At 41.7% G+C, this 116,868-nt stretch overlaps 2 protein-coding genes across 2 annotated transcripts; both read left to right on the top strand.

The window, feature by feature from the left end:
• Positions 1-383: 383 nt before the first annotated feature.
• On the top strand, positions 384-59,069 carry mpv17 (mitochondrial inner membrane protein MPV17). Its single transcript, XM_080745188.1, has 8 exons — positions 384-443; positions 1,463-1,540; positions 19,540-19,655; positions 26,887-26,979; positions 32,337-32,432; positions 55,309-55,341; positions 55,471-55,523; positions 56,605-59,069. Exons 2-8 carry the CDS (start codon positions 1,468-1,470, stop codon positions 56,672-56,674), a joined length of 534 nt encoding a protein of 177 aa, XP_080601314.1. The 5' UTR covers positions 384-443; positions 1,463-1,467; the 3' UTR covers positions 56,675-59,069.
• Positions 59,070-90,699: 31,630 nt separating this feature from the next.
• On the top strand, positions 90,700-91,398 carry uts1 (urotensin 1; the record flags this gene model as incomplete). Its single annotated transcript, XM_080745058.1, has 1 exon — positions 90,700-91,398. The coding sequence occupies one exon, from the start codon at positions 90,700-90,702 to the stop codon at positions 91,396-91,398; it is 699 nt and encodes a 232-aa protein (XP_080601184.1).
• Positions 91,399-116,868: the final 25,470 nt, after the last annotated feature.

Below are 116,868 nucleotides of genomic sequence, written 5' to 3'. Positions count from 1 at the left end.
GGCACCGCTTGTAGATCTGCTATTTTTGGAAAATCATGAAAATGTGAGCAAGAAACCTATGTTTCCATGTCAGTGGTGCTCAAACTTTTTCATGTGAAGGACCCCCAAAATGATCCTAGGCCTATTTGGCCACGGACCCCCATCTCAAAATATTTAGTTCCAGGGACCCCCCCAGAAGCAAAATTTGAGTTACAAATGTTTGCTTAAAAATACATAGGCTATATTCAAAGCTTGTATATCTGCTATTTTTCAATAGCCAAAGTTACTAGGGCACCTCCACCTTGGGCCCTGGTAACTCAGTCCCACTTTCCCCCCCTTGTGACGCCCCTGTCCACACTGCCTTGCAGAAAGAGCTGTCCGACTGGAAACATTGAAGGTAAGAAGTACCCTGAGCAGCGTCTGTCATTGGACTCGTTGCAGCCGAGGAGGAACAACAACAACAGGCATGTGTGCTTCTTTATGCTACAATGTAACAGTTTCTCTGTGTGATACAGTAGTAGCCTTTCTTTCCTCTATCGCCTATCGTTTGATTGCGTGGTGTAGCATCGTGAATAAACACGAGAATAAAGTAACGTACACTGAGAAACATACAGTAAGAAGAAGCAGCCTTATTTACAAGTCCAAGACTGTTCAAGTAAAATTCAAGTAAAAAAGATTGAAGTTGAAGTTGAACTGTGTAGGCCTATCATATTCTACACTGTTAAATGCCTTCAGAACAACCGTCAATCATAGAACATATCTTGAATCCTGCTATCACACATCATGTAATTTTGAAAAGTTGAGAACCAATGCGTTTGTCCGGGTGACAGCTTTCATCATATTTATAGCGTCACCATGTGACATGAGTTTTTGTCAAAATGTTCTCTAATTGAGAGCGTTGTGTCAAGAGGCAGCTGCTTCCAATTCCATGTGATTGAGTTGGCATTGTAAAGACACAGCTTAGGACAGTACAGTTCCAGATACAGTCTAGGATTTAATTTAGTAGCCATAAATCATAACTCTTGTAGAGTGCTTTTATTTTGGGACGTTTTCTCTCAAGTCTCAACGTCCCCAAAATAAAATCACTCTACAAGAGTTATGATTTATGGCTAGGATTTAAGGCCAAGAAAACACAATATTGCTTGTTTACATTGGGGTCCTTATTCAAACCTTTTATATTTTACAAGGTAACTTAACTCAGATGATCAAAGTAATTATTCCCTTAATGTATGCACTCAAATGCTATTTCTACCAAACCAATATTCATATTTTATCATATTTATCTTTTGTCAATAGAACTAATTCTATTTCTTTAATTTTGTAATTTTGACTATTTCTCTCAAATGGGCACAGAGTCCACAGGAGCTGCAGCGGCTTGTGTTTTTTCTAGTTGAACTCAGAAAATGGATAAATTAACGCTTAATAGGGCTTGCATAATGCAAAGCTTGATTGACCTACTGTACATGCTTGTGTTTTCATACAGGTTGAATGGCAGGCCTGTGGAGATCCTACCAGGTCTTGATGACCAAGTACCCTTGGTCTGTCCAGATAGTGACCGCCGGTAAGAAAAACAAACACGCTACTAATATTCAATATTCAATATTCAGTAACAACACCACTGAGCAAGATGGAAAAACAGATGAATATGGTTTGTGAAGTAAGCAAACTCAGAGCTGCATCATAGGCCTATTGGTTTATCTCAGAAAATGCATTCATCTTTTAATGTTTTTCATGTGTAAACTGCCTGCTCACTCATGCTGCAGTGCAATTGACAACGTTGTGTGCCAAGGCTCTTCATCAAGTCAAACTCTTGAGTCTTAAAATGAACACAGAAGCTTTTACTGCGTACCATGTTCTGACCTGTAGAGCGAGTGACAGTGGAGTGAGCAGTAGTCCATGTCACCAAAATGTAATAAAATACATTTTCATAAATCCCTCAGTAGTGGCCATGAAACCTATGGCTATAAATCTGTCAAAGTTGACAAGCTCACAATTGAACACTGACACCATATATTTAACTGGTTTCTTATCTAGTAATTGACTTGTTGTAGAACAGTAGTAGTGGATTATGAGCCTTGGACACTCCTTGTACACTTAAAGTAAACTTAAAAGTACAATATCATTCCATGATCACTAGATGGCAGCAGTAGGCAGTGTTTTGAGTATCCTTTAGAACAGTGGTTCTCAACCTTTTCAGGCTGTGACCCCCAAAATAATCATATTTTAACTGGGGACCCCCCACCGTGACGAGCACTAAGAGTTGAGGCATTACATGTTGTATAACAAAGGTTCTATTGTGAAAATAGCCGATCTACATGATCCCAACACCTCGCAACGCGAGGCGTTGTGACTTTAGAAATGTGTAGATACCCTCTATGGACTTAAACTTTATGTTGGTTTGTTTACTGTTCGGTGAGAAAACAACATTGCACATTTCATCTGGGGACCCCCAAAAATAATTTGAAGACCCCTCTGGCGTCCCGACCCACAGGTTGAGAACCGTTGTGGAATTGGAACAACTGAAATCAGTAAATATCAGAGTTCCGATATTAACCTGCGGGCCGCATTATGGCCCCCGAGCCGCCAGTTGGCCATGTATGCATTCGGTCAGGGGTATTGTGTGTTATTGCGACCGTCAGGTCGCATTTACTACCAAAACCTCCACCGGCTGTCCGTCCGCCAGTCAGTCAGTCAGTCAGTCAGTCACGCCGTCACACGTCACACTTTTGCCCTGCTCATATCTCTGCAACCGTTGCCCCGATCCATGCCACATTTTGCACACACACTCCTTGCCTGCCAAACTACTACCTCCACCCATCAATTCTCACATGCCCCTCTTCTAGCGCCACCATGAGGCCCATTCTTGCTAAACACATTTTTGGACACTGCTCCTACAATTTTTGCCCTAAAATCACGCAAATCGGTACACAGTATGTCTACACTCATGTCATCAACATGGATCTATCTGTCTCATATAGCGCCACCGTGAGGCCGATTTTTTCAAACACATTTTTGGACACTGCTCCTACACATTTTGCCCTAAAATTACGCAAATCGGTACACAGTATGTCTACACTCATGTCATCAACATAGATCTGTCCCATATAGCGCCACCTTCAGGCCGATTTTTTAAAACACATTTTTGGCCACTGCTCCTACAGATTTTGCCCTAAAATCACGCAAATCGGTACACAGTATGTCTACACTCATCTCATCAATATGGATCTGTATACTGTGACCTGACGGTCGCTTATCTCCCGATTAGGGAGTCTTACTGGTAATAACCACTTGGTGTGTAAACACATTCCTGAGGTTTAAGCTGTTTGACTTGGATCCTGTTGATGTTGCACAGACAGGATAAGAACGGATCTGTTCATTAACCACATGCTTAGTTTAGTGAAAATAGCCAATCTACAAGCTCACAACCCACTGCATCCTGCTATTTTCCCAGTTTCTTGTGGCCCACAATGATCCTGGTGACATAATGGCAATTCATACAATTCTGTGGGTAGACTGCTGAACATCAAATGCCTTCCAGTGGCCAAGCAATCAGCAGATATACATACAGTATACTGTACGCTCCACACGTCCAGACTCCATTCTGGTTCCCCCATTGCAGTTAGAACTACAGTAAGCAGGGACATGCTGGGCCCCTGATTCAGCCCGGGAAAAAAGAGTTGGAGAGGCCCTCGTTGCGCGCTATAGAGAGAGAGAGAGATCTCTCTATAGCGCTGCTGCTACTCTTACTCTACTTTTAAAAATGTTTTAAACTAGTGAAAACAGCCGATCTGCAAGCACACAACGCCTTGCACCGCGAGGCGTTGTGTGCTTGTAGATCTGCTGTTTTCACAACTTTTGTACTTTTGTCCTTGTATGATGAAGCAGGGCTTTGCTTTGCGAAAAAATCTACAAATTTGAAACTTGGAGATACGAGGTTTCTGCCCGACAGTGACGATTTACTTTGTTGGCCGCCCAGCCCCCAAAATGGAACGAAGGCAGACATTTTATTTTTAATTTTATCCTAATGGCCGGCCTGGACCGGCCGGGAATGAACCAGCAGTTCGGGAGTTGTCCCGCTTTTCCCAGTGGCCAGCACGTCCCTGACAGTAAGGCTGGGCGATATTAGGAAAACCTTCGATATTTTACAACATTGTTGAATACCTCGATATCGATATTTCTCACGATATTAGTAAAAACAATTGCATTATATGTTTTTTTTATGTGTTTCTGCTTGAGGTCCACTGTCTAAGGCGCTCTACAGACGGACAGCGGTTGCCGCCGGGGCTCCCGCTTGGATCTGCGAGGACCGCGCCGCGGTGATACACTAACACACTCGCTCTTTGAGTAAACGCTGCGCGGTATTTCACAAAGATGAACACAATCCATCTCTCGCCGCCCGCGTACGCATGCACAAACGAGCACGCTCGCGGGGATTTTCACGGGACTGCGCCCGCTCTCCTCGCCGCCCCAAAACTTCGCTGCGCGGCTGAAAAAGCCGCCCGCCTCCCATTGAAAATGAATTACTAGCAGGCGGTGACCGCGTACCGTCTGGAATCCCCTTAACCCAGATAATGATAATCCATGCTTGCACACTGCATAGTACACATAGAATAAAGAAATGAAATGCCTTATTTCCATTTTCCAACAATAGTTTTATTTAAATAATAATCACACCTGGTTACAGATGGACTATAGATGGACTGTTTTTTTGCATGTGCTACTGTACGTGCATGCATAGTGTGTCTGTTAATTAATCTGACACATAGCCTACACCAATACCTAATTTCAAGCCGTCTTCGTCGATATGTATACCTCGCATGTTGATACCTTGACATCGATCATTTTTCGATATATTGCCCAACCTTAGTTAGAACTACAGACTCCCTTCCAATCTTCTGGCATAAACTGAAGCCTTCCCTCTTCAGACTCCTGCTTAGCCCGTAGCACTTGCTGTAGTAGTACTTGCCGAGTTGCCGTAGCTTTGACGACCTTGCAGGCTTATGCAAAGGCTAAAATGTCATTTAGATGCCAGATTCATTTGTAGACCTGGCATCCTGTAGTGTGCTACTGTATATACAGTAGTTTCAATGTACAGATTATTTATTTTTTAGGTTCTTGGTTTACTTATGACCCTAGATTACCAGTAAGATGGTGGCGCTAGAAGAGGGGCCTGTGAGAAATGAGCGTGGAGGTTGTGGTTTGCCATCCAAGGAGTGTGTGTGCAAAGTTTGGCATGAATCGGGTCATCGGTGGCGGAGATATGAGTAGGGGAAAAGTGTGACGTGACGTGACAGCTGGTGGAGGTTTTTATAGTAAAAGTGACCTGACGGTTGCAACTATTTCTATGCATTTGATGTATTAATAATTACAGTGTGTTTACCTTGCTTACGGCACATTGCTCTGGGTTAAGAGCGTCTGCTAAACGCCTCTGGTGCCCAGTTATCGCCAGAGCCCACTGAGTTTAAAGTACAGTTCACTGGTGAACTGTGCACTAAATAGTGCCTACAGATTGATGCAAAAAAGGAAAAAGAAATATGTAACCTAATGTATATATTACACACACACACACACACACACACACACACACACACACACACACACACACACACACACACACACACACACACACATCAGCGGAATCTGGTTGATCCCCGGCTCCTCCTGGGTTGGTGTCAAAGAGTCCTTGCGAGCAAGACCTTTAATCTCTAACTCTTCCGATGAGCAGTCTGGTACCGTGCATGGTTTTCTCAGCCTGTCAGTGAAGCACTTGAGTTAAAATTGCGACACAAATGCACCGTTTACTATTCAGGTATAGGATATTTACTATAAATTGTATTGCCTTCCTGAGAATGTGTTGCAGGTGCCTGTGCTTGTCGTGTGAATGGAGAATTCCCTATTATAGACCTTGTCACTGGAATTGTGTTGCTGGGGGAACAGCTTGTGGGTTCCAGTTTATTTCCTGACTGCTTCTGATCTTCACAAACAATGCAACAGGAAATCAACTTGGACCCATTTTGAAATGTTTATGATGGGGAGTGAAAAGGTCTGTTGGTGCTGGAGCAGTGGGACAGGACTTGGAGGTCTATTGGTGCTGGAGCTGTGACAGGACTTGGAGATCTGTTCTGTTGTTGCTGGAGCTGTGACAGGACTTGGAGATCTGTTCTGTTGTTGCTGGAGCTGTGACAGGACTTGGAGGTCTAACATTTTTCTCTTTGAAAATCAGCTGGCCAGCATGCAATAAACAACATGATTACCATATAATAACAGTCTAGACTCTAGAGCAGACTATATAAGGGCTCTAAGGGCTCATATTAAAGGAGTAGTTCACCCCCAAAATGACTTTTTTTCCTATTGATTACTCATGCCATAATTTACCCCCATTGATTCCGGGTGGGGACCCAAATAAATGACCCTGGATGGGGACCCACCCAAATGCATGGCACTGGATGGCGAAACCGTCAGTTAGACAAAAAACTAAAGATATTATTGAACTCAAGTCTCCATGGTGTGAGTTATCAATAGAAAAAAAATAATTTTGGGGGTGAACTAGTCCTTTAACCCATTCTGGATGGGTACACATTAAAGTGTATGTATTACCCCCTCAGGCCGGGAACACATTTTTGTGTATTACAGTATGTACAGTACTATGTAGTACAGTAATTTTTGGAAAAATATTTTAGGTTTTTCTGAATTGTATCTATGAAAGCCAAAGGTGTAAGCTATCAAATAGTTTTGGAATTTTGTTTCTAACTGCTACAGAGGCAGAGTAATACCTTTTCCAGAAAAACTGTGGGTAATTTTCAAATCGGACTTAGGTCTAAAAGGCTTTATTCAAATCGGACTTAGGTCTAAATGGGAACCCATACAGAGCAGGTGTCATTGTGGACTCTCAACATCCACTTTCTTCTGAATACAAATCTTGTGTTGTGAAAATCAGACACTCGGCACTTTCATTCTTAAACCCATTCCCTGTGAACTTAAAATATGGATGTGCGCTAAAACTGCCGGGAAATAGCTGTATTTTATTAACATGATAGGGTATAATTTACTTGTTTTCAAAGCTATGATGATAAACCACCACCAAAAAGACCACTAGAGCGCGCCATCGTAACACTAAAACCTTCAGAATAACCCATGTTTGAAGGATGGATAGGTGACGTCGCTCAATGGATTCACAATGGTAGACACGGCTATAATCAACGGCGCGCCATATGTGCTCATTACTGCTCAATTCGGGCTTGATCATCTAAACCACCATCGGCCTGGGCAACGGATCGTATACAGACGCCACGCACAACATTTCCGAATCAAAATCCGTCCTAGTGAAGCTGCGTAATGGACGATGGTTTGTATTGAGCTAAACGGCTAGCAGACGCTATTGTAAACAGACGAGGCCTGGTTTAGCGGTGACGTCATCATCTTATCCTTTTTCTTTCACGGCCTCTCGTTATAACCAGCTGAAGGTAAGGGAACCCATTTGCTCCGTCAAAATACCCAAATAAATGCTTAAAAATGCTTTTTATATAAATCGATTAATGTCGCTCGGCAGAGAGTCTCCTAGTGAGGACGTTGTTTTGAAAGTCGACCCGCAGGCAAGAAGTTAAACATTATTTTTAAATGTATAGTCTAATATCTCTCGTGTTTTAGATGTTTTTATGTGAAGCAACTGTCTACCTTCGTGGCAAACATTTGTGAAGTTTTATTTATTCATGTGAAGACGAGGTTCCGTTTGGGGACAATAAAGTTTACCCTTACCTCTTACCAACTCCAATGAGTCATCGCCATTGTTTTGGACTTGTAATTGTTGGAGAAGGAGAGAAGAGTGGGCAGGAAAACTAAATTAGACACACAATTGGTGTACAAGGGGAGTCTAAGGGAGAGGCAGAGCTTCCTCCATGGATGCTGTGTCGGAGGGAGAGAATAGAGCAAGCAGGGGTGTCGCACCAGATTCTGGGCCCTGGGTACAAGGATTCACTGCGGGCCCCCCATGAATGCTCTTATTATTACGCATTATTTGGTGCTTATGTACAGCAGTTATACAAGCTCGCAGCGTGACACAGAGTGCCACGCTGCGAGCTTGTACATGTAGATCTGCTATTTTTGAAAAATCGCGTCATTGAATATTTCAAAGGTTTTTTTGAAAAACCTATGTTTTGGTGCTCAAACCTTTTCATGTGAAGGACCCCCAAAATGATATGTATTTTATTTGGCCACGGTACCCCCATCTCAAAATATTTCGTTCCAGGGACCCCCCCAGAAACAAAATTTGAGTTACAAATGGACGGGTGTTTACATGTTTACATTTGTAGACATTTTTACGACTTTTCAAAGCGTGGCACTCGGTGCCGTGCTGTGAGCTTGTATATCTGCAAATTTTCAATAGCTAAATTATAAAATATTTAAGTACCCCTCCACCTTGGGCCCTAGTAACTCAGTCCCACTTCCCCCCCCCCCCCCTTGTGACGCCCCTGTGTGTGAGGGAGAGAAGAGAGCAAGTACAGTATTGTTGAAGAAAACTGCCAGGAGGCAAGAATCTTGAGACGCATATCCACCGCCGTATTTCCACACACGGTTGTGTGATTCATTGATAACTGGATATGGGCCATTTCACATCTGTATATAGACTAAAGATAACTTATGACACATTTCATTACAAGCAACCTCACAGATTGAATACTACATTGTAACATCCACTGTTGGCTGTTTTGAGTGTGAAAATTGGACCGTAAAAGGAGGATTTGAAAAGCACGTGAATGACCAGGATTGGAGGAGCTAAGCAGGGAAACGGCTTTGCGTAAAGAAGTGTTTGTGAATGAATGATACAGCATGAGAGAATCAATATGGCAAATAAGCGAGACAAGGCATGTTAGGATACAGTATGTGTTGCTCTAATACTGCAGCTTTAGTTTCCATGTAGTTCTTCAACACCTGGTGCCACCGCTCACTCTTTTCATTAGCTTAAAAGAGCAACAGTATTAAGCCATTTTAGACCGGGTACGCATTATTGCGTATTATTATTTTATGCTTTAACTATTGAAAAATAGCAGATATACAAGCTCACAGCGCGGCACTCGGTGCCGCGCTTGTAGATCTGAGCTTGTAGATCTGCTATTTTTGAAAAATCGTGAAGATTAGAATTTTGACCCGATTCTATAAGTGTCTTTTGAATCCTGTTTTTTGAAAAACCTATGTTTCTGTCAGTGGTGCTCAAACATTTTCATGTGAAGGACCCCCAAAATGATATGTATTTGGCCACGGACCCCCATCTCAAAATATTTAGTTCCAGGGACCACCCAGAAGCAAACTTTGAGTTACAAACGTTTGCTTTGAAAATACATATAGTCAAAGATTTGCACACATTTTCACGACTTTTTCAAAAATAGCAGATCTACAAGCTCGCAAGATAAAATAATAAATGTATTCCAGGCCCCTCCACCTTGGGCCATGGTTACTCAGTCCCACTTTTCCCCCCCTTCTGACACCCCTGTCTACACCTGGTGGTGCCACCGGTCAGGGGCGTCACAAGGGGGGGTTCTTAATTATTTTATACTTTAGCTATTGAAAAATAGCAGATCTACAAGAGTGCCGCGCTGCGAGCTTGTAGATCTGCTATTTTTGAAAAGTCGTGAAAATGTGTGCAAATCTTTGAATATATGTATTTTTTAAGCGAACATTTGTAACTCAAATTTTGCTTCTGGGGGGGTCCCTGGAACTAAATATTTTGAGATGGGGTCCGTGGCCAAATACTGTACATATCATTTTGGGGGTCCTTCACATGAAAAGGTCTGAGCAGCAGCACTGACATAGAAACACAGGTTTTTTTTTTAAATCTTCAAAGACTTGCACACATTTTACATTTTTCAAAAATAGCAGATCTACAAGCTCGCAGCGCGGCACTCGGTGCCGCGCTGTGAGCTTGTATATCTGCTATTTTTTCAATAGTTAAAGCACAACATAGCACAGTGTATCCTTGTACACAGGGCCCAGACACCCCTGCCACCGGTCACTCTTTTCATCAGCCTAATGCTCAAGATACTCTGCCAGCCCAATCCCTTTACATTGCTGCACTGACCCAGAAGAATGTGTTGCTACTTTGGATCTGGCCTGTGTTTGTTTGTCCCCCGTTGACATTCTTGTTGTCTGTCCAGTCAAGGTGTCTTTTAGAACAGGGCTTCTCAAACTTTTAAATGTCAAGGGCCCCTAAATGAATATGCATTTGGCCGTGGACCCCCATGGGAAAATATTTAGTGCCAGAGACCCCATACAAGAGTTTTGTTGTTTCTAAAATCTTCCAAATGTGCACAATCTATTTTTTTTCCTCCTTTTTTTGCTGTCACTTGTATTATAATGTAGATTGATGGCAAAATATGTATTTTTAATAAGCTATTTAATATATTTATATATCCATAAATTGACCCCAAATGTGGCCTTTATCAGGAAATGTCAAATTGGGGATAAACTTGGTGTCTCCAATTGGATTTTACTGAAGTTTTGCGATTGGAGTGTGTGTGTGTGTGTGTGTGTGTGTGTGTGTGTGTGTGTGTGTGTGTGTGTGTGTGTGTGTGTGTGTGTGTGTGTGTGTGTGTGTGTGTGTGTGTGTGTGTGTGTGTGTGTGTGTGTGTGTGTGTGTGTGTGTGTGTGTGTGTGTGTGTGTGTGTGTGTGTGTGTGTGTGTGTGTGTGTGTGTGTGTGTGTGTGTGTGTGTGTGTGCGCGCGTGCATGCCAGGGAGAGAAGCTGTGGAGTCGGTGACCTTAAAATGAGTGTTTTCTTACCTCTTTAGACACTTCTCTAAAGCACTTTACAGCCAGTGGAAAAGTGTCCGATTATGAATCACACATTAAATGCATGTTTATTGTCTCTCAAGGTCCACTGTTGACTTTTTCTCGGCCACACAAACGTGTGTGCCTGTGCGTGTGCCTGCTTTGTGTTGCCCTAACCCGTCCTTATTATATCTCTCCTGACATTTTAAGGAAAGGTTAGCTCCCACCCAGCTGGGTACAGCTTGTATTCTTAACCAGTGCTGTGTATTTTATTAACAGCGGTGCGCAGGGTGAGGATGACGGCATCTCCATACCGCCACCAGTCAATGACTTGAAAGGATACCGCCAAAGGCAGATGGTTTTTCACATTGGTTCCATAGACATAATTTGTCATATGAATTATCTATAAACATAAAATAAATATACAAAAGGTAGACTTAAGTCTGACCTAGCAATTACACTTGGACTCCGACTGGATTTGCATCACTCACAACTATTAATAAATATAGATATTGATATAGACGAATCCATAGTTCTGCTGTGAAGGCAATCTTTAAGACACCTCAGTTATGATTACCTCCACGGCAGCGCTCTGTGGATTCGTCTATAGGTGTCAATATAATGTGAATCATCATCTATCACCAGATATATACATACATCTATCGTCAGTGAATGTGAATCAATTCACCTTTTATTTGCCGAGCTGCATATCCGGTACCATTTAAGCCCTCTAGAATTGGTAAAAGGTACTTATAATACATACTTAATACAGTCTTTTTTCACTCTCCATCAAATGTATTTGCCAAAAGATAGCTGATCTACAAGCTCACAACGCGTTGGCACCGAGTGCCACGCTGCGAGCTTTTAGATCTGCTATTTTAGAAAAATCGTGAAAATTTGAATTTTTTGTTTCTATGTCAGCAATCTGGCTATAGCCATCGTCAAAGAAAAGGTCCTTTTCACTTGGAGCTCAGTTAGTCTGTTCTTGAGAGACTACTATGTCAGTGGTTCTCAAACATTTTCATGTGAAGGACCCCCAAAATTATATTTATTTGGCCACGGACCCGCATCTCAAAATATTTAGTTCCAGGGACCACCCAGAAGCAAAATTTGAGATACAAATGTTCGCTTTGAAAATATAGTCCAAGATTTGCACACAATTTCACGACTTTAAAAAAAATAGCAGATCTACAAGCTCGCAGCGCGGCACTCGGTGCCGCGCTATGAGCTTGTATATCTGCTATTTTTCACTGGTTAAAGCATTCAATAATTCTAGGCCCTAAATGGGTTAAGTAGAACCGTTGTAATCAAGGATACTTCATGAACGGAGGAGGCTGTTAATGTTTATTGTTTTATTTAATGCAAAGTGCACATAGGCTTTGCAAATGGTTTTAACTGACAAATATGAGGCGGACAAATCTCAATTTATATTCCCGTCTTGTCTTGTACCTTATGTCCCTGTCCCTGTCTCTTCTCTCTCTCTCTCTCTCTCTCTCTCTCTCTCTGCCCTTGGTTTCCTGCCTCTCTACACTCTCGTGTCTGAAATAAAACATTAAAGAAATAACACAAAATAAATCATTTTTATTTTGGTAGCATTCAGGCTTGGGCCACCTTGAACTCTTTTGTCAAAATTGGAGTATACCCACACCCTAGGTGGGGTTGGCGATAGGGCCTTTCTGTGTGGAGTTTGCATGTTCTCCCCGTGTCTCCTAGGGTTGATACCCTCACAAAAACATGCACGTAATCCTGGTCTCAATAATGCCTCCCCCTGGCCAGCCGGGGCGCCTGATGGAGGGGAAAGGAACTCGTTGGAATAACTTGTTCCTTCCACGCGCTACGTCCAAACCAGGGAAATCCCCACTGTCAGGTGAAAAGAAGCAACTTGGACTCCTCATGCATAGAAGGAAGCATGAGGTTGTCTCCCCAGGCGCGGCAGAGGGAGAGCAGAGCCCAGGATTACATAGGCAATTGGCACTGGGTGAACAAATGGGTTACAAAATTGTGGGACAAATATTATAAAAAAGAAATAACAAAAATTGGAGTATACGACTTCTCCAGACACACTACTGTGAACCCACCTATCTTAAACCAGAATGCTCTCTAAATAGAAAGGACATACGTACGTCACAGATCGCGTTAGACCGGTAATTGCCGGTTTTGACCGTTTTTTTATGGCCAAGACCGGAAAATAAAATTCCTCCCGGACATTCTGACCGATTGAAAAACCAATGGTCATTTATCATTATCGCCGTCTGCTCCTCATGCGCAGGCTGCCTCTCTCTCTCTCTCTCTCTCTCTCTCTCTCTCTCTCTCTCTCTCTCTCTCTCTCTCTCTCTCTCTCTCTCTCTCTCTCTCTCTCTCCCTCTCGCTCGCCCGCCCTCCCTCTCTCTCTCTCTCTCTCTCTCTCGCTCGCCCGTCCGCTCTCCCTCTCTCTCTCTCTCTCGCTCACTTCGCTCGCTCATTTCAGTGTCAGTTTGCGACACGCACTGCATGTAAAGCCATGGGAATTAAGGAATGCACGCACGGTCAGCAATCAACCCATATGAACAAACATTATACACTTGTTTGGAGTTCTTTATGAGGAGATGGAGTAGAGCCTTTTCAACTCTCCTAAAGTTGCATAACATGCGCACGGACGCACTGTCTGTCTGTGTCACCACTCGACAGTGAGTATTGGATTCATTGCTGGTCAGATCAGATGAATCTACCAGTAAGACTCCCTAATCGGGAGATAAGCGACCGTAGGTCACTTATCTCCACAAATAGGGCAAAAATGTGTTTTGCCAAAATCTTCCTGATCCATGTTGATGACATGAGTGTAGACATACTGTGTAGTGATTTTCGTGATTTTAGGGCAAAATCTGTAGGAGCAGTGTCCAAAAATGTGTTTTTAAAAATCGGCCTGGAGGTGGCGCTATATGGGAGAGATTCATGTTGATGGGATGAGTGTAGACAGACATACTGTGTACCGATTTGCGTGATTTTAGGGCAAAAATTGTAGGAGCAGTGTCCAAAAATGTGTTTTGCAAGAATCGGCCACATGGTGGCGCTAGAAGAGGGCCATGTGAGAAATGAGGGGTGGGGTCTCCGCGCCGGCAAGGCGGACGAATAGGTACCGGCCCCGGCTGTCCCGGTCGCTCCTAGCCGGAGTTACGGCATTTTATGTGAGCTGCAGTGTAGGGGGTCCTCCACTGGGGGCGCCACCACTTTTGCATCCGTTCTGGAGCACCAGGAGTGGGTGGTCCCCGGGAATTCCCCGTGAGCAGCCCCGTTGGGGTGGTCATTTGGTCAGTTTAGCACATTTGGTCATTTTTTACATCTGGGGGTCCCCCAGGGACCTGGGGGTCCCTGGAGCTCCGGGGGTCCTTGGAGGTTGTAGTTTGGCAGGTAAGGAACGTGTGTGCAAAATTTGGCATGGATCGGGGCAACGGTTGCGGAGATATGAGCAGGGCAAGAGTGTGACGTGTGAGGTGTGACAGACAGACTGACGGACTGACGGACTTACACTTTGTGCAGGGTTTGATAGTAAATGCAATCAACCTTTCCTTATGAAGCAAATGCTATTTTTCAATATTCTTAAGTCAAGACATGGTATTGTAGGCCTACTGTTGCCATGAAAGATGATGACAGAAATACCTTGTTGTACCTAAACCTGGAGAAGATCAAGTTTAACCTGAGGGGGTCACCAGGGAAATTTGATCGCGCATGGGGCTCTATGATTGAACATATAAACAAATTAAAGACACTACAGCTGGCCGCTCCGACATGATGATAGGATCTAAATCTAAGCTACGGTCAAAGCCCACCTTAAATATAGGTGTGCATATATATGAATGTATGTATGTATACTGTTTGAGCTGGTCAACCTAGTCCTTTATTGATTTTTTAACTTTTTTGTTTTTGTTTTCTTTGGTCTGTATATGCCATAACTGTTCCACTGAGGAGTGCCAGGAGGTATAATAAGGGAAAATAAGAGGGAAATGATACTGACCATACTTGTATTATGTATGATGGAATGTATGTTGTATGTATGCTACATGTTGTATTGTCAGTGGTGTACTGTAAGTGCACATAGGGGGAAAAAAAACAAAAAAAACTTTTGACATCTTGTGAGAATTGTAATAACAAATGTACTTGTGTCAAAAGCAATAAAGAAATTATATAAAAAAAGAAATACCTTGTTGTGAAAGCAGTGTGCCACATGCAGACAGCCTGCGCGATTAGTCCAATAATTAATTCCCTTATGCGAGATTGAAGCGTTTTTTTTTCTTTCTTTCTTTTTAGCCTACTTTTTCATTCAATTCGTTTTCAGTCCCAACTATGCAGTGAGTAGGCCTAATAGACTACTTTAACTGTTGCTATTGGCTGTTTGTACACCTGCTTGTAATGTATGCATTAAAATGATTATGTCCGGTATTTTCTTCAGATGTCCGGTACATTTTTATCATGCCGGTCACGGTGACCGGCTGTTAAAAATCCTAGCGCGACCTCTGACGTACGTATCTGCGCTGGATTTAAGGTGTGTGTGTGTGTGTGTGTGTGTGTGTGTGTGTGTGTGTGTGTGTGTGTGTGTGTGTGTGTGTGTGTGTGTGTGTGTGTGTGTGTGTGTGTGTGTGTGTGTGTGTGTGTGTGTGTGTGTGTGTGTGTGTGTGTGTGTGTGTGTGTGTGTGTGTGTGTGCGCGCTTTTACATTTGTGACCTACTGAGGACCAGATGTCCTCACAAGTATAGTAGAATTGGGAAAAAAAATAGACAATGTGAGGACCAATAGTAGGTCCTAATAAGGGTTAGGGTTATGGGTTAGGTTTAGGGATAGAGGTTAGGGTAAGGCAACAGGACTTGCATAAAAATGAATGGAAGTCTATGTAATGTCCTAATGCCCCCCTTCTCTCACACACAGGTGGAAAGGGTAAGAGATATTTACTACAGTAGGATTCGGGGCAGGGAGTATGAATCCAGCAGAGTGAGAGAAAATATCTCATCCTTCAGAAAGTACATGAAGTAAACCTCTTCCACCTGTTCAGTTTGTTTAGACACTGAGACAGCTGTCTCGGTGTCTTGCCATATACAGCACAGCCAAGCCAAGTCACTGCCAGCTACTGGAGGGCTGTGCAATATATCAACATTATTATTGAGACCATAGGTCGCAAGTTTAGTATGTGAACGGTCACAGCTTGTCCGTATGTATGTATGTATGTATCTCTGTCACACCTGATACTGAGGTTCTATGGGTTTGTCGCTCTGACGTCACTATGATGTCAGGGGAACCGCTCTTAACAGAATGGGTTTGCCACTCTGACATCACGCTCTGGCTTCACCAGGGTGTCCGCGGATCTTGAAAAGCCTTGAAAAGTATTGAATTTAGTTTTGGAAATTCAAGGCCTTAAAATGTCTTAAAAAGTATGGAATAGTGTGAGTGGGGGTATTGAATTTTATCTGGGCCAGAATGAATAAACGTGTCGCAAACAGAATTTCGTTTCATTAATATCCTTGCCAGAAAGTGCCTGCCGTCTGTCTCTTTCTGCATGCAGCGGAGCCACAGCGCTCTGCTCCAGCCTCCACTGAACTTCAACGCGGTGAACGGAGTCAACGGACTGGTCACTGCTCGCTCCCGCGTACATGAACGTGCTCTCCTCTCTCACTGTGATGTGATGCTACGTTTAGCTACATGCTAAAGCTACTGCCGTTTCTGGCTTCTCGTCTCGTCTCGGTACAGAGTGAGGCTAGAAGTTGGTCGTTTACTAGGCTAGAGTGAGGCTGGCAGAGAGTCATAAACTCATTAAGTCATAAAAAGACGTCTGATTTTCAAAGCGGAGAAACTAATTATCTGTGATTTACAACAGCCGTTCTCCCGACCAGAGCGCTCTAGTCTATGTACACGTTCTCATAGTATTGCGTCTCTCCCATATGATAGAGTGGTCTCTCCCCTCTTCCGAGAGCCCCCATATACACAGTGGTGAGAAAGGTATACTCAAATGTTTTACTTAAGTATACTGCAAGTAAAAGTCCGGAATTCAAAATGTACTTGAGTAAAAGTATACACTTAGGACTAAAAGTAAAAGTACTCATTCTATTCTCTTATTCTGTTTCACATGTTACCAAATAATATCCTTTGAACATAGCCATGGCTGAAGTGGTTATGTAGGCTATAGGCCTACTTTTCAAAGTAACTAGTTTTCAAATAATTGTAGTGGAGTAAAAGTGCAATATTTGCCTCTGAGATGTAGTGGAGTAGAAGTAAAATAAATGAAAATTGGAAATACTCCAGTAAAGTAAAAGTACCTTAAATTGTACTTATAAGTACGGCACTTGTGTAAATTACCCTTTTATTACCTCAAGAAAATAAAAAAACATACCATTATTGCACCAAAGTAATGAACAAACTAAAACTATACTATAAAACATTTTCAAACACCAAATTGTAAAATAATATAAGAAAGAGGCAAACATTTTATAAATAGCCGATCTAAAAGCTCACAATACTAAAAAAAATTGGGGACCCAAACATTTTTTCTGGGACCCATTTGAATGACCACCTGTGGTGCAGGACTCATTACATTGAAAATCTAGCAACATCACTGTACATCTTTTCTTACTGTCGTTATGCCGAATGGCATCGTATTACTTGTTTACATGTATTTATCCAATGCAATTCAATAAACAATGCAATTAATAGTAAACCTTTTAAAAATGTTGCCGCGGTAATGGTATTAAATTTGTGTTTTTAGAGGTATTAAAAAGCCTTAAAAAGTATTGAATTTGTACTTGGAAAATGTGCAGATACCCTGGGCTTCACGCTCTGGCTTCACTGTGATGTCACACTAGCAGAATCCTTTTTATGTGGAGTTCCCTGATGTCATCAATATTAAGCCCACATCTAACAGGACTTCATATGGGAATGCCCATTATATGGAGGCCACATCGGCCACATACCACCACACTAACGGCTGGTTCTACAGACAGGGATCTCCATGTATGGGCATAAAAGGGTATGATGTCAGATGTCATAGACATCATAGGACTTTCACATAACGAATAACTGAGTAAGCATGTTTGGGCTCTCACAGCATATCTCCATATACAGCAGTAATGTGGAAGTAATGTCCAATTCATTCCTCAGCTCTCGGTATCCCAGCCAGTTCACCTGCTGTCCTTCCATCCCATTGAACAGAATTTCTCTCTCCTCAGCGAAGAAACCCCCAAAAGTTAGCAGCTGGGATTTTAGGAGTGGTGAATAGGGCTGAAAGGTTAGGATGATTCCATGAAGCCCTCAGCTATCATACTGTAGTCCCACGTCCCACGTGTGTCATTGTGTTTTTGCCTTGTCTCAGCATCAGGAACATTCAAGTAAACCAAACAGGAGAGTTTGGTGGTTTGACATTAATAAGGCTCAATGTGTATGGTGCACACTGTGAGAAGTGAATGGGAGGGTTGGCATCCATGCTTGTGCCTCCATTGGCAGGTGCCCCTGCCTGGGCTAGATGTGCCCACTAAGCATTGGCACACAATGTAATACAAGGTGACATAATGCCACTAATCATAATTCGCTTTTTTTTTTTCTTGCTCTCCCTTCTGTTACCTCCTCCTCTGTCTTTTGTTTGTTTCTTTCTTCAATAACAATCTTAGGCCTAGAATTATTGAATGCTTTAACCAGTGAAAAATAGCAGATATACAAGCTCACAGCGCGGCACCGAGTGCCGCGCTGCGAGTTCGTAGATCTGCTATTTTTTGAAAAAGTCGTGAAAATGTGTGCAAATCTTTGAATATGCATATTTTTAAAGTAACTCAAATTTTGCTTCTTGGTGGTCCCTGGAACTAGATATTTTGAGATGGGGGTCCATGGCCAAATAAATATCATCCTTCACATGAAAAGGTTTGAGAACCACTGACATAGTAGTCTCTCAAGAACAGACTAATTGAGCTCCAGTTAAGTGAAAAGGACCTTTTCTTTGACGATGGCTGGCCAGATTGCTGACATAGAAACATAGGTTTTTCCAAAAAACCTTAGAAGGATTCAAAAGACACTTATAGCCCTTTCATGAAAAAAGTCAGGGAAACCTAGCATCGCTCAGTGGTTTAGGGAACTATCTTTGTGCCTTCCTTTAGAAAGAATCACATACACTCTCAAAAACAAACAAGAGCTATTTGAGAAAATATGGGAGAATTTTATTCCATATGTCAAGGGCAACGACCTTTCTTATTTGATGGAGGAAACGGGAGTAGGGTAGCTGCTTTCCCTCTACAGTCACTGGTACGGCCTTGTGGCATAGGACTTTGGATGTTAATGGTATATGTGCTCTTTGTTTCATAATTATTTAATATTCTTATGTGTCGTGTTATGTCAGGTATTTTGTTTTTATTTTAATTTTTTTTATTTTTAAGGTTGTATTCTTTTTTGTTTTGTCTGAATGTAGCTTTTTATTGTACTGTATTTGTTGTCTTATGTCTTATATGTCTTAAAAAAGTATGGAAAAAAACACAAAATAAATATTGTTTAAAAAAAACAAAAGACACTTACTGTATGGAATCGGGTCAAAATTCAAATTTTCACAATTTAAAAAAAATAGCAGATCTACAAGCTCGCAGCGCGGAGCTGCTATTTTTGCGATCTACGATCTGCTATTTTTCAATAGTTAAAGCGTTAAATAATGATAGATTAATGTGTACCCGTTTTGAATGGGATAAAGCTTTGAATTGCCTTTTTGTTAGAATATGCTACAGTATGTACACATACACTCACCTCGTCTTCCCATCCCCCCCCCCCCCCCCCCCCCCCCCCCCCCTCTCTCTTTCTCCTCCAGGGTCATTGGTGGGTGTTGGTGATGTCATCTCCCAGCAGCTGCTTGAGAGGAGGGGATTGGCCAATCATAGTATCCAGCGGACAGCCAAGATGATGAGCATAGGTTTTTTCTTTGTGGTGAGTCTCTCCTCTCCTCTGTTTGTTGGAGGCGTCTTCATTATTACCATACACCAGGGTTCCCCAATAGGCGGCCCGCGGGCCATTTGCGGCCCGCGGGGGGCTACTGTCTGGCCCCCACCAACCCCAGTAATAATGTTGGTATAAGAGCAGCAACAACACTAGTATATCGTCGTTGTCGGGTGGAAATTTCATATCTCCAAATTTGTACGTTCTTTCACAAATCATACAAGGCCGTCGCACAAAAGTAGTGAAAACAAGCAGATCTACAAGCGCTTGTAGATCGGCTGTTTTCGCTAGTTTGAATAATTTTGAAAATGATAAATGCAAAACGAATGGTTTTGGACATACAAGATTTTCACCCGACAACGACGATATCTGAACTGTCACAGTCGCTGGAGTAGTGGGAACGCCACCGTCGCCCCTTGCAATGTTGTGGCCCTCAGCTTGGTACCCTAGACATGATTCGGCCCTTGGGGAAAACTAATTTTCACAAATGTGCATATTGTGGTTGTCATACAGCCTCTTGCTGTAACCTCATTCCTCAGTTGAAATGCCTGCACTTCACCACTGAAACTTCATATTGGGTTGCTGGTTTTTGTTCAGGACTTTTCCCCCCAAGCTTGACTCACTGTGCTTGCTGATAGCCAACTTAGAAATTAGAAACATATAGTGTATTATTATTTTATGCTTTAACTATTGAAAAATAGCCGATATACAAGCTCACAGCGTGGCATCGGTGCCGCGCTACGAGCTTGTAGATCTGCTATTTTTGAATTTTTTTGAAAATTAGAATTTTGACCCGATTCTATAAGTGTCTTTTGAATCCTTCTAAGATTTTTTGAAAACCCTATGTTTCTATGTCAGCAATCTGGCTGGCCATCGTCAAAGAAAAGGTCCTTTTCACTTAACTGGAGCTCAGTTAAGCCTGTATCAGAGTCGGGTCCGCGGTGGAAGGCTTTACACCGCGGTGTAGTGCCGTGTAGTTTTTTTGAGCGTTAACGTTGTAGTTTTATGACTCAAAAAGACTACACGGCACTACACCGCAGTGGATAGCCTTCCACCGCGGACCCGACTCTGATACGGGCTTTAGTCTGTTCTTGAGAGACTACTATGTCAGTGGTTCTCAAACTTTTTCATGTCAAGGCCACGGACCCCCAACTCAAAATATTTAGTTCCAGTGACCCCCCTGAAGCAAAACTTTTTGTTACAAACGTTTGCTTTGAAAATACATATATTCAAAGATTTGCATACATTTTCACGACTTTTTCTAAAATAGCAGATCTACAAGCTCACAGCGCGGCGCAGCGCGGCACTCGGTGCCGCGTTGTGAGCTTGTATATCTGCTATTTTTCACTGGTTAAAGCATTCAATAATTCTAGGCCTAACTGGGTTATTGTCGGATACATTTAGCATCTAACCTACCAGGAAACTGAAAACATGATTATCCACAAAGACTAGAAAAAGAGTCACCACAGTGGGGACACTTTGGCACCTTGTGTGACCAGTGTCACACAGCTCTTTGATACATTCTACCTCCAGTACCAGTACCAATTCAAATGTCCACTATTAAACTAAACTCTTTTGCTTTGAAGCCAAATATAAAACATTGTATTCAGAGTATATTGGTTTATTAACTCATTTAGTGCCACCCCTTTCACCACTAGAGGGCGCCCAGTGGCCAGAGAAAATCCCATAGGGATATGCTGGTATATGCAGAAGCCCTGCAGCCATGACTTGCCTGAACACTTTCCTTTGTGCATGACTGCATGTACAGGAAGAGGATGAAGTTAGCTTGAAGTTAGCTATTGGCTACCAAGCATTTTAGAAGCCTTATTTTCGTCAACTTAGCCATGATTAAACCTTGCACACCTCATGCATGGGAAAAAAACAGAGAAGAATGAGCTCTGAAAAATCCAATGCAATCCTGGATTGCATTGGAGTGGATTTGTGCAGTTTGTTCACAGCTTTCAAACAAAAAAATCCGATTGGAAATCCGTTCAGGCATTCTTGAGATAATCGCCCTTATGTTTTACATGTAATGTAACCAAAAATGGCTGCCCTGTATGTTAGATGGGGTTGTATGGGGGTGGAACATGCAAAATCGCGATTGAAATCATGTTCACCAGATTTGATGGGGTCAAAAAAAAAAAAAAAAAAAAAAAATCAAAAAAAAAAAATTCAATTTTTTTTTTTTTTTTTTTTTTTTTTTTTAATATCCCGAACTAGTTCGGGATAGGCACTCTGTGATACGATAATATATCCCGAACTAATTCGGGATAGGCACTCAATGAGTTAACTCGGGAGTCATGTGACAATGAGCGTTTTTTGATATTCCATAATGTTTAACTGTAATTGGCTTCCAAAATTAGTGAGAGGGCCTATTTCAACAACTAAAACAAATAGAGATGTGCCGATTGATCGGTGAGTGAACGCGATCGGCCGATAATGCCTTTATCGGCTTTGATCGGTATCGGCTTTGCCGATTCTACAAGCTAGATCAGCTGTTTTCACAATATTTAGCTGTGGGACTGAATGTAACCTCAGCTTCAACTCCTACAAGTTGAATTGGATACTAAAGGACCTCAGCCTGCAATCTCCTAATGTTAATACTTAATACAATGTCAATGTTTTGTAAGAAGAATCATTAAATATATAAATGCTGCTACAGTAACACAATAAATAGAAGAATTTATGGATTTGACGCTGTGATGGGGAATATCGATATCGGCAGATACTGATTCCAGTTGATCGGTGATCGGTATCGGCCCCAAGAATCGCAATCGGAGCATCTCTAAAAACAAACATATATCATGAACACATTAACACAACATCCAATCAACCCCAATTGGGCACTTTCACTTCTGCCCATAGGGGCACAACGAAGGCGAAAAGTTGCACTGTGTGGCGTAAATGCAATTCCCCCCAGCTTCCACAGGTCCTGACAGCTGAAATCCACACCTTACATCAGGGGTCCCCAATTAGTTTTCCCCAAGGGCCGAATCATGTCTAGGGTACCAAGCCGAGGGCCACAGCATTGCAGGGGGCGACGGCGGCGTTCCTGCTACACCAGCGACAGTTCAGATATCGTCGTTGTCGGGTGAAAATCTTGTATGTCCAAAACCGTTCATTTTGAATTTATCATTTTTAAAATTATTTAAACTAGTGAAAACAGCCGATCTACAAGCACACAACGCCTCGCGGTGCGAGGCGTTGTGTGCTTGTAGATCTGCCGTTTTCACTACTTTTGTGCGACGGGCGACGGCCTTGTTTGATGAAGCAGAGCTTTACTTTGCAAAGAACGTACACATTTTGAGATACGTGTTTTCCACCCGACAATGGCGATATACTAGTGTTGTTGCTGCTCTTATACCACCATTATTACTGGGGTTGGTGGGGGCCAGATAGTAGCCCCCCCGCGGGCCGCAAATGGCCCGCGGGCCGCCTATTGTGGAACCCTGCCTTACAAAGTCCTAGGGGAGATATTCACTCACTCTGTGGAGCACCCCATGGAGTGAGTTATTTCTAAACCCCATTATGGATGTTATGACGCCAGCAGAAGTCAGTCTGACCCAGCAAAATGCCACGTTTCTTTTTTTATTTCTATTATCTCTAAGTTTTGACGTCACAGACACGCAGTCAAAGTTTATTTATATTTCCCTAATCGTCTTACATCACAACAACAGGCCATTGTTATTGTCCAAGGTTCCATAGATAGACAACATGTCAACTAAGCTCCGCTGCCACAAACAAAAGCCTATATATTCTATTTTTATGTATTTTTCATGTTTCTCTTGTTTGTGTTTTTTCTGTTTTTTTCCTTACCATTGAAATAGATAGAATAGATTTACTGTCAAAACCTCGACCAGCTGTCTGTCTGTCAGTCTGTCAGTCACACGTCACACTTTTGCCCTGCTCATATCTCCGCAACCGTTGCCCCGATCCATGCCAAATTTTGCACACACACTCCTTGCCTGCCAAACCACAACCTCCACCCATCAATTCTCACATGCCCCTCTTCTAGCGCCACCTTCAGGCCGATTTTTTAAAACACATTTTTGGACACTACTCCTACAGATTTTTCCCTCAAATCACGCAAATCGGTACACGGTATGTTTACACTCATGTCATCAACATGGATCTGTCCCATTTAGCGCCACCTTCAGGCCGATTTTTTAAAACACATTTTTGGACACTACTCCTATAGATTTTGCCCTAAAATCACGCAAATCGGTACACAATATTTCTACACTCATCTCATCAACATGGATCTGTCCCATATAGCGCCCACCATCAGGCCGATTTTTTCTAACAAATTTTTGGACACTGCTCCTACACATTTTGGCCTAAAATCACGCTGCGACCTGACGGTCGCTTATCTCCTGATTAGGGAGTCTTACTGGTAGTAAGATGTGTGTATTTTCTATACATAAACTATTGGAGTTTTCAGACCAAGCTGCCAAACTAAACCACAGCCCTACTCACGCTCACAGTGCGACTACTGTAGGGCAGGGGTCTTCAACGTTTTCAGGCCAAAGACCCCTTAGCTGAGAGAGAGATGAAGCAGGGAACATCTACAACCTTTTCATAGATTCCATATAGTTTCATAGTTTTACAGCACAATCATCAGTGTATTTTGGATTCATGTCAATTTGTGTTTTCAGATATTTAACCACTTGAACCGTCAATAATAAACTTGACCTTTCTCTCTGTACTTCTTTTCTGCCTCTACACCAAACCTCTTGCCGAAAATAGCCGATCTACAAGCTCACAACGCCTCGCAGCACAAGGCATTGTGAGCTTGTAGATCTGCTATTTTTTGGCTAATGTTCTCAGAATATGTATGCTAGGGTTCAAGTGGTTAATATAAAAAAGGAGATTTTTTTTTCTACCACACAAAGATTTGGAGGACCCCCTGTAGTAATTCTGAGGACCCCCTAGGTGTCCCGGACCCCCTGTTGAGGGGGAAGCGCTCACTATCCCGACTATCCGCTGTTCCGACATGGTCGGCAGGTTAGTTACTTAGCGTCGGCAGGTTAGTTACTTAGCGTAAGGCAGGTTAGTTACTTAGCGTAAGGCAGGTTAGTTACTTAGCGTAAGGCAGGTTAGTTACTTAGCGTCGGCAGGTTAGTTACTGAGGTAAGGTTTACTGAGGTTAGGTTTACTGAGGTTAGGTTTAGGGTTGGGGGTAGAGTTAGGGTTATAGTTTTAGTGTCGGAATACCGGACCGTCGGAACTCTGATGCGGACCCCTGTTGAGGACCCTTGCTGTAGGGCTTATCGTTTAGTTTGTAGATCAGCTTTTTCTGGTGTGTGACACTATGCGGTATGAATCACACATAGGGCTGTCACAATTATTACATAATCGTCTAATCGTGATTTTTTTGAAATAATCGTGATTATTTTTCATAATCGTCATAATCGTTTCCATGTTGAAAAATGTTCATATATTTAAAAAAAGGTAAAAAATGTTGGAAATAGCAGATCTACAAGCTCACAACGCGTCGCATCGCGGCACGTTGTGAGCTTGTAGATCGGCTATTTCCACTATCAAAGTTATTTTTTAAGTAGTAAGTTGTCAAATATGTCAGTAATTTCTTTGTATATTTTAGGTTATGTGTCATATCTACCATGTACAACTTCAAAGCCTAAAAGCCAAACAGAAATGTAATTATCAAAGACAAAAAACACAATTAAATCGTTAATCTCCAATTATTTGAGTGACAATTAATCGTCATGTAAAATGTCATATCGTGACAGCCCTAGCCCTACTCACGCTCACAGTGCGACTACTGTAGGGCAGGGGTCTTCAACGTTTTCAGGCCAAGGACCCCTTAGTTGAGAGAGACAGATGAAGCAGGGACCCCCACAACCTGTTCATAGATTCCATATAGTTTCATCGTTTGACAGCACAATCATCAGTGTATTTTGGATTCATGTAAATTTTTGTTTTCAGATATTTAACCACTTGAACCGTCAATAATAAACTTGACCTTTCTCTCTGTACTTAGTCTGCTCTTTTCCCCCTCTACACCAAACAGAGCATGTGAGCGGAGTGGAGCGGGAACGATCGCCGCTCCGCGCTCCAGAGGGCTCTCATCCCGCTCGCTCGTCGCTCTGGTCGGCCACCGGGCCGCTCCGCTCCGCCGCTCACCTTGATTTCCGCATTTCTCGCTCCGCGCTCGCTCCACGCTCCGCTCATCAATCAGAGTCAGCAGCGAAAATAAAAAAAGGATTTTGCTACCATATGCGAAACACTTTCTCCTTTGCTTTGCCAAGTGTTCCCAAGACAAATGCCTGCGGTAACGTGACGTGAGCCTCGGCTTGATGGAAACCTGCCTTCACTGTTACAAAAGACGCCATCTAATCTAAGGCATTGTATTTTTTAATAAGACGGGCAATATTAAATCCAGCTGGTTATTGATTAATCACCACAACCGAGAGAGGGAGGCGACTCGTGGCGTGTGTTTTCCATTCAGCCAAATCAGTCCGTTGACTGGCTGCTGGTAACTTAACTGGCACAAGGTAGGTAGGCTTAGGCTATTTATTATAAACATAGCCTACGTGTGTGGATGATATAAATTTAGATACATTTGACTTGAGTGAAATCGTGATAAAGGGAATTCTCTGTCTGTTCTCCTCTCCGTCTCCGCGGTGCCTACATGGCTTCACTGCACTAGTACTGCGCACGGCTCTGTTTTGTTGGAAACATGCGGCGCGCGGCCCCAATAGGGTCGGCTTGGAGCGGAACGAAGTGGAGGAAAATCCTCGCTCCAAAGCCACTCAGATCCATTTGAAAAGTCGCTCGCTCACGCTCACGTCAAAAACGGCCCGCTCCGCTCGCGCTCCGCTCACATGCTCTGACACCAAACCTCTTGCCGAAAATAGCCGATCTACAAGCTCACAACGCCTTGCAGCACAAGGCGTTGTGAGCTTGTAGATCTGCTATTTTCGGCTAATGTTCTCAGAATATGTATGCTAGGGTTCAAGTGGTTAATATAAAAAAGGAGAAAAAATATTTCTACCACACAAAGATTTGGAGGATCCCCCCTTAGGCAGCCCGGACCCCCTGTTGAAGACCCTTGCTGTAGGGCTTATCGTTTAGTTTGTAGATCAGCTTTTTCTGGTGTGTGATACTATGCAGTATGAATCACACATGATGCATTGTTGTGTGTTTTTTTCCTCTCCCAAGAGCCAGAAGCTCACTTATACGTGACTCTCTCCCCCACCAGGGTCCAGTGATCGGTGGCTGGTACAAGGTCCTGGACAAACTGGTGGTTGGAGGCACCAAGACTGCTGCCATGAAGAAGATGCTGGTTGACCAGGTTAGACATCTGAGAGATCAGTGACCGTATTGACATGGTAGCCATTTTGCTGTTATGTCATAAGTGGGGCATTCTTTCACAACCCATCAAGGTAACACAATTCCTCGCTGCCACCACTGTGTTGATGGTGGAAGTTTCCTGTTCATTTCCCTAAATGGGTATATTTTCCATTCTGCCTGCGTTACATGTACAGATGTGCCTTATCTTCAGGTACAATAGATTTGGGATTTATTGTTTGATATTTAGTTACAGACTAAATATGGCTATAATAACCCCCTCTAGTCCAGGCGTTTTTTGATGGAATCGTGAACTTTATGAAAGAAGCATGAAATTTGGCACACAGTTAGAACATGCCATATGTAACATTTTTGGCTATAGGGGCATCGCAGATTTGTCTTGGGAAACTTGTGGGAGCCAATTAAAGTTGGGCTCTCATAGACTTTACTATAGACTAAAATAATACAAAAAATAAATATGCTTTAAGTAGCATGTAAGGGGTCAAACTAGGTGTTTTTTATGATTCTGAATCCAATGCAAACATTTGTTTTGCAGGAAAAACATTCCTTGGGCTAAAAACGGACCCCATAAAAGTGATAAAACTATGGTTTATTGATGAGTCAGCACTTTTCACAGTTTTGTGGCGTCCGTTTCTCGGAAAGGAATGTTTTTCGTGCAAAACAAATGCCTGCATTGGATTCAGAATCCTGAAAAACACCTAGTTTGACCCCTCACATGCTACTTAAAGCATATTTATTTTTTGTATTATTTTACTATATAGTAAAGTCTATGAGAGCCCAACTTTGATTGGCCCCCACAAGTTTCCCAAGACAAATCTGCGATGCCCCTGCGAAGATCAAAATATGGGTGTAATTTGGCCGTAAAGTGCTTGATGAATCGGGCCCATTGTGTGTAAAACAACCTGACACTGGTAATTACAGTACAAACGTTTGTTTCCATGCCATGCATTCATGTAGGCAGCACTACACATACAGCAGAGTATGCAAACACAAATACACATGGCATGCTCATACAGACATGCAAGTATAGATGCACAACACTGAGGATAAATGAATGTTTCTGCATGTTACTATGTGTTTCTGTAGTGTGTTTAGTATAGATGCACAACACTGAGGATAAGTGAATGTTTCTGCATGTTACTGTGTGTTTCTGTAGTGTGTTTAGTATAGATGCACAACACTGAGGATAAGTGAATGTTTCTGCATGTTACTGTGTGTTTCTGTAGTGTGTTTAGTATAGATGCACAACACTGAGGATAAGTGAATGTTTCTGCATGTTACTGTGTGTTTCTCTAGGTGTGTTTAGTATAGATGCACAACACTGAGGATAAATGAATGTTTCTGCATGTTACTGTGTGTTTCTCTAGGTGTGTTTAGTATAGATGCACAACACTGAGGATAAATGAATGTTACTGCATGTTACTGTGTGTTTCTCTAGGTGTGTTTAGTATAGATGCACAATAGGGTGGATCTTAAATGACCTTTTTCTGATTTTCTTGAGTCTCACCCCCCAATTATGTTCCAATGTACAAAAAACTGCTTTGGTTAAAATTTGGTTGAATTTCAAGCATATTTAGAGGTAGCTCAATCAAGTCAAAGATTGTACATTTTATTGGTCAAAATCGAATTGCACTGCAGGCACATTTAAGTTATACATTACACATTATTCTTATACTAAGCACAGAAATGATATTTTTTAAGCTTACAAATCTAAACACAAATCTGATTACATGTTTGTCATATGTCAAACCAGAATTAATGTATTGTAGGTAATAGCAAAGCAAAGAATGACAATTCACTGCAGTATAGCAATTCAGTAGTTACTGATCAATTAAAGTTTGTTTACGGCTATCGGGATACTTGTGCCGATAGTCCTGCACAATTTGCAGCAAGTATTGGAGTTGGGACTCATCTTTAGTAATGAGACCACAATATTCTTGTATTAGGTCAACCCCACACTCTGCATGATCATTAACAACATTCATCGCCTTCACTACAGCCAGAGCTTCTTGGTAGTCCTCCCTGGGCTCCCACTCAAAGCACCTTGGAAAAAATCTTCAATGTTCTTCCTTGCAATTGTTCCAAGGTCAACAGTAATTCTCTTCATATGCCCCTGTTCACCATAAGTGATTGGAAAACTTTAGAGAAGCAGCTTTAGACACCTCAGCATTTATTGATGAACCAGATACCTCGCTGCTGGAGGTATCCGGTTCAGAGCTCCAGGAGCTACCCATCATGCCCGTTGGATGGCAAAGGTTATTTATTGTATGAAGATCTGGATGTTTCATGGCCAATTCAAACTGACCTTCAGGGAAGAAAAAGCATGCATGGATTTGTGCATTTTTGCAGTTTGCAATTATGTGAAGGCATGGATGATGGCACCTGTTGCTGTCAGCGCTCCACTAAATTACTTGGCAGCTGTTAAAATCGTTGCTGGAATATTCATCAATAAATGCTGAGGTGTCTAAAGCTGCTTCTCAAAAGTGTTCCAATCACTTATGGTATTTTGCTCCAGAGATTGTCGGACTTGCATTGTTTGACAGTCAAGTGAGCGCGCAAACGACGAGGCTGATGGTGAGAGCCATGAAAGATGGAAATGAAGATCATGAACTGAGAATTACTGTTGACCTTGGAACAATTCCAAGGAAGAACATTGAAGTGCTTTTCAAAATGATGGATCTCCCAGATGACTTCCTTGACGTTGATCCCGATGAGTGGGAGCCCAGGGTAGACTACCAAGAAGCTCTGGCTGTAGTGAAGGCAATGAATGTTGTCAATGATCATGCAGAGCGTGGGGTTGACCTAATACAAGAATATTGTGGTCTCATTACTAAAGATGAGTCCCAACTCCAATACTTGCTGCAAATTGTGCAGAACCATCGGCACAAGTATCCCGATAGCCGTAAACAAACTTTAATTGATCAGTAACTACTGAATTGCTATACTGCAGTGACTTTCGGGGTTTTTGGGGGTAAACAAGGAAGTGGGGCTGTGTACTTGTTGTGTGTTGTGAGTATGATTGAAGAGTGTGCAATAAAGACATGTCATTGTGCACGTTAAATGAAAAATAGCAATTGTCATTCTTTTCTTTGCTATTTCCTACAATACATTAATTCTGGTTTGACATATGACAAACATGTAATCAGATTTGTGTTTAGATTTGTAAGCTTAAAAAATATAATTTCTGTGCTTAGTATAAGAATAATGTGTAATGTATAACTTAAATGTGCCTGCAGTGCAATTCGATTTTGACCAATAAAATGTACAATCTTTGACTTGATTGAGCTACCTCTAAATATGCTTGAAATTCAACCAAATTTTAACCAAAGCATTTTTTTGTACATTGGAACATAATTGGGGGGTGAGACTCAAGAAAATCTAAAAAAGGTAATTTAAGATCCACCCTAATGCACAACACTGAGGATAAATGAATGTTTGTGCATGTTACTGTGTGTTTCTCTAGGTGTGTTTAGTATAGATGCACAACACTGAGGATAAATGAATGTTTGTGCATGTTACTGTGTGTTTCTCTAGGTGTGTTTAGTATAGATGCACAACACTGAGGAGGATAAATGAATGTTTCTGCATGTTACTGTGTGTTTCTCTAGGTGTGTTTAGTATAGATGCACAACACTGAGGAGGATAAATGAATGTTTCTGCATGTTACTGTGTGTTTCTCTAGGTGTGTTTAGTATAGATGCACAACACTGAGGAGGATAAATGAATGTTTGTGCATGTTACTGTGTGTTTCTCTAGGTGTGTTTAGTATAGATGCACAACACTGAGGAGGATAAATGAATGTTTCTGCATGTTACTGTGTGTTTCTCTAGGTGTGTTTAGTATAGATGCACAACACTGAGGAGGATAAATGAATGTTTCTGCATGTTACTGTGTGTTTCTCTAGGTGTGTTTAGTATAGATGCACAACACTGAGGATAAATGAATGTTTCTGCATGTTACTGTGTGTTTCTCTAGGTGTGTTTAGTATAGATGCACAACACTGAGGATAAATGAATGTTTCTGCATGTTACTGTGTGTTTCTCTAGGTGTGTTTAGTATAGATGCACAACACTGAGGATAAATGAATGTTTGTGCATGTTACTGTGTGTTTCTCTAGGTGTGTTTAGTATAGATGCACAACACTGAGGATAAATGAATGTTTCTGCATGTTACTGTGTGTTTCTCTAGGTGTGTTTAGTATAGATGCACAACACTGAGGAGGATACATGAATGTTTCTGCATGTTACTGTGTGTTTCTCTAGGTGTGTTTAGTATAGATGCACAACACTGAGGATAAATGAATGTTTCTGCATGTTACTGTGTGTTTCTGTAGTGTGTTTAGTATAGATGCACAACACTGAGGATAAATGAATGTTACTGCATGTTACTGTGTGTTTCTCTAGGTGTGTTTAGTATAGATGCACAACACTGAGGATAAATGAATGTTTCTGCATGTTACTGTGTGTTTCTCTAGGTGTGTTTAGTATAGATGCACAACACTGAGGATAAATGAATGTTTGTGCATGTTACTGTGTGTTTCTCTAGGTGTGTTTAGTATAGATGCACAACACTGAGGAGGATAAATGAATGTTTCTGCATGTTACTGTGTGTTTCTCTAGGTGTGTTTAGTATAGATGCACAACACTGAGGATAAATGAATGTTTGTGCATGTTACTGTGTGTTTCTCTAGGTGTGTTTAGTATAGATGCACAACACTGAGGAGGATAAATGAATGTTTCTGCATGTTACTGTGTGTTTCTCTAGGTGTGTTTAGTATAGATGCACAACACTGAGGAGGATAAATGAATGTTTCTGCATGTTACTGTGTGTTTCTCTAGGTGTGTTTAGTATAGATGCACAACACTGAGGATAAATGAATGTTTGTGCATGTTACTGTGTGTTTCTCTAGGTGTGTTTAGTATAGATGCACAACACTGAGGAGGATAAATGAATGTTTCTGCATGTTACTGTGTGTTTCTCTAGGTGTGTTTAGTATAGATGCACAACACTGAGGAGGATAAATGAATGTTTCTGCATGTTACTGTGTGTTTCTCTAGGTGTGTTTAGTATAGATGCACAACACTGAGGATAAATGAATGTTTCTGCATGTTACTGTGTGTTTCTCTAGGTGTGTTTAGTATAGATGCACAACACTGAGGATAAATGAATGTTTGTGCATGTTACTGTGTGTTTCTGTAGTGTGTTTAGTATAGATGCACAACACTGAGGATAAATGAATGTTTCTGCATGTTACTGTGTGTTTCTCTAGGTGTGTTTAGTATAGATGCACAACACTGAGGATAAATGAATGTTTCTGCATGTTACTGTGTGTTTCTCTAGGTGTGTTTTGCCCCCTGTTTCCTGGGGGGTTTCCTGTGCATCTCTGGGGTTCTGAACGGACTGACCATGGAGGATAATGTGGCCAAGCTGAAGAGGGTGAGACGTCTTTGTTATTACGTATCACTGGTTCATACACAGCTTTACACACAAACTTCCTTCCTAACTTAGACTGACGGAACTATTGCTGTATTGACTTTGACCCCTAAGGACCTTCCAGGGAGAGTGCTCATGTGCGTCTTGCGGTGACACGCTCCCTAGTTTCTTCTTCTCTGAGCTGCTTTTTTGTTTGTTTTTTTCGCACTGATTTTTTACTTTGCACTATTAGGTTGTGTTGGTAGTTTCTGAGTATTCTGCTTTGTTTAACAATGTCAGTGAGATACTTGTTGCACTAACTAGCAATGACTGTCTCTTTTTTGTAAGACACTTTATGTATATATACTTATATATTATTCGCCCCCTCTATTGATGCACCTTCTCTTTATTGGTACTGTACTGCTCTTTTTTTTTTTTCTTCTCTTATCTATCTTTTTTCTACTTCTCTGTAACTTTGTAAATAACTGTATACTGCTATGCTACAACTGGACAACTGAATTTCCCCCTTGGGATAATAAAGGTATCTATCTATCTATCTATCTATACACAAGCAGTACTGAGAAACATTTTCGTCATTACACTACCATAACCACAGAAAACCTACTTATATATTTAGTTGATTGGATTCCCCCAGCGACCCCTTGGTCTTTTCCTTGTATCCCCACTAAACCAGATCTCTAAGCTGAAAATGGCTGATCTACAAGCTTGACAAGATTGTGATTAATGTTATTATCAGGTTCTACTCTGTCATTCACCGCTATGTTTCCCTCCATGTTCTGGGAGTTAAACCTTACATGCACTGCCTACTTGATCCAATGATATGTTTGCCTGGCGGTGCCAGACTCTATCACACACTTTGTTTTGGGAAGAGAGTCTGGGATTGCAGGGAGAGATTCCATTTCTGGGGGGGGCGGGCTAAAGCCTGGTGTAGTCAGCCAGAGCTCTTAATTGCTCCCTTTGAACTTCAAAAGGATTGAGAACTGCGGTAATTGATTGAGCCATAGAAGTGTCAATAGCTCGTTAGTCAATGAAAGCATCAAAGACTACGACCTGTTGATGTCTGTAATTAGAGTGGAGAGGGGGATGTGTTTGTATACACACAGACTCGCCTGATTGGCTGAATGGTTCTGAACCAGGCCACCACCCACCACATGCTTCAAGCCTATGATTGGCTAGCCCTTTCATGGGGCTAGTGGAAAACGCTTATTTAATGTGAAGGGCCAGACTTCACTACAACACCACTGCCGCCAGGGGGTGGTGTTGAGTGCAGTCTGGTTTATTAAGCAGGCAAGTGATATGTACATTTCGGTATTATAAAAGTAGTTGGTTTGTAATCACTTATGTATGGTGTTAAACATCTGTTTGTTGTAGAGGAAATAGCTTTCTCTTCTTAGTCATCGGTTATTATTTTCCTTGGGTACAAACTCAAGATTGTGGTGCAAACAGGCTGGTATGCTTTGGTGGTTGAATGGCACCAAAATGGAAACACTGCACGTCACAACAAAAATACTGTAGGTTCTTTGGGTTTAAATCAAGAGTTTGCTGCTCAAATATTTGCAAGGCCATCCCAGTAGTAGTAAGCTGGGACACTGAATCTACAATATAACACAGTGGTTCTCAAAGTGGGCTCCAGGGACCCTCTGGGTTCCTTGACAAGGTTCCAAAAGGACCCTTAAGCCTCTATCAGAGTCGTATCCACCGCAGTGTAGTCTTTTTGAGTCATAAAACTACAACATTACGTCATTCCTCGCGGTGAAGAGCTTTCCACCGCGAGTCCCGACACATCAGCGCGAGGCGTTGGTGTGAGCTTCTAGATCAGCTATTTTTGGCAAAGGTTCTAAGAATATGGACACTAGGGTTCAAGTGGTTAATATAAAAAAATGAAGAAGAAAAGGTTTCTTATCACTCAAAGATTTGGAGGACCACTTGTAGTAACTCTGAGGACCCCCTAGGGGTCCCGGACCCCCTGTTGAAGACCCCTGCCCCATGAGACTGCCCTCTCACAGGAGACCACCTGACCCACGTCTTTCTGTCTTCATTATTATTAGAAACCATTTCCTGTGATGGATGGAGGGAGAGGGATGGGACTGTGGAAATAACAATCTCTGGGTGACTCATGTTTTGTGTGTGTGTGCGTGTGTGTGCGTGTGCGCGTGTGTGTGTGTGTGTGTGTGTGTGTGTGTGTGTGTGTGTGTGTGTGTGTGTGTGTGTGTGTGTGTGTGTGTGTGTGTGTGTGTGTGTGTGTGTGTGTGTGTGTGTGTGTGTGTGTGTGTGTGTGTGTGTGTGTGTGTGTGTTTGTGTGTGCGCACGTGCGTGTGCGCATTTGTATGCGTGTGAGAGGATAAGAAGTGCATGCATATTTGTACACCTAAGTACAGGGGTGTCACACCAAATTCTGGGCCCTGGGTACTTTAACTATTGAAAAATAGCAGATATACAAGCTCACAGTGCAGCACCGAGTGCCACGCTGCGAGCTTGTAGATCTGCTATTTATTTTTTTTATCGTGAAAATTCTTTGTCTTTGAATATTTCAAATCCTTCTAAGGTTTTTTGAAAATGTTTCTATGTCAGTGGTGACAACTTTTTCATGCTTAGGACCCCCAAAATCATATGTATTTGGCCACGGACCCCCATCTCAAAATATTTAGTTCCAGGGACCACCCAGAAGCAAGATTTTAGTTACAAATGTTTGCTTAAAAAATAAATATATTCAAAGATTTGCACACATTTTTACGACATTAAAAAAATAGCAGATGTACAAGCTCACAGCACGGCACTCGGTGCCACGTTGTGAGCCATGTTTTCAACTCTCCATGGGGTGAGTAATCGATAGAAAAAAAGTCATTTTGGGGGTGAACTATCCCTTTAAGTGCATCTTATTTTTAAACGTAAACAGCACTATTTCATCAATTCTTAATTGATGCACAATTATGTGTGGATAAAAGTATAAAAGTCAATTTCTTTTTCATGGCTTTGCATTAAGAATAATAACGAAACACAGTGCTGACCCAGGAAGGGGGCTCTCTATTCAGACATGCTGCCATTCCGACATTGAATTCTAATTGTCTGAGTGGCGACACTTCCATAGAGGTAAGGGTTAGTGTCGGAATGACAGCATGTCGGAATGGGGGGATGCACCCCTGACCAACACCTTGTGACTCAAGGGAGTATTGGTCAGTGTCAAACATCCTGCACAAATCATGACACCTCACTGCTTACCACGTGACCCAGCCAGGAACATCAGATTTGGTTATGAAGTACCTGCCTGGTGAATGACTTGAAACACCCCCCGGAAGCTGGCCACTAGAGCTAGTAGTAACTCCAGGTCCGCTACATGAGAGTCAAGGAGGTAGGGGAGGGCGATATGGTGATAATTATCGCTGAGACGATACGACGTCTCCACTAGGGGTGTAACGATACATTTTAACAACGATACGATACGCATCACGATACATGGTTGACGATACGATACATGGACGATATTGTTTCATTCATGGTGATACGATACGATTCGATTCAATGATTTAAAATCGATATAGTAACTATTTAGCAAAGACATTAAATCTGTGTGAAAGTTGTGGATAGTGCAGGTTTTTAAGGGAAACATGTATTAGTATGGATATAAATAAGTAAACACAGTGATTATCTGCCAAATACATGGACATTGTATATCGACAAACCTGCACCTTGACATGAACCCAGAGATTACACACATTTATCGATAGACCAGTGTAGCTATATGGAAAGGAAAAGTAATTAAACCCCTCTTTTTTCATTTTTTCTTCTTAAAAATGCTAAATACATGCACAAGTAGGTAGTATCGATACAATCGATTCTTTGCACTGCCGATTCGATACGATACAAAATAAAACGATACGATTCGATTTTAGCTGTTTTCATTTCGATATACTTCGGTTTTTTAAGTTAAAAACGATATTTCGATACAGTTATTATATTGTTACACCCCTAGTCTCCACGATATGCCTTTTCAGAGGTATCATATCAATTGAGGGAGCCTTGTAAAAATTCCTGTTTAATCATTAATACAGAGATTCATTGCAGAATTCAATTTAAACCTGCATTTTGGTCTAAATCAGTAGTTCTCCAACTTTAAAATGTCAAGGTCTCCACTTAACACTGACAGTATACAAATTACGGGTCCATTTGGTTTCATTTGTATACTGTCAGAGTTACATACTTGTAAAGTTAAATTTAGACCTCCCAAAAGGAACCCAGAGAGTCTAGTTTTTGTCTAGTAACTTGAAAAATAACCATAAAAAAGAATCATGATAAAATCGTGTATCGTGCGTGATACAGCTTGGGAAAATATTGTGATATTGTATTTTTCCATATCGCCCACCCCTACAAGGAGGGTCCTCGTGCCGCTGAAAAAGCCACACACGCGCCTACAAGCGTCTCCTCCGTTGGGCCCGGCTCTGACGCGGTGTCGGTGCTGGCAGTTCGATGCTCATTAGTGGCGTCAACGTTGGTTGTTCAGTCTTCGGTCCCCTCGTTAATTGTTGTCAGACTCTGGGTAGCTGGCAGGGCCGGTGGAACAGTGTCTTGGCTGGCTGTCATCACGCGTAGCTTCTGCTGTTATGTCTGAGGTGGAGTGCTAACATCATCAGCTTTGCTCTGGCAGTGATGTAGAGCTATAGTCACGGAGCCCACAGGGAGACCGTTTCTCCTGCCCAAAAGAGTTGATCTACAAGCTAACAGTGCATCGCAACGTGATGCCAAAATATTAATAGGAACAACTACAACATATCTAGTATCAGGAATTTAGTGCTCACAAAGATAATGTCAGTTAAAGGTATATTCAGTGATTGTATTTCATTCAAGTACAAATATAATTGGTACATTTTCCATTCATTCACCTCACTAGAATGTGTGCTGACCATATAAGGACTTCCACCATGGCCTGTGTTGCGAGCATAGCTAGCTAGATTCCGTTTTCAGAGGTGGCCAGACAGTCCTTGACCAATCAGGGTAGAGTATGGCCGTAGTTATGTTATGATGTATAGTTATGATGGTCAAAATAAAAGTTTTGAGAACCACAGTCGCGCTGACTGAACTAATAAAATGCCACAGTCTCGTAGTAAATCAGTATCATACATATCCTGAAGCTGGAGACGTAGGCCTACCAATATTCAGTGATTGGGTCTAATGATCAAAACGAGAACATTATAATCGTGTAGAAAATCTATAAAAAAAAACTAAACATTTCCACACTGTGACAAGATGACCCCCGGCCACTTTCATTATCACTGAATACACCTTTAAAGTAACAGTTTGTAAGATTCCAATATAATAGAAAACTCCCCGGTATGTTATTCATTAAAGGAGTAGTTCACCCCCAAAATGATTTTTTTCCTATTGATTACTCATGCCATGGAGAGTAGAGTTCAATAATATTTTTTGGTTTTTGTCACATTCCTAAGACAAAATTTTGATTCGAGTAAATTTACCCCCATTGATTCCGGATGGTGACCCGTTTCGAAACGGGTCACCATCCGGAATCAATGGGGGTAAATTTATTGTTATCACATTTTTGTCTTAGGAATGTGACAAAAACCAAAAAATATTATTGAACTCTACTCTCCATGGCCTGAGTAATCAATAGAAAAAAAATCATTTTGGGGGTGAACTACTCCTTTAAACTGGAGTTATTGCCTGGAGATGGTATTTCTTTAGATGTCAGTTATATTGTGAAATAACAAAAACTGGGAAGCACACATCACCCAAATTTTGGCGGTTATAAATGGACTACCACTTGATTAACGCATTCGTAGTTTACGGCCGTAAAGCCCGTTAATTTCTCTATGTCTTTCACTGCCGGCTTCTCCGAGTCCTACCTGTTAACGTGGGCGCTCGTCCAGTTCCCATCGTGCGTGATCGGACACTGCTCGTGTGTTCGCGTATTCCATCAGCTTCTCAAATCCGTTGAAACTTTTTCAATTGATCAATAAGTTCTCCATCTGTAAGCCGCGGAGTGTAGACAGTAAGCTGGGCCAAAATAGAGGACGGACTTCCGCTTCCGGTTCAGGGACTCCAATGTTAAAGTGGTCCGCTCAATAATGTGTCCGTGTAGAAACCGATCACGGAGCATTAGTTCCGGCCTATTTTAGTTGCGATTCGATAAAAAAATGTTTTTTAATTAATTTTTATTACATTTACGGGCTCTACGGGCATGGCAGAGAAGGGGTACAAAGGGGTATTTTGATGGCAGAGTTTGTGTTAAAGAGACATAAGCGTTTTGACAGTAATAGACTATCTTTTATTTTCAAATGAGTTCAGACATCTGCAGATGCATTTATCTCAGGTAAATGTAACTATAATGTGACAGACATCGTTCCATTTTTAAATCACAAGTTACATTAAATGCAACCAATAACTCCTGATGTACCTTTAATGCAAAAATACTTTAATGCAATGTTTTTTTTTATCTTTACTGATTCAAGTGCAAAAAACACTAACAAATAAATAAGTAAGTTAACGGAACAACGAATAAGTTAAGTTAATGGAACAACGTTGTTATGGCTAAAGAATCATTCACTGTCATTCAAATTCCCATCCTTCCAGCACTCCTTCCGTTTGATAGATGTCGATCTTCTCCATTATTTCGGGCAAGCCGATGCCTCGTTTAACCATCAGGGTCATGATCTCGTCATGGTAGAGGAGAAAATGAAACTTGGTTGTGCCACCTGGAATAGGGGTAGGAGATATGGTGATAATTATCGTGGAGACGATACAATGTCTCCATGATATGCCTTTTCAGAGGTATCGTATATATCGTGATACAATTGAGGGAGCCTTGTAAAAAATCCTGTTTAATTGTTAATACAGAGATCATTGCAGAATTCAATTCAAACCTGCATTTTGGTCTAAATCAGTTGTTCTCTAACTTTAAAATGCCAAGGTCTCCACTTAACTCTGACAGTATACAAATGAAACCAAATGGACCCGTAAGGGTCCATTTGGTTTCATTTGTATCCTGTCAGAGTTACATACTTGTAAAGTTCAATTTAGACCTCCCAAAAGGAACCCAGAGAGTCTAGTTTTTGTCAAGTAACTTGAAAAATAACCATCAAAACCAACGTGAAAAAGAATTGTGATAAAATCGTGTATCGTGATACAGCTTGGGAAAATGTGTTGATATTGTACGTTTCCATATGGCCCACCGCTAACCTGGAGTCAGGAGTTGGATCTTGGAGTGGTTCTGGATGTTGTAGTCGGACAGGAAGCGTATGTCGTCCAGGCGGTCGCCCTGGTAGGCCAGCTTGAGGTTGTAGGTAACGGGGATCTCCCAGGCTTCTCTGAGTTTGGACTTGAGGCTCTCGATGGTCTCGGTCGGCTCAACCTCCAGGGCCACCTGCGTCTGGCAGGAGGTGGCCTTCACAAAGACCTGCATGGTTGCACCTTCAGATGACACACACATACACGCACGCACGCACGCACGCACACACGCACGCGCGCACACACACACACACATACACACACACACACACCCGTTGATAATTACATTTCTGTTTGGCTTTTAGGCTTTGAAGTTGCCCATGGCAATTATTATGACACATAACTTAAATATACAAAGAAATTACTGACATATTTGACAACTTCATACTTAAAAAGAACATTGATAGTGGAAATAGCTGATCTACAAGCTCACAACGCGTCGAAGCGTTGAGCTTTAAGATCTGCTATTTCCACTATTTTTGACTTTAAGAAATATACTGACCAGTATATGAACATTTTTCAACATGGAAATGATTATGACGATTTTGAAAAATAGTCGCGATTATGTCAAATAATTGTGATTCGACGATTATGTAATAATTTTGACAGCCCTACTGATACCTGTGCTATTCGGTACAGGTGACAATCATCTCTAAAACACGCTCTATCAACATCTGGTTCAGGGCCAGTCAAGGGTCCAAATGGGCCGTAGTAACGAACGGCACAATTAAAACACATTTGATCAGAATAGGCTCGTCCTGGGACCCTCCCAATAGACCTTATTCACCTGGCGGCCATGTTTGAGATTTGCATTGAAAACTGCAGCAGAATGTGTGTTTTTGTTGAACCTAACATTCATGGAGTTTGAAGTTACAATGGGTGTGTATGGGGAGGGGCTCAGGACTTTCCTATTCTGATAAAATGAATCTTAAATATCTAAATACTGGATGAAGCAAATTAAAATCTGTCCAGGGTCTTCCCAAAAGCCTGATTAGATGATAAAATGACCAAAGTTTTTCTTTTTTGAAGCGGTGAAAGCCGCTTCCAAGGAGTGGCTTTGTCTGTCCCATAGGCTTACAAGGAGTCCTGTGTCCGTGTCATGTCCCGCGCATGCAGTATTGAGGATTGGCCAAGCTTCACATGACAATTTGGCCCTCCAGACAAAATCATTAATTCATTCAGAATTCATAAAAATATAGAACTAAAGCACATGGAAAGTATAGATCTAGAACACAGATTTCACAGCTCTAGAACACATAGAATAAAAATTCACCACTTCACTTTGAACCGAGGTTTGATTGTTTTTTGTATGTTTTTTGCCAGACCCATGAAATGGGTAGGCCTACATAAGCAAATGTCGGTCTGTCCCTTTTCTATATAAAGGGTATATATGATGATGACATGATGATGACATGCCTACAAAAGGCATGATGTCATAAATGATGATGACAGACAGGGGGTCTGGCACAACCAGGTTGACCTGGTCTAGTTTTTTATTGGAATATCCCTTGAAGACCAGGAATTATTTTCTACTTTAGCTATTGAAAAATAGCAGATTATTTTATATGTATTTTTATAGTGAACATTTGTAACTCAGATTTTGCTTCTGGGGGGTCCCTGGAACAACATATTATGAGATGGGGGGCCGTGACCAAATACATATACTTTTGGGGTTCCTTGACTTGAAAAAGGTTGAGCACCACCGACATAGAAACATGCATTTTCCAGAAAAACCTTTGAAGGATTTAAGCGCAACTAGCGGCCAATCATAGGACGTTTTAGTTCCGTATTGGAGTCATTTTAAATCTGCGGAACTATGCCCCTGATTCGGCTGCGTACAGTATGTAGGTAGGTAGGTAGCCGTGTGTGTTTAAGCCCGTAGGCCAATCAGGGACCAGCATTTCTGGAAACTTCATCATTAACAGCCAATGACGGACCAGCATTCCTGGTGATGCCAGTGGTGATGTCACTGGCGACTGGCGAGCGCAACTCATGGCGTGCTCTGCTGGCACAATGCGCATGTTGGCACCTCGACAGAGTGCAGTTCTGGTTAGTGTGGTTGCCAGTAGGGCAACCACACTATTGTTCTGTTCCGGCCTCTTTTTTTTTGGCCAATCAGGAAGCAGCATTCTCTGTGACGTCACCATTATAGAGTAAGTCCATTGAGATCAAAGTTTTGCCATAGCTTTGTTTGTGTGTGTGTGTGTGTGTGTGTGTGTGTGTGTAGCATAGCCTACATCCTAGACTTAAATCCTAGTCCGAAGACGTTATGCAAGCACGACCACCGCTCACTTCAGATTGGGTGTGATATTTAGTATTTGAATTCAGTAATGGCTAGGGTTGGGTATCGTCGGCGATACTTTTAATGGTATCGATTCACTGACGTCGATACTATCGAGTATCGGTTCACGTAAAAACGAACGATACCTTGTTTCGATACTTTTGAATGCACCCCTTGCCGGTCGCATCTGTAACAGTTGCGCTACTGAAAGTTTAATGACTGCTTTAGTAGGCGCGTTCTCCATATATGGGCATAAAATGAATGCCCCCATATATGGGCATAAAATGGATTGCAGACAGACAGATACAGATATCTCCATATATGGACATAAATGGACAGAGGCAAACAGATGGTCAAAGATCTCCATATATGGGCATAAAATGGACCCAGAACTATAACTGCAGTGATCTCCATATATGGACATAAAATGGACAGCGACATACAGACAGACAGATACAGATAACTCCATATATGGGCATAAATGGAACCAGGCAGACAGATGGTCAAAACGGGTCCTATGAAAACAGGTATAATGGGGTTTGCATTAAAGGGCGGGGCATTCATTCCCTATTTACATTGTTCCGAGTTGGCCAGGTCGCCGACTAGACGCTAGCTTCTAGTTATGATAATGATCCAACGTCTATAAAATAGCCCATAGAAAAAGGCAAATAATAATTATAATAATAATAATAAATAAAAAGTATCGAAAATGGTATCGAAAAAGGTATCGTATCGATTCCCAGGTATCGAAAAGGGTATCGTATCGATTAAAAGGTGAACGATACCCATCCCTAGTAATGGCTGCCAGTTCCCACCTGATGTCATGTGGGATTTCTGACTGCTCCAGGTCGTACTGAATAACTGCCAGCTTGCATAACGTCTTCAGACTAGGACTCAAGTCTAACATGAACAGGCCATCACTGTATAGTCCAAAGAGGAAGATACGATCTCCCACCATGCAACAGCAGCCATCAACCATCATTACTGGGCCTTCCCGCTTGGGCTTAACCTCCTTCCAGGAGAAGGTCGCGGGACTGAACTTCCACACATCTTTTAAGGCTTTCCAGTTAGAGTTCCAACCACCAAATATGTACAGCTCTCCGTTGTAGGTAAAGGCTGAATGACCACAGCGTTGTTCTGGAAGAAACTGTCCAGAAGGCGTGTCCAGCCAGCAGTTGGTCTCCGTGTCAAACACACTGATGGAGTTGTAGCACGGATACTCCCTCGATTTGGGGGAGCCCTCGCCCCCAAATACAAGCATCTTTGTCCCGATGACGGTGGCAGAGTGACTTGATGTAGCGGGAGGTGGAGTCCCTCTGGTGTTAATTAAAGACCAGATCATTGTGGTCGTGTCCAACTTGTAGATGTCATTAGTCCGTGCAGTCCGCTTGGTCCATCCTCCATGGATAAACATGATCTTCTCCAAGACAAAGGCTGAGTGGCCCTCCCTGCTCCCTGGAACAGTCCCAGAAACTCTGGGTTTGAACCATCCGTGGGTGTCAATGTCAAATGCAAAAAGCACATTGCAGTAACCTGTCTTAGTCCGACCTCCCCACATGTAGATGGTATCTTCTACCAGCACAGCAGTGTGGTACTGGCGCATGCAGGGAACTTCAAGGGGACCTTCTCCTCTTCTAGTTGCCACTGGGGGCAACGTCCTCCATCTCAGACACACTGTGTTGAAGATGTACATGTTGATGTTGATGTCCTTTAGAGGTTGACTAGAGTGACCTCCAAATGAGTACAGTTTGTTCCCCACGGCCACTGCAGCCTGATAACGTATATCTTTTGGTTTTCCTCTCACATTCACCGTCCAGCGCAACATTCGACACGCCTGCAACACTCTGAAAAAGAACCGATCCTTAACGAACTGAGTTTTATAATGTGTGCCACAATTTATAGTGGATGCCAGTCTGTGAGCTCAGTAATCTACTGTAGATGTCATTATTGTGTCATCATCCATATTTGGGCAGTTTCAGCCCAAGCCTTCTAGATAGATGGATGGCTTTATTGCTTGCGCCAGCGGAGCGCGCAAGTACTGCGATCAGCTGGGTATGTAATTATGTATGTCGGTGTCCTCTCTAGTTTAAGCCCGTAGCCCAATCAGGGACCAGCATCTCAGGGACGTCATCATTAACAGCCAATGAGGGACCAGTATTCCTGGTTGCAGAGTGCCACGAGGCGCACTCTGCTGGCGCACAAGTAGGCCATACATGGCCACAAGGCCCAAGTTGGCACCTCAAGAGAGTGCAGTTCTAGTTGATGCTGGGGTTTGGATTCAGGAGGCAGAGACAGCACAGCAGTTTAAGTTACAGTACAGGTCATTAGAACTAAATGGTAAATGGTAAATGGTGCATTTATATAGCGCTTTTATCCAAAGCGCTTTACAGAGATTGTGCATTACATTCACCCATTCACGCACACATTCATACACCGGTGGCGGAGGAAACCATGCAAGGCAACAACCTGCTCACCGGGAGCAATGTGGGGTTCAGAGTCATGCCCAAGGACCCTTCGACATTAACTCAGGGGGAGCCCGGATTCGAACTGGGAACCTTTCGGGAACCCTTCGTACTCTAATAACGGTTTCTCTACCCCTGAGCTATGCCGCCCCACAACCCCAACTACAATAGGATACAATCATAGGAAGAGTAACAGCACAATTAATGCACCATTATTTGATTAATTGTGTGCTCACTGAAAGGCCAGACCAGTATGTTATACCAAAACTCTATAGATCAAGGTTATTCTCCTCAAACTAGACCAGGTCAACCTGGTTGTGCCAGACCCCCTGTCTGTCATCATCATTTATGACATCATGCCTTTTGTAGGCATGTCATCATCATGTCATCATCATATATACCCTTTATATAGAAAAGGGACAGACCGACATTTGCTTATGTAGGCCTACCCATTTCATGGGTCTGGCAAAAACTGACAAAGGCAGGGCCTTAGCCAATGAGGAGCAGCGTTCTTGGTGACATCACCACTAGGCATGGAGCATCGATCCTGCTTATTGAGCTGGGCTTTTATCGAGCCCACTATTGAGTGTTTTCTAATATTTTGTGGAAAGATATGAGATGACAAATTCAGAACATAACTGGTATCTTTTATTATTGCCCATTTGTGTTGTGACTGTGAGTTTGTGGCTGACCACCATCTATGAAGATGACGATTGACAAAAGTAACACATATCATTAAATATCATTAAAACAATCATTCGTTAGTGTGCAATAAGTGTTAAATGGCTTTATATTATGAATAGTACTGTAATAATTTCTTGATCGCCTCTTGTCTTGATTGCTTAAACATGATCGTGGGCTGCTATGCTTGATAACAAGCTTGATAAGCCCAAAGCTTATTGATACCGGGTACTCAATAAATCTGTTATCGGGTTATCAAGCTACCCTTGTTTAGGGCTCCATCCCTAATCACCACCAACAAGTGCGACCTGATATAAATACACACACATGAAATCTTTTGTAGTTTGTTCTCCTAAATCTTTAGATACTAAAGAATATAAAATAGGAGTCTCAGAAGAAATGTTCCAGTACCCGTTGGGCAGATTTTTATTCCCATTTATGTTGGAGTGCCCGTTGGGTAGATCTTTGTGCCCATGGCGTTCCATGTGCGCCCACACTGTTTCGTAGGAACAGTATTTCTAGTTAACATTGATTTTTACATTATAGATCTCAATAGAAATACCATTAAATGGGGGTCCGAAGCCTAACAAATGCATGTCAAAATAGTTGAGAATCACTGCTAGAGCCGTAATTATGGGGCTCCCTGCCCTGGCATTATCTTTTCAAATGTCTGCCGGCTAATACGTTTTGGGAGTCCTTGAAAAGGTTTGAGAACCTCTGCGTTATACTATTGCAAAGAAAACTGAGCATCATTGAAGCGGTGAAAGCCGCTTCCAAGGTGTGGCTTTGTCTGTCCCATGTCTGTCCCATGTCTGTCCCATGTCTTCCCCGTGCATGCAGAATTGAGGATTGGTCAAGCTTCACATGACAATTTGGCCCTCCAGACAAAATCATTCATTCATTCATTCAGAATTCATGAAAATATAGAACTAAAGCACACAGAAAGTATGGATCTAGAAGATAGAATGTATAGATCTAGAACACAGATTTCATAGCTCTAGAACACATAGAATAAGAATTCACCGCTTCACTTCGAACCGAGGTTCGATTTTTTTACAGTGTGGTGTAACTTACCTGAACAAGCAGTGAGTATCATCCACAGGTAGTGTTGATGTGCTGTGGTTCTTCTGGGCTGTGTTTTGGTGACACCAACACGCTGGAGATGGAGATGGAGTTTCTGTGTAACATATTTGACCCAATGACAGAATGCTACAAATAGACAAATATCACTGCAGTCATTATCATTATCACATTATCACATCATATAGTTTTTTGAGCGGTGGTAAACTTCTCCATAGAGTGGCTGTGTGTGTGTGTGTCTGTAGCCAGATTCCTGTCATGTTTTGCCATAGCAATGTGTGTGTGTGTGTGTGTGTGAGTGTGTCTGTAGCCTGTACATCTTAGACTTATATCCTAGTCTGAAGACGTTATGCAAGCATGATGACCACCGCTCCGAATTTAACTTCCCTATTAGTTACATATTACTCTCCCAGCAAGCAGGTCAGGACCTGGACCAATCAGTGACGTCTGGATTGGGGCCAGATCACAGCCCATATGGGGATGATCTTGACCTCATTACCAGGACGTCATATGGACTTTTTTACTCGAATCAAATTTTTGTCTTAGGAATGTGACAAAAACCAAAAAATATTATTGAACTCTACTCTCCATGGCATGAGTAATCAATAGAAAAAAAGGCATTTTGGGGGTGAACTACTCCTTTAAAGTACCAAAAGTAAAAGTACAAAATGTTTGAAAATAGCAGATCTACAAGCTTGTAGATTGGCTATTTTCAAAAAGCCACGGTATAAAATATGGCTAAAGTGGTTTAATTATGTTTTATAATATTGTAATTTAATAGTAGTAACTAAAGTTGTCAAATAAATGTAGTGGAGTAAAAGTACAACGTTTGCCTCTGAGATGTTGTGGAGTACTGAAAACTGGAAATACTCAAGTAAAGTAGGAAATACCTCAAAGCTGTACTCAAGTACAGTACTTAAGTAAATATACTTAGTTATGTTCCACCACTGCTAAACAGGCCATCTAAACATGAGACTAGTGAGCACAAGTCCAACTTATAAACAAAGGTAGCCCAATTAGCCCAATGAGGCTAGCATGACAGTTAGCATTAGCAAAGTTACATTAGCAATTAGCATCACATCAGTATTATAGCATTATGGACATTAGCTTATAGCACCATGTAATGTGTAGCACTGTTCACCATAGACATCACTGCAAGTCAATACAATAAGCTACTATGTGTGTCCACACAGTAAGCTTAGAAACATGTTTAAAATTATTGTTCATATTATTGCTAAATGCTTATAATTCAAACTTTTACAGACTACTTTCAAACTCACCTCTCATTCAATGCTCTCTTTGTGGCTTTGTGTTCTTAAGGACCCAACTAAGCATAAAGACAATATATTTAGCTGCCCTGAGCAATGCCTAATAAGAAACCTAATAAGAGACTTAATAAACAATATTTCCATATGATCTGTAATGTTTTTTATGTAATAAAACATCACTGTAATGTAATCTACTTTATTTTTCTCTTCAATTCTTGATGTAGACTAGTAATACATTCTGAATAAATTACAACATGCCATGCTGTGGAGAGCCCTCTTAGAGACCAAGTCTGGCAGCATGGCTTGGCGAACAGCACCCTCTGGTGGCCAACAGTGGACTCTCGTTCAAACTAGTCTTTGGCAAGGGAGGGTTATGTGAGCGCTCTCATTCTAAGTCCTTGGCTATAACAAGGTATTGTAGATGTAGAGACGCTTGGCTCAGGAGGGAGAGCTGCCGTCTCAGAAGATCCCTGTTCCCCCTGGCTCCATGTTGAAGTGTCCCTGAGCAAGGCATTTAACCCCTAACTGTAACTACGCACACTGCCTACGTACTATATGGGTCAGTAATGAGATCATTAGATCAAATCCTAGGTGCTGGACAGAAAAACAGATCTACAAGCTCACAACACCTCGCAGAGCTTGTAGATTTTTGTCTATTGTTGGCTAAACTTCCCTGAGCTTTGGTGCAGAGGGGGAAAGAATAGACTAAGTGAAAGGTCTAGTTTATTAAGTATTGATGGTTCAAGTGGTTAAATATCTGAAAACACAAATTGACATGAATCCAAAATACACTGACGATCGTGCTGTCAAACAATGAAACTACATGGAATCTATGAACTGGTTTTGGGGGTCCCTGCTTCATCTCTCTCTCAACTAAGGGGTCCTTGGCCTGAAAACGTTGAAGACCCCTGTATTAATGATTAGCACGTCCTCTGACCACTAGTTGAACAGGCCTGGTCTAACCTATTCCTGATTGATTCCTGTTTAGCTTGGTTGTGGACCAACGCAACGCTCTTATCTCATTATTTATCTCTTGATAAGAAGATAGAAGATTCTGCTTGAACCAACACCTGAGAGCTCAGGTGTTGGTTCCACCAGTTGTTTCATCATGAGCCTCGTTGGGACACAAATTATCTGCATTTTACTGAATAAAGGCTGCTTTGTGAGATGTACTGTAACAGCAGTGGTTCTCAACCTTTTCAGGCTGCGACCCCCAAAGAATCATATTTAACTGGGGACCCTTCCCACCGTACGAGCACTAAGAGTTGAGGCATTACATGTTGTATAACACGGTTCTATTGTGAAAATAGCAGATCTACATGCTCACTTGCGAGGCGTTGTCAGCATGTAGATCGGCTATTTTCACAATTTCTGCCTCTAATATTTGACAATTTGGCCAATGTTTAATTTGTAATTTTAAAGTCCTTAACACCTTCTAAGCCAAGGGGAGCCCCTTAATGTTAAAACCGTACTATATCGCACATCCCCCCAGGGACTCTCAGCCACGTCGTACATTCCCGGACTTTGTCTTTAAAACCGGAATAAAAGCTTTTGATCCGAAAATCGGCGATCGTCTAACCTTCCCTAGTCACCACTCGTGCACTGATAGCTCATGCAGACCGTGCATGAAGCAGAGGTGACGTCAGCGCCTCTCCTTCTCCAAGGCACCTTCCACCCATCCGTTTACTGTCTACACACTCGAGCTCCTCCTGCAGCCATGCTTGGGGCTATGCTAGCGAAACTTTTCAGTTCTGTTCTTCAGTCACACATGGACTATTTGCGGGGACATTTACGTGAAAGGATCGCGCACGCGAAACGCACGGGGACATCGACGATCGGCCAAAACCCCCATTCTATCCCAACGGAGATCGAGAAAATCATGGTGAGTTACTGGCCTGGGGGGGAAAAAAAAAGAAAAAACAGCGGCGCTGTTCAAGATGGAGGGGCTGCGGGGTCATGTTTATAAACATAATATTATGTCTCAGATCACAATACAATAATAGAAATTTCACGGCTAATCTACCAACCACCATTCTATTTCGGACTGCAACGTGTTAAATTGTCACTTTGGAAATGTGCAGGTACCCTCTATAGTCTATACACTTAAACTTTATGTTGGTTTGTTTACTATTGAGTTAGAAAACAATGATGAACATTATCTGGGGACCCCCCAAAATAATGGGGGTCCCGACCCACAGGTTGAGAACCACTGCTGTAGAGTACAGCCTCTTTGACAACAAGCCATTGCATTTCAAGAAAAGCCAGCGGTTTTATTTGAAAGAAAGACAGTTTTATTGTCAGCCGATTCCATCAACCCAGTTACCGTGTCAGTTAGTCGGTATCGTCTTAGAAAAGCAAAACACAACCTGTGCAGCAAAGCCGTTTTGTTCTACAAATGCTTTATTTTTATGAATATCTTTTTTTTTTCGTTAAACATTATTTATGAGTGTAGAGATCATTTTGTGAGTCCAGCCCACATCAGTTTGCAGTTGACATCGCGCCTCTTTAACGTAAAAGGGTCTACAATAACTGTGCCCCCCCCCCCCCCCCCTCCCCCGCCATTGAAAAGGCCAAGGGCAGGCAGTGTGCCTGATGGAGACCATACCAATGAATTACGTTCTGTTGCCTATTTATAGAATGCACCCAAGTTTGTGTGTGTTGTGATTAAGATCCCAATAGATGAGACACCTTTTTCAGGTGTTTTCTTTTTTTTTTTTTTTTTTGCCTCAAGTTGATGCTCAACTTGCTTGCTTTACCTACCATGTAAAATATTATTGCGACCGTAGGTCACCGCTTGTCCGTATGTATCTCTGTCTAACTGACACTGTGGTTGTTCTATGGGTTTGTCGCTCTGACATCACGCTCTGGCTTCAGTGTGATGATCACACTAACAGAATCCCTTTTATGCCCATATATGGAGTCCCCTGATGTCATCAATATTAAGCCCATATCTAACAGGACTTCATATGGGAATGCCCATATATGGAGGCCACACTAACGGCTGGTTCTACAGACAGGGATCTCCATGTATGGGCATAAAATGGTATGATATGTCATAGACATCATAGGACTTTCGCATAACGAATAACTGAGTATGCATGTTTGGGCTCTCACAGTATCTCCATATAGAGTACATGGATCTCTATGGGTACCAGGGGTCTCCATATATGGGTAACTGGTCCGATATACATTACTAGCCAGATGGCCAAGAATTGGCTCACCGAGGTTGCATGTCGCCCTGAGGCGTCTTACTAGTTTTTAATACCTGATCATGATGTATACTATTTTGTAATACATGCAACACATGTCCATCTAAATAACAGTTACATCTAAAATACACAAATAAAAACATGGGATACACTGTATAATGAATTAAAATTTAAAATTAAATCAAAATCATGCTCTAAAAGTAATCTGATCCTCTGTAATATATGATATAGTCTCTGAGGGGAAAAACCTGAAGGTAGCAAGGTCCAAAGGATTAATTGAGCCTAATTAATTATCCCACTGACACAAGCATCACCACACAGTAAAATCCTTAGTGTTACGGGTCCATTTGGTTACATTTGTACTCTTGGGAGTTACATTTTCCCTGACGGTTTCACAGTGCAGCAGCAATCTCAGCTCAGGTGGCTTTCATTGTACCTTGTTTGATCATAATTATAAAAACAGTTACGCCCCAGCAAACAAACACCAGCAGCAAGAAAATAAACCCAAAACCCATTGGAACAGTGTTTTTATATGTCAAGACACGTTGAGCTGACCTTTAAGACATTTTGTGAGTTCAGTTTATGTAGGTTACGTTTGTCTCTGTGCGTGTGAGCAGGCACGTGCACACATAAACATCAAAGGGGGCTTGAGCCCCTTCCCTTTTACCCGTCTGTAAAAAAGTGCCCTCTCCAGACCATGAATGCAGTTTTCACTATGGTGAAAGAAATGCAAATGCCCCCTCTTTCCATGCCATACCTGAAGGCAACATTCAAGAGAAATGCCTTGTCCAAACTCTCCTGAACTTGAATGCAGCATCTTATGTTGAAAGAATTGCCCTCTCTGTGTAGAAATCCATGCCGTTACGCCACATCTCCAATATTGATTTGATTTAGCTTAGTTCAGTGTGGTATCATCCATCGAAAATAGCCGACCTCCAAGCTCACAACGCGTCGCAGCTCAACGCGTTGTGAGCTTGGAGGTCTGCTATTTTCGATATTTCCGCCAAAAGGCCCTTTTAGAAATTTCAGCCCCTGCCTCTCTAACATTTCTTTGCACGTCCCTACCTGTGAGTGTTTGGAATTTGGACGAAGGTACTGGAGAATTGAATCCATGCTTTATTTAATCAATGCATGTAAATGTTATAATTTTACAAACATGTGACATGGCCTTCCAAGCATCTCAAAAACAGCCTAACACTGTAGCAATGCATTTTGCATGCAAGTGTAACATTAAAGGTGATACACCATGAAATTTCACTTTTCCTATTTTAAAACCTTTTTTTGGGGTCCCACTAGCACCTTCTATCCTCACAAAGTCCCATTTCTGACCGTTGTGTCTTTCTCTGGTTTTGAGAAGGCGAAGGTTAAAAGTATCCCACGGGTTCTCAAAACAGGCTGTCCAGATTTGCCTCCGATTGTGACGTCATCTGCCGATTGTGACGTCATCACACACAAAAAAAAAATAATCAAAAAAATGTTTTTTTCAAAAAAATATTTTTTTTCAAAAGGATTGGGGGGGGACATAAACAATATGACATAAATACTTTTTAAATGCATGGTGTATCACCTTTAATTGAATGGTTCTTTATTGAAACATGAGGTGTGTGTTAGCCTACGAGGCATACAGCTTACTGATCCATAACTTCAAGGGGCACTTCTTTATTTTAACTATGATATGGGTCAGTGTTTGCATGTTCTTACCCTTATTTAACTGTGAGTGTAAAATACAGACCTTTTACCATTGTATTCAAGTAGCTGTGGATGCAGCCAGTTCATACGTACATCCCTCCGTGGCCTTTTAATAAATCATAATACTGTTGCTTGGAAGATGGTAATGGTGACATAAGAGAGAACCGCTGATACCCAGAAGACAGGTGGGTGACAGTTTAAATGCCACAGGAGAATGGATGCGAGTGTAGGACAAGATGACGCTGAGCAATCAATTAAAATCTTTCGATACATGCCCATCCATTGTGTTGTGGTTATTTAGACACTTAGTTCTGGGAAGGCACGTAGTCCCACAGACCTGGAGGGATTCCCACCTGAGCCTCCCTACTGTGTGACTGTCTCTCCTACACACTGTCTACTACTCAGCTTTCCTACTGTCTGCCTTTCCTACACTGTCTCCCTCTCAGCTTTCCTCCTGTCTTGTCTCTCCAACACATCTTCCCCAGATTCTCCCTACTCTCTTGGCCCTATCTTGCCTTATCCCTTACGTTTAAACCTTTTTCCCCCAAACAACTTACTTGCTCACGTGACTTTATAATAAACCTGCTGTCAAATAAATAAATGCATGTCCCATGGGCTCCATGAAGGCTCTAGTTAGCCCAGGAGGAGGAGTGCTCATAGCGGTTAGAGAGAGTGGGTCAGTCCACGGTTGTGGTTGTTCTAAGAACTCCATGTGGGGCATCATGGATATCGTTAAACCAACAGGGATGTCATTCTGGCTCACTGGATGCTCCTATGGTCCATAGTGGACCTCCAGGCAGATCATGCTGGCTCTTATGCCCAATAAGCACTCGTGAACTGACATGTAGCAAGGAGAGTTGTTCCCCGGTGGTGGTGTTTGTAAGACCTCCTTGTCATGCTTAGCTGTGTGTCAGGACAGGCAGACTGGCTCACAAGAGAGTCGGTATCTGGTTGTTTCATATTTTTCTAAGACCAGTAATAGTCCCCACTCCCCACCCAGTAACTGAGCATTATGGCCCAGAGGGTCCTGGGCTGCTCCAGACTGAAAACACAGAATCTGAGCATGGGGTTATACTGTATGTGGAAAGCAATGCTTGTCCATCAGATAGCAGCAGGGAGGTCCGTTAAGCGCCTTTCAGACGGAGCGCGGCAGTCTGAAAAAAGAGAAAAACAGGACAAGACGAAGAAGATGTTGGGCCTGATCTAAATTATTTACCCCCTCTCCGCTTTGTAAACAGCTGTGCCTCAACTTGCCCACTTTGAGTTTCTCGCTTGCGGGTCGAAGTCGACAATGCTTGTTGTGAAACTGTGATATTTCTTATGGATCTTAGTAACAACAAGATGCATCCATGCCTCCCACTCACTGTTCCTTCCACCGTCCATTGGCTGTTGAGAGCCACCGCTCACTTCACTTATTGTGATTATTTCCTTAGATTAACCATCTGCTGTTGTCAAATGAACATTTCTTAAACTTTCATGGCATATGACACGGAAAGATGGGTCAAAGCCAGCTTAACTTGGATTGTACACAGTAGCTTTGTAGATTTTGTAGCTGCTACAAACGTCCTGCATCACTTACTGTACGTACTGTATCTTCATTTTCCATTGAAAATGAATGGTAGCCTGTAGCATTGTAGCTGCCAGTGTGACTGAATGAATGGTAGTCTGTAGCATTGTAGCTGCCAGTGTGACTGAATGAATGGTAGTCTGTAGCATTGTAGCTGCCAGTGTGACTGAATGAATGGTAGTCTGTAGCATTGTAGCTGCCAGTGTGACTGAATGAATGGTAGTCTGTAGCATTGTAGCTGCCAGTGTGACTGAATGAATGGTAGTCTGTAGCATTGTAGCTGCCAGTGTGACTGAATGAATGGTAGTCTGTAGCATTGTAGCTGCCAGTGTGACTGAATGAATGGTAGTCTGTAGCATTGTAGCTGCCAGTGTGACTGAATGAATGGTAGTCTGTAGCATTGTAGCTGCCAGTGTGACTGAATGAATGGTAGTCTGTAGCATTGTAGCTGCCAGTGTGACTGAATGAATGGTAGTCTGTAGCATTGTAGCTGCCAGTGTGACTGAATGAATGGTAGTCTGTAGCATTGTAGCTGCCAGTGTGACTGAATGAATGGTAGTCTGTAGCATTGTAGCTGCCAGTGTGACTGAATGAATGGTAGTCTGTAGCATTGTAGCTGCCAGTGTGACTGAATGAATGGTAGTCTGTAGCATTGTAGCTGCCAGTGTGACTGAATGAATGGTAGTCTGTAGCATTGTAGCTGCCAGTGTGACTGAATGAATGGTAGTCTGTAGCATTGTAGCTGCCAGTGTGACTGTGAATGCAGCATGGTAGCCTGTAGCATTGTAGCTGCCAGTGTGACTGTGAATGCAGCATGGTAGCCTGTAGCATTGTAGCTGCCAGTGTGACGCTGCACCCCATCCACATTGAATCACTGCATTAGATGCAAAGGAATTACTTAAAAATCAGCTCATGTTATGGGGCGGAATTGTACAACTCGAGCAATTCTTGATTCTGGAATTACTCGGAATTACTGAAAATCTCCATAGAATGTAAGGCAGGTTAGTTACTTAGCGTAAGGCAGGTTAGTTACTTAGCGTCGGCAGGTTAGTTACTTAGCGTAAGGTTTACTGAGGTTAGGTTTAGGGTTGGGGGTAGAGTTAGGGTTAGTTTTAGTGTTTAGTTTTAGTGTAGTTAGCCAATAGAAGTTGCCTTGCCATTCTATGGAGATTTTCAGTAATTCCGAGTAATTCCAGAATCAAGAATTGCTCGAGTTGTACAATTCCGCCCCATAACATGAGCTGATTTTTAAGTAATTCCTTTGCATCTAATGCAGTGATTCAATGTGGATCGGCTTCCTACAAGCAATACAACTGTACCTTGCCAGGAAGTCCCAAAGAATTTAGGCTAAACAAACCATCACAAGTTATGATGATGCTAATAATTCATCATTTCTGTCTTTACAGGACTACACAGATGCCTTGATCGCAAACTACTATGTAAGCTTTCCATATCACATTGATTCTCACTTATCTGCATATAATTAGAATGTCTGAATGAACTATGCATTATTATGTTCTAATTAATATAAGGAAATGTACAATCTTGACATTCTGTTTGTCTTTCAGCTGTGGCCACCAGTCCAGATTGCCAACTTTTATTTCATTCCACTGCACCACAGGTAAGGGTCTACAAGCTGACTCCTTCGACAGGGTCTATCGAACAATGCAAACAAATACATATGAATCTTTTTTTGTCATCTAAAACATGTTAGCTGCAATGTTACGTTTTTACAAAGCATTTCGCATTTAAGCGTCATATGAATGGTTTTCAGTCCAGCATTTGAACACCTTTAGAACACCTTTATATATTTCATACCAACGAAAACCCTGTTTTGATACTGCCTGACAAAATATTACTGTACAACAGTGGTTCTCAACCTTTTCAGGCTGCGACCCCCTAGAAAAATCAGATTTTAACTGGGGATCCCCCCCCCCCCACCCTGATGAGCACTAAAGCCCTTTGCACACAGGACAGTTGCGTTTTTTTCCGTTTGCGGCATGAATAAAACGCATTGGATTTGGTGTGCAAGGCTGTGCGGAATCGGCACTGCGAGTCATAAAAGGAGTGATGAGTTTTTTACCGCATGCGACAAGACGCACAAATCGAACTGGGTTCGATCAAGAAAAAAACGCACGGCGGCAGCCACTCGTCGCACGGCTAATTCGGAGCCGGTGTGCATGAGGTCATAGAGAATCATTGTTTTCTTTTCAAAAATGTATATTGTCCGTTTTATCCGTGCGGTGAAACGCGCCTGTGTGCAAAGGGCTTAAGGGTGGATTCACACTCCACTTTTAGAGCCTAATTTGTTTTGGTTCGGCTCTGTCTAAACTATGATATGGCATCATTCAGAGGATCGGGGGGTGGGTAATGTAATTAATTCGGCAATTTCTGCCTCTAATATTTGACAATTTGGCCAATGTTTAATTTGTCATTTTAGAGGTATTAAAAAGTCCTTCAATTGTCACTTTAGAAATGTGCATACGTATACCCTCTATACACTTAAACTTTATGGTGGTTTGTTCACTGTTGAGCGAGAAAACAATGTTGCACATTAAGTTATTCATTTGGGGACCCCCTAAAATTATTTTGGGACCCCCCCTGGGGTTCCTGACCCACAGGTTGAGAACCACTATTGTACAACATGTGATCTAATCTCAACCCAAGCACACCCTCCAAACACAAGACTCCTCTGTTTGCAGGTTGGCTGTGGTTCAGCTCGTGGCCATAGGCTGGAATTCCTACCTGTCCTGGAAGGCCAACAAGATGTGAAGGCCCAGTCAAGTCAAGCCTCCCTACCTCACACTTCCACAGGGACGTGCTGGGCCCCTGATTCAGCCCAGGAAAAAGAGTTGTAGAGGCCCTCATTGCAGCGCTATATAGCGCTGCTGCTATATATAGCGGTAATGGTAACTCAAAGAGTTACCATTTCAGATCATGACAAGTGACAAGCCAGTGGGCCAATTACATAAGTTATATTTTGTCGTTGTCGGGTGGAAACCTTGTATGTCCAAAACCGTTTGTTTTGTATTTATCATTTAAAAAATGATTTATACTAGTGAAAACCGCCGATCTACAAGCACACAACGCCTCGCACCGTTGTGTGCTTGTAGATCTGGTGCGAGGCGTTGTGTGCTTGTAGATCTGCTGTTTTCACTACTTTTGTGCAACGGCCTTGTACGATGAAGCAGGGCTTTGCTTTGCGAAAAAAATGTATAAACTTGAAACTTGGAGATACAAGGTTTCTGCCCGACAGTGACGATTTACTTTGTTGGCCGCCGGGCCCCCAAATTGAAACAAAGGCTGACATTTTATTTGTATTTTTTTCCTAATGGCTGGCCTGGACCGGCCGGGAATGAACCGGCCGTTCGGGAGTTGTCCCCCTTTTCCCAATGGCCAGCACGTCCCTGTTCACAGCAGTCAGCGTTCAAGATGATATGAGAATGGGTTAACACTCACCTGTAGTGTGATATGGACTTTATATGCTCTGAAGACAGCCCACCTAGAAAACTGATGAGTCACTCGTAAAAGGTCATGTTTTTGTACATTCATGACAAAAATCACACTCGAGAGACTCAAATTTGCATTGCAGGAAAAGGGGATTTGGCCACTGGAAAGCACCCTTGTTAAAGTTATGTTGTTATAGTAGGAAACATTATTGCAGTATAACGTTTCATTGTTTGCATCTTCATGTATATTACAATACATTTGGAAACTGTTGACTCTTTTAAATGTAGACCAGAGGTCTTCAACAGGGGGTCCGGGACCCCTAGGGGGTCCTCAGAGTTACTACAGGGGGTCCTCCAAAACTGAGTGATAGAACCTTTTTTTCCACTTTTTTATATTAACCTCTTGAACTCTTGTGTCCATGCATATTCTGAGAACTTCTGAGCCAAAAAATAGCAGATCTACAAGCTCACGCGAGGCGTTGTGAGCTTGTAGATCGGCTATTTTAGGCAAAGAGGTAGAGGGGAAAAAGAGCAGACTAAGTACAGAATGAAAGGTCAAGTTTATTAAGTATTGACGGTTCAAGTGGTTAAATATCTGAAAACACAAATTGACATGAATCCACAATACATTGATGATTGTGCTGTCAAACGATGAAACAATATGGAATCTATGAAAAGGTTGTGGGGGTCCCTGCTTCATCTCTCTCTCTCAACTAAGGGGTCCTTGGTCTGAAAACGTTGAAGACGCCTGATGTAGACTTTTTTACATTAAAAACTATTTTGGCCTTTTAATAAATCATAGCCTGGTGCTGGGAAGACCGTGATGGTGACAGCGGACAGAAACCCAGAAGACAAGGTGGTTGGCTGTTCAAATGCCACTGGAGAATGGATGTGAGTGTGGGACAAGAGGATAGATGTCACACAGTAATCAATGAAAACCTTTCAATACGTGCCCATCAATTGTGTTTTGGTTAAGACACTCACCTCTGGGAGCACACGCAGGGGTGTCGCACCAAATTCTGGGCCCTGGGTACAAGGATTCACTCACATTTTGTGCTTTAACTATTGAAAAATAGCAGATATATAAGCTCGGTGCCACGCTTGCGAGGCTTGTAGATCTGCTAGTTTTGAGAAATCGTGAAAATCTTTGAATATTTCAAACCCTATAAGGTTAAAAAATATGTTTCTATGTCAGTGGTGCTCAAACTTCTTCATGTGAAGGACCCCCAAAATGATGTGTATTTGGCCACGGACCCCCATCTCAAAATATTTAGTTCCAGGGACTCCCCCAGCAGCAAAATGTGACCTGTTTGCTTAAAAAATACATATATTCAAAGATTTGCACACATTTTCACGACTTTTCAAAAATGGCAGATCTACAAGCTCGCAGTGCGGCACTCTGTGCTGTGAGCTTGTATATCTGCTATTTTTCAATAGCTAAAGTATACAATAATTAAGGCCCCTCCACCTTGGGGCCCTGGTAACTCAGTCCCACTTTCCCCTCCCTTGTGACGCCCTGAGCAGTGAGCACATACTCCTAAGGACCTGGAGTGATTCCCATCAGACCCATCTTTCTGTGCCTCTCCTCTGTCGCCCCTCTCAGCTTTCTCAGGATTTGGCCCTAGAATTGGAAACCACCTTTACTAAAATAATTTGTGTTAATAGTGAACAATACTGCAGTACCAGTTATATATTTGGAAACGATTTACTTTTTGAAATGTATACGTTTTAATATAAAAAATTCATCCCAGCATCGTGTTTTTCTCATTACTTTCATAGAATTGGGGTTGTTTTGAAGGCAGTGAGCTTGTGTATAGTCAAGCTGTCAACGAATTTAACTTGCATCTTCCCATAGAAAGAATTAGGGGACTGACGAATAGATTGAAATTGTGCCATAATAGGGAGCGCAAACTCTTTGAGATTTGATTAACTTTTGTTCACACAGGCTTTAAGCGTTTATATTTTTTGGCATGAATCAGGGCTATTGAACTCCCTTTACATCTGTGTGTTGGTTAAAACAATATTGAACCAATAGTAAAAGGTGCTTGGGACAAAACCTCCTAACTCCACACTTTCAGCCAAACCAGCAAACTCTACCAGATTGGCCCTCTCTTTTTTTCATAAATATGTGCTATTGAACACCCTTTACGTCTGTGTGTTGGTTAAAATAATATTGAACCAATGAAAAGTAGTAAAAAGCCATTCGGTCAAAACCTCATAACTCCACTTGAGCTCATTTTCCTGAAAATGAAAATTTTTAGTAAAGCAAGCCTGATACAAGTATCAAACATGCAATACAATTCAACAGAACACAGGGAAATATATATCTGTTAACAAGTTTTGGGGGGAGGATCCCCAGACCCCGTTGTGGAGTTCCGCGCACCCCCAAAAAAGAAACCTCTCCAATCTAACAGTTCGATGTTGGCAACCCTGAATCCAACACAATTCAGTGCTGGGACTTGAACCTCCAACTTATTACTCTCAAGGACAAGGTAGTATCTCTATCCACTGAGCTGCAATGACACAGAAGTCTTTAAAGGAGCTATAGTCAACCTTTTCTTGAAAAACGGATGCTAAAATAAAAATGTTTCGAAAATATTTTACAAAAAAATAAGCTTCATATATGTGTTTCTATTCAAAAATGACCACAAAAAGCGTAAAATAATGATAAAATAATCATTTTGGCCATTGTCAGACCGACACTTTGTTTACATTCTAGCCTATAGACTAGGATGTAAACAAAGTGTCGGCCCTACAATGAAAAAGTTGACTATAGCTCCTTTAAGCTTTTGTCAAGTAAAATCTGATTAATACAAATTTGGCCGCAGACCACTATCTGAAAACATTTAGTGCCAGGAGCTCCTATAAGAAATATTTGTATTAAAAGATAAAAAAATTAAGATGTTGGAGACAAATAGTCAAGCTGGGGAATCAAACCTGTGACCCCCTACTTCCCAAGTGTACTCTTTAACACTTGCACTATTATGATTACCGTGTTCTAAAATGCCAAATGGATAATGAGATAAAACCTAGAGGATTATTTCCATTGTGGGTTATAAACTTTCAAACATCTAGACAACAAATGGTAGACAAAGATTATGCTGTTAAAGGTATTTCCTTTTTTTTCTTCTTTTTTTTGTATCATTATGTAATGTATACGTAAATTGAAAATCAAAATGTGTGAGCCCCTCTTCTGTTGTCTACAGGTGCTTTCTTGGCCCACAGATGATCATCATGGTTTAAAATCCGAGCTGGGTAGTGCGCGTCGGGTGGGTGGGTGGGAGGGAGGGAGGGAGGGGGGTTTATGGTGCAGGGTGGGGGAGCCCTAAAGAATTATCGACCAGGAGCCCTCGCGGGGGTTAATCCGTCCCTGAGTGGTGATCTGACTTTAAGCAGAGAGGTTCCATATTTAAACCCCAGTTTGCCTGTAGTTTGATGATGGAGTACTTTTGAATGTTCTTTTTTTTTTATGATTTGTTCTTGGGATTTTTATGCTTTTATTTGATAGGACAGTAGACTGACAGGAAATGGGTAGAGAGATGGGGAATGACATGCGGCAAAGGTCCTCCGAATCGGGAATCGAACCAGCGATGTCAGCAGGCATCATAGCCTAGAATGTGGTATGCGCCTTGACCACCATGCCAGCGGGCGCCCCCTTTAGAATGTTCTTTGTGAAGATATACATGGGTGACTCAAAATGTCTTTGAAAATGCACTGTGAGTCCATAGCATGTGTGTTTGGGTGGCTTAACTGGAAAAGCTCTTGACTCATCATCAAAAGGTCTTGGGATCTAATCCCAATTCTGGTACCTCTGCTTCTGAGTAATTAACTGATTGTTGGATTTTTCTCTCCTTTAAATGTCCATTGTCATTGACAATGCATTGGGCGCTTAAAGTTAAATATTAAAAAAACTACAAATTATTTCAAAGTAAAAATCTCAAGTATGTATGTCCACAGTAAGGTGGGATTTTTGAATTGTGAATCAAGTTACTCGGTTAAAGTATGTAGGAACAGCGAGGTGCCAAAGTTTTCAGATTTAAGTTTTAAAAGAACTACAGAACATTTCAAAGTAAAACGTTCAAGCATGTGTGTCCACAGTTTATTATAAAAAGTATGAATGGAGTTTCTAAGTCTAAAACACGGATTAATAAGAATAACAGTGACCCCCGATAGTCCTTGATTGCATGGGTTCTTGAACCTGCCAACTATCTGAGACGAAAACCGCGAAGACGATCGTTAAGCGCACCACACCAATGATCCAAGGCACCTTAAAGCCCTCAACAGCTATCTTGTGTCTGTTTGTATTTTAACTGTGAAATTGTCAAAGTACTTCATCAAGGTGGGAGGACTGAGATGTGAACATGCATCATCTATGCTGGGAGTCTGACCTTCAGACTGCTTCACTGTCTCTAACTGCAGCATATTATTGGTGCTTTTGAAAAAACAATTCTATAACTATAACCAGTGTAGATAAGAGGTCGTTAAGATGCAGGTGTAATGGAGGTGACCCAAACCTCCCCGCCTAGCTTCGAACCCGGGTCTCCCGTGTGAAAGTCCAATATCTTAACCATCACTCCAAAGGGATATCCCTATGGAACATTCCTATGGAACCAGACCAGATACTAGACTTTTGAGGCTTCAGGCTGGGGCTGCAATTCTCTTTGACCTCCTCCTACAGGGAAGCCCAGATCCGGGTCACGGCACCAATGTAACGGAGGTGATCCAAATCTCCCCACACAGGTTTGTACCCAGGTCTCCCGCATGAAAGTCCAATATCTTAACCATCACTCCAAAGGGATATCCTTATGGGACGAGAGCAGATACTAGACTTTTGAGGCTTCAGGCTGGGGCTGCGACTCTCTCCGCCACACAGGCCTTGAACACAGAAAGTGATGATTCAAAACCAGTATTACATTTTCTCCATCGTTTTCCTGGCTTTTACCTTCATCTATGCTTTCAATAAATAGCAGGACAGAATACGTTACAAGTATGCACCACAGTAGTGCAGTGGTAAAGATAAAGGAAATATAACTCAAAAGTCCTCAGTTCAAATTATCTTGACAATTTTTACCTCTATCTAATATTTTGACATTAAATAAAAATGTGTACGATTGGAATCCACTCATTCTAGTTAAATAAAACAATGATTCTGTGAATGATACCTGAATGTAACTCAATTTTATCGAGCCGATTCCCTTGATTGGTCAAATAAGTTGGTTACCTGCTATGCAAAGCATGCTGGGAAAAGCATGCTTCTATGTTTCCAGGGGCCTTTTCTAAGCGTTCGTGAGCTAAAAATGGTAAATTTGTCATTTCCATGTGTATGCCTTGGCAAGCTGACTGACACACGTCGGAATTTGATTTGTCAGTATTTGAGCATAAACCCTAACCAACTGCTAGGGTGCTAGGTTAGGGTTGAGCTCCCTCACTCAGATTTCGCAGATAAGAAGACTAATTAATTTCTTTAATGAGAAGGTTATATTAAATGTATCTGAATTTACTATAAAGACTTGCGATGTTCATGTATAATTTAACCAATAAAGTCAAAAACAGAATAGTGTATATACTTTGATTTGGTTCTCGAAAATTAACGCAAGAGAAGTTGAAGTGTGGATACACATATGACGTATCTTGAAGAAACACACATGATTAGAATATAAATCATTCACTTTAAACGTGTTACATAAAAGGGCCATTTCACCTCTGTGACAACCCGATATGAGGCGAAGCTTGCGAAGCTAGTTCATGCAGACAACTCAGGGGGCGTGCTTCCCTGATCAGGTCATCAGTCACATGATCTCTTCACCTGATCAGGGCGGGTATTTAAATCCCTCTGCCTACCTCTTCATTCTGGCTTTTCTCCTGGCTGTGCAGCTGCCCTGCTGCTGCTCTGCTTGCTCTCTACTGCTGCTGATGTTTTGCAATCCCACCACCTCCCCAGCATCCACCTGTAGGTTCTGTTTCTAGATCCCCCTTTGGGGTCTTAATTCATTCCCTGTAATTCTATTTGGTAAATAATTCTAACTGCTATAATATATCTAAAATGTTTATAATTACAGGGAATGAAGAGAGACAGAGTCCTGACGCCAAACTATGCTTCATATCATGCTCATGCTATGCTTCATATATTATGCTCAGTAATTGCTCAGTGAATGCTCAATAAATATATTCCAAATTAATCCAAGAGTTGTCTGCCTGAACTTATTTTATTATTGTTTGGGACACGATCAACACAATCCTGAGATATTTTTTTTATTCAATCTGTGTTTTCAGATATTTTAGTATTTCAGCATGTACTAGTGATGCGTTTTGCATCATATGATGCATACATATACACTATATGAGATGGAACCATGAGGTAAAGTGGTACTAAAATTGGCTTGAATGGATTGACTTTATATGGTTCTCTTTCATGTATCTTGCCAATCTTCTCAGTATTGTTCCAATTTTAACCCAAAGACAGCGCTCTGTTGCCAATAAGGGCATTTTGATGTTGTATTTGAAATGGCTTGGAATTAGAGACAGTCAGAACATGATATTTAAATATCCGAGTGGTTGTTTAGGCTAAAACCTGTATACAACTATATTATGGACCAATATTTATATAAGATATTTTGAAAAGCATGGTGGGGCCCCTTTAAAAACGTACAAGAGTAGCTTCATTGAATTAACCTTGATGTAGTTGTGGTAATGATATGGGCCTTATTGCCAGGTGGTCCCCAGTTCAATCCCAGCAAGAGTAGTTCTAATAATTGTATTTGACTCTTTTACCTTTTACTGAAGAACATGCAAGAGAATGCTATCCTCATGAATCATGGTGGAGTAGTGGTTAAGAAACAAGTCTTATAAGTCAGTGGTTCTGAGTTCTGATCTGCTGAGCATGTTTTTCAAAGTTCAAACTGGAACTACCACAAGCAGAACTATTTGTTGATTCCTTTGTCTTTTCTTTTCTTCTAAAGCAGTGTTTGCAAGCCCTGTGGCTTGCAATCAGTATGTTGAAACCAGGAAGAACATTTTCCCAAGTTTTACCTGGCTCTCAAAACCCAATCTTTTACAAAGATATCCAAATCTTCCCAATAAGGTATTAAATTCAGTGGTGTAGTGGATCAGCTGCAGAGCTTTAATGTAGAAGGTTGTAAGTTCAAACCCAGTAGTGACTATTCTCCAACATTTACCTGGATCTTTTACAAGTATCTAAACTTACACTGAAAAACACAAGAGAGCAATACACATAGAAACTACAGTTGGTGCAGTGGTAAAGACATAGCATTTGAAACTTTAAAGTCCTTGGTTCAAACCCAGCATAGATATCTGCCATCTTTTACATTACTTGTGCACCTTTATCTAATCTTGTAGTGAAAAACATGCAAAAGAACTCACAAAGTGTTAACTGTGATGGAGCAGTGGTTATGAAATGGTTGCCAGGAGGTTGTTGGTTCAATCCTAGTAATGATCTTTAGTTTAGTTTTACCTGCCTCTTTTACCCTAGTCTGAACTTTTAATGAAGAATATGCCAAAGAGAACTGATCAGTATGAGCCATGGTGGAGTAATGGTGAAGGTACAGGTCTCATCACCCAAAGGTGGTGGGTTGAAAACCACCAGGTATATTTTTCAAGTTTGAACCGGCATTACCACAAGCAAAACCATTTGTTGTTTATTTTTTATCTTTCTTTTTACCTGGATGTCTGATGTAGTGGCTAAGATACAGGACTTGCAATCAGGATGATTGATTTGAAACCAGCAACATTTCCCATGTTTTGTCTGGCTCTAGTAACTTAATCTTTCATTAAAAGCTACAAAATTGAATGGTCAACATAAAAAAGTCAGTGGACTAGTGGTTAAGCTGTAGCTCTTGTATGTTCAGGGTCATGGGTTCAAACAAGCCAGACATTTTCTCCATCTTTTAGCTAGTTCTTTTACCTTTATGTAGGCTAGAAAGGAGACACATTATCAAATTCAGTGGTGCAGCGGTAAGATCCCTGCCTGGCAACCCATAGGGTTCTGGTACGACTCCAGCAAAGGATCCTGTCTAACTTTTAGATTACTATTGCACCTTTATCTAATCTTTTACTGAAAATGTGAAAGAGAACAAAACCTGTGTAAACCTTCATGGAGTAGTGGTTAAAGTGCAAACCTTGCAGCCAGAAGGTCATCAGTTCAAACCAGGTAAGGATATTGCTCAAAGTTTTAACAAAGCTTTAACTAATCTTCAATTAAAATTGAGTAAGAGAACCAATCCCACATGAGCCATGGTGGTGCAGTGGACAAGAGACAGTGCTAATAAGTGGAAGGTTCCTAGTTCAAATCCAGAATAGGGGTTTTCCAAAGTTTTACCTGGCTCTTTGTACCTTTACCTCTGATCTATCACTTAACAGCTTGCAAGTGAACAGAATAAGTAAGATCCGCAGTGGCACAGTGGTTAAGAAAATTGCCTCAGAGTTCAAACACTGCAAGTTCAAACCTCGCCAATGGTGAAGGAACAGTCCGAAAGAGGGTTCAAGGAACAACCCCGAAAGAGGGTTCAAGGAACAACCCCGAAAGAGGGTTCAAGGAACAACCCCAAAAGAGGGTTCAAGGAACAAACCCGAAAGATGATACAAGGGAAAATCATGCAAAAGAAAAACCGGAAAGTGGCACAATAGAGATTCCCAACATGCAAACCCCCAAAAGATGGTAAAGGACAGTAAACATCAGAATGTAAACTGCACGACACTAACGAGATTCCGAAAGCAACATCTCAAGCTGCGCGGTGACGAAGGAAAAAGTTGGCAGAGAAATGGAGGCGCGGTGACGCAGGGAAAAGGAGGCAGAGAAGAAAGGGAAAAGCAGCAAAACCAATATTTTAATTTTAAGCCCCTCCCTCTACCACCTGAGGTAGGCGGGCTGAATCCATCCGACTCTTCTTATGGCCAAAAAATGAAGCTGCTATTGCCCAGATTCAAACCCCCAACCCTCTGCTTTCAAGTCCTGTGTGTTACCTCTACACCACCAGGTCTTTCACACTGAACTGTGATTTTGGGTCATATTTGAAGTCGAAGCAAGAGACAGCAGGTTAAAACATACAAATATTTAAATATTCGCATATTTAATGTGGTGTTCTGTTTTTTTCATCATAAAGCTCATTAGAGAAAGGTGCTATATAAATGCACCATTTACCATTTATATATAAGTAATTTGATAAGTTACCAAAAATAGAAAAGTTATTTTCTAATCAAACAGATTAGCTCTTGGGTTTTCACGTACATTTTGGTCTTTACATTAAAATAATTAATGACTATAAGGTTTCAGACGGTGTCGTACTACACCCAAACGTACATGTTTAACTGAAGAAATATCAGTCATGGCATGCAGCATATCACATTAATGAACAATTATAAGCTGAGCCACATAGTTATCAACTGCATTCAGTTTTTTAACAGATTTTAGACAGCATCCTGTTTTTTTTACTGATTCTAGACAGCATTCTGCCTGTTTGACTTGAAAATTACATAAAATAGATTCCAACCACTTCCATTCCATGTCTTTGTTACAACATAAAAACCTCACCTCAACCATTAATAAAGGCTATGCGCATGCATAAAGTGAATGGCAAATTGAGTGGCAAATCGAGTGTCAATGTGAGTGGCAAAGTGAGTTTAACATTGTTTAACGTTGTTTAATGCAATCAGATCAGACCTTTCTGTTTGGATGTATGGGCTGTCAAGGCCAGAAAGTAGTTTTTGACACTCAATAGGCGTTCCCGCATAACTTCTGGGTATGATGATGATGTCACACACATGCCCTCTATATAGTAAAAAAAAAAACTCATATCATAGGACACAACATATCCTATGACAACATACTGTAATAATACTATCAAAACATGAACCTAACCAACCCTATGTCGTCAAAAAACACGACAAGGTGGGTTTTGATTTAATTTCTTTATTGACACAAATGTATATTAATAAACGCCTGTCAAAAGGATTTCCATTGAGTAGTGTGTGTGTGTGTGTGTGTGTGTGTGTGTGTGTGTGTGTGTGTGTGTGTGTACGTGCACGTGCGCATGTGTGTGTGCGTGTGGTGTAAAAGGCAGTTCACACTCAGCACTATGAAATACAATGGTGAACCATATAGTCATAGACATAGTTATAGTGTGAATGGCCCTTTCATGTTAGGGTCAATTTTTGAGGTTTCAGGATATATTTGTATGATGTGTGGGTTAAATTCATACCCTCTGGTAACACTATAACATGGTGTGGTCTAGTAGAGAAGGTGAAGTTCTCTGCATCAGAATCCTGATCCACTCCCTCAACAGTGGATCCACCCTGAAGGTCAAACACAAAGGTCATTAACTGATGCAAAGTTATATTTATAATCCATTCATTTCAACAGTAGAATAATGATCAGATAGTATAGCTATAGACAGTTATATCTATAATCCATCCAAGGACACATTTTACAGTATAATTACTCAGGATTCCTTGTTCCCTGTCTCAATCTGAAGGGGTCAAAGAAAGGCTACTTTGTTGATTTTCTTTTACCTTTCACGTCTGGTTACATTTGTATTGTGAGTTATTTGTGTTTTTTTCAGAGCACACACCTGAGACCATTGATATTAAATATTGATGATGATAGTTATGGTCCGACCAAAAGCACATTTTGTCAGGGGATGTTGTCTGTCCTTTGGTGTTTTCATATTTTCTAATGTGGCCCCCTTTGAAAAAGGTTTGGACCCCCCTGATTTAGGAGGTCTAAATCGGCCTCAAATCTTAATGGGAGGAGAACGACCCTGTGTGAGTGATTCAGATTGTAACTCTAAAGTACGCCTGTGTGGAAAGAAGTTATGACCCATATTCAATTATAATCAGTGACCCTAACCCTAACCCTAGAACACTCATAGCCATGGTTTTACTTTGTTTTAGTAAAATAGTCTGATAGCAACAAAATGATGCTCAATTTGGGGCAGAGGTTCTTCCTTGACCTACTGGGAGTGTGCATGCAAAGTTTGAAGATAGGAGGTTTTGTGTTTTGGCCATCTTTAATTTTCATTACGTTTCCCGCAAAACTTAGCCAATGTGACCCTGGGCGTACAACACACTTTGAGTGTTTGTGCCAAGATGTAGGCCAGATGTAGGCCAGATGTAGGCCACGCTTCAGAGCCCGGACAAAGCCAGATGTTGGAGCTTAGCTCCTTCCAGGAGCACACTTAGGCCTGATTTACACTGCAGCCAAATCCAGCCTGAATCAGATCTGTGTCACATCCAGATTGGAATCTGACTGGTTTCAATCAGATTCCCATCTAGATGTGACACAGATCTGATTCAAGCTGGATTTGGCTGCAGTGTGTTAATCAGACCTTATAAATGAAATGACATCTGTCCCATCTGCACTGGGACCGCAACGCTACACCACTGATAAATAACATCACAATCAAACAATAGATTAAAGATTAAAACCTGGATCAGTGACATTATTTACAATGAAGGCATTTAGCAGACAATCCTCCATCCAGAGCGACTTACATTAATTATTTAAGCAAGGTAAACACATAGGCCTACAGTACATAGAATGCAGAGAGATAGTGTAGTGCCTCAGTAAACTATAGGATCACATACTGTAGAGGGGGTCACAAACAATATAGGAAGTTTAGGAACCCTTTTAGTTTTGTTTTTTTTACTTAACCAGCATCCCTATTCTAGTGCGAACATTCGTCCAAAATAGCCGATTTACAAGCTCACAACACTTCGCAGAGATTTGGTGAAGAGGGGAAAACCAATGTCATAACCAATACAAGTAGCCAAAGGCCATCGAAAATACACATGAACATGAATCCTACACAACGATGACAGTGCTGTCAAACAAGTCTATGAAATCCATCAGAAGGTTTGATCTGTACTCTGAAACTATGGGATGGCAGGTAAACAATGAACCTAGCATCAGTCTGAATAACATGCTTTCTAAATGACAATTCTAACATTGTGGTCAAGAAAAACAAGCCTAAGTAACAAAAACAAGAATGACCAGCATACATGTACATCTGCATGGTCGTCATATCTAGGTCAGTCACTAACATCAATCCAGCACAATGTGGAAGGGAAACGCTCTCTTCTCCTCCAGGCTAGTTTGTTAGTCCAGTGGTTCTCACCCGTAACACCCTAAATAATCATATTTGAACTGGGGACCCCCCACCCTGACAGGCACTTGGAATTGTAGGAGTTGAGGAATTACATTTAGTTAGTTTGACTCCACTGAGTTGTTCCACAGATATTAAATATTGTGAAAATAGCTGATCGACAAGCTCAAAACATTGCGAGGGATTTTGTGAGCTTGTAGTTCAGACATCTTCAAAATGTTTGCCTCTCTCTTATATTATTTGACAATTTGGCCAATGTTTGACCAATTATTAAAAATGAATGGTATTTACAGTAGACAGGTCAGGGGGAGCCGGAGGTTAGGATAGGCTTTGTCTTTTTTATAGACTTTTTATAGACTTCTAGGCCGGGTAACTTTTAGTGTAACTTTTCCGCTGCCAGTGGAAATGGCAGGGATAGCGAATCAGTAGGGAATCAATGGAAGTGGGAATCAGTAGGGAATCAATGGGAGTGGGAATCAGTAGGAAATCAATGGGAGTGGGAATCAGTAGGGAATCAATGGGAGTGGGAATCAGTAGGGAATCAATGGGAGTGGGAATCAGTAGGGAATCAATGGGAGTGGGAATCAATAGGGAATCAATTGGTTAGATTACCGTAGAATATACCGTCAGCAACCACACTCGCAATTTCCAATTGCATCTTTCTAGTTATGATTCTTTTTCATGTTGGTTTTTATGGTTATTTTTCAATTTACTATAGGACAACTTTAGTTTTTTACAACAAGGGTTCATATTTTAGATTGTAATTAAATAATATAAAAGATGAGTGTTAAAATTATTTCATTTACTTCTTTCTATTGTTTTAGAGATTCTTATTTCAGTGGTTGGGGGCATGCGTACAAGAGGCTAAATATGTAATTTTACACAGAATAAGCCCATTCCCAAGATACAACACAACCTTTCATGGTTGGATGTGACTTATGGGGGCTAGAAGTGTTACTGTAAATAGCAATAAAGAAACTGCTGGCTTATTGTTTCTAAAAAATACATATTTAGCCACTTATACGCATGGCCCCACGCGTACGCATGCCCCACATTTTAGGACGGTAAACGCGATAAAACAATAGAACGAAGCAAATTAAAAAATTTTAACACTCACTTTTTCTTTTCTCTGTCCTTTAACAGTACAAAAAAAAAAGAAATTAAGGAGTAACAGACCATTTGGACCAGTGGACCACTTAAAGGTCCATTTGGTTTCATTTTTATACTGTCAAAGTTAAGGGGAGACCTTGACATTTTAAAGTTTGAGAACTACTGATTTAGACCAAAATGTAGGTTTAAATGCATTCTGCAATTAATCTCTGTATTAACAATTCAACAGGATTTTCTATAAGGCTCCCTCATTGTATCACGATACATACGATATCTCTGAAAAGGAATATTGTGGAGAAATTGTATCGTCTCAACAATATTTATTATGGGCTGAAGAGATGAGTCTTCAGACCACGATGGAAAGTCAGGAGTGATTCTGCAGTTCTAACTGCAATGGGGAGTTACTGTAGTTCTAGCCTCGGAAACCCAGACTTTTATTTTGGCAATAACTGTAGTTCTACAGTTTGTGAGCAGGACAGGGAGAAGAGTCTGGGACGTGTGGAGCGTTGTCCCGGATGTTGTCCTAGAGTGAAAACCTTGACTGGTTGAAGACCAGGCATGCTGCATTTGCTAGGGTTTCAGTGCACAAACATGCTGGGAGGGCCAGCGAGGAGAGAGTTACACTAGCAGTAGTTTTGATAAGACTGAGGTCTGGATAAGGAGCTGGTCAGCTGGGCTGACTCCTGGGTGAGGAAGGGTCTGAACCTTACAATGTTACTGAGCTGTGGTTCCCAAACTGGGCGTCGGGACCCCCAGCCGTGTCCCCAAATGTTGATTTCTCACTCAACAGTAAACAAACCAACATACAAATTGTATACAGTGGTATCTGCACATTACTTAAGTTAACTTAAAATGTAATGACTTTTAAGGCCTTTTAAATACCAAATTGGCCAAATATTACATGAGAAGGAGGCAACCATCCACCACCACGGAGGTTGTGGGTTTGAATCCACAGCGGTGCATCTGCATTTGCCGAGCGTCTGCGTGAACACACCTGTCAGCGTGGAGTATTAGGCAGGAGGAGTAGGACAAAAGCTTGTAGATCGGCTATTTTCACAATATTTATCTGTGGAACCGAGTCAAACTAAATGTAATGCCTGCAATTCCAAGTGCTTGTCAGGTGTAGTGGGGGCCCTAGTTGATTATTTGAGGTTTGCAACCTTAAAAGTTAGGCAACCCTTGATATATATAGTCTGCGATGTGTGCCTTGAATGTTGTTGGAACGGAAGTCACCAGAGATGGAAACAGTGAGATCCTGCATGAGGCAGGACTTACCTGGGAAGAAGAGAAGCTCAGTCTTGTCTGGGTTCAGCTTGAGGTGGTGAGAAGAAAACATCCACTGTGAGATGTCAGCCAGACATGCAGCGATGCCCTCTTCAACCTGAGTGGCAGAGGAGTGGAGAGAGAAACGGTTACAATCAACTAATTGTGACCGTAGGCCACGTTTAATTGCGACTGAAGGCAGTTTACCATGAGAAATGTCACAGCTTGTCTCCGTCTGTCTGTCTGTCTGTGTCCGTCAGTCAGTACACATTTTTACAGTCTATGGGTTGGTTCCCTTGTCACCGTGACATCACAGGTGATATCACAGGTGACATCACCTATGTAAAAGTCCATATATGTGGGTTTTCCCCAGAATCCCTTTTATGCCCATATATGAAGATCCCTGATGTCATCGATATATATCACTGGCCAGATGGCCCAGACATGGCCCATATCTGTGTGGCTGGTTCAGATAGGGATCTCCATGTATGGGCATACAATATATTGTATGCATATGGATACATATTATTATTAATAAAGGATAAAATAAAATAAAAAGTCCATATATGGGCATTCCCAGAAACAAAATCCCTAACCCATATATGAAGATGTCAATCCCAGGCCCTAGCTGGCCCAAGAGCCTGCTTTGCTCTGATTTACACCCTACCTTCCCCGAAAACGTTAATATTAAGTCCATACATACATACATACATACATACATACATACATACATACATACATACATACATACATACATACATACATACATACATACATACATACATACATACACACACACATATATATATATATATATATATATATATATATATACATATATATATATATATATATATATATATATATATATAAAGCATAAAATAAATAAAATGTCCATATACAGTATGGGCATTCCCAGATGATTCCCTGTTAGGGTACCCCCTTATACCCATATATGGAGATCTCCAGGCCTCAAACCCAGACCCTGCTTGTCCCAATGTCATCAATATTAAGGATATATCTGGGAATGCCCATATTTGGTAATGCCCATATATGGGCATGTTTTGACATAACATTGTTGACTATCATGCAGGGGTCTCCATATATGGGTAACTGGTCCGATATACATCACTGGCCAGATGGCCAAGAATTGGCGCGACCTTGAGGTTGCCTGTCGCCCTGAGGCGTCTTACTAGTATGAAAACCTGCAGACCATGTGAGTGCGTGCATGCATCAGTACGTCACGCTCCATATGTGGCCAAGACAGTCCCTTTTATGCCCATATATGGAGGTCCCTGATGTCAGCACTACTAAGCCTATATCTGGGAATGCCCATATATGGACATATTGTTTCAACCTCGCTTCTCGCCCTTAGGGCGTCTTACTGGTAGTAAGAAATATCAGATCCTAGATCAGTGTGAGTGTCACCATCGTGACATTTCACTTGACGATTGATTGTCATACAAATAATTGCACAACAATTTAATTTAATTTGTCCTTTGAACATTGGAAGGAATATATCAATTATAGGGCATATATTTAAAAATATTATAGTCAAAATTAAAAGTAGTTGAAATAGCCGATCTACAAGCTCACAACGTGTCGCATTGTGATGCATTGTGAGCTTATAGATCAGATGTACATAGCTATATTTTTGCAAGCAATATCCCAACAAGATGAGTTTGGGCGAGCTGGAGAACACAGTACTTACTGTCTGTCTGTCTGTCTGTCTGTCTGTCTGTCTGTCTGTCTGTCTGTCTGTCTGTCTGTACCTGGATCCTCTGGTGTGCAGTAACAAGTCCTGATCACTTCTACTGCACAGCTTTGGTAGCAGGTCCTATAAGCACACTATCCAAAACACCACAACACTGTTAAAGGTCCTACAGTAGTCCTAGAATGGCTGTGATATTCCTTTAATTTATGTATTTCATAAACGGTATAAGGAAGCCATAGCTCACTCATAAGCCCTCCTGTGTTGGTGACATTGTGAAATGTAAGTGATATCATCACAGCCATTCTAGGGCTGAATTATCAGATAGCGTCCATACTCACTCAGAAACCTGTTGAAATGTCTCCCACACTCTCTTCTCCTCCAGGCTAGTGTGTGTTGGTTGACCAGCCATATAGTCCATCTTAGTTATTAATGTCAGCTGGTTATGGTAGAAATACTGAGTGAAAACCCAGCTCCAAACATGCTGATACATCCACACTGATATGGATTATCCCTGGCCCGCTTCATTTGGTGACAACATTTACCAGATTCTTTCATTCATAAACATCTCTGTTTTCACCTGTTTCTCTCACTCACAGACTGTTTTCCTTCCTGCTTTTCGAATTGAGTCCCACCGGAGATACGCTGAATAAAGTCAAGTCAATATATGCGTGTGCACATCCGCGTCCGAGTGCAGTGCGTGCATGCGCAGTTTAGGACAACAACAGCACACGTGTGTGGGGGGTGGGGTGCTTCAGTGTGACGATGAGCGGGGGAGGAGTGGGGGTGACGTGTAGGAGTGCGAGGGGTGGAGCCCAGTTTGAATTTCAGTTTGACAACAGGCATTGTTGTCAAACATTTAAATTTAGGCTGCTAACCTGCATATTGCATCTTTAAGTAGGCCTACAGTACTTAGAGTAAATGTACTTTACACCACTGAATATTGTAACGACCCCACAAGAGACCCAGCAGTAACTTGCTCCTCTCAGTGAGCTAGCTCTGTTAGTGTTGCATGTTGCTTGCCTGGTCTGACGAGTTGGGGGCAGGGGTTCGACTCCCGCTCGGGTCGCATGAATCATGATGTTGGCAGACTTGGCTTCAATAGTCCAGTATCTGCCTTAAAGTCCTGTTTGCAATTTGGTGTTAGGGGAGTTTCTCACCTGAACTGAGTCAGTGGGTCCCTAGACATTAAGAATCACAGAGGTGCTCGTCCGCCATAGTGCCAGGAATGGCGCAATGGCCAAATCAAATATGGCTGCCATCGGCTATGATGAAAATCCAACTTTTCTGTTTCTGGGTGTATATGCACATGTAATACCTCTATTTGGACTAATTGTGGTGTGGGGAATTCATTTCTGATATTGTTTTGACCATTTTGGGCGATTTGGACCTCAAAAGGTCATGGTCAAGGTCATTTTGCTATTCCGAAGACCGTGGGCCATAACTTGGCCATTGTTAGGAGTAAAAACAGGTGCAGTAGGTCTAAATCAACTAATGCTGACATGTATAATTCATTTCTGACATTGTTTTTACCATTAAGGATCATCTTGTCTTTGAAATATCAATGTCAGTGCCATTTTTCAAAAACGATTTTGTTCATTACTTGCACTTTTATAGTATTTTGTGTAAGTTTGTTACTATTTTATAGTAAGTTTGTTTTGTTTATAACAAAAGACATACTAGTGAGAAATACAACAAGTAAGCATCCACATTTAACTTTAAATTGGGGTTTAAAATGGGTGTTTAAATGAGCAAATAAGACTATTTACGAATAAAAGTGACAAATAAAATTACACAACAAAATCACACACACAATTAAATAACAATTTCCCTCAAAGTGCACCATATTGGGATTGTGTGCATGCAAGTTAGTATGAGGTGTTTTTACAGGATTGATTTGGCATTGTTCCATGGCAAAATATGATGCACAGAACTCCATCAGTGTCGAGTGTCTTGCTTCAGACATGGCAGGAGTGTACTAAAGTCAAAGTGCTCCTTCCATCCATCAGAGCTTGACATTGACTTTTTGAGGCAGTTGTCCTTTGGACAAGTATATTTCCCATTCACTTGTCCGGAGACAAAAGTCACTTGTCCGGATAAAAATTTCATACATTGAAATAATAACAAAAGGACGGCTAATGACCCCCCTTGCTCCCTCCACTCCATAGTATGGGCACTTGTCCCGGACAACAGGACAAGCCTTTATGTCATGCCCTGTTCCATGTTCCATTGGTTCTAGTCTTTCCTCAGGTTCCTTGGCTGTTCAAGCAGGTGGCAAGAAATGCGCTAGAAAGGTGCCTTGTTGGTCTCAGCAGTTGTACTTCTCTGCTACCAATACTGTGTCTTGTTCTGTCAAGGTCTTTGCCTCTCCAAAGTTTGTTAGACATTGTACTCGGTCAGAAGCCATAACTACATGTTTAATCCTCACCTGGCCCATGCAGTCATCTCCTGTCTCCAAGGCATATGTGCCTTGATCACTGTCTTGGCTAGTGGTGCTCCAAGATGAGACTGCTTGATGCAGTGCAAGTGAGTCTCACCAGTGCCATACTGCTGCCAGATCTCCTTCATCCCCAGTGCTTGGAAATATGGGGTGTAGTATAGCAGTAATGTGAAGGAGACAACAACTCTCTGGGGTCCGCTCATAGTTCCGACATCCCATTATTCTGACCATTAGGTTAGTGAAGGTTAGGGATAGGCTTAGTTATAATGGAGGCTGTACATGCACCAGGTGTCAGCCTCCTTAATCCTATTCAAGATGTCTGGGATCTCTTCTCCACTAGCGACATCATCAACAGAGACAACAGAGCTGATAATGGTAAATGGACTGCATTTACAGTATATAGCGCTCTTCTCCAAAGCGCTGTACAATGTATTTCACATTCACCCATTAACACACACATTCACACATACATTCACACCAAGAAACCATGCAAGGTGCTCATCGGGAGCAGTTAGGGGTTCAGTGTCTTGCTTAAGCACACTTCGACAAATAAGCAGGAGGAGACATAAATCGACCCTGGAACCTTCAGATTCCAAGGCAGCCGTTCTTCCTACATCGCCACAAGCTTGAATGGCCACCATATTCCGAACACACAGCTGGAGAGCTGTTTGTTCACCTCAGACACCCAGAATGTGTAAAGTTGATGAGGGATGGGTGCGTCTATCGACTCTGTTATCTCTGATGATGATGAGTGGCTCCCTGCAAAAGGGGCTGGAGGTGAAGAGATCCCAAAGATTGAACTAGATTGAGGAGGCTGTCACCAAGCTGCTGGTACATGTGGAGTCAACTGGCCCTATTATAACTAAACCTACCCATAACCCTAACCTAATGGAGGGAATAATGGGTCGCCAGGATTATGAGTGGACCCCAGAGAGTTGTCGTAGTGATACTTCCAAGCACTGGGGATTAAGTAGATCTGGTAGCAGTATGGCACTAGGTGTGCAGCGGCACATGCTTCTACAGCATCAAGCAGTCTCTCATCTTGGAGCACCACTAGCCAAGACAGTGATCAGGGGACATATGCCTTGGAAACTGGACATGACTGCATGGGCCAGGTGGGGACTAAGCATGCAGCTATGGCTTCTGACCGAATACAATATCTAACAAACTTTGGAGAGGCAAAGACCTTGACAGAACAAGACAGCATTGGTAGCAGAGAATTACAACTGCTGCCTGAGACCAACAAGGCACCTTTCTAGTGCATGTCTTGCCACCTGCTTGCAACAGCCAAGGAACCTGAGGAAAGACTAGAACCAATGGAACATGGACGGATGCAAGGAACACTTCGACTCTCGAGGATATGGCTGCCTTGCTGAATACATCCTGTAAAAACACATCATACTAACTTGGATGCACACAATCCCAATATGGTGCACTTTGGAAATTGTTATTTAATTTTGTGTGTGCTTTTGTTGTGTGATTTTATTTGTCACTTTTATTCGTAAATAGTCTTATTTGCTCATTTAAACACCCATTTAAAACCCCCCTTTAAAGTTAAATGTGGATGTTTACTTGTTGTATTTCCCACTAGTATGTCTTTTGTTATAAACAAAACAAACTTACTATAAAATAGTAACAAACTTACAAAAAATACTATAAAAGTGCAAGTAATGAACAAAATCGTTTTTAGAAAATGGCATTGACATTGATATTTCAAAGACAAGATGATCCTTAATGGTCAAAACAATGTCAGAAATGAATTATACATGTCAGCATTAGTTGATTTAGACCTACTGCACCTGTTTTTACTCCTAACAATGGCCAAGTTATGGCCCACGGTCTTCGGAATAGCAAAATGACCTTGACCATGACCTTTTGAGGTCCAAATCGCCCAAAATGGTCAAAACAATATCAGAAATGAATTCCCCACACCACAATTAGTCCAAATAGAGGTATTACATGTGCATATACACGCAGAAACAGAAAAGTTGGATTTTCATCATAGCCGATGGCAGCCATATTTGATTTGGCCATTGCGCCATTCCTGGCACTATGGCGGACGAGCACCTCTGTGATTTTTCATGTCTAGGGACCCACTGACTCAGTTCAGGTGAGAAACTCCCCTAACACCAAATTGCAAACAGGACTTTAAGCCAGATACTGTATTACAAAGGAGGATATGCGATAGACCGACAGTAACTTGCTCCGCTAAGGGAGCTAGCTCTCTTGGCCTTTTCTGATGGGGGTTCGGTCGATTTGCGAAACGTTACAATATCAAGTTTTCAAAATATATTAAAATAAAAAATTGCAGAGGTATTGTGAGACTGTAGATCAGCAAATGGCTGAAACACATATAGGGCTGAAGTCTAATGTTTTCTAATAATAATAGGCCTAATCAAAACCTACAAAGCTAGTAACTAAAGTTTTCAAATAATTGCAGAGGAGTAAAAAGTACATTCTACCACTTTTTCTAGTCACATGTTCAAATACTGGATTCTGATTGGCTAAATTCCGGAGGTTATGGCAGAACAACCGCCGCAGTTGTGTGAGGACGAGATCAATGCGCCTCAGTGTACATCCGGGGACTTCAGGAGGTAGTCGGAACACCTTTCCCCCAACCAACATATGACGGTCGTAGCGGTCCTATGTTTACTAACGTGCGTACGACGTCGCCGATTTATTTGGATCCAATGCAATCCGCCAACTTTAAAGCCCCTTTTCTCTGAACCTATGCCTTTCTGGAAGCGAACAGCCTCTATTTACGGCCGGAACGGTCCTTCTAACTGACGTTAGCTTAGCTGTATGCTAGACATCTTTCTCTGCATGGAGTTGGCGTCATCTGGTGGTGAGTAGAAGATGTTGTTTGTGGAACTATTTGCTGTCGTCGCGGAAGTTTTATAGGCAATAATGATTGTAACTTAATATCCTTGCAAGTTACAACTATGTGTTTTCTTTCATGTATACGGAAAAAAGTGGTAGAAAAGCTATTTACCACTCGGGGTCGGACATTATGCTCTGATAATGTCCTGTGTGAGGGTGTTATCGGACTCGGCTTCGCCTCGTCCGATCACACCCTCACACAGGACATTATCAGAGCATAATGTCCTCTCACTCGGGGTAAATTGCTTACATATTTGGATCAGAGATGAGTGCACCGGAGACTGATTGATTGATTGATTGATTGAAGAATTTATTAGAAGTTTGCAATAGAAAAAAGTACAGTTTCATGACAGTACAAATCACTGGTACAAGGTCAACTAAAAGGAGATCCTAGAAAGCCGAGGCTTATTTCCACAGGAACCACACTTTAAGTATCTCATATAACATTGAAAGACAGACGGATAGAACATAGTACTTTATCTAGGATAATATCAGTTTCAAAAGCATAACATCAAATACAAAAGGCAGAATACAAAGAAAAAGGGGGGGGGGAGCATGGGGGCTTAGTCTATTTACAAGTCACGGGTAGCTGCTGTCTGAAGGTGACTTTTCATACCAATTTTGAAGGAGGCTAGGGATTTGCTCTCCTTTAGGGCTTGTGGAAGGGCGTTCCACATGTTGATGTGAGACTCGGTTGACGGCCGGAATTTAGACGGCACCCGGGAGCAGGTTGGGTTAGCACCCCAGCCTGTGTCTTCCGTGAGGAAGAAGCCCAACAAATCCACGGTGAGGCCTTTAGGAGGGCCAACTCCCACCCAACTAGAGTTGATTGACACCTGGATGCCCAATGACATTGCTTAACAGAAATGACGTCTGACCAAGTAGCTGCATGTCTGCCCCCTAGTGGACATGGTGCTTTAGTGCAGCTGCAGTGAAATGAGAAACATGGGTACAAATCACCATCTGAACTATAAGAGAGCTGCTCCCTGAGTTTCTGACAGGTCATAAAGTGTAAAGTGCATATTCGAACCCCAGTCTACCTGTAGTTTGATGATGGATATGATGGACTACTTTGGAATGTCTTTGTAAAGATATGCATGAGTAACTCAAAATGTCTTTGAAAATGCACTGGGCACCCAAAGTATGTGTGTTTGGGTGGATAAGTTGGAAAAGCTCTTGACTCATCAACTGAAGGTCATGGGATCTAATCTTAGCACAAGTACCTCTGTATCATGGTTTGATTTGTCTCTCCTTTAAATATCCATTGTCATAATGACAATGCATTGGGTGCTTAAAGTTAAATATTTCAAAAACTACAAATGATTTCAAAGTAAAAATCTCAAGCATGCATGTCCACAGTAAGGTGGAATTTTTAAATCTGGAACAGATTTCAACATTTCGTTGTTGTTCTGGCGCGACATACAGGGGACCTTTTGCCTATTGGCTGTCGCGGCCCCCCAGACAATGGGGGAAGGGGGGAAAAGAACTGCATTAGAGCCAATCGCAGGCGAGTTTAACGCTCCTCCAGACTATGGGTTACAAACGGCAACGGGAGTAGAGATGGGATTTATGGCTCTTTGAAGTGAGCCGGATCTCTGGAATCCGTTCCTTTCAAAGAGCCGTTCAAAAGACTGGCTCATTCTAGTTACTATAGTTACTTACTTTGTAGATTTTGATTATAATTACAACAAATAACTTATACAACCCTGTATACATTTATTTCTGACATATATATAGGTACATACCTGCCATTTGAAAATAGCCGATCTACAAGCTCACAATGCGCTTACTTTGTAGATTTTGATTATAATTACAACAAATAACTTATACAACCCTGTATACATTTATTTCTGACATATATATAGGTACATACCTGCCATTTGAAAATAGCCGATCTACAAGCTCACAATGCGTCGCGTTGCGACGCATTGTGAGCTTGTAGATCTGCTATTTTCAAATGATTTTTCTACATTTTATTAATTGGGAAAACCTGTGAAACAGGACATTCTGCATAATGAGTACTTTCTACTATATTTTGATACCCATACTTTTGTACATTTACTCAAGTACATTAACATTCATAAATAAGGATAACGTGCCCACATAACCCCTCTTCTTTTTGTTGCGGTCCATTTTATGTTGTATTTTCCAAAAAAAGCCTCTTTATTTTATTTTTATTTTATTTCATGTTTTTTTTATTGTGTTATTGTAGGTGGTGGGTGTTTGTGGTGGTGGTGTTTAAAAAAGATGTAAAAAATAAATAAAAAGAAAAGAAAATTATTGCAACTATGGACATAAAATGTGAATTATGAATTGAAATCATTGCAATAAAAAGTATATATATGGAGCTTTTAAGCCGTGACATCATTTTGTAGGCAGAGGAGAATCTGCCCCCAGAGCATTTTCTGTCCCTCGCTATTTCAAAAAACAACGACTAAAAAATAACGACTAAAGTATCATTCTAACACTTTCCTTTCAACAACAAAGAGAAGAAAAATGTGTAAATAGTAAAAATAGTAAAAAGATTCACGGAAACTGGGGGCAGAAATTCTCCTCTGCCTACAAAATGATGTCATACTTAACAGCCCCTATATATATATATATATATATATATATATAAAAGTACGTTAACAATCCAAACTTCTACTGTGGCAGAGTATTTCCACATTGATTGCAGTATTGATATTTGTACTTATGTAAAGGAATTGCCTACTTTTCCCCACAACTGTTCATTTAGAAAGGAACGGCTCCTTACTGCGAACCGGATCCCATCGTTCATTTCAAAGAGCCGTTCAAAAGACTCGATTCGTTCTCGAATGTCCCATCTCTAAACGGGAGCCAGAGAGAAAAGACTCTGCAGCTGTACATCGGCTATCATTCTTTGTGTTATGCAACCAAATGTTTATTATACAGAGAGAATCATACACGTGTTGGACAATAAAAACATTGACAGCCAGGGGGAAAAAAATCCATGAAGGACACGGAATGCAATCGTTCACTCGCCGTTGGACTATTCTGGATGTGTGGCTAACGGCTAACGCTAACGTTAGCTAGCGCTAGCTGCAGGCTAACGCAGGCATGTTATACACAATTACTCATGGAATAAAACGGCGACCCAACTCTATGTTTGCTCTTCTACAAGCTCACAACGCGAGGAGGTTAAGTCTGTCAGAACCGTCAGATTATCTTCTGACTGAAGTTACACAAACACTGATTATGCTACATTTAGCACTGTTAGCCCGACCAATTTAGATAGGGCACGACACGCGTCACGGTGTTGCGCACGTTACGTAATAAATTCACTTCAACCTCGTGTTGAGCAGTTAAACCTATTTGCTACGTACGTCTACAAAAACGTTCATATTTCAAAGATAAAGTGCTTACTGAAGTCTCACAGATGTCACAGTATGGTACGCTCAAGCAGAATTACCCGTATCTTTCGTATTGTTTAATAAACAGCATTTTAATCCGATCAGACGTCATTTTCTGTTGTTTTTCAGCCATGCGACCCCATCGGTTGCGAGGTGCACTTAGATACATTAATACCTTTTTAGGGAAACGACGACCGATCGGATTAAAATGCTCCTCTTTAAATAATACGATCATTACGGGACATTCTGCTGGAGCGTACCCTATGGTGACATCCGTGAGCCTTCACTAAGCAATTTATCTTTGTAATCTGACCGTTTGTGTAGACGTACGTAGCAAATTGGTTAAACTGCTCAACAGCAGATTGTGTTGAATTCACGGTTGGCGCAGCGTAGCGTCTTTACATTTAGTCCAATAATGCTAATCTACAAAGCAATCCATCATGAATGACGCCTATACTATTGTTGCATTTAGGCTCTTTATTAAACTATAAGCCTGTGTTTTATTGCTACACAATAATGGTAAATAAAGTAGCTTACTCTAAAATAATCCATCCATCCATCCATCCATCTTCAACCGCTTATCCAGCATCGGGTCACTGGGGTAACAGTTCCAACTGAGATTTCTAGAGTTCCTTAATAATAATAATTAAAATAAACAATACTAATGATTATAATTGCGACCGTCAGGTCGCAGTTACTATGAAAACCTCCACCGCCTGTCTGTCCGTCAGTCTGTCTGTCTGTCACGTCACATCACACTTTTTTGCCCCTATCCATGTGAAATTTTCCACACACAATCCTTGTCTGCCAATCCACAACCTCCACCCTTCCAGGGACCCCCGCAGCTCCAGGGACCCCCGCCAAATTTTTTAAAACACATTTTTGAATACTGCTCCTACAGTTTTTGCCCTAAAATCACACAAATCGCTACACAGTATGTCTACACTTATCTCATCGACATGGATCTGTCCCATATAGCGCCACCATCAGGTAGATTTTTTAACACATTTTTGGACCTAAACTTTTTTTTTTCTAAATTCTTTTTTTCAAACTTTTTTTTTTTTCAAAAACATTTTTTTTCAAACTTTTTTTACACTAACTTCAACACACCAATCCATCAGATTTTATATTGACTGTGTGTCAATTCTTGTTCAATTGTGAATCAAGTTGCTCAGTTAAAAAACAGCGAGGTGCCAAAGTTTTCAGATTTACGTTTTAAAAGTTAAATATTTCCCAAACTACAAAACATTTCAAAGTAAAACGTTCAAGCATGTGTGTCCACATTTAGGTGAATTATAAAAAGTATGAATGGAGTTTCCTTCTAGGTGAATGTGTTTTTTTGAGGCGCACAAATCTGCCATTGAGCCCCGGCCATGTTCATTTTCAGAATTTTGTAAAGACTAAAACCATGAAACATTTCAAATATTCATTTTCAGGCAAACATTTCCACAGTAAGCTGAACATTATAAAGTTTGAACGGTGTTTCTGTGTGTAAGTTTGTAGCTCGTAGCCTGCCAAAGTGTGTACTTTTTCCATTGACAATGCATTGGGTGCTTAAAGTTAAATATTATAATACTACAAATTATTTCAAAGTAAAAGTCTCAGGCATGCATGTCCACAGTAAGGCTCAATTTTAATGTGTGATTTTACTTTGAAATGTGTTGTAGTTTTGGAGATAATTAATAAAAAAAACACATCTGATAACTTTGGCACCTCGCTGCTCCTTCATACTTTAACTTAGCGACTTGATTCAAAATTCAAACATTCAACCTTACTTTGGACATGTTGAGATTTTTACTTTGAAGTCATTTGTAGTTTTTTAAATATTTAACTTTAAGCGCCCAATGCATTGTCAATGACAATGGACATTTAAAGGAGAGAGAAATCTAGCGATGCAGAGGTGTTGATGCTGGGAATTGATCCCACGACCTTCTAGTTATGAGTCAAGAGCTTTTCCAACAGCGCTACGGTACACTCTAAAAACAAAAACTAGGCTCTACTCAATTTTATTGGTGAAACATTTTTACACTCAAAAATATTGAGTAAATATTACTGTTATGAAATCAGGTAGATGATACTCAATTAATTTGAGTAAAAGTAACCAAAACTTTTACGTACTTATTAACAACTAAAATTGAGTACAATGACCTAAAGAAATTGAGTAGATATAATTAAATTATTCAGTCAATGGCACAAAAGACTACAAGTAAATACATTGAAATATTAAGTAGATCTAATTGAATATTAGAGTATGATTTAACAAAACAAATATGTCACATTTACTTTATTCATTTACTTTTATTGATTTAATTCATATAGTACCATTTACCCCTTTCATTTACTTTACCTTTTACTCCAGGAGTACATGATGTCAAATGAATACACATGAAATAATTATGCAGATAATTATGTTTTTAATCAACTAATTTGGACCAGTGTAACACCACATCAAGTATGAACATTCAACATACTTTAGTATGTAAATGACATGCAACAATGCCTGCAAAAACAATATGTTTAAAGATAATGATCAGGAAAGGGGTATCCCTGACACTTTTAAAATTCTGTTTACTAAAGAGCAGTGTGTGTTCACAATACTGTATATAAGTACCTCTAATTGAACTGTGCATACTGTAAGTAAGCAGTCTGTCAAACATTATGCACCATAAGAACAATGAGCCCATCAAATGAACAGTAAGTCATAACCACAAAATACATTAAAGACAGTCAGAGGCCATTTGGCATGAAAGAAAATCACAACTTGGAATATGAAATAATAAATAAGCATTTACAGTAGCTCAACATTTAAACATATTGACTATGCACACGTGTAATGTCTATATGCTAAACTGATCTGTTTGCATTATGACTCGAATGCACCAGAAACAAACACTTTACATTAACTAATTACTATCAGCAACAAATACCATTGCAAAAATGCTGTTTTGACAATAAATCCACTTTCAGTAGGTTATACCCACTTTCTGAGAGCATCTTGCTGAACAGTAGTCGGCAAGCAGACATTTTTTCAGTCTCTGAACTTTGGCTGAAAGGTGTCCAGGATCCAACTCAACTAGTACTTTTTGGAACATCTCAAGACCATATCTGAGGTTCTTGGGGTATCTCAGATTAAAGGCATAGAACAGTCCCAACAGATAGCAGCAGATCCCCAAGATTGTTGAGGGCCCTTAATCACAATACCTACATCAGTAGGTTCATTCATTGAGTCCTCTTGGTTCTGCAGCAGGTAGATCTTCATCTTCATCATCACCTCCTCTGTCAACTTCTCTTCTACTCTGACAGGTGCACCAGCAGCTTCCTTCCTGCACACATTGTGAAGATAATTGTTTAGAGCTCACTTTCAGGCTAAATGTTACAAGACACACAGACACACATTGAGCAATCCTAGCTGTCTCCACACATGCAGCCCTGGGCATAATCTTGAATCAGTTGGACCAGACATGCAACAGATGCAACAGCCATTCAGCCAATGTCACAACCTCATTCTCTGGACATCACTATGCTGTTCCTTTGCATGTGATGGTCTCATCCACGATGACTTTAAAACGTCAAAACATTTATTTTACTAACTTGAAAGTCCTTGATCTTGACACTATCTTCTTCCAGATGGTCGATGAGACATCGGATGATGACCTCTCGTGTTCGTTGATTGGGGATTCCTCTCTGCAGAATAGAAAAATAATTATTTGAACAATAAAGAAAAAGTATGACTGCACTTTCATAACTAACATAAACTTTGGCAATACAATTGTTTCCACAACCCAGTTTTAGCAACGGAAGCTGGGAGACTGTCCTTAGCTATTAAGACATACATTTAGAAATGAATAATCAGGAGAGAGAGAGTTGCAGGGGATAAAGATGAGTTTAGCATAAATTAATATAGTAATTATTGTCATTAGCCAGGTGAAATATAATTAAAGCAGTTAGAGTAAATGAAAGTTTCATACCTGAAGTACAATACTCATTTGTGCCCAAACTGCCCTTCTTGGACTGGAACATGGACAGTAGTTTGGGGGTATAGAAGTCCAACATTGCCATACATTTTGGCTCAAGATTCAGTGTGGTGATCATCCTGAACTTTGCACTAACCTGGAAGACAGAGATGAGGGGAAGAGAGTAAAAAAGAAGACATGTAGATAATAATGTAGGCCTATACCTGTGCATTTTATCTTCATTGTACACACCATTGTATGCAGCTGTGCATAGCTTGTAATAAATGCAAAAAGTCACAATGACTAGAGGGCTTGCACATTCCTCTCACTGTAACCTTAACTAGCTGCAAACCTTTGTAAAGAACATAAGTTATACCCAATACATTTGTGTAGCCTATATGCACGAAGATACAGTAAATCTACTTACCAATATTTGCAAACACTCTCCAGGTTTCTTGTTGAAGAAGATGTGTGCTGCTGCTGTTTGTTGACAGAATGTTCCAGTAGAACTTTCCCATGAACCCTTGTGTACAATTTTGAATCTTAGTCATATCTACTCAATTGTTTAAGTTGTTGTGAGAGATGAAAGATTATTAAGTTGGAATGAATAATAATTAAGGGTCTTTTTAAATTGATCCATATAAGTACTCCATACTCAAATATTATGAAGGAAAATTACCAAAACAAATTGAGTATAATTCATGAATAAAATCAGTTGGTCAAATACTAATTTATTCTCATGAAATTAACTCAAATAATATATGTACATCTAACTCAAAAAGAACAGTTGGATTTTTACTCATTTTGTTTGGTGTGACCTACTCAAACAATCACATACATGATATTCAGTGATTTTATTGAGTAAATATAACTTTTTCTAATAGTGCTATTTACTCGGTCACAGAATTCTTTCTTAGAGTGTAGTTTATCTGTATATTATAGACCTATATTATATTGTCAAACCAAACATGACATTTAAAGTGAAATGTAACAAATCTATCCAATCTAGAGAGGACTGAGGAGGTTAATTCTTTGGCCAGCAGCGCACGCCAACGGAGTTATAGTCGTCTAAATGTGAATAGTCTGATGTGAACTCATCTAAATACCTCGTATTTCAGCTATAATATGTAACAGAGGTGAACCCCCCCACCCGGCTCGGGAGACCCGGGTTCGAAGCCGGTTGGGGGGGTTCGGATCACCTTCGTTACATATAAATGTAGCCTATATAATAAGTCAACTCATTGACAGAGTATGTACTCCTGCGTGTAATAGGCTATCGTCACTGTCGGGCAGAAACCTCGTATCTCCAAGTTTCAAACGTGTACAATTTTTTTTCCCCGCAAAGTAAAGCCCTGCTTCACCATACAAGGCCGTTGCACAAACGTTGTGAAAACAGCAGATCTAAGTTTAATTTTTTTTTTCTTTTTTTGGGGACATACAAGGTTTCCACCCGACAACAACGCTATTAGTCAGGGAATTTTAATAAAACCCTGGGAATAAATTCCTTACCAAACATTCTTCACCAATGTGTTCGTAAAGGTGTCTAGTAACATATCTAACAAAGATTGAAATTCAACATCCCTAGCAAAATGTTTGACAGCTAGGGTAATTCTGTGTCTCATTCACTTACTATACACCAGTAAGGCTCCCTAATCGGGAGATAAGCGACCGTAGGTCACTTATCTCCACAAATAGGGCCAAAATGTGTTTTGCCAAAATCTTCCTGATCCATGTTGATGACATGAGTGTAGACATACTGTGTAGTGATTTTCGTGATTTTAGGGCGAAAATTGTAGGAGCAGTGTCCAAAAATGTGTTTTGCAAGAATCGGCCTCATGGTGGCGCTAGAAGAGGGCCATGTGAGAAATGAGGGGTGGGGTCTCCGCGCCGGCAAGGCGGACGAATAGGTACCGGCCCCGGCTGTCCCGGTCGCTCCTAGCCGGAGTTACGGCATTTTATGTGAGCTGCAGTGTAGGGGGTCCTCCACTGGGGGCGCCACCACTTTTGCATCCGTTCTGGAGCACCAGGAGTCGGTGGTCCCCGGGAATTCCCCGTGAGCAGCCCCGTTGGGGTGGTCATTTGGTCATGTTTGCGCATTTGGTCATTTTTTACATCTTGGGGTCCCCCAGGGACCTGGGGGTCCCTGGAGCTCCGGGGGTCCTTGGAGGTTGTAGTTTGGCAGCCAAGGAACGTGTGTGCAAAATTTGGCATGGATTGGGGCAACGGTTGCGGAGATATAAGCAGGGAAAAAGTGTGACGTGTGAGGTGTGACAGACAGACTGACGGACTCACAGTTTGTGCAGGTTTTGATAGTAAATGCGACCTACGGTCGCAACAATACTGTAAGGAAAGAATATGCTTTAAGTAGCATGTTAGGTGTCTAACTAGGTGTTTTTAATTATTCTGAATCCATTTCAAGCATTTGTTTTGCATGAAAAACATTCATTGGGCCAAACAGATGCAAAAAACTATGGTTTAGTGATGAGTCATCACTTTTCACAAGGTGTATGGGGTCCATTTTTGGCCTAAGGAATGTTTTTCGTGCAAAACAAATGCTTGCAATGGATTCAGAATAATTAAAAACACCTAGTTAGACCCCTCACATCCCACTTGAAGCATATTTTTGGGAGTGATTATTTTTCCTTACAGTATCGTGTATAGTGAGTGAATGAGACCCAGAATTACCCTAGCTGTCAAACATTTTGCTAGGGATGTTGAATTTCAATCTTTGTTAGATATGTTACTAGACACCTTTACGAACACATTCGTGAAGAAATTGTTTGGTAAGGAATTTATTCCCAGATTTGACAGGTATTCTGCTAACTTTCCCTGACTATATGCTAGTAGCAGGCCATACAGGGATGTTGAACGGGTGCAGGTTCAGCACCACGGCCAGCCAAGTATACCTGATTGCAGACCGGAGCACGGGGCGGACTGAACGCGGCAAGGGGAGTGCACGGGGCGGACTGAACGCGGCAAGGGGAGTGAACGCGGCAAGGGGCGTAGTGAACGCGGCAAGGGGCGGAGGCGTTTGATTATTGTCCACGACACTGCAAGCGGCGCGCAGGCCAGCGGACCTTGGTCCTGCTCTTCGCCCCCGAGCGCCGCAGGCGCGAGTGGCCGCGAAGAGCGGGCCAGGGCCGCGCGGCCGGCGGAGCGCCGCGCGAGTTACGAAGCCGTGGTGAATGCAATCGTTATATTTATGCCCAGGCCGTAAGGCCTGGGCAAGCCCACGATAAACATCAGCATTGATGGCTGAATGGATAGCGTCGCCGACTTGAGTGCCAGAGATCACTAGTTCGAATCTCACCGTTGCCCCACTGCACACGTCACCGAAGCCCACGATAACCGCCGCGTTCACTACGCCCCTTGCCGCGGTCAATCCGAGAGAGAGAGAGAGAGAGAGAGAGAGAGAGAGAGAGCCGCGGCCTGCAATCAGGTAAGGCTCCGGCCAGCTCCCGTTGGGTTTTGGCTGCAGCTCGCAGTGATGTGAAGCCATGCGCAAAGAGCTCACGATGACTATAATGAATCATGTGATACTCCAAGCTGGGTCCCATCATTCTAACCCAGGACCAGAAACTACACCTACAATCTTTCTTCTGCCATTTTTGCTTTAACTGTTCTTTTCTTGGAGGTTTTGTCTGGCCTTAACCCTGGCCTGAATTCAATTGCCTTCGAATTTGACCGATTCTGTTTATAGAGGCCTTACTTTGAGCAAAAAGACACGTCGTGTCATTTTGTGCCCATCTGGGCACCCTCAGCTTTAATTCTTTACGACGTTGCCTTTCAACCGATATTGTTGCCTAATTTACAAGCTGTATGTGTGCTCGCTTTGACGTCAATGGAGAGATCTTGGATGTATATAACACCTCGCCGAGGGGCGGGCTTCTGCAATCCGCCTTCACTTCACTGGCCGGCCACAAAACTTTTCCCTTCTTCTGCACCAATCCTGAAATAAAGTAAGTGCTCCGTTTTGCTTTCTGTTCTGTGTTAAGAATAGTTTGTTCGACAGCTTGACTGAAATCCAGATAGCCTGTGATACTATAGTTCATTAATGCATTAGGATAGGAATCTAATCTCACTATGCAGCATAACAGCATTCTAGAGTAGCTAGAAAGAGCGCCGAATGCAATTTAGATTAGCCCACATCATGCATATAATGTTTTAGTCGTTTATACAGCTTTTCATTCACCAACAGTTTCAAATCACTCAAATCTGCTCACTTCTAAAATGAATGAATTAGGCCTATACCCTTGAGCTTTATTTTTTGTCTAGAGCGTCGTGTGTGTGTGTGTGTGTGTGTGTGTGTGTGTGTGTGTGTGACTGTGACTGTGTGTGTGACTGTGTGTGTGTGTGTGTGTGTGTGTGTGTGTGTGTGTGTGTGTGTGTGTGTGTGTGTGTGTGTGTGTGTGTGTGTGTGTGTGTGTGTGCGTGCGTGTGTGCATGCGTGTGTGCGTGCGTGTGCGTGTCATGGTGTGTGCTTTTGTTCGACCCTGGTCCCTGCATGTCACTGTGTGTCCCTCTTCCTCCCCGCAGGCTCCTCCACCACCCTGCCCTGCCCTCCACCATGACATCTGCCCCGCTGCTCCTGCTCCTCGCCTCCTTCCTCCTCACATCGCACATCATCCGCCCCGGCGCGTGTCGACCGCAGAGCCTCCTCCTCGCGCCGCCGCCGCCGGGCAGCCCGCTGGAGGAGGGCGGCACCAACGGCCGCTCCTACAGGAGCCCGCTGGACGAGGCGCTCCTCAGAGCCGCCGGAGGAGACAGCGCCGTGTCCTCCTACCTCCTGGGCGAGAAGATCCTCCGGTTCCTCCAGAGGAGCCCGCGGACGAGGAGCCCCGGCGGCGGCGCTCCTCTCCTCCTGCCCCGCTTCCCCCTCCTCGACGTGGTCGACGAGGAGCAGCAGCAACAAGTCACCGCCACCACGACGCAGCTGGACGCCAGAGCTCTGGCGCACCTGGCGCGCAGCCTGGCGGCGCTGGAGTCCGGGGAGCCGCGCACGGTCAGCGCGCCGGGAGGAGACGCGCTGCTGGGGGACGCGGCGGGGCTGCTGCTGTCCAAGAGGCACGGCGGCGACGACTCGCCCATCTCCATCGACCTCACCTTTCACCTGCTCAGAAACATGATCGAGATGGCCAGGATGGAGAGCATGAGGGAGCAGGCGCAGCTCAACCGCAAGTTTCTGGACGAAGTTGGAAAGTGATAAAGGCCGATGCAGTTTGTTATTATAGGCTCTGTGGTTCTCACACGTTATTTTTTTATTTGAAGGACCCCGATAACTCTGAGAGTGTACAAATTGACCCGTATAAGGGTATAGGCTACATTTTGTATACTCTCAGAGTTACAGACTTGTAAGGGTTCATTTGGAACCCCCGAGGGTCCCTCCCTGGACACTTTGAGAACCACTTTGAAAACGCCAACTTTAACATTATCTCTTCGCCGTCTCTCAAACCCTTGAAACGTTTGGTTTGCGTTTACTCGTGACGTCTGCCTTCCTCTCAACCGTTCGCGTTCATTGATTCTGTGCCGTTTATTATTTACACCTGATCCAGTCATCCAGACCGTGCGTAAACCCTTATCCATACTGTGCGTAAATGTTGCCCAAATGCGCAAAAGCCCGACCGCTCAACGTTGGACTCACAGTGGATCTGGACTGGTGACAAACAAACGGGAGCGCTTTTCTCATTATTACCGGATTTTATGCAGCAGTTTTAATTTTTTACAATCTGATATTCTAAATTAAACACACGAAGTCTGTTTTGGATGAAGGTTCCAGCATATAGGCCTACACGATATCCTTTAATTAAAGCAAACAATCTATCATGTTTTTGACACACTGTAGCAGTGAAGGCAATTATCTCTCAAGAAAAGCCGAGCATTGAATTGATTCTTTGGATGGTATCCGCTGCTTTTGGCTGATAGATCAATTTCCCCTTTCAAGATTTTAAAGTGGAGCTACCGTCACATAGTTTGTTTATATATTGAATTATCGCTGTTTAGTCAAACAGGTGAGTGATTGGCCTCAAACAATGTAGCCTAATTGGTGTCCACTTTTAAAGCAGAAAGTGTTAAATGACTCTTAGCCCGACAGAGTAATTAAGGACCCTGGCAAAATAGATCCAGAGAAAGTAACACTGTAAGCATTCCAGAACCACATAGAGAAGCATGTTAAGTTATAAAAAGCAACTATTACCTATTGACAGGACCAGTGAAAGTCCAATTTGGCCATTAGGATTAATATGTGGCTTTTCTATTGAGAAAGAAAATATTCGTATAGTGAATAGAAAACGCCTTTTTCTATGAGGCACAGCCACTGAAGTGTTGTGATGCATCTGTACAAGGGACTATCTTTAACCAATGTTGCTGCAAGATGGGGAAAGATGTTAAAATATATGTGTGGTGGCTGAATGAATGCTTTTGTATGTATTTTCTAATTTGTTTGAAATCGTTGGGGAATGTTTTTGAACTGGACCTATAATGACCAAAATAGGCATGCAGGTTTAATGTGGAAGGAGTTTTAAGGTTGGGGGGAAGGCAGGCCATATTAGGCTACTTTTGACACTCAATGCAAGTTACTCTTTTGCTGTACAAAACACTACCCTTTCTGATAATGTATTCTCCATAGCTTGATTTTGAGCTGGTGCATAATGTATTATACTCACCGTAGCATGCTTATACTTTCAGAAAAGTACCAGAACAAACAGAATGCGTAATTTCATTGTCAAATAATGAAGTGATTCATCAGTCACATTTTGTTTCAGCAGTAAAGCTTTTTTTGCCATTTATATTTTGTAATAAAAAAAGTTCTGAGTAAAAGATAAACATGTTATTAATCGTCATTTTAAAGATGGTATTTTGGCTTGGTGATATTAGCATTTTACTATTATATTTTTTTTTCAAGCGGTCCCTCAAGGATGATCATTATGGTAAAAAAGGAAATGAACAAAACATTTAATAAAAAAAGAAAAACACTATGGGGCTGTTAAGTCTGACATCATTTTGTAGGCAGAGGAGAACTTTTGCCCCCCAAAAAAGTGAATCTTTTTACTATTTTCTATTTTTTCTTCTCTTTGTTGTTGAAAGGAAAGTGGTAGAATTATACTTTAGTCGTTATTTTTGTCTTGGATCTGTTGAAATAGCGAGGGACAGATATTGACAATAAATCTGCTTGGAGGTCTGACTACAAAATGATGTCACGGCTTAAAAGCCACATACACTATAAATCAGGAGCTCATACTCCAAGCAGAGCTTGAACAGTTATCATTAATTCACAGATTATAGACAAGCATTGATGTTATGGTGTCAAGTAAAAACTATAGAGTACATTATGTGCACCTGATTCTATAATAAGAAGACACATTTTTACAGTACATTTAAAAATCAACTGCAGCCAATGTCGCTTTCTTCTGGTGATGGAAGGCGGCAAAAAGAGTTTCATATCTGTATAATGATGAGTTGTGAAAGAACACATTCCTCTATAAACTATATTGAGAGGAAGAAGATTAGGGTTTTAGAGACAATATCAGCATAAACTGGAACGGTAAAGAACACCAAAATAGAGGTTAGTGGGGACCTTTGGTGTGCCCCTGAGAAGGGTCAAGTGTTCCCCTTGAACCTGCTTGAAAGCCAGTATTGTATTTATCATTTTAAAAATGCTTCAAACTAATGAAAACAGCCGATCTACAAGCACACAACGCCTCGCGACGCGAGGCGTTGTGTGCTTGTAGATCTGCTATTTTCACTACTGTTGTGCGACAGCCTTGTATGATGAAGCAGGGCTTTACTTTGTGAAGAAACTTACAAATTTGAAACTTGGAGATACAAGGTTTCTTCCCGACAGTGATGATATTTACACCCCCGTATTATGTTGGTGTGCCCATGGATTCTTGGGACATGAAAAGTGTGCCCATGCAGAAAAAAGGTTGAGAAACACTGACCTCTAAGTATCAACCCTGCAAGCAAGCCTGCACTGGCCCTGTCCAGGCCCACTTAGGACTGGCCAAAGGGCCCCCTGTAGGCGGCCCACACTGGGCCCGAGAGGTTTTGAACATCGGCAAAGTGTTGGCCCCAAAGTGCTGGGCCTGCGTGGGCAGCCCTTACTTAGCCCTCACATTGTGAGGGCTAAGTAAGGGCTGCCCTCACAAGCCTACACTGGGCCGGCATAGGCCCACTTGGGGGCCCTGAATAGGCAGCCCTCACTTGGCCCTCAGGAAGCCCTATTTACTGCCCTAACTAGGCCCTGACTATGCCCACAATGGTTTTGTAGTCTATTTCTTCTATTGTAGCAATAATTATGTTTAAACCATTTCAACTACTGTAACTTAAGTTCACTTTAGGAAAAAAAAATAACTATTATTCATCTAAAATGTATAAACAATAAATAACAATAGTCAAAGGGATTAAAATCAATGTATTTATTAAATACAAAACAAATATAAAACAACACAACATACATTCAGTAGAACATTGGGGTTTCCAATTTTCAATACTTTTACTTCACTATATCTTAAAAGGCAGACATTATACTTTTATTCCACTACAATCATTTTAAATTGAAAATTGATTATTATAAAAAACATACATTGACCACCTCAGCCTATACATTTCGGCCATTTGAAAAAAGAGCTCTACAAGCCTGTGATGTGACGCATAGTGAGCTAATAGATCTGCAATTTTCAAGATCTTATACATTTGAAAACTTGTGAAATGGGACATCCAGCATAATGAGTACTTTCTACTTCTGGTACTTTAAGTAAATGTTGATACCAATACTTTTGTACTTTTACTTTGTTGAGTATTCAGGGATTAGGATAACATTATTTACATTCATCTCTTAATTAAATCCCTTATAACTACTCCTTATACCCAGACCTCAGCACTACATGCAACTGTGGGTAATAAAAAAGAAGAAAAAAAAGAGAAAATAAAATGTCAGGAACTGACTACTAAGCAGAAGTGTCCACAATAGCACAGACTAACTTTGCAGCTTATTGTCAAGTGTTGATCTGGGTGGGGTGGATTGTGGAACGAAGGACCCAGAATATTAAGATTGTGTGATTGATTTCAAACAAAAACACACACATTTTTAACAAATAGTTTTTTTAAACAAACTATAAACAACAACAACAAAACAACCAACCTCCAGTCAGCCGTCAACGGTAAGTCCCCTATACCACCAGCCCACCTTGTGACTTGAGCCATGAGTCAATTTTCCAGGATGTTTCTTCTTGTACTGCTCACAAACATTACCCAGGCTTGTCCTTTCTCGTGGCTGTATTCATCTGGAAATATATAAAAACATAATTATTAGATTATCTGCATATGTGTGTGTGTGTGTGTGTGTGTGTGTGTGTGTGTGTGTGTGTGTGTGTGTGTGTGTGAGACACACACATTGTGCTAACATTTTTATACTTCATTCCCATTGAAAAGCTTTCACAGAATCCACAGGTAGAATTAAACTTTGGTTGACCATGCCCTAAGGAACAAACAATAATCAATTTAATTCAAAAGCTCACCATGCCGTGTCCTTGGAACTGTGACGCAGGAACTCTTCAACTATGGCTTGGATTGGCTTTGTCCCATTTTCTCGTATCCACTGTACCCTATAAATGGAGGTCTGCAAAATGTATCGGCCGGACTTATGTTGTTTTTCAGCCACTCTGACATTTGCAGGACTTGCTCTGCAGTTACATCTGATTCTGTGATGAGCAGAGAAAATAATACATTCTCACTTAGAAAATAGTGGTAGATGAAGACATCCGAGTTTACAATGTAGAGTTCTTTGTTGCAAAGAGCATACAGTCATCCACTTCGAAATGCAAGTGAGTTGAATATACTACATTGTATTGACACCTTGATCTTGCTGTACCTGGCAGGATGACTAGGGTCTCTTCCCTCTTGTGGTGAATTCAACTGCCTGCCCTAGCGCTGTCGGCACCTTTTCCAGACATTGTGGAGGTGCTCCTCCAGATACCCTGATGCTGGTTTATGTATGACTCCTCCCCGGGGTGAACCATTCATCTTAAAGTAAAGGAAATAAGCAGAAAGGAACACACACACACGTTACACAACAGGCAGCAACACCAAGTTGACAATGTGTGTTCATAATTTGCTTTGTGCATTTTATAGGATATAGTGTATAGTAGTTAGTCTAGCTCAGCTAGACAATCCACCCATGTTAAAACAAGGTGGGGATATATACTGCAGTTAGCGGCATGAGTATATAGTCTGGCTAAATCAGGCTATATATATATTTAAAAAATGGCTTAATCTTGATTGAGAATACTCACTTCTCTCCAAAGCGCTCCTCCATCAGGTGGGCATACAGTATATGGACCATTGATATAGAGATTGATCAGGAGAGCTTCTTCTGAAGACCACAAAACAAACATTTCCCATTATATATTTTGCTGAAGATCTAACAGATATTTTTTTAATAAAAAAGAGAAGGCAAAATAAATTAAAACTACATAACATTAATTTCAAAATGTAGACTAGACCACCCTCCCCTCCCTACGGTCAATGAAGCAAGGCTGCAAAGCTGCTCGCACAGACAAAGTGAACTTACGAATGTTGCTCCATCTTCCACCAAAGCTTTTTGCTGGTCTGTAGGCAATACTGGTTGTGGTGAGTCTTCTGGTGCTGGTATGGGCTGCAGCAAAATAGTAGGCTCTGGTGTGGGGCTAGAATAATAGAAAAGTATAAAAGTATGAAAAGAAATTTATTAGCACCAGGGTCAGAGCTACATTGTTTAAATGATAAAAAATAAAGGAGAAAAAAAAAGAAAAAATTACACAAAACACTGCATACACTTACTATACAGTATAGTTTACCCCAGTGGTTAATCCAGTGGTTCTCAATGTGTGGGTCAGGACCCCCAGGGGATCTACAAGCTCACAACACCAGTTTGCGGTTGAACTTCTGAGCTTGTAGATCTGCCACTTTCACAATTTTACCAATGGAACCGAATCAAACAGTCCATGTGCTTGTCAGGGTTTGGGGGTCCCCAATTCAAATATAATATTTTTAGGGGGTCATCAATTCAAATGTGATTATTTTGTTGGGGTCCCCAGTTCAAAGTGGGGTTTAAAATGCATGTCACAATTTAGACCAGAAGTTAACTACAGGCCCCAGTTTCCTGATATGCAATGAAAGGAGCAATTCCCAGTTTTTAAGGAAAAAAAGAAAAAAATCCTTTATCCCCAAATACCTTAACTAATAACTACATTTTGAAACACACATAACACATTTTGTCTCTTTAGACCTACTCTGGTGTACCTCAAGCAGGTGTCGTTGAAATTTCAGCCGTGGCTTCATACAGTATGAAGAATGCATTCTCCATTCCAGGAGAAAGAAGCACTCTGTGTCAATCCGTTGCTCTGCAAAATATTGTTTTAACAGAGACACAAACTGTTTTTACAAGCTGTTTTTAAAGGCTGCCTGTTTCAAAGGGATAATGTGGTTATCTAATATGAGATAAATACCAACAACAGTCATGTGTAGTAAAATTCATATTACAGTACATACTTTCAAAAGACATGACCCACTCAGTCAGATTCCATGTAGGCTATATGGTTATCTTTGACAAACTCATCCAACTTTAGGAAAATAAGTAAGGAACAGAAAAATATTTAGGGCAACATTATGATGGTGTGTGAGTGTGCACAAATTGTTAGCCATTTCTCACTAGTTTTGACACAAACCAACCTATAGCTACTAAGAAATAATTCACATATAATTTACACTGTTTTATTAATTGCTAATTTAGCTAGATATGTATTTATGCTCCATTGCACAATGTATTTGGTACCTGAAAATAGCAGATCTACAAGCTCACAAAGTTTACAATAATAACTTGGTGTTAACAGCTGGCCAGCTATGGCCAAAGTTAACAAGTTGAGTTAGCTAAGTTAGCTAATGCCAATATCCACCCTTTGTGGTTTGTGTGAACAATGCTAAGAGAAATGAAAGAACAGAAAATGCTTTATCTTATTGGCTATTATCTTATATTAATGTGAAAAGCAGGTCCTTACTGTACCATTTCACCATTAAATAGCAGTCATGTCCAAATCACTGGTTCATCTCCTCCTGTCATTAGCTGCTGTCCAGTGGTAGTCATGGTGGTAGTGAATGAAAAGGCGGGAACAATAAATAAATACATAAAAAAAGGTGAAAAGAGCGGCAAATTTTGAGGGCTGCCCTCAGTACGCCCGTTTAGGCCCATAGCATAGTTCTACCTTTGGGCCCAATGCAGTTTTTGTGTGGGCAGCCCACATCATTTGCCGCTCTTTTCACACGTACAGGCTGCCCACAGTACGCCCATGGTTAGCCCATGATGAGTCAACAGCTGTGGGCCTCATTTAGGCAATCCCACTATGGGCCTGTGCAGGTTAAGTGCGGGCTGGCATTGCCCTCACTGCCCACACATAGCCTGCAGAGGCCCACCCCTGGCTTGCTTGCAGGGAAGACATGTTCTCATACTGTGTATGGTCAAGCTATCCTCTGAATCTGTAAGAATGTTTCTCTCTCACGCAGTGGGCTGTGAGGCAAATGCAGGTTAATATAGATCATTTCCTAAGCCCATTGCAGGGTCGTGATAGACTCGTGAACCACAAACAACTTAAAGGAACAATGTTTAACTCTAGGGCTCCACTGGCTGCGTCGCGTTGCTCTGCGTCTTGACGGCGTCATTGACGCAGACACGTTGCCGTCCGACTGGCTCCACTGAACGTGAATGTGTTGATATTTCAATCAAAGATCATAGGATATTCGCATTATCAACTGTAGTTATATATGCCTAATTATAATAATTTATGCTGTGTAAAGTGCCGGAAAAAAATAGCAGATATACAAGCTCACAACATGTCGAGTGCATCATGCATGAATCTGTCATCATGCTGTTGTGACTGTGTCTGAGCTTGTAGATTGGCTATTTTCGGTACACCAGTCCAGCGCAGCCACTATATAAATGTATAGCCTAAAATCAGACTCAGTCACTCACTGCTGGCCTGTTTTTAGGAGGAAGAATTGAGAAAGTTGTTGCCTGTTGTGAACTTGTGATTAGCCTATATCAAGTGGGAAGACCACTGTAATTACATAAAAGAATATGCGAGGAATTTTGGGACATCTAGTCACCCTTGTGAATGACGTGAATGGATATCCAACAGCAGAAAGGCACGTACGGTACATTTAATATGCAATGCAATTACATTTAATCATAATTTATACATGACTGGACGTTGTGGACGCCGTCAAAAAATTGAACCGGGGCGATTTTTGAGTTTGGACGCCGTCAAGGGAGCGTCCGACGCGGACGTCGACGTCGGCAGTGGAGCCACCCTTCATTGATTAAAACGGGAGCGTTCCCAACGTTGACGTTGACGCGACGCTCGACGCGCCCGGTGGAGCCGGGGGGTAACATGGTAATCTGGAGTGTTAATTCGACTAACAGTGTACTTTTACAGCCTACAATCACTGTGTGTATCGGGTGCTACATTACATTCACTGGGACGTAAATCCATGGAGAAAATCAAATGTGTGTCCTTAGGAGGGACATCATTACAGACAGGACACAGTGTGTTTGATTTATTTCATCATCAGACACTATTGTCTATTTTTGATTGATTGATTGATTGAATACTTAATTAACAGTTTGCAAAATAGTACAGAGGTACAATTATACAGTAATGCAAAAACACAAAGTCCTGGGCACTATTGTCTATTTATTCACCTATTGGGATGATTGATGATGGAAGATTGTCTAGATTTGTAAGCATTGAACGGGGTTTGTACGGGTGGAATCATGCCTGGAAAGGCTACTAAAGACAGATCATTAATACTCATTGTGCAGCAGTATCGCTTGCAGAGAAGAGCACATCTACACGCGAACAACTTGCCGATGTGCACAGTATATGTGACCTGATATTGACCATGATGCTGAGCGTGATACTGACATGATACTGACCAATATGACACTTACATAATACTGACCATGATATTGACCATGATACTGACCATGATATTGACCATGATACTGACCGTGATACCGTCATGATACTGACCAATATGACACTTACATAATACTGACCATGATATTGACCATGATACTGACCATGATATTGACCATGATACTGACCATGATATTGACCATGATACTGACCGTGATACCGTCATGATACTGACCAATATGACACTTACATAATACTGACCATGATATTGACATGATACTGACCATGATACTGACCATGATATTGACATGATACTGACCATGATATTGACCATGATACTGACATAATACTATCCATGATGATACTGTAATGATACTTGATACTGACATGATACTGATACCCAGGGGCGTCACACCAAATTCTGGGCCCTGGGTACAAGGATTCACTGCGGGCCCCCCATGAATGTTAACTATTGAAAAATAGCAGATCACAGCGCGGACAGAGTGCCGCGCTGTGAGCTTGTAAGATCTGCTATTTTTGAAAAATCGTGAAAATGTATGCAAGAAACCTATGTCAAGGACCCCCAAGATGATATGTATTTGGCCACGGACCCCGATCTCAAAATATTTAGTTCCAGGGACCCCCAGAAGCAAAATTTGAGTTAGAAATGTTCGCTTAAAAAATACATATATTCAAAGACTTTCACACATTTTCACAACTTTTCAAAAATAGCAGATCTACAAGCTCGCAGCGCGGCACTTGGTGCCGCGCTGTGAGCTTGTATATCTGCTATTTTTCAATAGATAGAGTTATTAGGGCCCCTCCACCTTGGGCCCCAGTAACTCAGTCCCACTTTCCTACCCCTTGTGACGCCCCTGCTGATACCTACCACTGATACTTGTATTTTGTAATGTAATATCAAATATTTGAGCACATTCAGAAAGTCTCTTCCTAGAAAGACGTGCTAAAAAGGTGCTGAGATAACAGCTATAGCTGTCACAGTGTAACACCACAGAGCCTGCCACAAAACATACTGACATCTATTTTTTTAAGTACAAGTAACACTCCCTAAGGTCGAGTAGCGACCGCAGAGGGTACCAGCTAATTTGACTATTTAGACTTACGGACCTGGTGAGAGCAGGAGAGGACCTGGTGAGACGTAGGAGGAGCCCGGCCAGGAGTCAACCCATAGAGCCTAGTTCTTCCATGCGCCAGAGTGGCGCTGCCCCCAATTCCGGCAGAGTAGTTCCGGTGCAGCACATTGAGTGACCCTGGTCTTTCCCTAATAGGACTGATCGTGGATAGCTACTGGGACGTAAGTTGGGACTTGATCAACCCCGGCTGGGTCACCTGGGCGAGGGTGTATGATGTTGCGAGACCCGAAACACCCGTCGACCCCAGGCTACATCACTGATGATACGTCCCAGTTGCATCCTAGTGATGTTTTTTTCATCATTATTACCTAAAGTTTTTTTTTTTAAATGGCAAAACATATACATATGCATATAAGACATGGTGGGGGCGGACATTAATTGACAATAAATATTGCGTGCAGGCGAGCATAATTGCATGTAAACTTACAAGCAAAGGCTCTTCAAAGCACCCGTGAGGAGGAAAAGGGCAGAGGAGATCTGTACACTTTGAGACACTCAACCAAACTGATCAGAGTTTCAGGTGTGCTGGACATCAAATGAGCTGATCTACCACAACTGAACAGGCTTAACACTGATTACAGGTGTAGTTACAGCAAGCTGCCTGTAGGAGGTGTAAAAGAGCATAGTGTGTGGGTGTGACAGGCAAGAGTAACAGCTTAGGCTTAGGCAAGAGGAGTATCCATCGCGCCTCTAGCCTAGTTCAGGCCGGTCCGGTGCATCTCAGAAATAGGACTTGAATGTGTAGAAGGAGCGTACTGGAGCAATCACGGACTTTTAAAGCCTTTTTATTGATACAGGGTACAGACAAAAGTGACAACGTTTCGATGTCAATACATCTTCGTCAGGTCATGACCTGACGAAGATGTATTGACATCGAAACGTTGTCACTTTTGTCTGTACCTTGTATCAATAAAAAGGCTTTAAAAGTCCGTGATTGCTCCAGTACGCTCCTTCGACCCCTGGCTTAGGGTAACACAGTGTGACAGGCAAGGGTTACAGCTTAGTGTGACAGCGTGACACAACTACTGCAGGTTTTCACACTAAACTGCTCCCTGCGGTCACAATGACTGACAGATTTAAATACGATCCAAAATGTATGTATTTACCAGTAAGACTCCCTAATCGGGAGATAAGCGACCGTCAGTTCGCATACACAAACTTTAGAAGGCAATGGTGGCCAATCGGGTGGGAATATGGTAAATGGGACAGATCCATGTTGATGACATGACTTTAGAGATACTGTGTACCGCTCTGCGTGATTTTAGGGCAAAATCTGTAGCAGTGTCCAAAAATGTGTTTTGCAAGAATCTGCCTCATGGTGGCGCTAGAAGAGGGCCATGTGAGAAATGAGTGGAGGTGGAGGTTGTGGTTTGGCAGCCAAGGAGTGTTTGTGCAAAGTCTGGCATGGATAGGGGCCACGGTGGCAGAGATATGAGTAGGGGAAAGTGTGACGTGATGGACAGACAGACAGACAGACTGACTGACAGGTGGTGGAGGTTTTGATAGTAACAGTGACCTGACGGTTGCAATAAAGTAAAAACAACTGTCGTTGACCGAAGTGCTGCACAGAACATGAGGTGATAATCATAGACATAAACCAGTAAGACTCCCTAATCGGGAGATAAGCGACCGTTGGTCGCTTATCTCCACAAATATCACAACCTCCACCTCTCACGTCATACGGGTAGCCATAGTTACACCTGGAATGTTGAATCTCCATATATGGAGATAACCTTTCTCTCACCAGCCCATACTTGGGCATGGACGACTTATATCTCCATATACGGAGATGGCCATATATGGAGATACGATGACATCACAGAGTCCACAGCTGATGATGTGGCGTGATGTCATACAATAAACAAACAAGCCCTATATACTGATGCGATACGATGACATCACAGAGTCCACAGCTGATGATGTGGCGTGATGTCATACAATAAACAAACAAGCCCTATATACTGATGCGGAGATATGAGCAGGGCAAAGGTGTGACGTGTGACGTGTGACCGACCGACCGACGGACGGCCGGTGGAGGTTTTCATAGTAAACTGCTCCCTGACGGTCGCAACAAACACTGCGGTGGCACCAGGGTGACAGAATACCTCCAGATTACCCTCCAGACGTATCTCTCTCTTTCTCTCGCTCCCAAACACACACCTCTCCCTGCAGGGACGTGCTGGCCATTGGGAAAAGCGAGACAACTCCCGAACGGCTGGTTCATTAACAGCCGGTCCAGGCCGGCCATTAGGAAAAAATAAAAAGTCGGCCTTTGTTCCATTTTGGGGGCTAGGCGGCCAACAAAGTAAATCGTCACTGTCGGGCAGAAACCTCGTATCTCCAAGTTTCAAATGTATACATTTTTTCGCAAAGCAAAGCCCTGCTTCATCATACAAGGCCGTTGCACAAAAGTAGTGAAAAAAGCAGATCTACAAGCACACAACGCCTCGCGGTGCGAGGCGTTGTGTGCTTGTAGATCGGCTGTTTTCACTAGTTTAAATCATTTTTAAAATGATAAATACAAAACAAACGGTTTTGGACATACAAGGTTTCCACCTGACAACGACGAAATATAACAATGAGGGCCTCTCCAACTCTTATTCCCGGGCTGAATCAGGGGCCCAGCACGTCCCTAGGCGACAGGATCTTCCTCCCCTCTAGTTTGACCTACAAGGACTAATGGAGCCCACAGACTGACAGGGAGCATCAACATCACAGATCAGTCAGGAAAGATGATAAGGACAGACAAAGCCCAATCATTAAGCCCGGAAGCCCTTAATGATTCCCTGCAAGCCAAATGACGTCATGATGACGTTATGATAACGTCCTCTGGTGACTCCGGTGACGTTCAGAACTATAGGCCAGATCACAGCCCATATGGGGATGATCTTGACGTCATTACCAGGACGTCATATGGACTATACTGTAGAATTATTGTTATTGTTTGTAATGTTAGTTGAAAAATGAGCATGTAAGTTTATATTCTGGGACATATCTGACTAATGTAATATTTATCTGGCCTCGATCGGACCCTCTCTGATTAATCCAGGACGTCCGTTTTGGTGGGCAGGATTTATGTTGGTTGAAATCAGGTGATATTCTAGGCCAGATCTGACTAGTCATGGTTTGACTTGATCTGGCCCCAATGGAGACATCACTGATTGGTCCAGGTCCTGACTATGCTTGCTTGGTTGGATCAAGATTCCAGGTGCACCAAAGATGAAAAGGTTGTGTTCCAGGTTTAATCCTCATTACAGCCACTTAGGCCATGGCTACACGGAGCTGGATTTTTCATATATCCAGGTTTTTCAGATATCCACATAGAAAAATATCTAGGTCCACACGGAGCTGGATATTTCATATATCCCGGTTTTTCAGATATCCAAATATCTAGGTCCACACGACAAAGATATCTAGGTCTAACAAGCACACACACAGTAAAGTCTTCAGAGATATCCGGGTTCCCTGTCTACACGGATCCAGTGAATCGGATAATTTTCAATGTCTTTCAATGTCTATTTATCCGGTTTAAAAAATATCCAGTTTCACAGCCGAAATATCCAGCTTCGTGTTGCTGCAAGCCCCAAAAGCACAAAAAAATGTTTAGCTTCAGAAATATCCAGCTCCGTGAAGCCGGCACCTTAGTGCTCACTAAACTCTCCACTCTGAATAAGACTGTCAACTAAATGATACAGATGTAAAAATGATTTAAGGAATAAAAGCACACTGTCTGCACTCACTTAATAAAGATACGATTTAATAGGCAACATGTCCTTGACCAAAATGTTGCCTATATTATTGAGTGCAGACAATGTTCTACGTGTCTACTCCACCAACTCACCTGTCACAAAGATATGCAGATGTGCAAAATACTTCTGATTATCTGAAATCTGAAAAAAGATAAAATCTTGGATGGAGCCATTTCCTGGTTTCTCCTTTTCTGGGGTGAAGAACCAAACAATATTATGTACTGTTTGTTGTGTTACTTATCAGGGACGTGCAGAGAATGTTAGAGAGGCAGGGGCTGACATTTCTAAAAAGGGCCTTTTAGTGGAAATATAAAAAATAGCAGACCTCCAAGCTCACAACAACGCGCCGCGACGTGTTGTGAGCTTGGAGTTCGTCTATTTTCACTGCTTGATACCACACTGAACTAAGCATAATCAAGTGAATTCTGGAGGCAGGGGCGTCACAAGGGGTAGGAAAGTGGGACTGAGTTACCAGGGCCCAAGGTGGAGGGGCCCTAATAACTTTAGCTATTGAAAAATAGCAGATATACAAGCTCACAGCGCGGCACCGAGTGCCGCGCTGCGAGCTTGTAGACCCTGGCCAGCCGGGGCGCTTGATGGAGGGGAAAGGAACTGGTTGGAATAACGTGTTCCTTCCACGCGCTACGTCCATCACGGGGAAATCCCCCCTGTCAGGTGAAAAGAAACAACTTGGACTACTCATGCATTGAAGGAAGCATTAGGTCAGTCCGTTGTCTCCCCAGGCGCGGGGCAGAGGGAGAGCAGAGCCCAGGATTACATAGGCAATTGGCACTGGGTGAAAATGGGTTGCAAAATCGTGGGATAAAAATTATATATATAAAAAAAGACATTGCTCCAGAAGCCTCAGTGGCACAATGCCATAGTTAAAGTAAAAAATATTACTCTTATATTAGTATTAGATATTCTATTTTGTGTGGTGATAAATTGTTGAGGACATGTCTGTCTAAGAGAGCTCTAAGGGGGGATTTGAGTGGCTAAAAAGTTGCAAGCCACAGCCTTAACATGGCTCAACCAAAATAATAAGAAGAGAATACACAGAATGTGTCTTAACTCTACTACTGCCAGATTATTTATTTATTTATTGGGTCTGGTGCCATCAAAAAGCGGCTTACCTTTGCGACGTTATAGTAGATAGACATTTATTTATTCATTTTTTTTTTATTTTTTTTTATTGTGCAATAGTGCACTTTGGTCTGCCAGGCAGCAGAGGGCGGCGTCATGCAAGAATGAATGTGAATTTGCCTGTTATGTGTTGCCGTACATTCAGTGCAGTCACGGGCCACAGAGCCCAAGAGGGCGATAGCAAGAGAGTGCAAAAGACCCATACTTCCCGTTTCTGCATGACGTAGGGGGGACACCTTTTTAGGAGGCAGAAGCAGGTTGGAGTCTATTCATTTACAATGAGAGAGCTAACGTGAACACAGATCAAAATAATAGTTCAGAAGCTATGGTCACTGAACTAAATATTGGACCCGATCATCACAAGCCACAAAATATTAACAAAATTGTCATACTAAAGTGGCTTTTTTCATCGACACAACAAAGGAGAAAATCAACTTTATTATTGCTCTTTAGCTGTCCCAGCAACACACTCTCGCGGGATCTATAGCACCAGTAAACAGGACGTGCGCGAGATTTGCAGTCAGAGCCAGCGCCCACTTAGGAGTCAATTTGTAGGATTTGTGTACCATGTCGCACTCTAGTGGATCCAATGAGGATGAGCCATCTTCATTAATTAAATATCTTTGACAGAGCCTCACAGCCAGAGGGAATAAACAAGGAAGTGAATTGGTCTCCGTTGATGTTAACGCCTAATGGATTTTTTACACCATCACCGCGGAAAATGTGTTTACAGTACACAGCGGCGCGACCCCTCATCAGCTTACAGTCATCAGACGAGGTAAACGAACGAGCGCCGTATTGGCGCGCCGCGACCTGAAAAATTGGGGCGAACAGGAACGTTCAAAGCAGAATAAGAGTTAATAATGTACCCTTATCTATACCCCATATCTAATATGACACTTCCCCTGACTACAGTGGTAATCACACAATGGACTCCCAGATAAACAGACTCTCAGCAAAACCCGTTTCCAGCGTATCACCGCACATGCTTTGTGGTCAACAGCTTGGCGCTGGTTCTGGACAGAGTTTGTGTACTGTGTACTGTAACTCTTAGTCAGCCCTACTTAAATACGTGCGGGTCGAAATACACATTGCCACTTTTAAAAACATGGATTTATTTAGATTTCCCCCCACCCTCCTACAACAGTTTAGATATGGTTGTCAGAGACACAGGCAAAATGCACAAAGTATTGCTGTTCTAGATATGAATGGCGTCAGAAGGTATTATGGCGTGCAATCTATATAAGGGATCTTAATCCCAAAGCAAAAGGCATTCACGGACAAAATCTTTCTTCCTCTCCTCCCACTACGCAGCATGCAGTCCAGAGTGGTAGCAGGGACGTGCTGGGCCCCTGATTCAGCCCGGGAAAAAGAGTTGGAGAGGCCCTCATTGGGCGCTATAGAGAGAGATCTCTCTCTATAGCGCTGCTGCTACTCAAAGATTTGCCATTTCAGATCGTGACAAGCCAGTGGGCCAATTATTGTACATGAGTTATATTTCGTCGTTGTCGGGTGGAAACCTTGTATGTCCAAAACCGTTTGTTTTGTATTTATCATTTTAAAAATGTTTTAAACTACACAACAGGCCCCTGATTCAGAACACAACGCCTCGCGGTGCGAGGCGTTGTGTTTTCACTACTTTTGTGCAACGGCCTTGTATGATGAAGCAGGGCTTTGCTTTGCGAAAAAATTGATTTGAAACTTGGAGATACAAGGTTTCTGCCCGACAGTGACGATTTACTTTGTTGGCCGCCCCAACCCCCAAAATGGAACGAAGGCCGACATTTTATTTTTTATTTTTTCCTAATGGCCGGCCTGGGCCGGCCGGGAATGAACCGGCCGTTCGGGAGTTGTCTCGCTTTTCCCAATGGCCAGCACGTCCCTGTGTGGTAGTATACTATATCCCCCTGAGCTATGCATAGCATGATGTACACACAGTACCCTGGTTATGCTGAATAGGGCTTGAAGAACTATTGATTATCTTCTTAGCTATGATTCTATTGATTATCTTTTTGATTAATCAAATACTTGAGAAGCACATTTTAAAAATAATATAAATGTTTCTTTAATTTTTCAACGAATCAACTATATCGATGTGTCTGATTAAGTACTTATTAAGTTGTATTTTATACTGAAAATAGTGAAATGAGTGAAAATAGCTGATCTACAAGCAAACAAGGCGTCTCGATGAGCCGTGTTGTGAGCTCTCCATACATTGCATCTGTTTGGTAAATACTGTAGGGATATTGGCTGGCAGGACAATGGTGGGTGGAGGTTTTGAACTTCCAACGCTGTGTGGATATCTTCAAGGGATTATGGTAAACCCCTCTCTCCCTCATTCACTCTTTACATGAGCTCGGGACCCTGAAAGGACAAAATAGATATCGTGAGATCAGTGTTCGGCCTACATCTTCACAGTCACCCAATTTACATTCCAGTTCCAATTAAACACACAATTCAATTTCAATTCAAAGGGCTTTATTGGCATGAGAAAACATACGTTTACATTGCCAAAGCAGAAGTGTACACAATACAATACAATACAATCAGAACAAAATATGTACAGGTGAAAACAGTTTTCATGCATCACGGTAACGTGCAGGCAGAGCAGTGATATATATACAATGGTTTTTAAGGTGGTTGGGTTCCATTTGATATCCTTCTCTTATCACAGCAGCTCACGAATCTTGCTGCTGTGTTTGCACATTGTTTTACTTCCCCCAGCAGGTATGTGAGTTTTTTATCATTGGTCATATTTTGAAACTCTCCTTGGGTGGTTATGATCTGTGGGAAGTATGTGTCTCTGATGTCTTGGTACAGTGGACAGGTGGTTAGAAAGTGTAGCTCAGTTTCCACTTCATTTTGTGTGCAGTGGGTGCAAAGTCTGTTTTCTCTAGGGAGCCAGGTATGCCTGTGACGTCCTTTCTCGATTGCAAGACACACACTCAGGACAGGAAGACACCTTTAGCTTCAGAGCTGAATACAGGATTCATTACTTTATTATTATTAGTATGGAATGGGGAATCATTCACTGCCAGCAGGAAATTATATACATCGATGAATGACCTTTTTCAAAAGTAGAAATTAAACAAGTTATTTGGATACTACTTTATTTGTTTTGAATACGTGCAGCCTAGGTGCCCATGCGAGAATGTTAGAGAGGCAGGGGCTGAAATTTCTAAAAGGGCCTTTTACCGAAAATATCAAAAATAGCAGACCTCCAAGCTCACAACGCGTCGCGCTGCGACGCGTCCGTGTAGACGTGTGTGTACACATTTTTGCCAGACCCATGAAATGGGTAGGCCTACATAAGCAAATGTCGGTCTGTCCGGGTTTTCTCCATAGATGGTCATGATGATGACATGATGATGACATGAGGGAGGGATAGACCGACAGACAAAGCCTTCATGTCATCACAATGACATGAGGGAGGGACAGACCGACAGACAAAGCAAAAGGCTTTGTCTGTCGGTCTGTCCCTCCCTCTTTTCTCCATATTTGGTCACAATGATGTCACAAATGATGATGACATGAGGGAGGGACAGACAGCCTATAAAGGGACAGACAGCCTATAAATGTACCATTAAATTTATAGGCCCAGAGGGTTGGCAGAACCGGGGTCTGGCACAACCAGGTTGACCTGGTCTAGTTACATTCTATTGGTTGGTTCCCTTGACACATCACTGTGACATCACAGGTGATATCACAGGTGACATCACCTATGTAAAAGTCCATAATATGGGTATTCCCCAGAATCCCTTTTATGCCCATATATGAAGATCCCTGATGTCATCGATACCACAACGGGTGTTTTAAACACACTCTCACTGACGTGGTTAAGCCCGGCTATGCCGTTACTCACCAGACCGTCAGTGCACTTGTACCCAAGGCCGTTCCCACAATTAGGCAAATTATACACGAAAATAACAAACTAACATAACAAACGCAACAGGGCCCGAAGGTCAAGTTGCACACCCTTACTAGGAAAGGCCCCAAACTTTAACCAGGAACTGCACTTTAGTCTACTTTAATCTACGGGGTTGTTTTTTGAAGCGGTGAAAGCCGCTTCCAAGGAGTGGCTTTGTGTGTCCCATGTCCATATATGGTCCTTTCAGTCCAGAATGAACAGGTTTTATCAAAAACAAAATGTGTGTCCCATGTCCATATATGGTCATTTCAGTCCAGAATGAACAGGTTTTATCAAAAACAAAATGTATGTCTCATGTCCATATATGGTCATTTCAGTCCAGAATGAACAGGTTCTATCAAAAACAAAATGTCTGTCACCTCATGTCCATATATGGTCATTTCAGTCCAGAATGAACAGGTTTTATGGGGGGGGAGTTCATAAAAACATTGATTTACATTTTTTCCTATAAGCATGAGCAATATTGCCCAGTATTAAATAAAGTATTTTTTTTTACGAGAATTTCAGCTAAATCAGTAAAATCGCCTAGCTCTTTCAGTGTTTAATGTGATATAGCAAAGCAGAAATGCGAACATTTACCATATATATCATATGAATTGTTTGGTATTGAGTCAAAGTCAATGTATCATGATGATTTGTTAAGTTAAAAATTATATTAGTGTTGTTTTTTTTAAACCAAATATCCCCCGGGTCAAAATGACCCGAACATAACGAAGGTGTAGTGAATCTGAACAGAACTTAAGGGTTAAGCGGACATTTGTAACTCAAATTTTGCTTCCGGGGGGGGGGGTCCCTGGAACTAAATATTTTGAGATGGGGGTCCGTGGCCAAATTCGTATCATTTTTTTGGGGGGTCCTTCACATGAAAAAGTTTGAGCATCACTGACATGGAAACATGGGTTTCTTGCACACTTTTTCAAAAATAGCACATCTACAAGCTTGCAGCGCCGTGATATCTTGTATATCTGCTATTTTTCAATAGTTAACATTCATGGGGGGCCCGCAGTGAATCCTTGTACCCACAGGGCCCACAATTTGGTGTGACACCCCTGATGAGAACACACACACAACAGGTACAGATGAGAACAGACTTCATTCAGCAACATGCATTCGTGTTTCCTTTCTTTCTTTTCTTTGCACTATTGTTTTATTTTCAATAATAATAATAATATATATCATGTGTTACATCTTTCATGGTATGTTTTTTTTGCCATAATATAAGAAAGCTAGAAGAGATGCAATTGGAAATTGCAAGTGTGGTTGCTGACGTGACTATATTCTACAGTAAGCTTAAAGGGGCACTCCACCACTTTTCAACCTATGTTCATATAATTGGTCCTCACTCAAAAATAGCTTTTTTTCTTTTTTTTTTCTCAGAGGAGGGCTGTGGGCAGGTCAGAAACCCATCGTCTTGTGACATCATCGATTGCCAATCCAGCTTATAGAAACTGCAGGCTTTCTATTCCTGAAAAGTTGCAATTTTAAAGTGGAAGCCATTGTTCTCGCGATAATAAAAATCAAAATATTTTTTTCAAAAATATTGATTACATTTTTTTTTTGGAAAATGATGATGTCACAAGACGATGGATTCGGAACTTCCCACAGCTCTCCTATGAGACCCGGACTGAGTAGAAAAAAATTGTGATATTTTATCATGAACATTAGTGAGGACCTATTATATGAAGACAGGTTGAAAAGTGGTGAACTACTCCTTTAACTGTCATGTGAAACTCGACCAATTGATTCCCACTCCCATTGATTCCCTATTGATTCCCTATCCCATTGATTCCCTATTGATTCCCTATCCCATTGATTCCCTATTGATTCCCTATCCCATTGATTCCCTATTGATTCCCTATCCCCAATGACTCCACCACCACCACCAATGGACAGCGACAGGCCATGCACTGTGACCAAGCCCCCAGAACCCAGGGCTAGATTTGAAGCAACCCCGATGGTGGCCAAAGTTGGAACTGCAGCCTAAACGCACATTTTGGCCCCGCCCCCTCCACTCCAGACAATCCTTCCTCTGAGCGGAGAGCAGCGTGACGTCATTTGTGGTCTCTAATAGAGACCAATTTCCCCCAGAATGCACCTGGATTAGCTACATGCTAGCACGTAGCCGTTGCTTCAAAACGCCACTGAGCACTTGCATTGAAATGATAGTGGGGGCGGGGCCGGTCCGCTCTCTATTGTTTATATACTCTATGACTGTGACCCAGGACCATGCCTTTTTTACAGGGATACAATACGCAAACAAGCAAAGCAGCAGTGTTTCTAGTTAAAGGTCGGGTGCAATGTCTTTTTCGATCATTTTATTTTTAAGTTTCAATCTAAAATGTTGTCTCAACCTGGTCTCAACCAATCAGAAGGTCCCATCCCTTCAGGCTATGGGATGCTGGAATCTCAATCACTGCAGCAATGTGAAAAGGGCTAGTGTTTGTTTACAAGAGAGAGAGAGACAGAAGTTGCAAATGTGTTTGCTGTGACGCGGCTGTGGGAGGAGTAGCGCGGCAAAATAAAGTTATCCGAGGCGGTGTGAGCTTGTAGATCGGCTATTCTTGTATATTGGTTATTCTTGGCTAATGTTCCACGCTTAATAGGGATACTAGGGTTCAAGTGGTAGTGGTACAACAAAAAAAAGTTCTTATCACACAAAGGATTTGGAGGACCCCCTGTAGTAACTCTGAGGACCCCCTAGGGGTCCCGGACCCCCTGTTGAAGACCCCTGGTATAGTAGGGTCAGAGAGGCCAGTTCCATGTCACTGTACGTCTGCATACAGAGACCTGTACAGTATGTCCACCTCAGAGACCTGTACAGTATGTCCACCTCAGAGACCTGTACAGTATGTCCACCTCAGAGACCTGTACAGTATGTCCACCTCAGAGACCTGTACAGTATGGACACCTCAGATGCCCTGAGGTGCACTGGGACAGACTGTTGACAGAGCTGAATAGATAATGATACCTTCCTTCCTCACCACTATCAAACAGCACCGAAGCCCTGATGGTTCATCAATACAGGTCAACAGGGAGGTACTTTGCTGTGGAAACACAGCCCCGCCCCCTCTCTCTCTCTGTCTCTGTCCCTCTCTCTCTCTCTCTCTCTCTCTCTCTCTCTCTCTCTCTCTCTCTCTGTCCCTCTCCTCTCTCTCTCTCTCTCTCTCTCTCTCTCTCTCTCTCTCTCTCTCTCTCTCTCTCTCTGTCCCTCTCTCTCTCAATTCAATTTCAAAAGCTTTATTGGCATGATAAAATATTTCTTACATTGCCAAAGCATACATATAACATAAAACAAAGCATAACATTGGACACAAGTGAATTATAAACATCCTAACAACAATAAATAATAATGAAAATAAGTAAATAACAAGCAAGCAAGATACAAAGATAACAATATGACACATTTTTATCCAGATGTACTTGGTTCTTCTGTCCACTGGCTGTCCCTCAGTTGATGACAACTCCTCACATATTGTGCAGCCAAAAAGGTGCATTTCGACTGTTCTCCCAGAACATATCGAAGTGACGATGTATTAATGGTGGAATCAAATTCGTTATATTTTTCTTTAATTTTAGGGAAGAATGAAGCTCTTATGTCTTTATATTTGTCACAGTGTAACAGGAAGTGTAGCTCTGTCTCCACCTCTCCTTGAGAACAGAGTGAACACAGTCTGTCTTCTCTAGGCAGCCAGCTCTGTTTGTGTCTGCCTGTTTCTATGGCCAGGTGGTGGTCACTGAGTCTGTACATAGTCAAAGTCTTCCTCAGTTTGGGATCAGTAACAGTGGACAGGTACTCTGCAACTGTGTATTCTCGGTTTAGGGCCAAATAGCATTCCAGTTTGCTTTGTGTTTTTGTTGTATTTTTCCAATAGGTGATATAGTTTTCTTGTTGCATTTTGATAAGCTGGTTGGTGGAGGTTGTTTTAGTCAGGGGAGGGTTGGTGGAGGTCAGTCTCAGGACCAACTGACTGAGGGGACTCTTGTTTATGTTCTCCTCTTGGCATTTTAAGGCTTGGTGATGGTAGGAGGTTGGGTCACTCTTTTGAAGGTGCTTGTGAAATTTGAGTGCTCTTTTCTGAATGTTAATTAGGAGAGGGAATTGGCCAAGTTCCGCTCTGCATGCATTGTTTGGGGTTTTTCTTTGAGTTTTTAATATGTATTTACAAAATTCAGTGTGAACAGTTTCAATTGGGTGTTTGTCCCATTTTGAAAATTCCTGGTTTGCCAGGGGACCCCACACTTCACTACCATACAGGGCTATTGGTTCAATAATGGATTTGAAAATCTTCAGCCAAATTCGAATTGGAATATACATTTTTACAGATTTCCTGATTATATAGAAAGCCCTTCTTGCCTTTTCTCTCAGGTCATTCACGGCCATATTAAAATTCCCTGTGGAACTAATTTTTAATCCCAGGTATGTGTATGTATGTGTGTGTTCTATGTTGGTGCAGCCCAGTACAAATGGATACCTATTTCCCTGACATCTGGACCGTTTCTGGAACACCATGACTTTTGTCTTTTTCATGTTGACTCTCAGGGCCCAGGTCTGACAGAAGTGTTGCAGATGATCTAGGAGCTGCTGTAGTCCTTCTTTACAGTTGGACAACAGCACTAGATCATCTGCAAACAGCAAGCATTTGATTTCTGTGTTGCCGAGGGTAAGGCCAGGTGCTGATGAGTCCTCCAGTGATTTAGCCAATTCATTTATATAAATATTGAATAGGGTTGGACTTAAATTATTGCCTTGCATTACTCCCCGACTTTGGGGGAAGAAATCTGTTCTTTTATTGCCAATTTTTACTGCACATGTATTATTTTGGTACATTGTTTTAATGATATCATATGTTTTCCCCCCCACACCACTGTTTAAAATTTGGAATAGCAGGCCCTCATGCCAAATTGAGTCAAATGCTTTTTCAAAATCTACAAAGCAGGCGAAAACTTTAGATTTGTTTTGATTCACATGTTTTTCTACAAGGTTATGAAGTGTATAAATGTGGTCGGTGGTTCGATGTTTTGGTAGGAAACCAATTTGGCTTTTTCTCAGGACACTATGATCACTGAGAAAGTTCTGTAATCGGTTGTTGATGATTGAACAGAAAACCTTACCCAGGTTGCTGCTGACACAAATGCCTCTATAATTATTTGGGTCAAATTTATCACCATTTTTAAAGATGGGTGTTATTAGTCCTTGGTTCCAGGTGTCAGGGAAATAACCTACACTCAGAATTATGTTAAATAGTTTCAACAAGGCAGTGTGAATGTTATGGTCAGCATGCTTGATCATTTCATTTAATATTGCATCTACACCACAAGCCTTTTTGGTTTGTAGGGTTTGGATTTTGTCTAGTAATTCTCTTTCTGTGATTGGGAAATCTAATGGGTTTTGCTGATCTTTAATGATGGATTCGAGTAGTTCAAGTTTGTTGTATATGTCTTTTTGTTCCAAATTAGGTGTGATTTTAGCATATAAATTCTCAAAGTGGCTCTTCCACACGTCTCCATTTTGGATTGCCAATTCTTCTCTGTATGGTTTGTTCAATTGGTTCCAATTATCCCAAAATTGATTTTTATCAATAGATTCCTCAATTACAGTGAGTTGATGTTTGATGTGTTGGGTTTTCTTTGATCTGATGGTATGATGGTATTGTTTTAGAGTGTGCCAATATTGAAGTCGTAACTCCTGATTCTCCGGTTCTCTGTGTTTCTGGTTGGATAGCGTCCTCAGTGCTTTCCGTAGATTCTTACATTCAGAATCAAACCATTTTTCATTATTCATTTTTTTGTTTTTAGATTTTGGTCCTTTGGTTAAGTTTGATAAGGTTGCCAATTTCTCAAATACATGATTAAGATCTTGCACTGCCATGTTTACGCCTTCTTTGTTTTGAGGATAAGAGTGGATAAGAAATGTATTTAGTAGAGATTGAATTTTGTGATTGGCAATTGCATGCTGATAATCCTCTAGGCTGTTTTTATTCCATCTGTAGGGCTGTTCTAGTATGTATAATGGACTGTTTTCAACTCCGTTAAGGTGTGTTTGTGTCTGATTTAAATACAGGGTGATTTTGCTGTGATCAGATTGAGGTGTCAAGGGACTGACAGTGAATGCCCTGAGGTGCACCGGATCTATGTCTGTTATCATATAATCGACAGTGCTACTGCCAAGAGGGGAACAATACGTGTACCTGCCATATGAGTCCCCTCGTAGCCGGCCGTTGACTATGTACAGACCCAGTGACCGACAGAGCTGAAGGAGTTGTCTTCCATTCTGGTTGGTTGTTTTGTCATAGTTGTTCCTGGGGGGGTATGAGGGCAGAGGGATGCTGATGTCTGGTAGGTGTTTATTATTCTCATTACAGATGTTGTCAGGCTCTGTGCCTGTCCTTGCATTGAGGTCTCCACAGATCAGGATGTTTCCCTGCCCCTGAAAATGACTGATCTCGTCCTCTAGTATGGTGAAACTGTTTTCATTGTAATAAGGGGATTCTGATGGAGGGATATATGCTGCACATACATACACATCTTCTTCAGTTGTAATAGTTTCCTTTTTTATTTTGAGCCAAATGAAAAAATCTCCCTTTTTAATGAGTTGAATGGAATGTATGAGGTGTGTTTTATACCAAATCAGCATCCCTCCTGAGTCTCTGCCTTGGGTGACTCCCTTCAGTTTAGTAGATGGCACAATGATCTCTCTGTATCCTGTGGGACAGCCAGTGGACTCACCTCTACTCCATGTTTCCTGCAGTATCA

The sequence above is a fragment of the Nannobrachium achirus genome (genome assembly GCF_963921795.1).
Source record: "Nannobrachium achirus genome assembly, chromosome: 16".
NCBI lineage: Eukaryota > Metazoa > Chordata > Actinopteri > Myctophiformes > Myctophidae > Nannobrachium > Nannobrachium achirus.
This window is presented reverse-complemented; position numbering and strand designations above follow the sequence as displayed.

Bases quoted from the DNA above. Each gene is read 5' to 3' on its own strand.
- mpv17 (XM_080745188.1), top strand. From the start codon at position 1,468: ATGGCAGGCCTGTGGAGATCCTACCAGGTCTTGATGACCAAGTACCCT. The intron at 26,980-32,336 runs GTTAGACATCTG...GTGTTTCTCTAG, and splicing joins AGAAGATGCTGGTTGACCAG to GTGTGTTTTGCCCCCTGTTT. The intron at 32,433-55,308 runs GTGAGACGTCTT...CTGTCTTTACAG, and splicing joins ATGTGGCCAAGCTGAAGAGG to GACTACACAGATGCCTTGAT.